The sequence below is a fragment of the Python bivittatus genome, unplaced genomic scaffold, assembly GCF_059951505.1.
Source record: "Python bivittatus isolate LINGU-HERP-01145 unplaced genomic scaffold, Pbiv_v1 ctg000670_np1212, whole genome shotgun sequence".
NCBI lineage: Eukaryota > Metazoa > Chordata > Lepidosauria > Squamata > Pythonidae > Python > Python bivittatus.
The window spans coordinates 11,066,633-11,191,883 of record NW_028277094.1 but is presented as its reverse complement, the minus strand read 5'-3'; the positions used below and the strand labels follow the sequence as shown (position 1 = coordinate 11,191,883).

Here is a 125,251-nt window from a genome sequence, read left to right as displayed (position 1 = left end):
TGGTGAGCAAGTTTTGACCTTACTGTCTTCCCCAGTTATCTGTATTGACTAAAGAAAAAAATAGAACATCGTCTCCAAAATTGCAAGCCTGTATGGCCAACAGAATTGGGAATTATCCTGACATCTCTGCCAGGCACAAAGTTAAAACAAGCTGATCTGCAGGGTGGGATATCATCTGACAATGGAGACAACAGATTTGTCTTGGCCTATAGGTTACTCTCTCCTCTGCTAATGGGCTCACTGACTACGCTAAGCCACAATCCTGGAATCATAGTTTGCTCAATAAGTCCCAGCTTAGATTGGCACATACCCTTCTGGCTTTTAGGAAGGGCCTGAAGACTTGGCTTTGCCATCTAGCTTGGAGATCTGGTTGTGGTGGTGTGTTTATTTTGGTGCCTTCAAGTCCATGTTGACTCCCGGTGACTGCCCGGACAAGCCCCTGTGGTTTTCTTGGCCAGGTCTTTCAGAACTGGTTGGCTCTGGCCGCCTTCCTAGGGCTGAGAGAGAGGGACTAGCCCACGGTCACCCCGCTGACCCCGTGCCTAAAGTGGGACCAGAACCCACCACCTCCTGGTTTCTAGCCTGGTGCCTTCAGCACTACAGCTCTGGTGGAGTGGTGCCTCCCAAATGGCTCTACGGTTAATAAGGTGGACTGCTCTCGTAGATGATGCTTTTTATGACTTTAACAGTTTTCAGTGGCTTTCAACGTGTTTTAATGGTTTTTGCTGTGTAATTTTGGCTCTTTTTTGGATTTGTGTGTGTGTGTGTGTGTGTTTTAGCCTGGTGAGCCACCCAGAGGCATGTATGTGAGATGGGCGGCTATATAAACTGAACAAACATATCGACAGATTACCTGGATTCACACCTCAGAACGAAAGCACGTTAAGTTGGAAACACATGCCTGGGTGCCTCCAGCTGAGGGACTTCACGGGTGATGAAGCACTTTTCTTCAGAAGTAGCACGGACCGAGATGCTTGGCTTCGCTGGTGTAAAAATAAGGCGGGTGGAAGGGGCGGCTGGCGTGAAACGCAGCATCTGAAGCCTTTTCCATCCATCTGGTTCGCTCACTGGCCACGTTTCTCCACCTTCTGCCCTAATTGGACAAGTTCACAAGTTCAGCGCTAAAAGGAGGCTAGGAACTAGGAACTTGTTTTAGGGGGGAAAAAAAACAGCGCCAAACTTCTTCCAAAATATAAAACCTGTGTCAGACTGTTGGTAGCTCCAGAGGAGACTAATATGGGGTAGAGTCTTAATCTGTGAAGATAAAAGTCACAGAATATACAACAATTGCAAGGGAACAACATTCCCAAGGGAACGTCTAAATGCTGGAATCTCTAAGGATGAGGCCCTTTTCCCCTCGTGCAAGATGAACTTTTTAATGCTCTGTCGAATATTTAGACCGGAGCCTCTCAGCAAGGATTTTTGCCTCCAGTCGCCTCTTTCTCCCAAAAATATCCAACCCAAACCAGTTCTCCTTCCCTGCCCTGAGAGGGGCCAAATGCTTTGGGGGCATGGCTTTTGCCAGCTAGAAGTGGCCATATATGGTTGCAGTCTCCAAATGTGGTGTGGTGTGTGTGTGTGAGCCACACTCGCTTCTAAGGTGATGTGTGCTTTGCTGCGTCTCTTTTACATAATCACTGGAGAATGTGGAAAGCAAAATATAATTGCTCACCAGTCAAAAATCTGTCTCTCCCACACGCTGGCTTCACAAACAGCCACAGGTCGTTTCCTCCTGCGGCACATTAGTGCAAAAATTAAAACGGCCGGAATCTGCTTTCCCTGGCCCTGGTCCCGCCACATGCCTTCCCAGGCCGAAGAACCCTATTCTGCGCAACCCAACGGACGAGGTTTGCCAGACACCCTACGCCAGAAGCTAACCTTAGTGGCTAGGTTCACAAAACAAGCTCAGCTGAAGAGTGTTTTAGCTGGGGGTTCACTGTGTCATGTGAATGTGGCCAGTAGCGTAGGGCAGGGCTGGCCGGGCATCTGGGCTACCCTTGGAAGAGTGAGTAGGAAGGCCTCATGGCCCTTCAGGAGTGGCTTCTCCTTCTGCTTCCCTCCCCTCCAGCCACCCACCCTGGTCAACTCTCCCTGGGTTCACACAACACCCGCTGAGCCACAGAGTTCACACACTGTGCAAACCAATGGCCAGCTTGGTGAACTGGTGACTTAGTGGGCCAGATGAACCCAGGAAACGGGGTTACTGTGAGCAAACTATCAGCAGCAAGCAACAGCAGGAGAAATGGATTCCGAGGTTGGCCTTGGTTTGCATCTGGATGGGAGACCACTGGGGAATCCCTGGGGGCTGGAGCAGCTGCACAAGTGGAAACGTGGATGTCTGCTCTGATGGCTGTTGCTGGAAAAAAATGGGTAGATGTTTCCATATTTAGCTCTTCAGAATTGGTTAATTAGGGTCACTTCCTTCTGAGCACATTTTGCAACAAAGACTGAAAACTTCTCACCTCCCTTCCTCCACTTTCAACATTTCCAAATAAAGCTTTTTTTCCCCCTCTCTGCTGCAGCTGCTTTATCAGTGACTAATAGAACAGCACCCTCTTCCAAGGCACAATTGCTCATACTTGGTTCTTGTTTGGACAGCAGGCCAAATCTTCATTTGTCTCCATGTTCATTATCCTTTTCAGACATGGATATGAGCACGGAAGTTCCCCATAGAACTTTCCCAGTGCATTTCAAGACATTTTTTTGCTTAGGATTTAACTGAGCCATTTGGTTTTAAACATCACTTTCAAATCTCTAGCTGGGGGTCTTCCTGTGTCTCCCATCCATCCATCCATCCATCCATCCATCCATCCATCCATCCATCCATCCATCCATCCCTTCACTTACCCATCATCTCTGTCTCTTTCTCTCTCTCAGATTATTTCCCAAACTTGAGACAGAGATTTTTTTTTTCTTCTAGGGTAAAATAAGAATCACCTTTTACCATTTATGCAGCCAAAGGATTATTTGTAAGGGAGGAGAGCCGTTAACCTCATTGTTTTAGAAACATGAGATTTCTGGTCAATAGAGCTTTGCAATTTTCCCTTAATTGTTGCTATAAAAGGTCAAACAACATTAGTGGGCAGTCTAACCAGTCAATTCTTTAGAAACAGGCCATGGATTCTTAACACTCATGTTTGGGGAATATAATATTAGACCACGTCATTGATCTGTAACTGTCCCATTTTGAAGAGGATCCATGGAGATGAGTGTGTAGTTTCCTAATATCCCCACCAACTTCAAAAGTTGGATTTCCACCAAAGTCTCCTTCTGAGACAAGAATGGAGAACCTGTGGCTGCCAGATGTTGCCGAAGTACAATTCAGTCTTCTTCACTACTGGTTGTGCCAACTGGACCTGCTGGTCACTGTATTTAGCAACATCTGGAGGATCACAGGTTTTCTACCACCAGTGTTAAGAAAACTTTCTCATGACTCTGGAGGAATTCTTGTCCTACGTAATTTGTGTTGCAGCTGAGACTTTTTCACACCAGCATTGCTCTTGGTCCTTTATTAATTTCAACTCAAAGAAGTCTTTCGTTTGATTTTTAATGGCTTTGAAGGAGCGAAGTCAGTGGGTTGATGGTGAAAAATGCAAATAGCATAAGGCTTTGCATGAACAACAAGGGTGCCACCACAGCATGGAAACAGGGTAAAGGTCTGTCTGATACACCTGGAAACAGGTGCCAGAGAACAGAAACGGTGCAGGAAAAGGAAAGTGAAGAAACAGTGACCAGAACGATCCAGGGTTGGATCAACTCCTTTATGAGGAGGTGTTAAAGCACTGAGGAAATGTTTTATATGGGAACAAAATGAGAAATATGGAAAGGTGAGGTCAAGTTAACAAAACTCCTGCATGGCATGGAAAAATTATGGAAAGGAGTTTTCTTTCTTGCTTCAAAAACCTACAGCGTGGGTCAACCAATGAAGCTGAATTTGGGGTAATTAAAGAGAAGAAGGGAGGGAGAAAGGAAGGAAGGAAGGGTGGAAGGGGGAGGAATCTGGGAAGAAAGGAAGGAGATGGATGGGAGAACGAAGGGAGGGAGGGAAGGGCGTTTTCATGCTGCATACATAGCTGAACTGGGCAACTCACTGATGCAGTGGGCTCAAACATAGGAATAAGTCAGGGTTTCTTTAATCCTGTTTTAATCATGATAGGCCAAGCCATATTCCATTTACAAACCACTAAAGTATTGGGCTAGCAGTTATGACACCTCAATTTTGTAATCTGCCTTACAATTATTGCAGTTTCCTTCCTCCCCTGCCACCATGCCAAGGGCCTTGGGGATGGGCATCTCCCGGGCTGCACTTCTGAGCGAGCTGGTGATGCTCCTTTTGTGCCCTGGCCTTCCAGTCCTCTGCAGCCTCCTTGGCTGCCCAGCCCTTGCCTCCTGATATCTTCCCATCAGATGAAGTGGGAGCCAGGGAGGCTGCAGCCCAGGAGCGAGGGTGCAATTCCGGCACGGCATTCACATGCAGCCCTCACCCCCCTGGTCATCCAATGGGAGTGCAAGAGCATTGCCCCTCATTCAGGAGCATGGTGCTGCTGTTTCGCACCTCCCTCCCTTGAGCACCAACTTACTTCTCTGAAACTTTTCTGTCTTTGGGAAGAAATCTCTCCAGTTCGGCTTTACCAAACCGAGTGGAAACTGGTTGATAAGCTGCACAATAACTTTTCTGCCGAGTGCTGAGTCCTAATGCGGGGGGCGGCGGGGGAATGAGAATTTTGTAATCCAGAGGCAATGAAATATTTGCCCCCCCATATTTTCCACTGGCACTCATTTTCTGGCCTTCTCACCCCACCCCAGCCCTCAGCATAAAAATTCCTTGTGGCTGAAGTCACTTCCCTTTTGTGCAATGTTATCTAAACTGTTTATAAGCTGTGGGTCAATTCTTCTGAATTGTGACAATGTTGTGGGGCAGGGAGGAATTGAAGGGAGTGTTGGCTGGTGCCTCCCCAGCCATATATGGCACTCGGATCAGCCTTTATGGGTGCCGAGGGCTGACTTTATGAGAACTCTCACCCCGCGCCTCGTCCGTTTAGCACTCAAATACCTTTCATTGTCACAGTGTGCAGTTTGTCTGCCCCATGGGAAAGAGGGACAGTTTTTTGGGGGTGGAGAGTAGGGAGGTGAGAACTGGATGGGAAAGACGGTGAGAACAGGATGCTTGTTAATTTTTACTTGCTTTTTAAAATCCTTTTTTTTTTTTTGGAAGCATTTATACTCCACCTTCCCAAAGTTTTGTCCAGACTTGCAGTGATTCAGGCTTTAAAACTGAGAAACCCACATCTTCCACCACAGTGAGGTCAACAACACTAAAAGCACGATGGTCTTTTGGCTCAGATCAGATTCTGAACCAAAGTTGGTCTGGTTCAGACTCCTGCAGATGCTGCTGAAGGCAACCAATTTTTTCTGCTTCGGTCTTCAGCGAATGGGACAGGACTTGTGTCGAGTTGCATTTCTGCAGCAGAAACTGTTGGTTGCAGTGGGTCTGGTGGGGGGCTCCCTTGTCTCTTATGGTGGCTCCCCCCTTCTCTTCACCCTCTGGGCTGTTGGGGGAGTCAGCCTCATCCAGGGTTGGAGCCCTCCGACCGTGTTTGAGGTGACCCCAAGGGTCCCGTCCGCTGCCCCGGAGGCAGGCTTCAGACATGGCAGCTTCAACCCCCCCCCCCAATGCATTTTTGGGCTGAAATCTTTGGCCCTTCTCTCTGGGGGGCTCCCGGGACCACAGGACAGGTGCTGATGGGCTGTTCACTTCCAGGGGCAAACTGCAATCCTCGGGGCACACCTGCGTGCGCCTCGATCCTGTTCCAGGGCTGAACTGAGCACCCTCGGAGGGGCTCGCTTGGCAGGGCATCTGAACCCTCCTTTTCTCAATTCAGCCCACTCTCCGACCCCCCCGTCTAGGCAGGTGGGGGCGCCTGCAGCGTGCCAGCCCCAGAGGTGTTTCGAGGGGGTGTGCGAGCCCAGCCCAGGTCTCTTCTGGGGGACCTCTGTCTGTCCTCCCCCAGCTCACCAAAGCGGAAAATCCTGCAAAGGTCTGGCGCGACTCCCTCCTCCGGCTTGGCTGTGCCCTGCCCCGTCCTGGGCTCCACCCTGTAGCAACTCTTCTGCTGGCCTTCGAGCTCCCTGCCTGCCTGCCTGCCTGCCTGCTGCTCCTCGCATCAGCTTCGGCGGAGCTCTGCTGGTACCCAGACGGCCGCTCGGAAGACGCCGGCGGGTGAGTCGCTCCCCCGTCTTCTGCAGCATCTCCCCCAGCAAGCCGAGGCTGGGGTCTCCTGGGCAGGTTAGGGGGTGGAGGAAGCAGTCCCCTTCTGGAGGCTCAGTTGCAACAGCGACAGCCTGAGTCAAAGTCCATCAGAGCCGGACTGGAAGGAAAGGGGAACTACGTTCCTGCCTGCGCTCGAAAGAGCGGCTCTTATTTCAGCTTAATTTCCCCTCGCGGCGTCCTAACGAAGTGGTCCAGGGAGATCCGTCTGATGGCCAGGCGGGCTGGCGAATGGAAACTTTCCTCTTCGTTCCCCACGGGCCTCGGATTCAAGGTTTGCCCACCTTCCGAGTGTGGGGACTACCACTCCCACAACTCTCAGCTAGCAGCCCGCTCTGGGCTGTGGCTTCTGGAGGGTGTAGTCCTAACCCATCTACCGCACTCTTTCAGAGCACAGAAATGGGGGGAATTGTGGCCGCTTTGCACGATTAAGATTGCCAAACCCGGACTGCCTATGAGATCTGCTCCCCTCTCTTTCATTTGGTGATCCTGCTCAAACTTTTGGTCAAGATTCCTGATAGTTGTAGTTTTGCAGATCCCTTTTGTTCAGGCGAGACAATAATATTTCCGTTCTTCCCTACCCCAGCAGTCATTTCTAGGACCATCTTTTAAGTTCTCTGAAAGAGCCATTGTAGGAGAGAGCAGTGTATGTTTATAGTAGGCAAAGATCAGGGGGAGTCTGCTAGCATCTTTTCTAACTACAGTACGGGAACCTATTTTATTAAAAGGCATAAGCTCTCGTGAACTATAGATTGCTTCATCAGAAGCATGTGGTTATATGCCTTTTAATAAAGTGAGTTAGAAAAGGTGCTAGAAGATTCCACCTGATTTCTGAAAGAGCCAGTAATTTTAAACATCTGCCTTTCCATGTATGCCCTTCAACCTGTTGCATCTTGCACTAACACTAAGAATCTAAACTTGGGTGTGAGCGCCTTTTTGGGAAATCTGAGCTTTATGAGTTTTGCGGATGGCAAGTGGTACTTTGAACACTCAGGGCACAGGGTGGCAAGAAGATTAAATCAGGGTCTGCAGATCCCAGGTTTGAACCTTGTTCCCTCTGGCATCAATTCACCAGCTTTCGATTCCTTGGCCCAGCAGTCAGGCAAGCCAGAGGGCCAAATTCACAACAGTACAGAAAAGCAAACATTAAAATCCTTCCATAATTTTTAAAGCATATATAAATGAAATGGGGGGAGGGGAGGGGAGGGGAGGAGGAGGGGATCTAGCTTAAGGTATTGTAAAAGATAGGGTTGACATCATGTCTGGTTTATTCGCACAACTTTTTCTTGTGTGTCTTCAGAGGAGAAATGAATGCAATGGTATTTCCCAACTCTATTTCCCAATTCACAGAATCAATCATGTTTCCAAGGCACTGAATAAACACTATTAAAAAATAGGATTGTTCTGGAATAATGCAGCGGGCCATTACTAATGGCAACCAGTGCCGCATTAAATGCAACACTGATTTGTCCAAAAAGTTTTAACTGTTTCCCTTATATTGTTTTCTTACTTAAAATCTTCACCGTCCACCCAGCTTGCTCTCACTGTTGTTCCAGCTTGGACTACTTGCTTGATCCATCTGCAATTGGCTTACTTTTGCCAGCAATAACCGTTCTGTGAAATGCACAGATATTCATTCTGGGGTGATTTGCAAGAAATTGACAAGGTCCTAGCTGGCTATAACTGATCTTGAAAAACTAAGATCTGGTTGGTACATGGATGGAAATCCCAGAGCTGTAGGCTACATCAGGAAGAGAATTTTTTTTCTGGAGGAAGGCAATGCAAATAAGTTTTGTCCTTCTGGCTTGGTCAAAGCAGTTATCTGTATTTACGAATTACAGGCAAACAAGGTTTTAAAAGAAAAGGAAGCCGCCCATGAGATGGTTAACTGGGAATGGCTTAGGTTGGGTGTGCCTACTTGTAACACTGGAGGACTAACAATTTTCATTTGACTGTTTCGTTCCTGCTCCTTTACTGGGGCCTAAGGAGGTTTTGCACTGGACCCCAAGGAGTGTTCTGGAGCAACTCAGTTACTACATCCAGCCTGGGTTCACCCAGCTTCCGAATCACCTACACCAGTATTTCTCAACCTTGACAGCTTTCAGAGGGGTGGACTTCAACTCCCAGAATTCCCCAGCCAGCATGGCTGGCTGGGGAATTCTGGGAGTTGAAGTCCACCCCTCTGAAAGCTGCCAAGGTTGAGAAACCCTGGCCTACGCAAAGAGGAGAGGACATCATTAGAGTTCAGAACCTTTTGAATGTTGCATGCTGGATTGCCCACTGGGGGGCAGCAGAGAGGTTCAGAAAACTACCCTGTGCTGCCATCTGTCTGGATTCTGGCTGCCCAGGTGTATCTCAGCTTTGCTTATTCGCGGAATGAAGCCGTTGACATTTACTAACCCAGACTTGGGCGCAACGTCTGGATGCAACCACAGTGTTTGCAAGGCCTGCCCTGCCCTGAGTGGAGGAAGATAGCCATCTGACCCACAGATGCCAAGGCGAGGTGAATTATTCTGTGTGCCAGGCAACCTGCCCTGCCCTTCCTAAACTCACACAGCACCGTCCAGTCACTAGTAAGATAAGATTCGGTGCCTGCTCCTCCCAGTTCTTGCACAGGGGGTGACTTGGGTCAGCCCAGGCTCATGGTTTAAAAGATGCCATACGTCACTCAGTCCTCCCTGTCTCTGTTGCACCTGCCGCTCAGAACTGGGCAACAAATGGTTTCCCAAGTCCAGTGTCTGTCTTGGTCTAGCACAGTGTTCCTCAACCTTGGCAACTTTAAGATGAGTGGACTTCAACTCCCAGGATTCCCCAGCCAGCATGGCTGGCTGGGGAATCCTGGGAATTGAAGTCCACTCATCTTAAAGTTGCCAAGGTTGAGAAACACTGGTCTAGTAGAAAGAGCCCAGACTTCAAAGGGTTGCCCAGTTTCCAAGAGAATACAGAATTTGGAACACAGCTTGGGACACTTAAGAGAGATCTTCAATTTTTTTGCCTGCAATTGTGCTGTTATTATTACTAGCAAATGTGATCCAGATCGCAGCTTCTGAGGATGTAAACATTTTACTGGCAGGTGAACATCCTGAGAGTGCAGTGGCAACAGCCAGATTTTTAACTATGGCTATCAAAACAAGGTCTTTAGTAACCAATCAACAAGCTGGGCGTTTAAGTGTAACATGTAATATTTATTAAAGATGTTATCTGTTCCATTGTTTTACCTGACGTCAAGTCTCGATTATATCTGTAACTTGTTTTCGGGCCTTCTGGCTGTATATAAATAAATAAAGTGCCCAGCCTTATAAAAGCATTGGTGGAACTGAGTGCCACAAGATGCAAGGAGGGCTTTGACATCGTTGGCTTTTTAGCAGAATAAGTGGATTTGGAAGGTCGGTACGGAGTGAAAAGTCTGTGCAAAAATAGCGGTACGTTTCTGAAGCCAAAGAACTTTGTCCCCGAATGAAGTTTGGTTGGCCCCATCCGGACATTTTAGTTATTGGTTGAAACCATTTATATAGCTGCCCACCTCACAGCAGACCGGAGGATTAAAACCCAAAATGCGAAACTGCCCTTTTGGGAAACGGGCGCCTTGAGGGGTTTCCAGTGGATAAAGTGGACTTTGGGGAAGAAAGAAGAAAAGAGGGCCAGGAATGAGGAACAAATAGCAAGCATATCTTGAAAGCAGCTGCGGTAAATCTCTGGATTTCACTGCCCATCTGGAGGGGTGAAGGGAGATTGTCCTGAAAAGCAGCGATTTTGAATCCTGGTGCTGGAGAAGCGACTCCCAAAGGAACCCATCCAAATCCTTGATTTTCCTTCCAGTTTATAGGCGGTCACTGTAAGCCTTCATTTCACGGTACCTATTCAATTTCTCTCTGGCTTGTCCCTAGTCAAAGGGGAAATCCAGTTTCCCAGGCAGACAGGCAACATGAACTCCCCTGTCTTTAGTGGAGAGGAATTAAGAGTAGGAGGCCTTCCAGATATTTTGGATGCCAGTATCCATAATCCCCAGCCAACAACTCTGGCCGTACCTGTACGCCATTTCCTTTTTTAAGGCACGAGATGTTTGCACACGTGAAAGAATATTGCCTTGCGCTTTCCCAGCAAGATTTTCAACCATGCAGGGGCTCAGTTTCAGCAGCAGTGTCCCCCCCCCCGCACCGCCAAGCCTCGGGAGGATGAGAAGGACGGGATCAGCCAACCCCCCCACCCCACCTGCTTTTTTTTCAAGGCAAGAGTCCCAATAAATGCCGGACCCGTCTCTGGAATGAGTGAGCCAGACTTCCTCTAATTAGAAATCTGATTTAAGAGTGGGAAAATAATTCACATTCTTCAGAGCCAGTATAATGTTATAAGGCGCCAGACCAGCTCCGAGGACCACAAGTCTTCCAGATTCCATCAGGCCAACGTTAGATATTTAGTAGCCCGGGTAACCAAACACGGAGAGGATTTTAGGCTTTATCTTGGTGGCAGGATGGATCCTTTGTGTGCTGGGCGTGCTCGAGACACGATTGTGCCTCTGCTTTGGGAAAGAAAAGGCTTCAGGTGCTGAATGGCTGCTGCAAACCTGGAGCCTCTTCCGAGAGGAGGGTTGCCGGTGTATCTCCGTGAGATTCCCTGCTAAAAGGGGGTTCCTGCTGTTTCTCAGTGTGAGTTGCTGTCCTCCCAAACTGTCACTGCTGGAAATGAGGAATTTAACCCAGAAGGCTTTTGTGGCACTGACTGTCCCCCAAGGTCAGCCGTGGGGTGATCTGCCCCTCTGTCTCTGGGGCAGCAAAAGGAGATGGAAGGGGGACGACTGCACTTCAGCTTCACCCATAGTCTGAATCAGGAACGCTTGGTGATGCCTCTAGGGTGGGCTTCTCCTTCAGCCCCTGGCCCTGGTCTTTTCTGCCTGGGTCCACACAACCCATTCCAAGCCACGAAGCAGCCAGCCCATTTCAGTCGGGTTGGCGGTGCGAACCCAGCCGATGCCGTGAGTCGAAGTTCGGGATGTCAAGCCAGCTTTGGCAATCGTGTTAAAGTAAACGACGGGTGAAGTTTTTGTCTTGTCTTCTTCTTTCCCCCTTTCACCAGACAGAGACGCTGTCAACTTCTCGGTCTTCTCCCTCTGCTTCTCCAGATGGCTTCCAGGGTGGAAGGGGAGGGTGTGGGAAGAGCACACGAAGGACTGGACTTTGGCACACGTTATTGTGCTTTTAAAGGAGGAGCACCGAGCTGCTTCTGAGGGCTTAGCTGTACAGCAGCTACTGTGATCGACTCAGGGAAATGATGAGTCTCTCCTTCGTCCATCTTTGACTGCCCTTGCAAATGTTTTCAAAGCAGGGGAACTGATGGGGGATCCCCAGTTGCATGTCTAGTCTCCTTCCCCCCAAATGTTGATGAGGTTTTCCCAAGATCTCTACTCAAACCTCAGACTTTGCAGGCACCAGCTGTGGGCCAGAGACCCGCATGGCATCCAAGGTTGGGCCATTAACAGCTTCCTCCCCAGGTGCCAGACTTGACTCGCTGTCCTCCTCTGAGAACATCTGGCCTTTCTAAGCTCCAAAGCCTTCAGAGGCCTCCAGTGTTTCAACCTTATTTCCCTGTCCTTAAAGTTGGGGGTCAAAGTTACCAGGGGGGCAAAGGGTAGCTGGTCTCAGAAAAGTGAGTCACCAGGAAGACCTCCTTTTCCAACAGCCTGGGCCAATTCAGTTCTCATCCACACTCAAGGGGCTGTTGGTCTTTGGCCTATAAAACTCTTCTGTCCTGGATGTCTGAAGAGAACCAGCCTGCCCCAGCAGCCCATCTTCCTTGAGCTGGGGGTGTCTTGATCTGGGGGTGTCTTGTAGTTCAGGGAATGCTGCCAGGCACGGCCTCCTTTGTAGCAGCCCCCAACTGTACCCCATCTTCTCCAAGAAGAGAGTCTGGAGCCAAATGTCAGGCTATTCCAGTGGGAATTCCTGAATTAATGGCCAGTGTGATGATCGCAAGGGCATTCAGATCCCTTTCCATGATGGGTTTTGCTTCCTTATTTATTCTTTTCCATTCTCAGCCCGGGGTATTTTTATGAATGGTGGAGACTACATAATTAATAAATGTAGCATATTAAAATTGTGCTGGCAGGGGATACCTTTCAAACAATAATTGCTGCATGCGTTGCGGAGCATAGGCAATCAAAGGAACCCATTTCATTTTGCGTGGAGCGTACGGGTAATAGGAGCGACGGCGTTCTCCCTCTTTTGCGCTCCACGCTGTGGTTAGCCACAGCCAGATAGCTGTAGCTTGCAAAAAATCACACCTCCCCGATAGCTGTGCACCCTTTGTCCCTTCCCTTCCTACCCCACCCCAGCCAAGAGATCTGTCTTGCAAAAACGCTGCATTCTTGATGTCAGAAGAGCCAGGGAATAAATCCATTCTAAACAAATGAGTCATGTTTTTTTTTAGAGTGGCTGGAGTTCTCGCCAAGTCCTAATTTAAACCATAAATCCGTACTGTGGCATTAACGAGGGCCCTGATAATGTGAAAGACTTAGTTTTCGTAGCCAGCGAAGCAACACGATCTGCGCATGAAGCTAAAAGTATGCAGGAGAAGAGGCTGGAGAGCTTTCTCTTGTGTATCTTACAGCTTTGGGGTAAAAAATTGCGTTCCTTTTTCTAATGCAATAGCTGGCAAAGGCGTTGTTCATTCCTTCCCCCTTCTCGCCTTGCAGTGTTTTGACATGTATATAGGCAAAGTTTTAGCTAACCCATAAAGTCTGGCCTGTGTTATTGTTTTGGTTACCTAAGCAAGCCTACTGCCAGAAGTCCAAATACCAATCTATCATATATATTGGAAAATGAAAAGGTTTCCAGGTGACTCAGTATGATTTTGTGGGGGGAGGAGGGAAAACATTTAAGTTTTCAGGGTTTTTTTTCTCCCCTGCTTGTTGTTTAGACATTCTTTTTACACAAAATGTTTCTGCAGAACGTGGAGCTGACATTTAAGCACTCAAATGATGCACGCTCTGAAGCGTTGTTCCCATAAACATCTCAGGGTCCCTTTCCAGCTCATGTTAACACAGGGTTCCTCAACCTCAGCAACTTTAAGATGGGTGGACTTCAACTCGCAGAATTCCCCAGCCAGCCTTGCTGGCTGGGGAATTCTGGGAGTTGAAGTCCACCCATCTTAAAGTTGCCAGGGTTGAGGAACCCTGTGTTAAGGTACTGCTTCAGGTGTGAAAGTAAAGGCTTCTTTGAGATGGGTGTCACTCCTGATGATGTCATGCGCAGGTTCACGCAGTTTTCTTGGCAAAAATATGGAAGCGGTTTACCATTCCTGCCTTCGACTTAAAAAACCCAAACTTCCTAGTCTAGTCTCCAGTGTTGAGGCGTCCACATGGGCTCCTATCAAGTCTGATCCTGCTTCGCTTTCCCCAGATTAGCCACAGTTGGCAAAATAAAGCTTCCATCAAGTTGAGCAATGAACCTCCCTGCCGTTTGTTTTCTTGGCATCCCCATAGAAAGCGTTTGCATTCTTCCAAGATGGGTTTTTTTTAGTGTGGAGTCCTGTATGCATTGGCCTTGTTTAAGGCCTTCTCAGAACAATAATAGGACTCCTGCAGTCCTGCGGTCCTTTGGCCAGGCTGCTGAGGATTATGAAAGTCGGTGTCCAACTTTTCTGAAGGGCGCCAAATTAGCAAAGGGGGTTACGAATCCATCAGACTGCAAGTTCTGCAAATTGTCTTTAGTCGTCCCTTCGTAGCGTTATCAGAAACCAGTTCAGCAATCATAACAATTCTGGGAAAACTCTTGCAAACGAAGCAAACGTATCCGCGTGTGTTGCCGTGGCTTCGTCCTTCTCATTAAACCAAGCAAAACTGCCACAGCCACGCAAAATGTGGATTCTGAATATGGCTATTTGCTTTTTTTTAATGTGACTTTTGGGGTGAGGGGATGCAAAAATGAATGCACCGGAAGAAAGCATTCCCAAATGCTTTTTGAGGGTATGCTCCAGCAGAAGGGCCCGATCATATCTGGAGTGGGAAGCTGTGGGAGGAGGGCCGTGTTAGTCTACGATGGCAAAAAAATCAGATGGAGTCATTTTATTAAAAGGCATAAGCTTATTACAAGCTGCAGCTGTGCCACCGGACTCCGCCTGACTTTTTGCTTCCAGTGGGAGGGAGTTCCTCAAGCAGAAAAAGATGGCCAAGATCCTGTCTTTTGTGCTTCACAACTGGGCTTCAAGGCAGCCCAAGAACATGTCCTCCAACCTTTGTCTCTCTAAGCAGAGAGGTGGGATGTGCAACCTGGGAGCATCACCTTCTGTGTGCAAAGCATGAGGATTACCTCTGAGGTCTAGTCCCTAACTTGCCAGTTTCTCTGAGCAAAGGGCCCCTCCCAAAACTGTGGGGAGATATTTGAGGAGACGGGAAACAGCCAGCTTTCGCCTTCCGCTGGGACTCACCTGCGACGCTTGGCATCAGCATCTCTGAGGCTTGTGCGATGCTTGGAATTCAAGGGAGGTTGCTAGGCAACACCCAGAGCTTCCCTGGTCCTTCGGCGCCTAGCAACCGCAAGGTCTTTTCTCCTCCGCCCTGAGAGCATCAGAAGGAGAGGCCTAGAACGGAAGGCCTCCGGCCGCCCACATGAATGGGAGCAGCGCTGGGGAAGAGGAAGGCAAAGCTTTCAGTGGGGATGATGAAGGCAAGATTTTGTGGACCGTCGGCAAATAAGAAATAGAGGAGGGGGCAAAATGGGGGCCTTGAGCCATCTGTGCCTACTGCCCTAAAGGGCACAGCTCTTAACTGGCTTGTTCTATCAAGTCGATATGTGTGTGTAATCTGCAATAAAGTAAGGGAAGGGATTGGGGAAGAACTGTGGATTTTCCAATTATTCCTAAAATGGGAAATAAAAAGGGTTCTGGAAGGTGTCTTCGGTCGCACAACAAATGGGCTGGTCCATTGCCAGACAAAGTGGCGTGCCTTAAGCATGGGGAGGCGGCCCATAGGGTTTTTTGCAAAAGCAGCTCCCCCCAGCACCCGGCTGAGCTCTTTAGCATGGTTTGCATAGCAAACCCAAGGAGTTGCATAAAAATAAAGTGTGGTTTCTTGCAGAAGCTTGCAAAAAATTCTCCGCAGCTCTTGCTCCTGCTAGTTGTTCTTGCTACAATTATATTGATTTCCAAATTAATTTTTGTACAAACCACCCTGTTCTTTTATGTACCATTGAAACAATTGCTATTATTATTATTTTACTAACTAATTTACCTTTACAGAGACTTGAGTTGCCCATCTCCCCTCCCTGATTCCTTAATATGCCTCCTCAGAAGCATTTCATTCCACATATATCTTGTCCTTAACCAGCTGTTGCAGTCTGAGATCTCTTGCTGGGTGAGTTCAGCCTTCCCAACGTGACGGCCTCTACAAAGGCAATCCCCATTACTTCAAAGGGGGAGCGGCCTGGGGAAAGTGGGTGCAGTCTCTTCTCGATAGCTGCTTGCTGGAACTACCCTTGCAACTTCTGTTTCCTGAAAGTGAAACAACCCAATGCTGAAATTTGATAAAAGGTCGGACCTTAAGGAAGTTCAAATATACTTTCATCCAATGGAGAACCTAAAGTCTGTTTTAAATTGTGCTCTTCTCATGTCCCCCAATCGGTTTTAATATAAATTAATTGCGTAGAGTAACATTTAATGGGTGTTATGCAGCAGCTCATTTTGCTTCCATCCCCACAGAGTTGCATGGAGACATATCTCAAGATGATACGAAGTGGTTTTCCCTTGAAACTTTCCCTCTGAATCTCAGTTTGCCATCAGGTTTAAGTTGTGAAGGCGGTAGGTTTCAAGCCTTCTATTTCCACCTCTGAACCTCGACTGTAAAAGTTCTCCTTGCAAGACCCTACAGATGAGCCGTCCAGCAGTTTGAGGGAATGAAGTATTAAGTTTGGGTCACTTGACCCCGTCTTTTCTCGTCACAAGCGGGTGGGGGCCCTCATGCTAATTAGAGAAACAGTCCCTGAACATCCGATCTCGTTGCCTCCTCTGTGTGTGCTGAGTTGCCCTCCAAACACCATGGAAATTAAACCCTTGGGCTGGCTGGGTGACTAAGAGATTAGGTACTCCTTCGAGTCGGAATGACTTTTTTGTGTGGAGGGGTACGGGATGGGTGATGGACCAAGGCCTGAAGACTAATTTTAGAACACTATTTGGCCTGTGTCCTGCGCCAGAGATACCAGACTTCATCCGGACTATTTGCAGGATAACCTTTGCAGATAATCCTTTCCAATAGATTCCACTGCATGGAGCCTTTGGAGAGCTTTGTTCTTCTTGTAGAGAAATGACAGATGCACGGTGACAATTGCTGTGACCGTCCCATCATCATCATCATCATCATCAACATCATCATCATCATCATCATCCCGATTCCTCCTCCTCCTCCTCCTCCTCCTCCTCCTCCTCCTCCAGATTTCTATCCCTCCTTTTCTCCAGCAGCTCCAGATGCCATCCACAGCACTTCTTCCTCCAGCTGTTTTTCCTAACCATTCTGTGAGGTAGGCTGGGCTGAGAGAGCCCAGCGATTCTCAGCAGTGGCTGGAAGTGGATTTGAACCTGGATCTCTTGTCCAGCCACTGCAGTAGAGTGGTTCTTCTTGATCTCTTGGGCTCGAAAAGACAAGCTGCTTCTTTTAACTTCCCTAACAGTTGGCTACAAGTTCCCCCAAGGCGAACAGCTGGCCAGCTCACCCCCCAGAGTGTTGCCGAATGCTGTAAATTGAGCTCCCCAGATGTAGAACTGGCCTTTGGCTGAAAATTCCTTCTTGTCTTACAAGCAGGGACAATTGGTTTCCGTCCTATTTTTAAGCCACTTTTTGTCCCCGAGGACAAAATTCGGTTGGAGGTCTATTTTCTGTATCAGGAGCGTATTTGTACCTGCAGGCTGAGGTGTTTCCCACCAATTTTTACATCTTCACTTTTACATCTTTTCAACGTGTTTAGACAAGGTCCTTTGCACACATTGGTCATTTTTTATGGATTTTTCTTTGTATGGCATTCAGTGCCAAGGACAATAGCAAAGGTACGCTTGGAGAAGATCATTTCACCTTTTATGGAGCAGCCCTGAAGATCTGTTGGAGCTGAGCTTGATCCGGAGGTCCCATTCATTTGATGACTGTCTCATGAACCCTATTTTTTAATTTTGGTTTTCTTCCATGGAAGGCAGTCTTCTCAACAACCTGTGGGCCAGCTCAGGCCAAGAGGGCAGGGGCTCTCCCACGAGGTGATTCAGAGAAGTTCATATCTGAGTGGAGATTTAGAAGGATTTAAAAAGAATGGAAAAGAGTGAGCTCTTTGTTCCCAGCCCCAGGGTGGCCTTTGGTAACTCTTCCTTTTATCCAACAGAGATATTCTGTTTTGTTTTGTTTTACACTCAGAGCTCTCTACTCTGCTCCATAAATGTTTGCTGTTCTCCTTGGCTTTTGCTAAAGTCCCACCTGTTGCTGCAACCGAACGTCACTGCTGGGTTGCTAAGAGGTCCCTGGCAAAGAGAAGGCAGGGGGCCATCAATCGGCTTCAGCTTGGCAGAGCTCTCCACAGCCCTGCACGCTTTCTCATCTTCTCTCTCTCCTAGTCTTTGCAGTGCTAACCTGAGTCAAACCCGGGACACTTTCCAACACAAGAAAGTGAGCAGTTGAGAAGGAAGGAGGCCGGATGGAGCAACTCATGAGTAAAGGGATTCTCCAGTGTTTCTTACTCTGGCTCTTTTTCTCTTTGTCTTCATTCTCATTGCTCCCTTGAACCCATCTTCTCTTCTGTATTTCATTCACGTTTCTCTAGGGGGGATTTTTGAGCTGAATTTATTGTTGGAAGTGGGGGCAGGGGTGCTTCTGCCCATGTTGTTTTCTGCTGCATTTCTTTTTCCTCCTGCACATTTTCCTATCCCTCTGCAGCCTCCCTGCCTGCTCACCCTCCCGATTCTGAAGAAGCCCCTGGGAGGGAGCCGTTCCCGCCTGAGATCCTCCTCGGAGGTTGAATGAAAGCTTGGGAGACCAGGGAGGCTGCAGGACGTGGGGAGAGAATTGTGCAAGAAGTGCCAGGGCGTTTGCACACCTCCTGGCACCAAAGAAAGGCAAGAAGGCCAGGATCCACTTAGGAGAATTCCACTGAAATCCTCTTCAAAAGAAACGCAGGAACAAAATGATATTTCGGCCAATTGAATGGGAACCCCCCCCCCCAAACACTCAGTTAAAATATCAACTCCTTAGGGCTTTTTGCTGAATAGGATAAATATCCTTGCGGTAGACCAGCTTTCCTCAATGGCACGTTGCAAATTTGTTCCCTGAATTCCCAGCTTCCTGGTTAAGCACCAGTTTGGAAACTCTAACCCATAGGTGCTCTGACCCTTCATCTACGCTCATAGTGCAATGAAAGGATTTCCTTGGGCTGGTTTCATTTATTATCAGCCTGCAGAGGACTGTGTAGAGTGGATACGTTTGTGCCCCAGCCATTAATAATCCAGCGTTCAGCGCTAGGGCAATGTTTTGGCCCACCATTTCTTTCTAAAATAATGGCACCCAGGCCTTACTGATCTTTGAACAGCCCTCCCTTTCAAGGAAGGAATTGGCCGAATGTGAAACGTTACTCCAAAGTTTAGATTTGATGCCCTTTCCATTCTTTATTTACCGCTGCGGGGTTCTCCATTTGCTGATAGTGACTAATGGTTCATCCATGCTAGGGCTGTTTTTATTCTCTAATGCCGAGTGATGGGGAAATGTGAGAAGACCCTGTCCTGCTCATCCTTTCCTTTTTAGAGCAAGATGGTTTAGGGGAGAAAGTGCTTAGGAAAAACCAATGTGGGTCACCATGCATACCTAACCAGCAGGCACACCAAGCCGTGACCTTGAGATAAAACAACATGTGGGTGACTTAAAAGAAGGGCTGCAAAGAAACCATTCAAACGTGGACAGCCTGAAGGTGTTCCGTCTTCTCCAGGACTCACCTTGGGGGAGTTTGCAAACACTTGGAGAGTTGCTCTCTGCAGGCCGTGGCTGAAGAAGTCAAGATGGGCCTTTGAAGCTCTTCCTTTTTTTGTGTGCCACTTTTTCGACCATACCCTGCAGACGCCCTTGCTCCCAGAGCATCAGTTAATGTTGGCATGCCTTCCAGTCTTCCTCGGGATGGGCAAAGAGAGAAAGCTGAAGTAGGAGACTGGCCTGGATGAGTTAAGAAACCATCTTCAAGCCGTTGCTCAGTGACCATATGGAAACCAAAGTTTGTCTGAGGAAATTTCAGATGTCACAGGAAAGTATGTTGAGGGCTATAATCTTAATGATGACTAACAGCAGATGAACGTTAAGGCTCAGGGTGAGCAGTTGGGGGCCAAATGTCTTCAGATGTTAACACCTTTAATGTTTATGTGATATGGATGTTCAGTTTTCATTCTACCTCATCAGCCAGTTAACCTTCTGGGCTATCTATCATAAATCTATCATCTATCTATCTATCTATCTATCTATCTATCTATCTATCTATCTATCTATCTATCTATCAGAATCAACAACCTTTTTTTACTGGTGTTCCAAGGACTGGACTCCAAAACTCTCGGGTGAATTCATGTCATTTACATTTAGAGTGAACTAAAATGAAATAGAGTTGATAGGATTAAAAGTAGGATTAGAAATGACCATGTGGACATGTGGGGAGGTCTCTGGGGCCCCAAGTCCAGGCTCTGAGGAGCCACCTTCACTCCTGGGTCCCAAACTGCACACTTCTGCACCACCGCAGGGCCAGAGTCCCGCTGATGGGCAGGCCGCCATAACTAGTCTTTGATTATGGGGAGTAGCAAACCTTCTTTAAGATGCTGAACCTGGAATGGTTGCAGCCGATTCATCTTGTACCCCAGTGAGAAGGCTCAGATTCCCCCAAGCATTTGGAGAGTTTTGGAGGCTGAAGTAGGCAGGTATTTATATGTTGCTGGGGCTTCATTCCATCTGCTCTATTCTTCTCCCTCGAGATCACCTAAAATGGTAAGATGTTTTGAGTGGGATGAAGTCCACAGGCCAGGGCAAGGGGTGTGGACATGTGTGGGAAGCCCTTGCCCCCGTATTAATAGCCTCCCTTAACTATATGCTGGTGGTCTGAGTGGGACGTCTCTTATCAGCGCCCTTCCCTTGACTACAACCGGCCAGGAGTGAATTCATCCTTGTGGCAGCATGGCTTATCACAGGCACTCAGGTAACGGGGGGCCAGAGTCGGTTTGCACGGCTGAGCTTTGATGAGCAGAGTGGAAGATGCGGCCGCAGCTGTTTAAGTTCCCTGCAGGGCGCATTTGCTTCGGTCGCCAGAAACGCGCTTTTCCTCCGCGGCTCTCCTTTATTTCATGCGCCCGTCCTGGATTAGGGAGGGTGTTTCAGAAAGTTGTGGACTGTTAGGGAAGCCGTGTGGGGTGTGCCTTCCAAGAAAGGACAGATGAGAAGGCCACGGAAAAGAAATACGCACCTATTTCTTTTCGAGTTTGAATGCAAGCGCTGCTTTCCTTAGCACGTAATATATTGCTTTTCTCACCTGCTACAAATACTTCTGCAGCCCTTAAAAAAACCCCAACAGAGGATGTCAGAAGAGCGAGCTTCAACCCTTTGCCGCTCTGCTTGAACGAATTTCAACCCCTGATGCTAGGACCTTCTTCTCTTCTGGGGCACTGGGCTAAACAGCTCCCGGTCAGACAGAGGGGCTGGAAAGCTGACTTGAACCTGGGAGCTTGTGCAGCTTAGGTAAACTGAGACTCAGAGTGAAAAGCCCTGATTGTGTCACTTGCGGTTAAACTCCAATTACTTAGCAGTGGTCTGAGGGTATGGAGAAGCCCTGAAGGTCTCAAGGGAACTAGCAGGCACTTTTTCAGGATTTGGATGAACTTATGTTGGTTATCTGCTCTCTGGCATGGAAGTTTACCCCTTTCTCTGTCAGATTTAACTGAACGACTTCCTTTCCTCCCACCTTGTAAAAGAAAATTTCTTTGGGTGATGGAATTAAAACCCCAAATCTGGGCCAACCCAATATGAGGGTGCAACATGGCACAGTCAGGGTGAGGTGCCTTCTGCACAACGTTGTAGCTGTGATGCTAGACTGGGGATGCAGGTAGGATGCTATATCTGAGTTGCAGAGATTTGAACAACCACCCAATTAATAGCCCGGAGACAGAGAAAACACCCGGGCATCTAATGCCTTCCCAGATTTTTGCAATCCAGAAATGGTGCGCCTCAATCCTACTACATTTCTGCAGAAAACATTTGCAGGCAGAGGGCAGGGGACCACATTTCTGTTGGGTGGCGGTCCTGCTTTTGACTTCCGACTGGAAGAAAAAGTAAGGTCCCGTCCGGTTGCTCTACAAGCCCCCAGCGCACGTGGGGCGATTTTGGACACTACCTCTGCCACAACAGTAGCAGGTGCCAGGTTTTTGTGGGGCAGGGCACAAAGTTGGCTGGGCGATGGCCTCATTCTATCCCATAGCCCTAGCATTTCACAGCATGGCAGTTTACGGCCCCGGGGTTGATCTTATCTGACACATACGTGTTATTGCTCTGTACCTTTTACGTTCCTGGGCCGCCTTTTATCAACCGTATTCCTTCCCCAGGTTAATGCTGGTCTATGGCTGCCATAAACATTGATTTGATTTAACTTGGTTTGAAGATTCTGTGCTAAGGAGACCCTGGATTCCGCCCCTGGCCCCAGAGATTGGCCTCTTTTCATTCATTTATTTCATTATCCATCCACCCTGCAGGGCCACACCGTCCCCATTGGGGTGACTTCCTTTAATCCCTTCCAAACCAAACTTCTCAATCCTGTGGGCTAGAAACTTGTCTTGGCCTGGGCTGCGTACCGAGCATCCCATCCTTTGCTTCATCTCCTCTTACGCACCCATGAATTAAGGCTGCACCCTTATATGCATGGGAAAAACATCTCTCGTCCTCTGAGGCTGAAATGCCTTTGTTTCTGTTTCTGTTTCTGCTTTTGTTTTGTTGGTTTTTTGGAACGGAGCCGGGACTGTCTTGGGAAGCGGTCAGTGGTTTCTCTTTTTCTCAGTGATGCATCAGGAGAGACCAAAGAAAGACAGTAAATCAAGTTTAGGTCTGGCCAGGCAACCTCGGTCCTCTTGAATGACCCTTGCTCCCAGGGGAATATGCCAGCCTAAATCAAATGAAAAAGCGGACCGATATGCTCTTCCAAAGACACAGGGGCATTGTTCGTATTATTCGCATCTTTTATCCTCTGGCTTAGAAACACCATTAAAATGTGGCAAAAGAGAAGCCCCATGAACTCGAAGGGCACAAGAGAAGATCAACCACTCCAGACAGGAGAAGCAGCCCCTTGGAAGCTCTGCGAGAAGCTCAGTTCCCACAGGCAGAGAAAGACAGGATGGTGGTTTATTTCCACTTGCCTTAGCTTGTCCACCAGGCTTAGCCCACCCAGCCAGTTGCAGCCAAGTCAATAAGCCACAGTTAACAGAACCATCGCTTAGCTTGTGTAATGTGTGAACCCAGCGCCCACTGCCTTCCGTGATGAAAAGCTCCGGTTCCGTCCCCCCGTTCACGCCGGAGGACCGTAAAGTTCATCTCTCTTGCTATGTTCCCGCCCCACCGCTGATGTCTGGAACTCTTTTGTGGAGGGTTTAATCACCTTTCTGCAAAATCTCCGGAGACACCAGCACACGTCCTGCTTTGCAGCGCACTCCTTATCAGCACCGCCCCTTCCATCTGTCGAGAGGAGAGTGTGCGGCACACCGTTGCTATGATACAACACCCTTTATATAGCAAGGCCAAATTCCGAGTAATCCAGTTAAAGGGCAAATGAGTCAAGAAAACAATGGGGTAATTGCCCTATTTTTAGACTTGCAGGAGGGAAAGAATGAGTTGGCAATTAACATGCTAGCTTTTCTTCACCTGCCCTGGTCTTGCACCGCTCTGTGGATTGCCGGCTCGCCCTGGTCTCGCTTGTGAGTTAGCCTCCCATGCTGGTTGCTCAAGGCAGGAATGGCGGTTGCGAGCCAGGAGCCCCATCTGGAGTTCAAGATCTAGTCTTGCTTTAAGACAAGGCAAAAATCAGTAGCAAAAATCAGGCAAAGGAGAAGGACTTGTGAGAAAAGAAGCCATGTTGTCCATGTATCTCCAGGGTTCCTTATTTGACTGAGGAGGTGGTGGTGCTGGCGGTGGCCACCTGGATAGACAGGAGGAGGCAGCTCAAAGTGAACCTGGTTGGAAGTTTTGGCAAGATGGAGGGAAGGTGGGACATTGTCCTCACTGGAACCCCACCACCAGCCAGGTGCTGCCATCAGAAATTATTTCTCGGGATCAGAAGTTGTGCACACATTGCTAAGCTTGACTCTGAGAAGCACATCTACAGGGGGTTTGCAACTACACTCCCAAGTCCAGAGATCCCCAGCTTTTCAGAACTGGGAATCCCCGCTGAGTTTGGGGAGCACATTATGGGCTTCCCCCACCTGGTGGTCTCCATGCGTGCTGGGGCTGCAACTTCCCATGTTCTCCAGCCAGCTATATTCTTCTTTGTCCACCTCCTCTTGGAAAGGTGGCTTAACTAATTCCAGCCAGATTATTTTAGTTGGCAGAATCTAAGCCTGAGCAGATAAACTATGGTTTTCTTTGGTTCACAAGCTGCAATATTTCAGCTCATGCACCGTTTGGAAGTAATCGATCGCAGCTATATTGTGGTGAACTTGTTGTGGTCTAGGAGTTTGAAAAGTCTAGAAACTGAAATAAATTTTCAGCTATCAGGAAAAGGCGGGCAAGCAAATGGAGAGGAAAAGGAAGAGAAAAAAAACCAGGGAACAAGAAGACAAACTTATAATTGGGCCTTTAGAAGTCTAGATAATTCCAGGCTGTATCTCTGTTAAGGAAACAGAACTTTAGTCTGATTGTCTGCAGCTCATCCTGGACGCATTATTAGCCAGAGAGGAACCTTGCAATTTAGCCTGCAGGGTTAGAGTTCAAAGTCTGTGTCAAGTATTTTTGTTGAAAAACGTGCATTTTGGGGGTAGGGGGACATTATTGTTCTCTCCCCCCGCAAAATGTTGGCTGTGGGGCTCTTGGGTGCATTTGTTAGGAAAAGTTCCCTACGTGTTGGGCACAGTCATCTCGCTGTGGTGCGGGGTCTTGGCGCAAAAGGATTTGGCGAGGCCTGAGGCTGGTGGAAGAAATGCCCACCTCTGTCTTTGCAAATAGCACATCATGGCCAAGGTGTTTTTTTTAATCAGTCAGGGTCTTATTCCGGCTATTTCCCCTTTTTAAAATCTATCTATGATAGCAGCAGCAGCAGCAGCTTTATCAAATTTCCGGTCCTTATGAACCTTCCTGAGCAGAGAGGAAGGATGTGGTTAACGGCAATTTGGTCCTGCCCCCTTTTTCCGGATGCGGGCGTGGTGAGCAGGGCCACGCTTGCCCCGTTGTACTAGTCAGAAATAGCTGGATGAAACCGTGTTTCGTTGGCTCGCTGTTGGCGTTGTGGCTTTGCCGATCATCACAGGAAGGCAGGGAGCTGGAAGCCTTTTAGCACTCCCTGGCGATGCAAGAGCGTATCCGCCTCGCTTTCTCCAGTTGGTGCTAAAATGCTCCCTCGTCCATCTGGCACAAACGCTGAACATCAGCCTGTTGCTTCTGTGCATGCTATTCAGTTTACACACACACGTATATGTGTATATATGTATATAAATGTATAGATATATATGTAACAAGACCATGTTGCAGTGAACTCATGTATAAACTCAGTGCACCATGGTGATAGCTACTTTGAGGTTTTAAGGCAGCTTGGAAACCGGCAGCTCCTCGGAGCCGAAGCAAAACACCTTTTCGCTCGACTCCTTTTATTAATTTCATTTCCCAACCAGTCTCCGTTCCTTGGCCTGGGTGCAGACCTGTTTCGAAATGCCATATAAAGCAAAGTAATCACGGAGCAATAAAACAGTGTTTATAGATAGATAGGAATAATAATATGGGATTAATATAAAATAGGATATTCATAATGTAATAATGGTGCGGTGATAATAATGGTACTGACAAAATCTCAGCGGAACCAGAACCAGAATAATTGTCAACGCCTGTTAAATGTTTGTCTAATTTGGAAATTAGGGAGAGTAATCAGGGAGAATAATTTGGGAGAATAAAAGCGTGCTGTCTTTCCACCGAAAAGGCTGCGAGATGGACGCTGGAGAATTTATTCGGGAATGTCATTTCTTGCACAGCCTGGTGTGTCATGAGGACCGGATCGTATCCCCTTCTGTAATACTTCCATCTTCCCAGCCAGCGACTTTATCTTCCCTCCTTACTTTCTGATTTATGTTTATTTTTTTCTGTTGGAGTGAAAAATTAAAAGAAAACAACCAACACTGTGATGGTGTAATTTCTGCCCATGTGGCTATGGGGTGGCCTGGGGGGCTGAGAACTGAAATGGCCAAAAAGATGGAGTGCCAGATTTTTGAAGGACCTTCCCTTCATGTCATCCCTGCTGTTGACATGGAAAGAGTAAGATTAGGCAACTAAGAGGCACAGGGGAGATGGCGTCACCCAGATTTCTCAACCTAACTCTCCCAACTTCATCGTCTGGTCCAGATGGCCCGGTTTTTCTATTGGCACGACCCCCTCAGGCGAACAGGGCCAACCAGTTGTCTTTGCCAGACAGGCTAATGCCCCCTTTGGGTGCCCAAGGCTTCCCACGCCTCTCGTCCTGCAGCCCTAAACTCTGCCCTGTTGTCTTTCTCACCTGAAGGTCCCAGCAGCTACACCGTGGGCACCATGTCCGAACGCTTTGATTGCCACTATTGTCGCGCCCCACTGCATGGAAAGAAGTACGTGCAAAAGGAAGGCCGCCACTGCTGCGTCAAGTGCTTTGAGAAGTTCTGTGCCAACACCTGTGCCGAATGCCGGAAGCCCATTGGGGCCGATTCCAAGGTAGGGGGTGAAGCTGGAATGCCTCCCGTTGCCATGATAAATCCCTGAGATTACTACAGGCTGGGTGGGGTTCTTCTGACAATTGTGTTGTTTTCCTTACACGAGATCAGCCTGAGCAAGAGATTTTGGCCACTGAGTTGGCTGACGGACTTGACTGATGGACTGATGGACTGTGTGTTACCTAATTGACTTCTATGATATTATAAGACAGCGCATTCAACTGACTTTTACAACTGCACACTTAGTATAATTCCTGCTTTGTGAGAGCCAGTGTGGCGCTGTGGTGAAGGGAGACGCAGGTTCTAGTCCTCCCTTAGCCACAGAAGCCAGCTGGGTGACCTTGGGCCAGTCCCTTTCTCCCAGCCCTGGACTAGGAAGTTGAAAAACATCTGTCTTTTAATTTGCATTGGACCAGTATGATAAATTATGGCCCATAACCCTCAGTGTAGAGGCCTTAATTCTGCAATGGGTGATCATCTGACTGTTGGTGGCCAAGGTGGCCCATTTCTGATGAGGCACAAAAGTTGGGTTCCCATTGTGCTAAATCAGGGGCGTTCAACTTCCTTCAGCTCAAAACTGAACTCCAGTTTCTAGAGAGTGTTCAGGGTTCTTAGGGGTAAGTACGAGGCATGAAGCCTCTGTAAGGCTCAAGGCACCCATGTTGCCCCTTAAAATCTGTCCTCTTAAGCAAAAGGGCCAACCTTGTGGCGAACCTACAAAAAGAGCGCTGAAGGTCCACCATTTTTGCATACACCTGGATGAGAAAGCATGGTGGAATCATGGAGGAACCTGGCAAGAGGGCTTTCTCACCTACTCACACTTACTGTCTCAGGGAGGCATGGGGAGAAATGGTGGAAAGAGGGAGAAACCCCCCCCCACCACAACCCATTTGATTAACACTTCGTTAAGAGGCTGTGATGGCTCGATCCTTCTTGAACAATGGTTGACTGTTCGGATGATGGTGCAAAAGCTCCTCTCTGGACTGATTGCCCCAGAAGGGGAAGCGGAGCAGACCCACTTTTGCTCCTCAGAGTTCCAGTTTCAAACGGCTTTCAAAGCGTTCTCTCTCGATCTTGCAGGAGCTGCATTTCAAGAACCGCTACTGGCACGACACCTGTTTCCGCTGCTTCAAATGTTACACGTCTCTGGTGAACGAGCCCTTCATGCTGAAGGAGAACAACAAGGTGTGGTGCAATAAATGCACCAGCCATGAAGCGCCTCATTGCAAAGGCTGCCTGAAGCCCATTGTGGCAGGTGAGGGTGCTGGGCAGGGCGAGTCTCCTTCTCGGGTGGCTGGTCCTCCTTGACCGTGGAACGATTTGTACGCTGGGGAGATGAGGGCTGGTTGACCCATAACATGAAGGCCTAACATGACTTCTTGGGTTGATAGCTTAGCATGTGGGGTGAGCCCAGCCAACTGTGGTTTGTTCAGCAAACTCTGGAGTCCTTGGGGCTCTCTGAGCTTGGTTGTTTTCTTGCAAACGTTTCATTACCCCGGCTAGGTCACATCTTCAGTGCTAGCATGTGGCTTAGAAAGGTAAGGTCTCTTTGAGTTGAGGTAGACTTCCTGGACACCTCCATACTGTGGAAACGTTTTGTCATTTGCAATGATTATTTTTCGTTCTCAAGATAATCTACAGGCCTGGGAGTTTCTGGAGGTCTCATCAAAGGGCTAAACAGTGTTAGCCTGCTTAGCCCTTTCTAAGATCAGCTAAGGTTGCAGGGATGCAAAAGTGCAGGGATGCAAACGTGTGTGTGTGTGTGTGTGTGTGTGTGTGACATGAACTTATCAGCATTAGGCCCTCTTGACACTGTTAGGCTTTAGGGGTGGTGGGGGCAAAATGGGCCTTAAGATAGAGGCACAAGGCACCCCTTTCACCCCTTAAAACACCTGAATTCCCCTTCCCCAAATGGGCCCTGGTCCCACCCAGTTTTGGAGAATGGCCATGACATTGTGAACCCCTTAAACTGATGAACGTTGCGTGCCCTGTCTTAGGGCAAGGTGGGAACCGAGTCTTTGTCAAATCCCTGAAAAGTTAAGAGCCAATTGAAGCATCCTGTAAAGTGACATGGTAGAGCCCCATGGGGACCCTGTAACTCAGGGTTCCTCAACCTCAGCGACTTTAAGATGGGTGGACTTCAACTCCCAGAATTCCCCAGCCAGCAAGGGCTGGCTGGGGAATTCTGGGAGTTGAAGTCCACCCATCTTAAAGTCGCTGAGGTTGAGGAACCCTGCTGTAACTGCTAATGGCAGGTGGGATGATGTCTTCTGGTGCTTATCCACATCTCCCTTCTTCTGGAAACTCAGCGTCTGGGTGTGTGGGGGAGTTTCTTCCCTACCCCCTTGACAGGCACATGGGCTTTCTAAGGTCAAAGAATTTTTGATGTGGGAGAGAGCGGGCAAGCATCTCGACCCCACTCCAAATTCTGGACGGGCAGAGTCCAAGGGGACAGCTGCCCACGATTTTTCTGAGAGTGTAGACCTTTTGCAGGGGGGTCAACACTGATCTGATTGACATCTGGTGGCCAGGGCAGGGCTTTTTTCTGCAGCTCTGCCTTATCTATGGCAGATCTTGCGTCTTGACCTCCCGGGACATTGCTTTCTCTCATTTCTCTTCACAGGGGATCAGAATGTGGAATACAAGAAGATGGTGTGGCACAAGGATTGCTTCACTTGCAGCCAGTGCAAACAAGTGATTGGCACGGCCAGTTTCTTTCCCAAAGGAGATGAGATCTACTGTGTTTCCTGCCATGAGCATAAGTTTGCAAAGACCTGTGTGAAGTGTAAGAACGTAAGTCTTGGGCACCATCTCTGTACTTCTGTTGTTTTCAATGGTTTCTTCCACTCAGTTTCTAGCTTGCATTATTCTATAGACATGAGGACATGAAGCTGAGCAGCCTCTTGGTTATTCAGAAGGAACAGACTGTATTAAAACATATTATTTTGGAATTATATGTCCTGCTTCCTTTCATTTTCTAGCCTTGCACAGTGATAGCACATCAGAGAATATGAGGCTAAAACTAAGGCACGGTGGTTGGTAATTATTCCTATTCCACAGACAGAAGAAGATGCATCTTGCTAAGTTCTGATAGCTCATTGGAAACCAGTCATTGATGGGACTTTCTGGCCCTTACTAACCGGATTATATACTGCCCCTAAACATCAGATCTGAAAAGGAGAAATAAATCTTCCACTGATATGCAAATAGTGAACGGATGGGTAGAAAATGGTCTAGGTATGAAAATGTTGCATTCTTTAAAAAGTGTTCTTGTTCAATTGGATGGACGAGAATGTGCTTTAGAAATTCATTCGGAGGGGAACAGAGTTTAGATTAAACTCTCATTTTGGAGTTTGGATGTTTTGCATTTGTTTAGTGTCAGGGTGGCCAAGAAAGGAACATGAATGTCCTGTCTTCCATGGTGCAGTCCTTCAGTGGTCTGGAGTTCAGTGTTTGGCTTTCCAGAAAGATTTGGCTTCCATGCAGCCCCAGAGGAACCTCTCCCATGGAACTGTTCAGTTGTCCCCACTCTGGGGAAGTCCTGACCTGTAGAAATTGTTGGGAGAGTTTCTCCTTTCCCTGGGACAATTTTGGAGAAATGATTCCATCCATTAGTCTGCAAATCTGATGGAGAATGTCCAAAGGCCACTCGGGGCTCAGTGCTAACATTTACTCCACGCCATGAACTCTACACTGATTGCTGGTTGGCTTGGTTTTAGGCCATCACTTCTGGAGGTGTCTCCTACCAAGATCAACCTTACCATGCCGAGTGCTTTGTGTGCACCACTTGCACGAAGAAGTTGGGTGGACAACGCTTCACTGCGGTAGAGGACCAGTTCTACTGTGTGGATTGCTACAAGTCTTTTGTGGCTAAGAAATGCAATGGTTGCAAGAACCCCATTACAGGTAGGCAAAGAAGTCCCTGCTTAAGGGGGCCTACTGCTAATTCACACATGGGAGTAAACCTCTGGATAGCTTTAGAGATGGGCAAACTCTGGGGGTGGACTTCAGAAGCCCCGTTTTTATTTGCTGTGCATTTATTCCCAATCAGATCCATTGGCAGTACATTGACCTTAACCCCAATGTGGCTTTTAAGGGAGGAAGAATGTACGCGCCACACCAGGCATGACACATTTCTATCATGCTCTCCATTAATCACCTTTCCCCTAGTACATCAAGAATTAGATCATCAAGGCTCTGTGTGCCGATGAGGGTTGTACAGGGGTGATCCTTTGGGCATCCACTGAGTATTTAAAGACTTGCTAGTTGGGTTTATGAGACTGGATCAAGTACCTTCCAAGAGATGCATTGGAAAGGGACATTTTTCTAGCTGTTTTTTTTTCTTGGCAGGGCTCACATTTTACACAAAGCCATCCCGTACTTTACTTTGTATGATTGGATGAGCCCAGCCAGTGTGCGTTTGGGAATTGGTTTATAGCACTGCACTCTGGGTGAGCTTATTCAACTAACCATGCCCTTGGGCCACACGGAAGCCGGGTCTCTCCTGCGGCCTCCTCTCTGACGGTGCCATGCTCTCTGTCTTTTCCTCATCAACAGGCTTTGGAAGAGGCACCAACGTGGTGAGCCACGAGGGCCACTCCTGGCATGAATACTGCTTCAACTGCAAGAAGTGCTCCATCCCCTTGGCTAACAAGCCCTTTGTCTTCCACCTGGAGCAAGTCTACTGCCCCAACTGTGCCAAGAAGCTGTAAGGGAGGGGAAGGGCAGGGCGGCAGACACAGCTCGGCTCTCTCCTGCAAAGTGGCTTGGATGCTGTCTGCTTGCACGCGGCCTGGTTGTAGGCATCTGCATTTTGCCCCCCCCATCCCAACTCCCCCTTTGCTTTTCTAAAGAACATTAAGGCACTTTCCCCTCCTTTCCCTCTGCAGGTCACATTCAATAAAGGGTTCACTAACCACTGCCGCAAACTCTGCTTTCTCGCCATCTTTAGATGCTCACTGAAGCTGGGGGCTACTTTGCGCGTCCCACATAGAGTTACTATTGGCTTTGCAAGGCCCGGCCCTATTTGCCGGTTAGGGGGCTAGCAACTCAGCAAGGGTGAATTCACATGGCTGCTTTTGAAGAACATCTCCCGATCTCCCCTTGTGGGGCAGATCCAGTTTACAAAGCCACAGAAATGAAGGCGGAGGCCGGATTTCAAGGCTCCGGTGGCTGGAGAAAACCAGATTTTCAGCGGATTTTGTTTTTAAAGAGGTGCCCATTTGTTCTCCTCGACGGGCCCGACACTTCGCCCGCCACAGCGCCCTGGTGGCAAGTACCCAACTGCTATTCTTTTCAGAAAGGCACCTCTCTCGAATGTCGATTGAAAACATTCCTGGTCCACAGCCTGGAGAATGCTGCACCTGTGGAACAGACCTGTCACCCGCTCACCTAGCTTTTGGTTCTTACAGCTGTGGCATTGTGGTCCACGGACCCTTTATTTGATGGTGCTCGTCCCAAATGATTTTTTAAACACATTTGCTACTTTTTTTAAAAAAAACAACCCTCAGCCATTGTTTATAGCTTCAGGTATTTCCATTTCCCTCGCCCAACTCTCCATCCTCATGCCAGAATAGGTAGGAAATGCTTAAATATTGGATTTGCCAGATGTGAGGCAGCTGGGGAATGCAAATGGTACTCCTCTTATGTGGGCAATTCTCAACGGAGCTTCTCGCAAGGGGCAAAAAAGGAAGAAAGAGATGAATGTGGCCATCTGACTCCACCCTAAAATCTGCTAGTTCAGGATACGGTTTGGCGCTTTTCTTCAGTTTGCATTCATATTAATCCATACAAGTAACGGTGATGTCACACGTTTCCTTAGCCTACCATGAATGAGAGCAAGCGCATAGTACGTAGCTTATTTTAATCAGCGTTTAACCTCCAGGAACGGCCACCGCTGACCTTAGAATAACCATATTTAGCAACCCACCTTAATACTTCAACTCTGCTGGAATGTGAAAGCAGGTTGCCGGATCACCAGGTTCCACGGCTCATGCCGAAACTGGCCACCTCCGGCTCGAGTATCGCTCTCAGCACAAGATGCCTGCGTGCTAAAGCAAGGGGAAAGATCTCTAGGGGCAGGCTGAAATATTTGGGTGACATAATTGCAATTCTTGTTATTGTACCAAGGCATTTCCTCCAATAAACAGGAAGTTGCTGCTTATTTGGATTCTGTGTGGTGTTTTCTTTATAGACTTGTAGCGCGCGAGACTCCCGTGGCATTCCAAGAATCACCCGAGGCTGGGTGGTGCACAAGGAGTGCAAGATATTTGCCATTCCTCCCCCAGTTCCAGGAGACTGACCACCAAAAGCCCATCATGATGCCCTCGAATTTTAAAACGATGCTTCATTTTCCCCTTTCATTCTGTCTATAAACCTGGACTAAAGAGCCAACGAGTATCGCCCCCAATACAATCCACCCATCCATGCCTCTTACTGAGTCATCCGCACTAGCCTGGCCGTCGGCTGTCTCCATGAAGGTCCTGATGGCTGGGAATTGCGGAGTCCTCGGGGTTCTCTGAGCTCGGTCGTTTTCTCGCACACGTTTCGTTACCCGGCTAGGACACATCTTCAGTGCTAGCAAGCTCAGAGAACCCCAAGGACTCCACAGTTCAACCCTGAGCGACACCCAGTCGCTTCTGTTGGCTGGGAATCCTCAGCTGAAGCCAGCGTCTCTACCCACTGCAAGCTGGGTGGCTGGCTGATTTTGTCTCTCTCAGAAAACAGCCATAATAGTTCCATTAAAAAAAAAAAAAAAAGGCAAGCAAGTACATTTTTGGGAATCCCTTAATAACCACTCACAACCAGAGACCTTTCAACTGCAAAGTTTATTAACAGTGCATATGTATTTACATACAACTAACAAAGCATTCAACGGGCCTCAGTTTGCACAGAAAAATAGGAGCGTCATTGCATGCGTGTTAGAACGATTGTCTCTGCCAGAATCAAAGAGCTATTGTATAAAAATAATATTTGTTAGTTAAACCTAAGGCACTGCTCTATAGGTAATCATTCTAAAACATTGGGGACGGTGCCTGCAGGGGCGAGAGGACAGAGACTGGCTTTGTAATTTAATGGGGGGGGTGTGTGTGTGTCCAGAAATGGTCTCACAGGGAACATCTGTACTGAAAAAGGATTGAGAAGCAGGCTTGCATCATAGGAAGAAGGGGGGGCTCACAGTTGTTTTGAGAGAACAGCTCTTTGAAGACGGACATCTAGCTATTTGGAACTGGGGGGGGAGCAGGATGAGAGCATAAGCGTTTTCTCCTTTCTATGCATTTGCAGAAGCTGCCAAACGCTTCATTCCTTCTCGCTGGACAAAATCAAGGGGCTGGGCTGAAAACGCAGCAGGCAGCTTCAACGGCTGGAGGCGAGTGGTGAGATAAAGCTAGTTGGAGAACCTGGGGTGCAGTTAACATGGACCAAAAAGAAACAAACAACTTCAAAGGGTTTAATACTGATTTTATGTACACACAAATAATACTTACACGTAGGGAGGTTAACTTAAACGCAACGTGATGTTTTAGCTGCTTTCAACACCAACCACCCAATGGGATATGGACCCGCCAAGGGCTCCTGCGGGGGCTGCTACTAATTTAATGGAGGGTTTACATGGGTCTTGTCCCCACCCCCCCACCCCCAAATAAATGAGCAGGAGGTACTCGGTGTGGCAAACCGGAGAGTGATGTGGCAGTGTGTGATAGCTTTAAAATGTCACAAAGCAGCTTGGCTGACGGCCACCTGCCAGGATACACGTTGATTAAGAAAAAGGATAAATAAGGTAAGATGCTCTGGCCCCCTGTAAAAGCATGCAGTCTGGGGATTTATGCAGCGGGAGGCCTCAGCTAGGCTTGCTCTCCTTCCTTACGCCCCGCACACACCCCGTGTCTCACGGCGGGTCTTCACACCCGCTTCCTGCTCGTGAGCCCAGGCGGACTTTGTGGGGACAGCGGCTTCCGCCAAGCTCGCCCCGCAACCTGGTCTCGGAAGCTCACTGCGGAGAGGGAGGCCCTGCCCCAGAGAGAACGGCATAAGGCAACAGAAGGGAGCGCCGTCCGACATTGGGGTTCCCTGTTCAGTTTTGAAAATTCCCCACCTGTCAGGAACAAACGCTTCTTTTCAAGTGTTGGTAGAGACAATCAAGTGGTTGGTTTTTTAAGATTAGAAATGATCTGACCAAAATTGTGACTCATCCTAGAGTGAGGTGCTATGTTTTCAGATATTCAAGTTCAACTCGGAGTAACCATCACCTCCTGTAACAACAAGCAGGAGGGGAGTGCTACAAAGCGCATGACAATGTTGGCTTGGTTTTTAATAGACATCAGATTAAGCCATTTCGCTTGGCTTCCTCTGTTCTGGGAGAAGGGTAGCTTGTTAAGCCTCTGGTACAAGCCACCGTGTTAGTGGCAAACAGGGAGTATTAAGGACCAACAGACAATTTCCCGAACATTTCATCCAAAGGAGAACAATCTGTATTTTTTTTAAAAAGGAAATCTTGTTAAAGAATGCTGATAAAGCAACAGCAAAAGAAACTCCCCCCACCCACCCCAACGTTTCAAGGTGCAAAGTTAGATCGGTAGGGGTGGGCTCTTGCGGGTTACACTGAGAGAAACATGGAGGTGAACGAAAGGTTTACAAGCAGCTTTTCCAAACGGAGGCCTTCCTGTCTTGATGAACCCTTCACATTCCCGCACGGTTGTCAGGAGCCCTCCAGGGTTCTAGTGTTCACAGTTCTGCTCAAAAGCGAGAGGTAACTTTTAGTACCCTTGTGCATGAAATGGGATTCCAGCCCCACCCCACCCCCAGGCCAGGAGGCATGGCCGGAAAAAGCAGTAATGACAGTAATGAATGCGTATTACCTGATGCTGCCTCCACTGATTTGGTCAAGGAGTTCGTGGGACGTTCTTCCTCAAATGCCAACTTGGGACTTGCATGGACTGACACTTCATCTCTACAGTTCTGGGAGGGTTTATCAGCAGCGATGCTCTCCGAACCAAGTCTAGCTGTCTTAGGACGCACCCCTAGATCAATGATTTCTTCAAAATTCCATGCAGAAGGTTTCCCATTAAAGTTTGAGATAAATCCAACAGAGTGATGAGCCTCATTAATGTCCAGGATTTCAGAGTTTTCAATCATCGTTCCTTTGGCTGGAATACTGGGAAGACAAGAGGAACAGCCTCGTCCACTTTCCATACAGAGATTCATCCAGAGTTCATCCTTACCTAATGGAGGATTTGTGCTTCTCTCTAAAACAAAAGCCTCTGGGGGCACAATGACGCCGACTGCAACTAACTTAATCGTTACTCCCATCAGCCAAGGCAAAGAAGTGATAATTTACTCACTAATTTGATAGGCTGTAGATTCCTTCAAAACAAAATGTTCAGTTATTGGCACGACTACGTCCATTGCACCTTCTTCTGCTTTTGTATAAGCAGAATGCTTCAGTGATTGTTTTTCTCCTTTACAAAACTTATACAACACAGACCAACATCCAAGATTTGCTCTGCACTGATAATCTCACAGCTCAGCGCACAAGAAACCTTTGAAGCATCTCTAACATAAACATGACGTTCTAGTCATTTTATGCTGGTCCAAGGGAAGAGCTGGGACTAACAGCCAAGCCGCTCTGCTTTTTTTGACCAATTCCTGACATTAACCCCCAACTGAATCTTTGAGGCTGGCTGATGCCGATCTGGTACTGCTTCACGGAAGCAGAGTGAAGAGTCCCCTTGGCACAGAAGTGTGCCAGCTTACGTGACAGAATTCCCTGCCACAGAATGTCAGTCAGTGGTGCCTCCAGATTCAGGGTTAGGGTGTCTCTTTCGACCAGCTGCTGAGAAGTGACTACTGGTCTGTGAGCTACGTGGAGAGACCTGGACAACCCTCCGCGGGAAACAGGTTGAACAGCAGAGCTTTAGCGCTCTTCTGATGTAAGCTGGGCACCTCAGGCCTACCTGGCTTCTACCGACTGAGTGAAATACACAGAATTCCCATCCTCATCCTCTTCCTCCTGTTTATTCCCGTTTACGAAGACGTCGTCTGTTTCAATTTTGGAGTCTTCTTGCACCAAAGTATAATTGTGCAATGCCTCTGAACCGTCTTCTAGAGATGAGTCATCGTATTTTGACTTTTCTGCAAGGAAGAGTTAGAGCTGAAGATCTGTGACGCCTAGTGGGGAACGCTTCCAGTGATTTCCAGACCATGACCCAACCCCTGAAAGGCTACGCCCGGTTCATTTTAAAAAGGTGGAGGAGAAACCGAGAGACAAACAGGCACCACCCGATCAGGCTACAGATGTGCCCCCTACCAGGCTGATCTTGCTTTTCAAGGCCCAGCTCTTCATCTTCGTCAACACCCTCATCTTCCTCATTCGATTTATCTTCATTCTGCATTACAGAAATTGAAAATAATCATTTGCAAAGCGGGAGGGAACATTAGATCAGCCTCACAGAGAGTAAAACCTTGAACCTCCAGATCTCCATTCAGCAACAGACAAAACTTCCCTTTGGACGTGACCTCCAAGAAGTCCAGAAACCTGATCTAATTTCCTACTCTCGCATCAACTGATAGCATTCACACAATGCAAATTACATAAATTGATGCAAATGATGTAAATTGGAAATGCAATTTTCAGCCCAAGATGGTACGAGGCCAATTGCAGATTATACTGTAACGTGTATTCCGGATTTCTTTCCTTGATAATTATTGACTGGACTGCACAAATAGATAGGACCGAAACTTGTATTTAACTACAGGTCGTCCTCGTCTAGCGACCACAATTGGGACTGGCAACTTGGTTGTTAAGCAACTCTGTCACTAAGTGAAACTGCGACTGTGCTTACGATCTGACTTTAACTTTCCTTTGCTTTACAGATTGGCAAAGGTTGTAAATGTGAGGATTTGATCCAAAGTTACTTTTTCATCACCATCATAACTGCAAATGGTTACTAAACAAGGCAGTCGCTAAATGAGGACTACCTGTAATTAAGTTCATTAATCAACTCAATACAATTAATACTAATTACTCTGCATACATTTCATAAGCTGCCAGAAACCTTTGCCACTCTGGGACCTGCCTTTCAAAATGCACCAGCTATGCACATGTTTCCAAACCAGATCAGTACAAAGCGTCGGACTCAGACAAAAAGGACCGGGGAGTAATTTGCAGACGTATCCCTGGCAATATCTGGTGGGTACAAAGCAGCCCAACTGCCAGGTGAGAGACTGAAAGATGCTTACTTTAGCCTCGTTCTGCTCTGCCTTCCGTGTCCTCTTCATTATTTCTTCAATTCTCTGTAGGACACAAACCCCGTTTAATTAACACGATGCAGCCCTTGCTCACAGACCCCAAAATGCTCAAGGGGGATTTTGATGACAGATGAACCAACTGGTTGAAATCCCTGGTCAACAGGAATGCCAAGGCAGAGCAGCCTGGGTTCTCTCTCCTCACCCATTTCACAGGGCAAACTGGAGAGGGGAAATGCAAACAGGGTGCACTAGCATCTTGAAGGGAATGTACCATAAATGCAGGAAAAAAACTGAAATAAAATCCCCTACTGAGTGCAGAGGGAAAAAAAGGCCTCCCTTTAGGTGGGAACTTAAACACCCACAGCCAGGCTACGGTCAGGTAACGAAGCTGCCTTCACCCTGTCCAAGAGAGAGCGGGAGGCAGAAGGGGGCTCCTACCTTCTTCCTCTCCAGCCTCTCCTGCAGGTTCTGCTGCATAATCCGCTCCCGTTCCTGCCGCTGCCTTTCCGCTTCCTTGGAGGCTCTCGCTTCAGCTTCTTCCCGCTAAAAGGGAAAGGGGAAAAACGCCGTTGTGAGGTCACCACGGCTCCAATCCATCCTCTACGAAAGGGGCCAGCCATCCCAACATAAGACGAGTTACGGAAGGAGCAGCTCCGGCCAGCAGAGGTTACAGCAGCAAGAGGCACCGCGATACGGCGGACGCTCTCAGTCCTTAACTTGGGGGTCCTTTATTCGCTTCACACCCAAGATGGCAACCCCGGACTTAACACAGCTCCCTGATGTTACGCTACAACTCCCAATTCCCTGATCATCAGCCAGGGTGGCTGGGGATGATGGAAGTTGTTGCCCAACATCGGGGCAGCAGAGGTTGAAAAGGCAGTGGTGGCTGCCGGGCCAAAATCCCACAGGGTGCTCTTGCGGAGGCCCCGACCTGCATCTGAAGCTCCACCAGCTTTTCCTGTTCTTCCTGCTCCCTCCGAATTCGGTCCTTCTCGGCCAGCCGCTGCTGCTCCTCTTCTTCTGCTCTCTTCAACTCTTCCAGCTCTCGGAGGGCCGCCTCCTCCTGCGCCTGCTTCTCCAGGGCTGTCTTGGCCATCTCCTCTTTCTGGATTCTAGGAGCCCAAAGCAAAGGGGCAACGGGCAGCAAGCTTGCTTGTGCAGGCCGGCCTCGCGCAACTTGGCTTGCAAGGGCCTGGCATCTCTGCTTGCAGCACCGAGACTTCCCATTCCCAGGCCTGGGGTTGGTGTGTCTTGGAGCCCCTGTCATGTTTTTATTGTTAGGGTTGTTTTGACTCTGGGCTGCCCCATTTTGTTTCATGTTTCTAACTGTTTCAATTGTATATTTGGATGCCCAGAGTCTTTGGGAGTGGGCCGTCATGATAAGTTAAGCAAGCAAAGAAACCAAACAAATGTTCTGTTTCTCAAATGGCTTCCAGGCACAAGGAAAATCTCCAGACTGAAACCTGGAAAGCCACAGAGCACTCCAAACCTTGCTAGCACTGCCTTGTAGCCGGGTTTCTGCAAAGACTTGCTTAAATTGCCCACCTACAAACTACCAGCTACTTAGGCCCCTCCAAATGCGATGTGCTGACTCTGCATATCCCAGATGCCACAGCTAACATGGCTGAAGGCATCTGGAAGATGCCAAGCTGAGGGGGGCTGATTTAGAACTCCAATGGTAGCCCCACCTGATCTAAGATGATCCCCCCAAATTAAGGATTCAAGCCCAAATCCCAGGGCCATAGGCTAGGCTGGAAAACCAAGAAATATTCTCAAAGAAGGCAATGGCAAACTATTTTCGTATCGCTCTCCAGATGATTTTACTTTAATGTAGTGAACAGGGCCTGTTTTTGATCGCAGACAAATCCAAAGCAGAACCGAAGAAGAGAATCCGTTAGGCCTCCTTTTTAAGGAAAGAAGGCAATTTCTGAGATTTAAGTAATAAGCCATTTAGAATTTTAAAAGGTTAAGGACCTGCAATGGAGAACAAAGGAGAACCTTTCTATTTTATTAAACTATCTCAACCTCGTCTTAGATTCTTATCATGGGTGACCAAATGTTAGCTTCAGAGGATGTTGTTTGCCACTCAATCTCCGTAGGAGAACCATGATTTAAAACCTCTGTGTGTGTGTGTGTGTGCGCGCGCGTGTGTGCGTGCATGGATATGCAATGATAGAAAACCTCTCTTCTTTACCTTTCTTCCTCTTCTCTTTGAAGTTTCTCCTGGTCTTCACGCTCTCTCTGTTCTCTTGCAAGACGGCGTTTCTCTGCCAAGATCTTCGCTGCTTCTTCAGCGGTTGTAGTCCCTGGAACAGTTTTGCAACTTGCATCTGGAAAAAAGGCGTTTTAAAAAAAGTCATTCAAAGGCAGCCAAAGCTTAATTCGCTTTCTAATTTTTGTTTTTGTTCCATCGCTTGCAGCTCTGCTCTGTTCAGCATTAAGTCTGATTTATACAGGATGTGGAGGACAATAGAAAACCTTCTTGGGCTCAAATGTCCCAGATCCCTCCAATTTTTCAGCCTACTGTCAGAACTCTAGTGGACAGGCAACGCAGTCCCCTCACTGGTCGGGGGGTTTAAATGCAAACAGATAAACACATCTTTATATGGTGAAAGACAAGGTAAAGGCACAGACTTTTCAACAACCTCATGGTTACTGCATGGTTCTCTCCATGGCTAGAGCTACTTCTAGTAACATCTCCAATAGCCAAAGTGGTTCCATGTCAGCAGCCTCACGGAGTGGTGTGAGAATAACCAATATGAGCAATCAAACGTTAAGGTTCTAAATTCTAGGTTCTTAAGTAGATTTTTTTTCCTTCCACACTTCTATTCCCTTCTGTTCATCCCTGAAGAAATGCAGTTCAAAATAAGAAAGTGTGAGGCTGGATTTCCCACTGCAGTGAGCTTCACTCCCCAAAGAGAAGACCACTTTGGCTATGGGAGATGTTGCTACAAGTAGCTCTAGCCATGGAGAGATTTATTGGGAGCAACACGTACTTCGGTACCATCTCAGAAGAAAGCTTTCAGTCATTCACTTCTAAAATGTATGCCATCTGATACTAGGCACGTTTGCTTGGAAAGACACTCTATCAACCTAAATCAAGCTTGTAGGAAAAGCAAACCAAGGCTTTTTTTCCCCCCTGAACATCAGGTCACATGGACTGAAGTGAAAAACAAGTACTCAGCCCCAGACGATTTAGTAGAGGACTGGCATATGAATAAGGCAGTGTTTCTCAACCTCAGAAACTTTAAGATATGTGGACTTCAACTCCCAGAACTCTCCAGCCAGCATGACTTGGAGGAATACATTTGTAGTCCAGCTGATAACTTGGCATTTCAGTAAGCCACCCACTATAAATCTAGACAGATTAGCAAAAGAAGGTTGCAAAGTAAGCAAAAATAAATATGCACAAAACCAGATATTGGGCTAGATCACTCTTCCCAATCTGGTGTCCTCCAGTCATGCTAGGCTTCAACTCCCACAACTTCTGTAACAGGGAACGAAGCCAACTGCATCTGGAGACAACAGGGGAGGAGAAAATGAGCCGTGCTCCTGAAAAGACAAGGATTCTTCTGAAAGAACCCACAGCCACCAACTGGAGGAGCGTGCGAAAGCGTGTTTGCTCTAAAGGGATGCACACACATCCTTACGGGGATGCCAGATGCTGCATCTGTAAACCAAGAAATGTGCTAAATTTACACTACACCTTGAATTCATTTGCTCATCAACATATCAGCAATGGACAAAAACTGCCATTCGTTTATTGTGCTGATATTACACACAGGGATGCACTAGTGTTATGTAACTTGTTTTAAGTCAATTTGTGAACATACTTTCTCCTCTTTTGAGTGTGTCTATGAAGGTTAATAAACAAAACATCTCCGTGGGTAGAGCAACAGACACAGGAGTGCGAATGCTTTAATGCCCCTACTTTCAAACCTATTATTTCTTTTTTAAAAATCCATGTTTTTAAAGTATTCAAGATCCTGGCAAACACTGTGGGTTTACTTTAAGCACCAAGTATATTCAACTATAACTGTCTGACGTATCATCTTCACTCTGCAGGAAGGATCAGGGGTGTGCCTGCTGATGCTGAAAGCTAATTCTGTAAATGTTCTGCTCTACAGTGACTAACGAACTGAGGCCTGGGGTGGCTGAAATCTTCTCTCCAACAGAAGCTCTTTTGTGCTTGTTAGGTGGGGAGTCTAGAACCCAAAATTAGGCAAAGGATCTTAACATATTGTTTGAAGGAGAATGAAAATAAAAAAATTCTGCTGCACAGTGAGTCTGACATCTCTTTTGATCAACCGATGGCTAGCTTAGGAGACCCTCTGAAAATACTTCCTTCTGCTGGGGCTTTGGACAACCACAATACCCTAAACTCTGTTCTATTTTGGCACAAGGAGGCCCATGTGATCATCAGTCATAAACTAGTCCAGAGGAAACTACATGTCTGTGCTGCTAATAAGGCCTTCCTGACTCTGCCAGCCTTCTCTCTTTGCCACTGATTCCCTCTTCTTCTTGAATTCTCTCTTTTTAACAGCTCTAGAGGTTAGAGCCAACATGAGACACCTTATTATCCTCCTCCTCCTCCAGAAGGAAGGCACAAGCGAAACTAATGGGTGGGGACAGGAAGCAGGTTCCTTTCCTGGCCCTTCTCTCTCATCTGAGGTGTTAACTCATTCTGGTGCCCAAGAAAGCAATGATTTATTGAGCTTTTAGTGAAACCCCAAGTGCAAGGTCACAATACTGGTGTGCACTCCCGGATGCCCATGAATGGGATTTGGAAGGCCAGTGTACCACCAGCAGCAGATTTTAGGAAGAGAAGCTCGCACGCTTGAGTTCCTTGGAAGAAGAGAAGCTGCCGGTCACATTCTCTTCTATCCTACGATAAGTATTATAATGGAAAGACAACGGTAACCCCCTTCTGTCACCTAGAGTAATATTAGTCTTCTGTCACCCACAGAGGACTAACTGCAACCAGCTTTTGGAACATCTGTCTATGAAGTACCAAGATCCTGTTATTTTGCCATTTAAATATCCCCCTCCCTAAACCAAGCTGTCTCTATGGCAATAAACAAACACAACTCCTTGCCATCAATTAAAGACATTCCCGTTCATTTTTTATATATTTGAAGCAATAAATACTGTTTTATTTGCAGCTCTTTTTTGTTCCTTGACTCTGAATAGGAATGATGTGTATCCCCCACCCCCACTCCGGACAAATTAAAAAGCTGTAGATTAATCATCTGGTAGAGAGCGCAAAGGCCCTCACGAGGACTGAAACAATTCTAAATTCTCCAGATTTTTCTTGAGATAAATGAACATCACCCCAAGGAATTTAATATTTATGGCCCCTTGCACGTTTATCCTATTTTTTTTTTTAAAAAAACGACTGCTCTTCTATATTGCAAGAGACCATTTATTGCAAAAAAGGAGAGACTCCAAATAAATAAATAAATAAATAGATAGATAGGGAGATACCCCTTCTACCTCTGTCTTTTCTGCATCCTGAGATATCTGGCAGGGACTATTTTCTGCCGATGAAGACAACAGCACATATGAATGTGATGCACCAAATGTTCCCTTGTATCCTGCAGCTCTATGGTGAAGCTGTGGACTAGCAGTGGCTGAGGACAGGGGAGTAGTTGGGGGAGAACCCCCTCGAAGATTCTGCCTTCAAAGCAGAATTGCCCTGGAAACAAATCTAGCCTAAACTGGCAAGACGGGTGTGTTGACTGGAGCTGCTAAACATTTACTCGGGATAATCTAGGTCTTTCTCCTCTGGCTGAGAAAAATAGCCAGGTGTGGGCAAGGCACCAAAGTGATGGGAGAGGCTGGCTAGGTGACTGTTCAGCACCCTGAGCTCCTGGCCGATGTAGTCCACGCTGCACTGCATGGCCTGGAAGGTGTGCAGCAACTTATTCAGGACAAAGGGATCAGTGGTCATTGACACGGGCCGCTGAGCTGGAGCCCTCCTGCTGAAAGGAGGAGACGTCAGCGAGCAGGGCAAGGCGGTCCTGCGAGAGCACGGAAAGCTAATTGATCGGAGCGGGCTGACGCCTACTCCGTCTCCGTGCCTCGCGGCCTCCAGCACAAAGTTAGGGGGGAGGCCGCCAGCGGCTCCCCTGGCAGACAGAGGACGCCCGAGGTTCGGCATGCTAGCAAAGCAAGGTGGAAACATGCTGGGGGAAGCATCGCGGCCCGTGAGATCAGCCTGGGAAGGGTTGGGAGCGCCACTCAAGGAATGAGAGGAAGCCCCCATGCGCGACATCGGATCGTATCCGAAAAGCATCCTTCTGGCGACAGAGGAAGCTGGCGGGAAATCCTGAGAGCAGAAAGATGAGGCGGCAGGAGACGAGGGGCTGAAGATGGAAGATGGCAATTCAGGAAGGAATGTGAAGGAGGCCGGTGACTCTGCAAAGGAAAACACGCGGGGCTGAAGCCACGGGCAGGACGGGCTGCCAACGGGGCTGGCGGACATTTTAACACTTAGCATGCTCTACTGTGCTAGACCTACAAGCACTAAGGGGAGGGCGAGAAGGCCAAAACGGCAAGGAACGAATCCCGCGGCCCACTTAAAGCAGCAGTGCAGGGGGAGCCTCCTCTCGTTGTGTGCACACACCCCTAGCAGAGCAACCGACTCACCTGGAGCTCTTTGCAGAGGATCCTGCCAAGGCTACCTGGATCAGACTGCTTTTCTCTAAAAGTTTCCCCAGAGACACAGGGGCTAAGGACAGCTCCTCCAAAAGGTCTCTTTTTTTATGACGTGGCAGAAGATCGGAGAGGCAGAGGCTGTACTTGTTTGGGCCGGGCACCAAGGGGGGAGGATGATTGAGGCATTTGTCCAGTTTTACTTTACTTTTCCCCATGGTCAGAAAAACCCCACTCGTTCCCTTAGCCGTTGTACAACCAAAGACTCAGTTTTTCAGCATTATGATACCCAAACAACCTTTCCCCGCTCCATATTGGCGAAACCTCTCTTTTTTTTGGAGAAAAGTTCTACATAAAACAGCATGGAAAAGCAAAATATAACCAACATTTTTGGCCATTTCATGGATCTGAATTTTACCATGTACGAGTTAAGAAATCAGTTTTACAATGGAGTAACTTGAAAACTTCAAATGACCTATTGTGACAGAAAATTAAGAATTGGAAACATCAGTATTATTTTTTAGAAGTCATTGCTTTAGAAATTTCTTTTCTTATTATTCTATTATGTTACCACTAAGATACTAATCTGTCCAAGGAAAGTTAGGACCTGAATTGTCTTATTGTCTGGCTAACAATCCATCTATGACAGCATCTTAGATCATGTATAATGTACATTCAGATTATTTTTGTACATTGGTATTTTCACCATATTAAGAAACATTTCTGGACAAACTACACTTTTGTAAGTTAATGTTCTTACTGCCAAAGCTTGACTGACACTGTTTTATAAAATAAATTCAGGTATTTCAGCTAGCCATTTGCACACCATCCAGTTTAAATGTTCAAAGCTGCAAACGTTGGAAGCATTAAGAGCCAGGTTTTTCCACCAATGCAAAATTTGAGAAAAATGTGATGCCAGCAAAGGTCAAAGAGAAGTCAGGGCTGCCCTGTGACATTTCTCTCCTTCCTGTATTCTCTCTGTGTATTGAGCTCAACGTGTGAAAGAGACCAGCACTGGCACAGATGCGACAACAGGCAGCGGGGTCACCTTTAAGACAGGTCCTCTTACCTTCTTTGGTTTTCGAAGGACCCGCAGACACTTCTCTCTCCAAGGCGTGCACAGCAGCTCCCTGCTCCTGTGCCACCGTGTCATTTGGTTTGCACTCCATGTCGGTTTTCTTTTTGGTAACAATGAGGACGTTTGGGGTGAGTGGCAGGCGCTGTATTGGTGCTGGTTTAGAGACCGTAATGGGAGAAGATTGCCGGTGCCGTAGGACATTCGGTGAAACCAGATGAGGTTTGCGTCTGCCGAGAAAGTGGGAGCTATTAGGATGTGCCGCGAGACCAAAGAAGGCAACCGCCCAGAGCTTGCTTGCCCCTGAACCATCTGCCTTTATAGCTCCCTACAGCATGAGTCAGAACGACAATGGGACAATACTGACCCACGTCACCTTCTTCTTTGTCCTGCCCAGGGGTGTCTGCAGGGTACGGTCCAGAAAGTCGAGATGGTGACCATGATGGTGTGACTGAAGGTTTGCACGCACATAAAAAACCAGACGGAGCTCCAACTGTAGCGTCGTGGCCACCATCTTGACTTTCTGGACCACACCCCATGGCCACCCCTTGCTCTACCCATCTTTGCAACAGAAGTACCCCTTTTAGCTTAACCTCACCATTCAGCATCACTAATGTCCTCACTCCTTTCAGCTCCACCTAAGGTGATCTCCTTGCAACACCTCCATCCCTTCTGGAATGAGGCTCCTGCTGAAATCTGTGGGGCTCCCACCTGACGGTGTTCCAGAAGGCCTTGAAGACCTGGCTGGTCCCTCAGGAGGTGGAGGGAGCCCTTGCAGGGTGTGTTTTGTGTGGTGTTGTTGCTGGACCACTATCTTGTTATTTTTTTAATCTGTGTGCTTATTTTTGTTCTTTATTTATTTCTAACCCTAGCCTTCCACTGCTTTCTGTTCCCACGTTTCCTCAACTTCCCCAGCTACACTTTCTTAGCCTTAAGTAACCTTCACTGGGAGATGCTGCAACTAGCAAGTTCATCCAGCATGAGAGGGAGAGAGTATCCTGTGAAACAAGCAGGAACAACATTTTCTCTCAAGTCCTCCAGACATGCCACTTTTCTAAACCAGCTTTCTCAAGCCTGGTGATCTCCTGCCATACTGGGAGTGCCCAGCAAGAGGGCAATGTGTTGGGGAAGACTGTTCTAAAGTCCTTCCTTCTTTAGGGAGAGGACAGGAATCAAGAGGAAAACAGAGGTGATTTTATTCTGAATGCAATCGGGGAAGAGCAGAGATTTTAGCTGGATAGAAACCTTATTGCGGCTGGAGATGGAGGGTGTTTCCCCACGTTACCGGGTGAGACGGAGCGTCTGGGACCAGGCAGTGAGGGCGAAAGAGCTCGCCTCCCTGCTGAAGTCGGGGGGTGCTTTGCTGGCTCAGGTTTCTTGGAAAAGAACAGAGAGACACTGTCACGTCATCAGTTTCCTCTAACAGACGCTGCAGAGCTTCAGCAAAAGAGAGAGGGTACTAAATAAATTAACAAAGCTGCTTTAGTAAGAGCAGGGCACAGCACTTATCAAGTTTGGTAGAAAGTCTCCTTCTCATCTAACCTAGTGAAAAACAGATGCATGTCTTTTAATTCAACGCTTATCCCACACAAAGGGTGGATACAAGTTCCAGACTATCTGAAAAATACACTGAACTGGCAGAAAGGTGAGACAGAAATTGAATTACCATCATCAGCTTTTTAGAGGAGCTCCCCAGCTAGAATATTGCTCCTTAAAGTCTTGCAATACAGGGAGTCCCCAGTTTAAGGATGAGTTCCGTTCCCAAGGTCTGTCCTTAAGTTGAATCTGTCTGTAAGCCAGAACAGTATTATTGTATAATACTGTATAAGTAGTATTGGGTAATGAACTTGAACCACTGTGTCTAAGTCAAATCATTGTGCATTTAACTCGAATCATTATGTATTTAACTTGACTTTTGCTACAATAGGCTCCGTTCTAAACTATGGGTCATCCTTAAACGGGCCGTTCTTAACCGAGGGACTCCCTGTATTCATATTTCAAGAGACCAAGTAAATGCTTAAAATGTCAAAAATGAGACCCAGGAACATGTACTTCAGTCATATCCTTTATCTTATCACTACGACTACTACGTCGTAAGAGCGGAAGGAATAACTGAGGCCGTCCTACCAAAACTGCCGGGGGGCTCCATTATCGATGGGGCTAATGGTTTTGGTATCCCCTAAGCAGAAATCAGCAGCCAGATGTCCCAAAGGTTGACTAACCTGTGTAGATTCCAAGGAAACGTTTTCGGATGAGGCGGCAGCCCCCTTCAATCGGTCTGTGCTGCGACTGCGTAATGGCACTTTGGGGACGTGGGCTGGGAGGTTGGTGGAAGCTGAACAAGGACAGAGGGAAGAGTCTATCAAGTCAAGAATTTGACAGGACAACCAAGACCACCAGGATGCACTGTGGAAGGAGGGGGAGGAAGGGAGTCAGGCAGGAAAAAGGCAAAAACAGAAGGGGACAGAAGACTAGATTTGTTAGGAGACAGACTGAAGATTACAAGTCACAGAGCCAGAGACCATAGTAATTAGAAGGTGAAAGGGGTGGATGGGGAAAGCCCAAAAGGAAACATTTCTGATAATCCATCCCCAAAATGAAATATTCCTACTAATCCACTTTACATTTAAGCTCAAAGGCTTTATTTTTCATTTTTTAAAATCCAGGATCCTTAGACAACATTTACCCAGAACCTGACAATCATAACTCACTACAAATGAAAGAACCCACCCTCTAGTGAATTACGCTTCTTTCCTATCCTTTACAAATGAAGTTTAAGAAATAAAATGGGCGTGAAGCTTAAGAAACAAGAGATCCAGCTCCTGGAAGGTTAAGGAGGGAGACTGCCTCTAATTTCCCGGAGGGGGTTCTCTTCTGACAGGGCTGGAGACAGGAAATGGCTTATCAACAGTTCAGTTCGACTCAAAGGGAAAATTTAAAACACTGGGAAGGCAGGAAAGACTATCAGGCTTTAGGAGCAAAATGAGGGGAGCCACGTTAAAAGGAAGAGGAAATTCTGTTATGAGCTTAAGACCAACCAAAGGGGGCAGAATTGGAATGCAACGTGAAGGGCAAAAAGTTCATCGGAGGATGTCCCCACTACGAGTTCACCTTGGCATCAAAATTCTCCCCTGCCAGGTAGATGCTTAAAGTCTTTGCAGGCACACACAAAGAAGTATTTCAAGATGGCTGCAGAAGGAATCTCCCACAACACAAATTCCAGGCAGAAAGCAGAACTCTCTTGTTCACGGCCCCATCGCCTTCCATCTGCCTGCAATCTTAAAAGCTCCTGACGGGGAGGTTGGCGCTCAACGCTCCCTAGCCCAAAGGCAATTCAGGCTATTTTGTATCTGAACAGTTATCGGCAGAACCGATTCCCTCCCTCCTCCCCCCCGTTTCAAAACACTCAACAGGGCTGGCTAGAAGAGATCCCATCAAAGAAAGAAAGGATCCGTCGATACCGTGCGGTTCCTCTAAACAACCCCCAGAAATGTTGCCATGCCGGAGGCCTCCGGGCCCTGTTACCTGCGGGATCCTTGCCATCTGCAGACAAGGTGGCTGCGCTCTTGCTCCTGGCTAGAGAGGCCTGGGTGGGGGCAAGCAGGCGGCTGATGGAGTTGCTCTCCAAAGGGCTGACCAAACGGCGACCTAAAGGGCGTGAAGCAACAAAAGAGGAGTCAACAAAACGTCCCAGAGGAATGCAAGGTGGCAGGTCTCACCACAAGGACCAAATTCGGGGGCTATACCAGCCTCCTGAAACCTAGATAAGGTTGCAAAAAATCAGGAGACTGATAGGGCCTTTAACAACTAACCAATTTTATTCAAAAGTTGAATAAACTGAATAAAATTGGTTAGTCGGAAAAGGCACTCCCAGACTCCTGATTTCTTGCCACCAGAAACTAACACAGCCCTCTTCCTACAAGGCCTCGATCAGGTTGCAAAATTCTGGGTGCTGTTTTTAATCGCCTGAAAATAATTCTGTAGCTGGTAAAAGGGGACAAATTGAGGGCACATCACTAAAATAGAGAACCGCTCCTTTGAAAGAAGCTTGACTGCTGGGAACTTCATGGACCAAGACACACTGTTTTCTTAGCAAAGATACGGAAAGCAGTTTCTCACTTTTTTCTGGGATCATTTTTGGACTTCCTAGTTTCACTGACAACTCTGGGATTCCCAGGGGGGTCTTTCATCCAGGTACTAACCAGGCTTAATCCTGCTTTGCTTCTGGGCCCAACCAGGCCAGTGAAGGCCTGCCCCCTGGCCGAGCCCCGGATCACACCACCGAAAGGAGAAAAAACAACACAGCCTCACTGAACTGCACGGTCGCCTTTGTTTTAGGGGCAGAAGCAAACCAGGAGCCCAGCCGAGAGGACAGCCGGAGCAGGGGCTGCAAATGTCACCTAAGAGCAACTGGCTGGAGGATCAAGGCAGAGGAGCCTCGTAGTTCTGAAGACAGGACGGTCAAGTTCTTTTTGCTGGGGTGGAGGCTGTCACACCGAATTGAACGGACACTCAGTTAATGCACAGAGGCTGTAAAGAACAGCTTCACTTGCCAAGAGCTGCCTGAGGGGCACAAAGTCTTATTAGAAAGGGAAAAAGTGAGAAACCAAAGGCAACGTCAGACATTTCCCAATAGGCAGGAGGGGTCAAGGTGTGGAGGGAGACACGCCTGTCCACAAGGGCCTGTCCCAGCAAGGCAGATAGTGGGAACGAATGTGCTTGATCTGTGCTTGCTATACAATTTGAGTTTTCACACGTTTGGGAAAATGCCTCTTTGTACTTATTTACTTAAAAAAATTTAAAAAAAAAAAAATCACTGGAAGAAGCATGCCATGTGAACTCTTCACCACCTGTTTTTTCTTCTTTCTGCACATTTTCTAATTCGGGAAGTTTATTGCTCATTCTACTCAGCGATGAACTCCTCTTCTTTTCTGGTTCTCCTAGAGCCCAAACACATGGATTATTTTCAAAATGCGCTTATGCTGACTCAAGCACTTAAATATACAATTTCAGGAGATAATCAGAAGCTTCTTTCTCTTGGAAGACTGAATGAGAGCAACAATCTTGGCTTACAAAACACTTGTTCCACTCCCCAAATAAAAACTTAAAAGAAATGCATACAGTATTTATTTGTCGGATAGGTTACCTTCAAGCATCAAGGGAAAAAAAGGCTAATTTAAATCAACAATGTCCAACGTCTTACATTATATTTCTTAAAACTAAGCAGGCATAGTTGCCTGGTTATAGATTAAAATTTAGTTTTATTTGAATCTAGTAAACACTTCACACTCTAGTCCAGGAACAAAGGTCTCCTCCTGTATCTACAGGTCTACTACCGAGGAAGTATAAAACTATAAAACTATTTCAGCAGATCTTTTCATATATACCAATCAAAATCAGGATTTTATAAAATAAGACACTGATAGGTCACATGGAGGACACATCTAGTCAAAGGTAGGTCTCTCTGTGTAGCGGGATGCTCTCAGGTAAATGGTGTCCAAACGGCAGCTTATTATCCTAATTAATAATGCTGGCTCTCAATTCATACACGGTTTATACAAACCACAGGCTTCAATTCAACCGAAACACAGGGCATAACTCAGTGATGAGACCTAGGTGTATTTTCTTCTTGATGATTTGTAAAGGAGCTTAATTTTTTAAAAAAATCTAGTAGAAATCACATTGAGACCTATGGAGAATTCAAATGGCTTTACAGTGTAATTTTTAATCTACCTTGCACAGGTTGGGCACAACTAAGATGCAGAAATTGAATTTGCAAAGACTCAGCCATCGGTTATAACCTCTCCTGTGGAAAACTCACTAATGTAAAATATTCCTGTACAGTTTCTATTTATTTTGATAAACCTCATGTAGGATATATAGATAAACAAAATAGTTCTCATTAGCTGATTTCTGAAAATTCTTGTTTGCTGCACCTTTCTGCTCCGTTTGTAAAGCGTTGGGTAGCCCTTGCTCAGAATTCAGAGAACTTTTGTTATTCAGCCTGTTTAATGAAGAGCTCCTTTTAGCTGATCCTGCAAGGAAAAAAAATCATGGAATCATTAGTGCGGCAAACATCGACATGCAATATCAGTGGATTCTTAAGATTGACAGAGGATAATCATTCTGCTTGATTGGAATTATAGTCCAAATGACCCCACTGGGGTTTGAAATGTGAAGACCTTTAATTTCTCTTTCAAACGGGTGACTACCCAGAGTAGTTGTGTGGTGAGATGGGCAGTGACCCATTTGAAATAGAAACGAAACAAAACAAACAATTAATCCAGACAGCAGTAATTCCTGGACTAGAAAGTTTTGATAACGCAACCCATTTAGCTCGGCTCATAAAAAGTGTAATTTGCAACAACTATTTGATGCCAGCACTACAGGCCGTGAGGTTCATAAAACCTCTCCTTTACTAACACACTGTCGAGGGGAAGAGCAGGTGCTCTGACGGCAAAAGGTACAAGGCCAATTTCTCAACTATTCCAGGTAGGACTGGAAAACATTCCTATCGAAATCACACGTACAGAGAAGTATAGGGTATGTACGTATGTCTTTATTTGAGTTTATATAGCCGCCCATCTCAGACCAGTGATTGATTGATTGATTCATTCACATGTCTCTGTGGCAAAGTACACCACATCACACAGCAGCAGTGAGCTGGGTCTGAAGTGGGTGAGATCGCCTTGCTCTCAGGAAGATTCCTTCTTCTCCCATGTTACAACCAGGTTAGGTAAGGGTTTCCTCTGAAGGTAGCAGAAGGGTTTCCTGAAGTTTAATTGGGACCCAGGAAGGTAACTGGGGAATGAGATGCTGCAGTAAAGGAGGAACGAGACTTCTGTGCTATTCTCACTCATCCCCATCCTGAGTTTCTTCCAATCCCTTTAAAAAGGCTGCTTGTTATGCTGGCATGGGGGAACCACTGCTGCATACCGTGGCTTAAAAAGAAGCTGCCTGCTTCTCCTGTAAATAGACTACAACACCTATTGTCTGATGACACAGAGGTGCCACGCACTGCAGCATAGCTCTCTTTAGAGAGAGGGGGATACTGCATGCTATCAAGATATGCCAGGACGAAACTGCTCTCAGGTTCCTCCACATCAACTTTGTGCATAGGGAGGTTGGCAGGCAAAGGAATCCATCCACCATTTTATAAGAAAGCTGTCTGGTTTGAGATCAGATGAAGCACAGCATGCAGATTTGGAAAGATGAATGGGAGAGGGTGTGTGTGAAATCATGGGTCGTGATTGGCTTTCTGAACTCCAAAATGGCGTGGAGAGTCTGGGAAAGGTTTACCATGGTTCTTCTGTTCTAAGAGACGTCACATCCAGCAACCGTTGGGTTGGAGGTGCGCCCGGTTCACTGGATTAACGAAATGGGTAGAATGTATTTAAGGCCAACTTCAGGAGGTCCAGGGGCTGCAAAGGAAGGATGGCGGGTCTTGCATCTGCTCTAAAGCCCCCTCCTTACCTCTGCTGGGAGAATTGAGAAGTGCTGCTGAGGACGAGAGGCGCTTGTGGAGAACTGTTTCGGGTTGCTTGAGGTTCACTGTGGAAGAAGAGCGCTTGTTGGCTGAAGAAGCAAATGATTATTTTAGGATTCTTTCTTCTGACAAGGCACTCCCCGCCAGGATAGACAGAGAGAGAGAGAGATATGGATAGGTAATGCTTCTGAATTTGTTAGCTTGTGATGAATGTCAAGGCGTCCTGAGGATTCCAACACACAGAAGTGCCTCCTATTTTACAAGTTTTGCTAAACATTCCTAGCGGGAATCATGGACTAGATCAGAGGTGAGAGATAACACTGGGAGTTTTCAGAGGTTTTAGACTATCACCTGCCCACAAACATTAGCCATGTTAATTAGGATCCATGAAAGAAGCACCGGGTTTCCCAGCCCTGGACTAGAGTTTATGGGGAAAGGATAGAAATAGAGAAATTTTTATAAGAACAGATCATTGGACTATCAAAAGAAACTGAAGAGCATGCCTATTTCTATACTATTATCCTTTAAAATTGTGTACAATCATCTTCTGATGACAAGTAAATAGCTAATAAGCAGCACAGCACAAAAACAGCAGGCATTCTAAACATGACACCAGCAATGGCACTGAGCAAAAATTTTGATGATAAAGCTGTTAATACATTAGTGAATCCACAAGCCATCTATACACAGAGGACAGATCCAACAGATCTTCCCTCCAGATTTACTACAGGGAACAGGATTCAATACAAAACAAAAAAATCAGTGCAAAAACATGACATCCAGAATGTTTATATGGCAAACTGAACTTCTAAGTCTTAAGCACTGCAGCAAAGCAACCCAGTTGGTTTTATTGTAATAAGAGAGCAGCAGCAGCAAATTTCTTTTAAAACTGTCTATTCCAGAGTTTCTCAACCGTGGCAACTTGAAGATGGGTGGACTTCCACTCCCACGCTGGCTGGGGAATTCTGGGAGTGGAAGTCCACCCACCTTCAAGTTGCCACGGTTGAGAAACTTCGGTCTAGAGCAAACACAGAATGTAGAAGGAATAAGGAAGACCTGAACAAAATCCTTCTAGGAAAAAAAGCTGTAAATAAATCTATACTAGTGTATTGGAGAAAAGAGAAACCTTTTGACAAATCCATCATCGAACCTAAGAAAAAGAAAAGGAAGCTAGAGGCTGGCTGGCTGGTGTTCTTAGCAGAGTGACAACTGCCACTGAGATAACCAGAATGGGACTGCCCCAAAAGTGCCTTGTTTCCCACCCCTTCTGAAGTAAAACAAGAAACTGTTCTGTAACACCTGCTTCTTGTTTCATTTCACACAACAAGAAATTACCATTTTTTCCCTCTTGGATACCTACTCAGTGCTAGGCTCAAGAATGTTACAATTATTCTCTCATCTGAGAGGAATTCTAGGGACTGGGGGCATCTGTGTGTGTGGGGGGGTGTGAGTGTGAGAAAATCTGATGGGGGGCATGGCATCATGACTGAAGCTCCAGCCACCATCTGGCAGACTCTGACGTGTTGCCTTGTGGATGACCCTGTTAGGGACCTAAGGGGAACACAGAAACAGTCTATCTCTGCCTGTTGCTCTGTCATGCATTGCCAGGCAAAGCTCTCACACATACATCTGTTTTTCCCTGAAACAATTTCTTGCTGGCAAAGAGAACTGCCAACCAATAGCGTGCAAGCAACTGCCCCTGTACAGAACACAGTGCTGTGCAGGTTAGAGAGGGCACTGAGGCAATGAAGCCAACACACAGGATGAGTTTGGGCAGAAGTGTGAATGCCTGGGCAGGCGAGTGAATTAAAATGAGAGCAGGCAGGCAGGCAGGCAGGCAGGCAGGCAGGCAGGCAGGCAGGCAGCAGGCAGGCAGATCATTCCAAAGGAACCCACCTTCAGCTACAGCTGGGGCTTCTGTGGAAGAAAAATGGACAGATTCATGTCACAAATCTATGACAGCATTCAAAAAAGATATGAGGAATTGGGTAAGATTTACGCTCAGTCTTCTTAAATGATTTGCAATTGGAGGGTAGTTTATTGTCCTTATTTTTAAAAGGCATTTGTTATACTAGAGCAGGGTTTCTCAACCTCAGCAACTTTAAGATGGGTGGACTTCAACTCCCAGAATTCCCCAGCCAGCATGCTGGCTGGGGAATTCTGGGAGTTGAAGTCCACCCATCTTAAAGTTAATAAGGTTGAGAAACCCTGTACTAGTGTTTTATGTTGTACTATTTAATTCAAACCCTCCCAGTGTGCCAAGACCAAACTCTCCGTCTCAGCCTTCCCCAAGTTGGCTCCCTTGAAATGTGCGAACGTCACTTCCTAGAACATTCCAGACAGACTGACCACGGTTGAGACCTTGGGACCCACCTGACTTCCCGTCGGGATCTGTCACAGAGCCACCCCACGACCATCGCTTCTGCCGCGTTTCCAGACGCTGGCTGCGTTCCAACGTTCGATGTACCACGGCTTCATAATGCTCCTATAGATCAAATCATCACTGGAATTAGGGCATGAGAATGATTACTGCCCGTGGAAAAGCAGAAAATTATTCCTCTGGGAGCTGATTATTAACCAAAGGTCTGCTTTTACTTTAGGTCACCAGTAAGAATTCAAAAGACAACCTGAAGACTGATTAGCCATAATCTTGCTGATAAACAGCATTTGCTCTAACGTGCACATATTCAGCTATCATCTGGCAGGAGGCCTGATGGATGAGCAAATCAATTCCTGCTGTTTGTACAATTTCTCGCACTAGTACCACACAATGGTTCCTTATGTTAGTTTATTCTCCTCAGCCTGGGAAGATTATTACTGGCAGGTGCACTGGGGGGGGGGATTTCACTTCAAAATGCAGGAATACCCAGAATTACTAATGATTCAGAATGGTTTCTATTTGAAGGAATGCTAAAATCCAAGATTCTCACAGAAAGTCTGAACTAGTTGGGAAAAGAACTGGCTAATTCAACCACAAATCAGATGGATTTCCTCTTTACAGTACCCTTCTGCACTGACTGGAATGTGACAACCAATTCACGGAGAAATTTTCAACCATCAGGTTTTAGGAAATTCCACTGATTGGCACAGGAAAGAAAATAAGGTGTGCAACCCCATTGCAAGCAGACTATAACAGGCAGGAAGTGTCTAAATGGCTGGCACGTGGCTGCCTCTTTCATCCGCTTATAGATCTTCCCTACACCAGACAAATGAGCTCACACCACTGTATTTTTATGACTCTGCTTATTATTCTCACCAAGAGGCTGTCATGTCAGTGGAAACTTTTAGTCACCTAATACGACCAGGAACTACAGGCTGCCTAATATTGCCTATCACCAAACACTTTTGTTCAAGGACTAAGCTATCAATTAGAATTCAGTGAACTTCTTCACAAACAAATGCCCTAGAAGTGGGGATGGTTCAATTAAAAATGTGGGGAGACTTCTGGATGTTTACTTGGAAGCTGCACAAACATTGCGATTAGTAGAATAAGGGAAACTTATATAAATGCAGAATGTACCGGGGAGACACTGAGAATAACTACAGTGAAGTGACAAACTTAAGGAAAGAAGAGCTGCAAAACTTCAATTAGGAAGCTGTCTCAAGCAGGATTAATAAGATGGGCACTGCAGAATATAAAGTCTGCATGCTGAAACAGCCACATTGAACTGAACAGTCCCAGCCAGAGCGAAAAGCTAGCTAATAAGAACGCCAATAAAGCAAAGCTTCGTACCCCATCTTCTCACAATCTTTCAAATAAAAATGCATCAACCACAGTCAAACTGTTTGTGGTCGGACATTTATAGAGCCATCTAACCAGCGTCACTGCCAGATATTCTTACTACTAGCATTCAACAGGCTGTAGTGTGAAGGGGTTGGGAGAAGGACTGGGAAGAACTAGGTCCAGATTCACCCTCAGCTATGGAAGGTCTCTGAGCGACTTTGGGCCGGTCCCTTTCAACCCAGCCGACCTCACAGGGCTGCTTTTGGGGAGAAAAATGCAGGAGGCAGTGCTTCAGAACTGGCCAAGTTCTGGAGGGCAGGGCAGGGGGTAGAGAGAAAGAGAGAGATTCGACTATGACGAAAAGAGGAATTGCAGATATAAAATGTTTGCATCCAATTTTATCTGAGGTGTCAGTTCTTACTGGCCTCAGCTAAAAGCTCAACCCCCGTGTTAACTCATCTCTTAGTCACAGCAACATTAAGTCGCACTGTACTTTTTCCTCTTCAATCTTCTGTTTTCTTTTCTGTTCCACAGCAGCTCTTCTCTGTTGCTCTTTCAGCTTCTGCTCCCTCAGCTTCTTCTGCTTCTCCTCCAGTTGCTTTTCATATTGCAGCTTTGCTTTTTTCTCCTTCTCCAGTAACTGCGTTTCTTTGGCAGCTGTAAGTTTCACCAGAAGTACAGAAACGTGAAACGCTACAGAGACCGGAAGAGGGAAATGTATTACGCTGGCAAACGCAAAAACAACCCCCCCCCGAGTTTTACAGAAATCCGAGAGAGGGAGAGAGAGACACTGATCAGATGTTGTATGCTCAATCAGCTCCAACAGGAGCAGAAGCCTTGCCAGAATCCACCTTATCTGCTTGAGGTCAAGGAAAAACAGAGAAAGAGGAAGAATCAAGTGTCTTGTTTTACACCAATGATGCACTTTTTACTACAATCCAAAACCAAAAGTCAGTGCTCAGGTCTCATTAGATGATCAAATCCCAAGGAGAAGATGAAGCCAACCCAATGCCCCAGAGGTTCTGCAGAGTTATTTTTCTCATGGCCCTCTTTGCAGGGGAATAGAAGGAAACTCGGCTTTTCTGCATGGAATGGAGTAATGCAGAACTGAAGAAGCAGGAACTCAAACCGTCTGGATCTATTCTCATAAGCCAGTTCTCCTTGAGGGAAGGTGACGAAGTCATGGTATGGAATATTCTGGCCTCCCACAGCCCAAGCTTTTGTTATCCTCCATTAACCCAGGGTTTCTCAACCTCAGCGACCTTAAGTTGTATGGACTTCAATTCCCACGATTCCCCAGCCAGCAAGAGGTTGAGAAACCCTGCATTAACCTATAAGTATCACAGAGGCCTGCTTGTCTTCTTGGCCTTTAGACAAAGAATTAACCATCATGGCCTGTGACATTAGTTGCTGCATGCTAGGGATCAAGATCTGCCTCTGACAAAACAGAAATGGGTGTTTATTTCTATCTCAGCTGAGTCAACCTGGAATCTTCCAGAAGGGGTGGGGCTGCCTTTTCCAAAATTCTCCGCTAACGTGGCCAGAGGCAGTTCTAGGAGTTGCAGTCCCAACATCCCTGATGGGAAACTACACTCGCTCACAAAGGGTTACCTGGTGCCATCTGAGTTGCCCCATCCCTCCTGCTTACCCTCCAGCTAGGATCAAGGAGGGGAGGAGAAAATATATTTCAACAGGGTTAAAAAGGGTTCTTTGGATCACTTGTAGGAACCTATTTTTTTTTTTTTTTTCCTTAGGCACACAAATTCTGTGTAAAATTCAGTCAAAAATCTCCCTCTGGAATCGGAAAAAAGAAATTCGTTGCTGAGATCTGGAACTTGGCAACCCTGGAAGTATGCTCTGCACATGACTGGAAACCCTACCATGTGATCAGTCAAAGCTCCACTTAGCCCCAGTCTGGAGTGTCAGCCTTTGAGGAGACAATTCCTCTGTGTTTTGATAGTTCTTCTTTGCAACAGGAGCAATCACCAATGTGCTGTTGAAAAGCAAAGCCTCAACCTTGCACTACTGTCTTCTTGATCTTGCAACGGGGGATTAAACTGTGATTCCCAGCCCAAGAGGACCTACAGTAATTTGCAACCCCCCAGCCCCCAACCAATGTCTAGATCAGAATAAAACTATTTTTTGGGTTTGGTATTTCGTGCTGCTCTGATTCTTAACTCAAGGCATTAAAATGTTTGAAAATATAAATTATAGGATATAATACATTTAGCAATGTATAATTTGGATTAAATGCACGTCAGAAACACACATTTTGGCAAATACACTGAACATTTAAAACTGTATCTGCATATCCCCATGTATGCAAATATTTAACAAACCCTACCTATGCAGGTGGAAACCGGAAGACAAAGGCATGTGAATTGAAATAGGTCATAAAAAGCTTACCCCTCCCACCAGCTGCTGCAGTCATATACATCCATGCAACGGAACATAAAAAAACTTTGTATGCACAAGCTTTATTAACTGGGACCATACCATGCTGCCTCTCTCGCTCTTCTCTACGTTCCTTGGCAAGCCTCTGCCTTTCTTCTGACTTCAAGAGAGAACCATCTATCACTGTAAAAGACAGAAAATTCAAATGCTTTGCCCACTGGACAGTTTTAGAGAAACAAGGGACCAATTCCAGCAAAGCATGCACGTTTACATCCATGCACACGTATACCACATTCATGTGCAAGGGTACATATTGGTGCTTAACATGAATGGCTCTGCCAATGTATTTTCTAACCCACTGCAGGAAATCTTAATTCACTTTTTTTCTTACATTATACATCACTATTAAGAGGACACACACTGGGATAGCTGTTTCCCAGGTTACAGGAGGATACTAGCCACTTTCATTCATCTAATTTTGAAAGATTCTTTGAAAGTAAGAATGGGAATTAAAACTTCTGAGTAAATATGAACTGAACCCAAAGAACTGCTATCCAGATCAAAATATAGAATAGTTGTACTAAAAGCATGGATTTTACCTGGTTTTGATTTTGTGCTTATTGGAGACTGGAGTGAAACAGTGCTAACACTGCCTTGGTTCCTTCTTTCTTCTGCTAATGCTTGTGCTGCAGCAACTGTTAAGAAAAATACCAGACCTTGTTGAAACAAATCCATAATTCACGCAACAGTTGGGTGCTTCAGAGACTTGCTTGGATTACACTATTCAAATCTGCTTTTTGTACAGGAAAATCTCCCCAAATCCAGAGTTTATATCTCTAAAAGTCCTTCTCTGGAAGATCATGCTCCTTACCCTTTGATGGTCTGAAGGTCATTTTATATAGTTGGGTCCATGGTAATCTGGGTTAGAGCAGGGATTAGCACAGAGTTTTGAATTTTATTCTGATATAAGGAAAATGATGGGTATTAAATGATGGGTCCGTGTAGCCCCACATCTACCAATCAGCTAGTTTTCATAGCTGGCATGAGCCAAAACACAGAAAGTCACCATCCACCATTCCATCTGAAGGCGCTGTACCTGCTCAGGAATCGAGGTGTCAAAACAAGGCAAAGTCTGAAAACCTGTAAGTTTGGTGACTCAAAATACCTTGCTTTTTTGTCTTTTTCATCAACTGACATGGTTCAACCCTCATTCCCAGCCATTAAACCACAATCATCCATATCTTTTCTAATTGACCCAACAATGAAGGTGAGAAGAGAGAGCAGTGAGGAGACAGTCCTTATACTCTGTTCCACCTCTTCTGTTTTGACCCTGGAGGATATGTCAACTCACGCCCCCATCTTCGCGTTCTGAACACAGGCTGTAACTTATACCCATTCAAAATTTCTTCCATACGCATTTTTAAAAAAGAAGAGATTATGCTTTTCCACCCTTTAATGTATCCTGAATTTTCAGATAAATCTATTGATGTAGGGCAGTCCAGTTAACGGACACCATGCCAAAATAACTACACTGAACTGTTCAGGAAATGGAAAACTAGGAATCTAAAATTTACACTAGTCAACCACAATTAAATTAGATGGCCTCTCATTTCAGAGGAAAAAGTTCTCTTTCCCATCTGATCAAAAGATATAAAGTTTTATAATCAACATGGGGGATTCTGCAAAAGCAACTAGGTTCCTTACCCCTGATTATAGCTTTCTCTCTGAGCATGGAAAAATGAAAGGATGGAAAGAAAGAAAACTGTTTCACCTCTCCATGACAACCTGATCTGCATGGCAATTATCCTCCTAAGACTGCATCTGAGAACAATAATCTCAAAATGCTCAGTCCCAAATGAAATACAGGTAGTCCTCACTTAACAATAGGGATTGGAAAATTTGTTAAGTGGGGCAATTAAGTGAGTTGTGCCTGATTTTACGACCTTTTTTGCAGTGGTTGTTAAGCAAATCATGCGGTTCCCCACTGATTTTGCTAGCTGGAAGCCGGCTGGGAAAGTCACAAATGGCGATCACATGACCTCGGGACGCTGCAACCGTCATAAGTGCGAGCTGGTTGCCAAATGCCCGGATCGCGATCATGTGACCAAGGGGGTGCTGCGATGGTTGCAAGTGCGAGGACCGGTTGTAAGTCCCTTTGTTCAGCACCACTGTAATTTCAAACAGTCACTAAATGAATGACTGTTAAGTGAAGACTGCCTGTAATTGACAATGGCCACTAAGTCCAGTGTCTCTGAACAGTGGACACTAATTTAATTTGAAAGAATAGTGTTGCTATTCTTTCAAATTAAATCTCTGCTGCAGCTCTTGACTAAAAGTTTAGGACAATCATATAAAAATACAGCATCATGGCTTCTTTTAAACAGTAGTTCTGGAATTACTGAATATACCGCAACATATACTGACTACATATGCACACCCACCCATGCTCTTTTTTCGTTACTGTGTCACCAGGAAGAAAGGCATATAGTTCTTTTTGGGAATCTGCCATGAATTCCACATTTGTGTTGTATTATTCACACAAACCATTCAGGACTAAAAGCCTTGTGTGGGCAACTGTGCTGTGGACTACACAGATAAGTAAAAAACTATGAAGTTATGAAGAGCAATGAACTCGGTTCAAGGTCCATCTGTTTCAGGTTCATATTAGAGAGGCAAGCGTTCCATCCTCACTCCCAGTGTATAGTCCCAAATGAGAAACAGCTGCACAACACTGGAAAATTAAACTACAAGTTTCAAACAATTAAACGAGGTTATAGTAATGGGCAAGGGAGATATGCAAGCAGAGTGGAAAAACCCTCTCTGGAATTTTAAGGATCCAGCAACCATTTTATTTGCTACATTACATGAAGTAGATTATCACAGACTGATTGCTCTTTCTCCCAGCTTCTCAAATTTGCCAAGCATCTTGAGAGTTTAAGCGAACTCCCTTCACAGATTTGCCTTTGTCCAGAGGGGGAAATTTGTTAACTTCTGTTAAAACAAAGAGAGGGGAAGTAGAACAGCTAGCACTTTCATACCAAGTTCCTTTGTGGAGGAACAACGGAGCAAAAAATATTCAAAGGTAATCCCAGAGAACCACTATGAGAATATTGCCTGTTTGAAGAGACCATCAAAATGAAAATAAATCTTGTTTGTAAAACTTCCCTACAAGTCTAGAAAGCTATTGCATTATTTTAATTAACTGTATTAGACACAGAGATCTATTAATTAATATAAACTAAACAAAAGATTGTGTGCAGTTCACAATAAAAGACTCTGATAAGAGTCTTGCGAAGTGCACTAACCACTAATGTTCATTCAGCTTTCAGGTATTTTATGCAAAATTTTACAATGCATCAGTATTAAAATGTCAAGTCTCAACTATTTGAACCCTAACAGAGATACACTCAACATGACCTTTGTTTTAATTCACAGCATTAACTCCAATGTTGCCTGAACCTCATCCTTAACTATGCATGTAACCACTACTCTTGTGCAGGCGACTATTGTATGTTGCTGCAACGAATCACCAGCCAGGTTCTGTCTCACAATGGCCATACAATGACATAGCACTGAAGGCATTACCGATTCTTGCCAGGTAAGACACGATCAATTATCTCTTGAGACCTGTGGCACAATGCTGAAGGTGCTAGACTGGGACCAGGGAGATTCATGCTCGACTTCATCTTCAACCATGAAAACTCACTGGGTGATTTGGGGTCAGTCACTCTCAGTCCAACCTACGGTCACAATATTGTTGTAGGAGAAGGGAATGCTATATATACCACTTGGAGCTCCTGAATGAAAGGTAGTACATAAATCTAATAAACAAATGTTCCCATGCTAAATGTACATTTAAGGATAGATGCTTGAGTTATATCAAGAACAAAGAGGTAAGGACATTTTCTAAAAACAAGGATTCTTATTTCTTGTATATATTCCTGAAATACTGTATTTTGTGCCAAGTCTTTCCTGTTTTCATGCTCCTGCCTTCCTTTTCATAATTCTTTTACTTGTTTTACTTCCCTGATCTCAGGATAAGGAAGTGGGTTCCCTTCCTCTCCCCCCACTCATACGAAAACCCACTGAAACCTTTTTCTCTTAAGTGATGTTTGTTCTCGAGTTTCTAGGCACACCATTGTTGAATGCGCCTGGTTCCACTACTCCAACCCAAAAGCTCTGTGACAATAGAGCCCAGCACTGCATATCACAACGGGCCACAGTCAACTCTGAAACCACAATTCCATCTCTTTCTTGAGACTCAATAATGCTTCTATTGTGTAGGATGCATTTTAACCCCTGATCCTCTTATTTCTTGATAAGGCAATTTCCCCTTGTATCTCTGACCAGGCACTACAGTTCATAAGATTTTATGATTGCAGCTTAATCTTTGTACTGTTTCTCCAAGAATTATGATAATATATGGATATCTATACTGAGACATACTTACAGGCCTAGTCTCCTATCTGACCAAGCAGGGGATCCAACACAAAATCTATTAACAATTTAACAGGGGTTGTGTTAATGTATTTATTGAGAAAGATAAAATAATTGTTCTTAGTTAGCTGCATTATGCAACATGCAATTTTCCCCCTTATGCTTGTAAATCATTTTATAGAATCTTCTGCAGTTTGCTTGTTGCTCACAGAATTAAGAAATCTCAGCAATGGAATAAACAATGCATTTGCTCCAATTTCAGGCAGAAACTAGTATTAGAAGAATCAAAAGACTCTACCATACACCAACTCAAGAATATACCATGTATATTACTTTACATTTTCTTAAGCTGATCTGCTCTGCAGCTGCTTGTGGACTGGCTGAGTAGCTGCATGAAAACAAATGAAGAGGTGTTAAATCAATACAGTTCACAAGAGGTGGGTTCATTCTTTCAAGAGATAAGGAAAAGTTAGCATCTGCACTGAGCCCTAAAAAAAAATCAGAGGATTTAAAAGTTTGCCCTCTAAGAGAAAGAACAGACAATAGGCCTCAGTACGGAGTAACATTCTGTCATGGTTGCTTGGGAGTTAATGTTTTTATTATGTTCCTGCACTTGAAATATCACATCTTTGCTCCAGTCCATACAATCTGAGCAAAGTGGAACTCCGTATCTCCTGGTTTGCTAGCACATTCACTAAATTGAACTTATATGTGAATACAAGAGTTAAGAGAAATTCACAATGAAAAGGACTGCAAAACAAAACCTAGATATAAGGTATGACATCTGTGATTGGGTATCATTTTTTTCCATTAAAAGCCACTGGGAGGCCTCACCATTTGGAAGACAGCAATGACCCTGGAGAAATGTTATGCCTCCACCACAGCCCTCTTCTCCTTTTCACCTCACTTTGCTACTATTAATGAAATAAAAAGACACCAGGATAACCAAGCACAAAACTTTTGCATCAGATGCAGTTTTGCTGAAGACTTCATGGAAATAACATCACCCCTCATTTCCCAAAGGAGAAGCAAAGAAATTCACAGGGCATTTTTCCAATTTGTTGTCCGTCGCCAAGTGTTTAAATTCTTGAAAGTGAAGGGCTGGACTTGATTTAAATCTGAAGACAGGAATAAAACCACAATCTAGACAGAGCCATCTGCTCTTAAGACCGAGTCCCCTGTTTGTAAGATGGGAATAAACACAACACCTTAATTCAATTAGGGGTAAAAGCAACTCGAAAGCAGTAGCAGCCTTTCTGTCGCACAATTAACAAGTACTACAATAACATTAATCAACTGATCAGAATGCATCACAGTGGCCTTAATGAATAAGACCAAAGGCCCACCCAGGTTAGCATCTTTCCAAGAGGCCAACGAGGTGCTACAGGATGAGGCTCTCTCCTGCAGCTGTTGCCCAGTAAGCACTTAGGTGGTAATGTATAGGGCTGTGTGCCACTGGATTTGAAGGTGAAAAGATGCTTCAGGACATGAACACCTGTCTGCAGCTCCTTACAGGGGCCACACCTTTCCTGGAAGTGCACAGCTGCCTTCCACAGTGCCCCGTGATTCCTAGAAGACACATTTTGCTTAAAGAACTGCAGACAGGCATTTATACCTCCACGTGTTCTGAAGTACCTTGCCCCCCTCAAATGCCAAGTGCTGCACAATCCTAGTCATTATACTCTTGATGATCAGCAACTATTGACAGATTTATTCTTTCGGCAGCCTCCTGTTAAAGGCACCGAATTTGGTGATTCACACACCTTGGCCATAGCAGAAGCAAAACTTCAAAGTACGGCTCAAAGTTTTCTGATCAAAATATGGCACTCAAGTGATTACGTCTCATGGCTGAAGGGAGATGATACCTCACAGGTTAAAAATACTTGCAAACTAATGTTGAGCCTGATCTGCAGGGAAATCAGTGCAGTAGCAAGAAAAGAAACCCCCACCAATGGATACAGCAAATAGGACTTTTGTTTTAAACAGACGGGAACTAAACTGCAGCACAACGCTGCAGATTTCTAAACAAACCCTGGAAAGCAGATACAACGCAGAGAAGGTGGGGGAGAGGAGGCCATGCGCTTAGCTTATATACTGGCTTTTCTGGCCGCATATATTGGCTTTTCTGGCCACGGCAGAGAAAAATAGCAGGACTTCAGATGCAAACAGATTTCCAGACTATTTTTTAAGCCCTGGATAGATAGAGGTGGGGGTGGTGGGGGCAGCAGCGGAATGATTAGATGCTAGGATTCTAGATCTCCTCTGGATCTAAGAAAATGCAAAAGTTTCTTTTGTCCACAAAACAGAGGCGAAGAGAATGCAGGTAGGGAGGGAGGCCAGGCGGAAGAGGAGGCACTTCGAGGCAACAAAAGGGGAACCTCCAGCATTTTGCTATGGGGGGGATAAGAGAGCGCCGGCAGCTGGATGTTGGGAAATAGGAAGGAGGGTGGTGATGGATGACTAAGGGGGGGGGGGTTGAAAGCGGACTAAAAGATGAGGAGAAAGGGGAAGAGGGCTCTGACGAGGTTAAGGGACAGGAGGTTGTGTGAGCAGAGCCTGTGATGATAAAGTGGGGGAAAGATTAGTATAATGAGCATGGGGGGTGTGTGTGCAGGGGTAGAAAAGGCAGAAAGGAGGTGAAAATGGGTGGGATGAAAAGGGAGATGTCAAATTAAGGTATCTCACTCTGGGACCCCCAGAGCCCCTCTCCTAAGCCAGCCCCACCCACCCAACCCGGGCCTCCCAGACGTGAACTACAAGCCCCATCGGGCACTCCAGAGAGAACCAGCCCCCCCATCCTATCCCAGCTAGCCCCCCCAAGCCTTGCGGAGGCATCGGCCGACAGCCCCCAGCCTCACCCCCCCCCGAGCTGGGCTGAGCTATAACCCCCGCCCCCACGGCGGTAACAGGATGATGGAACCTGTAGTCCAGCCGCTTGGCAAGGCCGGAGCAGAGGAATCCAGATCGGTCCAGCGGGAGGCGAAGCGGTAATAGGGTCGGGTGGTGAGGGGGAGGAGGGGAAGACCCCCCCTTAAGAAGGGGGCCACGGAGGAAGGGCAAGGAGAGTTTTAGGGTATAAAACGGGGGCGACACGGAGGATTGGAGGGGAAGGGGCGGCAGGGCCCCCCCGACTGGCTCACCCATCTGCTCCCGCAGCCCCCTCAGCGTCGGGGGGGGCGGCGGCGGCGCGGGGACCCCGGGAGGCGCCCCGCCGCCGCTCCCCTCCGCCATCTTCGCCCCCCGAGCTGGCCGGCGGGCGGACGAGAGGCACCCCGGCGCTCGCTCACTCGCTTCACCGGCAGACACACTGCCGCCGCCGCCGCCTCAGGCCGGTGGCGCGGAACCGCCGATGGGACGCGGGGACGGCGGCGGGCGCGACGGCGCAGGCGCGGCCGAGGCCACGCCCTGGAGCCCTTTCGCTGGGGGTGACGGCGGAGGGCGCATGCGCCCGCCCGCTGCTCGGGCGTTCGGAAAGCTTCGCCTCCGGCCAGGCGGGAAACGAACCCCCAGGCTGGTAGAGGGGGCAATGCGCATGCGCGAGGATGGAGCCTCGGCTGCGCAGAGCGGGGCAAGGAAGTGGAAGCGCGCTCCTTTCCCTCCCTCGCGCCTGCGCATAGCGACTCGCTCAAGTTGTGCTTCGAGGGTCGGCGGTTCGGTTCCCGCTTTCCCTATGGAAAACCCTTTCTCCCTCTGCGGGATAAAGCTCCTCCCTTTTGGGGGCCGCATCCTTCCCTGTCCTTAGTCGTCTTTAAGGACGTTTCCTAGGGGAGGTTCCATCCCCAGCAGTCATAGGTTTACATAGGCTGCCAAGACCTGTTTTCATCTTGGCTTGTTGACCAATGGCTGGATTCACACAAACCAGCCTGCAATGTTGATTGCAGCTCCCCGAGTCTGTGCACTGCCTAAGGAGTGGTGCATTGTGAAACACAATAGCCTGGGGAATTCTGGGAGTTGAAGTCCAAACATCTTAAAATTGACAGGTTTGAAAAACACCCCTTTAAAGCATAAGATCTTGGACAATGTGAAAATATTTAAATATATATTTATATAACTTAAAAACAAAACAAAATGCGGACTTGGTTGAAGGACCGACTCACTCTGCACACCAACTAAATGTCCAGCAGGGCCTGCAAATTCCCACTTAAAGAAGATTATCTGGCACCAGACTCCACCTTCATTTCCCAGGTCTCTCTTTCGGCAGTTAATTATGAAAATTATGGAGTTAATTATGAAAGAAGGAGGCGTAATTGCTGTTCTGCGTATGAATATGATCACACTCTGAATTTATGAAGGCTCTTGACTTTGTTGCAGACCTGAGTTAAGGGTGCTTTTACCCACCATGCAATCAGAGCTAAGTTAGGCCTCCTTCCAGTGTGCTGGATGAGGGCTTGGGAAAAATAAACTACGGAACAACCAACTTCGACTATAGATCCCGACATCCTGAGGACTGCCTCTAGTTCTTGCACCACTGTTTTAAGAGGAATTCAGACAGTCCCAATCTTGTGCGGAGAAGAGCAAGGAGGGTGATCGGAAATTAAGCCCTGGGAGGAGAGGTGCAGGGAAACGGGTATATTTAGGCTCAAGGACCAGAGCTGCACTCTTTAAATACCTGCTGGAATGTCCCAGAAAGGCTCTAGCCGGTTGCCCTGAAGTGCCAAATGTGGAAGAAGGTGTGAAATTATGACTACAGGTTCATTCAGTTGGTCTCGCCAGCGGCCGTCACATCCACTGACATTAAAAACAAAAATGATTTAAAAAGTACGATTCAAGCTGGAGATTTGGATTCAACACACCTCCTGTTTCTGCATGATTTAGACCGGTGTTTCTCAACTTTGGCAGCGTCGAGATGTTTGGACTTCAACTCCCAGAATTCCCCAGCAGCGGGCTGGGGAATTCTGGGAGTTGAAGTCTACTCATCTTACAGTTGCTGAGGTTGAGAAACACTGATTTAGGCAAATCTTTTGTGCACAGAGGGTGCTTTTAAGTTAGAAGAAGGTGGAATCTGGTGAAACGCTAGGAAGACGTTCCCGGCATCGGAACTGCTTGCAAATGGGGCCAGTTGCAGAGGGAGGTGGTGAGGGGTCACTAGAGGTCGCGATCCTGGTCACCTTTATATTTCCTGCACTGCCCAATTCTCTTCCAGCCCCAGAGCTGTGGGATGTGAGCAAAGCTGATGCCTTTCCATCGTGGCCATGGAGAAGGCTGCTTTTATATATACCTGTATACCTATACATATATATATATAAAAATATAAATATGTGTGTGTGTGTATATTATATGTTCTAAAAGCAATAATAAGAACTACAGCAAACTAAATTAGAACAGAGAAAACGAAAAAGAAAGAAAGAAATGCTGTAACAGAAAAAAGCTAAAAGCGCAATAAGAAAATAGAAAAAAAGAGAAAAAAGAGAAAGATATAAAGAAAGTTATAAAGACGTAGCTTCTGATATTCTTCACAGCAGTTATAAGTACAATTATATTTTAACCTCTCTCTCTAAAGTTACATCATGACTCTCTTCTTTCTATAATCGATCCTGTCTAATCACGAAAACCATAAATGGCAAGTTCATTTTTTTCGTTTTTACGCAAAAAGTCCCTAGGGAGTTTTCAGTCAGCCACAAAGGTAGATATTGTCCTTTCTCTAATCAAAGAAGTCAGTTTGTCCGTCTCAGCCCGTTCTGCCAATTTCACCAACCATTCCTCCAGGGCGGGTAAATGCCGAACCTTTCCATCTTTGGACATGTCGTAATCGCGCTGCGGTAATCGCATCCTGAAAAAATCTTCCATAGCTTTTTCTGACTAGGAGGCTGCTATTTCTGATTTTACTCAGAAGCCAGCCCCCTTGAGCGTCAGTGGGGCTTCCTCCGGAGCAAATGGGCGCTTAGACTCCCCTCTGCAAAGCTTTCCCCTTTGGGTTCCCTGGCATTTGGGCAACTCCTTCTTTGGGCCAGACGTGGCTGCTGGAACGACAGCCTCCCCGTGGTGTGGACCTTCTCATAAAAGGCACATTCTTCGTCCCCGGCCCACTGAAGCCAAGAGAGGCTTTGTGGAGGTGCTCAGACTCCAACGCTGGTTTTGTTGACTGCCATAAAAGATGTGTCTTTGACAACCAACTCTGCAGAATTATCCTGGACGAACAGATTCCCAGTGGCTCCTTCCAAGGCGTTGTTGGAGAGACGGTTTCAGATTTATCATCGAGGCATTCTAGGTTTTGTGGACCTCGGATTCCACCTCCTCCAGGGCCTCTGCTCCGTTTGACCAAAGGACTCCGTTTGGCCCTTCTTTTGCAGCAGAGGAAGTCAATGTTTGGTTCACACTCACGGTAGACAATTTGTCCATAGCTGGCAGAAAGAAATTCACCCTCAATCACTGCTGGCTGTCAGGTCTTTAAAACGAGAAGGATGGTCCCAGAATCTTCCCTCTCCCCAAACTTATCCACTTTTTTTAAAAAAATACACTGGGGTCTCAAAGATGAAGGGCAGCCGAAGTCCGGCGCTTGGCTGGAGAGTGGTGCAAATCGCGCACTTGGACTGCGCTGCTACAAAGCCGCTGGACTTGCAATCTTCCATGACTGATTCTGAGGTAGCCCAGAAGAAAGGCAATGGACAACGACTCTTTCAATCTGACCAACGAGGGGGGAAAAAAGGTCAGGCTCCAGCCACTGCCCTGCCTGCCCCTCCCTCCATTCTTTGTCTTTTGCAATTCAAGCAAGATCCAGCTGAGGAGAAGTTGAACCCCTGCCCTACCCATTTTAAAACAAGCTGGGAAACTGAGGACGCCAGGTGCCTCCCTCTGAACTGGGAGGCGGGAGAGGGAAGAGTTGGGAAGGGGCACCCGGTGGGAATAGCGGCACAAGTGAGGAGCGTGGAATGGAAAAGTATTGTGCCTGTGATTCTTGCAGGACAGCAAGGATGTATTCAGCCATAGCTGACTCTTCTAGGTCAGCCTACATCTAACCTTGGTAACCTATTAACTGTATTCACCTGCAGTTGACATCTCTTGAGAAAACGAAAGATATGGGGATGGGTCCACTGCACAGAAGAGATCAAAGGGAAATCCCAGTTAAGGTGATGAAGAACTTCTTGAACCATCAGTAATCTCTAAATGCTATATCTCCTTGAAGCAAAATGTATAAAAACCCTGATCTCTTTGTGTTTGGGGAGCCTCTTTAGATAGAGGTATCCCCTTTACTGCTGCGCACCAATAAGGGAATTTTGCTCTAAAGAGTTTCTCGTGTCCGGTGAAGTTATTGGCCGTCGTCTCCGGGCTAAGAACCCCGTTCTGGGTCCAACACAAGTTTCAGGGCTGCAGGAGCACCGCTGTCTCCGCCACAGTTCCCTGTGGGCCAAGGCAGAGGGTTCGTTGCTTGGCTGCGCCGCCCAAGAAGGACCACGGCGTGGGGTGGGGTCGGGTGGGTGCAGAGCTGCTGGGAGAGCGGTGCAAATGCCGCGAAGGGTGGTCCTGCCTTGCACGGGGCAGGGTCCAGAGATACACGCAAGGAGATTCTTGGTAGAGGTGTCGCAGCTCAGGACCCAAATCCCTGGTCCCGCCAGTTGAATAAATCATTCGGCAGGTGACGGGAAGATCTTGCTGCTGTCAGTTAAGGGGGCTGTTGTGGTCTGACTGAGAGCTGGGCTGGATGGTGCACCAAGCCGTAAGGTGGTGCCGACCCTTTGAGGTAGGCCAGGTTGGAAAAAGCCCACCGCAAGACGTCCTGGAAGCCATCTACCAGCAGTGCCCCTTTGGGTTCTACGTCGGACAAACCTTGTGCCAAAGAATGAAGGGACAGACGTTTGGCATCAGGACTCCAAACAAGGACAAGGGAACATCAGGGCAAAGCAGTCTCCTGGACCCTCCATGGCAGACTCAAAGTGCCTGCTTTTAGAAAAACGAGACTTCAGCAGCACTACGCAGTGAGGGGTTGCTGAACTCACCTATGTCAAAAGGTTTCTGGGAACACACTGCAATTTTTAGTGTAACTTGCATCTGCATTACCCCTTTCCTTCCTTCCTTCCTTCCTTCCTTCCTTCCTTCCTTCCTTCCTTCCTTCCTTCCTTCCTTCCTTCCTTCCTTCCTTCCTTCCTTCCTTCCTTCCTTCCTTCCTTCCTTCCCCCATTTGGCCCTAATTTAAATCCTCTAGCCACCCCACGCCTCTGATGAAGTGGGCTGCAGCTCACAAAAGCTAATCTCTTTTAATAAAATGGGTCAGTCAAGAAAGTGCAACCAGACTCCTTCTGATTTAGAGCTGCGTTGGGTTGATGTGGTCAATGATACGACCCTTCCCACTATTTTTAATTGCCCCTCTCTTTTTCGCTGCAAAGTGGGGAGCGGAGTGCCTGTGTGTGTCCGGAGAATCAAAAGAAGAAACAATTTCGCTTGACCACAGAGAACGGAAATGAATCATGTATTTGGCATTTAAAGGAAGCTGCCTTTTACAGAGCGCTAGAAGTATTATTGGGGGGACAGGGTAGGGAGAAAGTGCTTGGGAGACAGAAAAAATTGTCACCAGGACCTGCAACCAAGTAGTTTTCCTCCAGTGGCAAACCTTTTGTTTGCAAAAAAAAAGCTGATTGGCACAAACTGCTTCATGCAAGAAACATAGTTTAATTGTGGTTCCTTTCAGCATCTTCCTTTGGTCTAGAGCCACCACCATCAAAATACACATCTTGGAAATACGTTGTATTTTTTTATGGCTTTTTCTCTTTATGTTTGCAAGCTGCTGCAGTGTTTATTCTGTCCACTCTGCCTGTTGATTCACCAGTTGAAATTCATTAATACAACCGCATAACGCAGGGGTGCGAGTGAAGGAAGCGTGGCTTTTTAATCTGTGTCAGACTCAGCAGACTGAAATTAAATCAGGTTAAAACAAGGAACATCTGTCCAACAATAGGGTCCTAACTGCTCAAATGTAAGAATAGCATCCCTAGCCGCATTGTTCCTACTGCACACCAGTATTCCCTATTCTAGTGTTGAGCTGAACCCCAAAATTCCCACCCAGCAGAGCTGAAAATAAGCTGAACACATATGGAGGGTTGGAAAAGGCTGGCCTTATAAACTAACGTATCACGATGGGCCAAATTTAATTGTAAAACAATTCCCGGGTGAATTTTAGCAGAAGTGCTAGGCTCCCTGGTACTTCCGCTGAATCTTGCAAATTTTATTTTGATCTCAGGAACGCTTTAAAAGATTCTCAACTTTCTCCTTTTCTTGTTTGATTTGGCTTGGGCAAAATAGAAAAAAAAAAAAAAGACAGAGAGATCGATCTTTCCTGGCCCAAAGCCCCAGCTGTGCAGCTAATAAAAATCATACGTCTTCGCAAAAGCTTCAGTTCTCTGGCACGACAGTGACTCCCAGAGGTCTGTGTGTAAAAACATTTATTCCATGATACTCCGGTTGGATTTCTGCAGCAGACCGAAAGGCACTGCTTGTGTTGAATCCCGGTATTGCTTTCTCGGAGATGGAAATTTCCGTCGGCTCGCTATAAATGATTGCATTCTCTTTGCGCTGCTGTGAATCCCACAGTCCTTCCGAAAAGGGTGTCTGTGCACTGTTAATAATGCCCATAGAAAGATAATGTTCTGTTTCCAAAGTTCAGGGCTAAGGTTTGTGGGGCCAAAACGGCACCCGCCCCCCATGGATCATCTGAGAGATCCAGAGAGGGCTTTAGTCACAAGAACAGTGAAAATGAAGCCGCACGAATTCCAACAGAGTTAACAAAAAGAGTGAGTTTGTAATGGGTTTTTTTTTTAAATTAAGGAAAGCAACTTTGAGCCCTCTTTGTTCTTGCCCCCCCATCAAGAGTACCTGCAGGCCTGTTGCCACTCAGTATTTGCAGAAGGACCCCAAATCTTGTCCCCCCAGTGCCATTTCCCCCACCTCTCTTTGGAGTTTCTCTCCGTCAGTAGCTGTGAAAAACTCACAAATCCAATCAGGAGAAAGATGAACCCCGAAGACACAAAAGATGTTTGAACAACTTTCTTTACATAGCCGTGTTCCCATTCCCATGTATTATTTTATTGCGCTAATCTAATCTTTGTTCTACCTTATAGCAAGATTAGATTTTATGATCCAATAAGTTACTTATCATTGGGATTTCCATGGCATTGAATGCTTTAAAGGTCAGCGATCAGAGGTCAGCAATGGTAATCAATTCTAGCCAGTGAAGTCAGTTCTGTGACGTGACAACCCCAAGGATGCATGTGCTTTTCTTAAAAAGTGTTCAGTTTGCTTTAATCCAAAGAAAGATTCAGGTTTCTAGGCCTCATGGTGACAGAAACATCCTACGTGAGATGCTCATCACGTGAACAGGTGGTTATGGTGGTGCTGAAGAATTGTTCAATTCTTGAATGGTTTCACGAACATTTAAATGATCACGGGATAGGAAGATCTGCTAGATACAGAAGGGGAGAAGGGTGTCCACGGGTTATGGTCAAAAAAGTCAAAATGGCAGCCACAACAGCATGATTGAAGCTCCACCTGTTTGTTTTTGGTGGCCATGCATAGAAAAACAGGTGGAGCTTCATTGGCACCGTGGTGGCCACCTTTTTGACCATACATTTTTTACCTCCTTCGAAGAGGACCTGTTTTTGTTCTGTTATAGCCCTCTTTTTATCCAGGAGTCAAGCAGGATCACACGCAGATCTCCCTTCCTTTTATCACCACAACAACCCTGTGAGGTAGGTTGGCCAGGAGGGCGCAACTAGTTCCAAGCCCCCCCGTGGACATGTATTTATTTCCAATGCTTCTGCGCTGTGCATTCCTGGGGGCTCGTAGGTGGCCGTTTAACCCCAAATATATACAACCCCCCAATCCCTAGAGATACGCCATGCACACTGCTAACCCCACCGGCATTTTGTAAAACATCCACCTTACACATTTCCTGAAGCCCCGGACGGACGCGGATGGAAGCGCCACTGGGAGGGAGTTCCCGAGACTGGGGCAGGGATGGAAAAAGCCTGCCTCCGAAGCCCCATCCGATGACAGTCCTGTAGGGAGATCAGCGACCTTATGAGATCAGGACGGGTAGAAAGGCTCTCAGACAACCAGGACTGAAGCCCTGTGGGGCCTTCGAGGTGACAACCAGCACCCTGAATTGCACCCAAAAGCCCGCTGGCAGCCAATGGAGCTCTCAATGCAGAGGGATCACTTCAGCATTTCAGGGCACAGCCACCCCTGCCTGGGCAGCCGCGTCCTCGGCCACCTGAAGCTTCCAGAGGTCCTTCAGAGGCAGGTCCATGTAGAGCACGTGGCAGTAGTCCAAGCGGGAGGTGACTAGGACGTGCATGACCGTGAGCTGATCTTGACCTGATCCAAGAACAGTCACCATTGGCGCATCAGACGCAACTCTCCAAATATGTACCAGATGGTAAGATACAGAAACCCAAGCAGTTTTCCATTTTAAGGTACCAACTACCAACTTGGCAGATGAAGGGGCAGCGGTCCAAGTCATAAAACAGTGGAATGTATTTCCATGGTAGACATTTAGGGTGATAACACCCAAGACTCTGGGGTCATCTTGAAATAGTCTGGGTTGCTTTGCTCTGCAGTTACACACACATGCACACACACGCACACACAGATGCACATACAATAATAAGAATTACAACATACTAAATCAGAACGGAAAAATTAAAAAGGAAGAAAGGAAGAACAGAAAAAGGTAAACGTGCAACAGAAAAAGAAAATAGAAAAAACAGAAAGATATAAAGGTATAAAGAGGTGGCTTCTGATATTATTTGCAGCAGTTATAAGTACATTATATTTTAACCTCTCTCTGTAAAGTTACATCATGTCTCTCTTCTTCCTATAATCTACCCTGTCTAATCACGAAAACCATAAATCACAAGTTCATTTTTTCATTTTTATTCAAAACGTCCATAAGGGATTGCCAGTCACCAATATATGTAGAAATTATCTTTTCTCTTATCTATCTCAGCAAGATCTGTCAATTTCACCAACCATTCCTCCATAGTGGGAAGTGCTGAATTTTTCCATCTTTGCGCATTTAGTAATCTTGCTGCAGTAATCATATCGTGAAATAATCTTCCATGACTCTTTTCTAACTGTGTATCCATCAATCCTAAAAGGAAGTGTTCTGGCTTCAGCTGAATATTAATCTTTAAAATCCCCTGTATTAATGTATGTATTTGAATCACTTTGCTCTGTAGTTTTCACGATATACACTACACATAGTCCTCATTTAGCAATTGCCTCGTTTAGTGACCGTTCGCAGTTATGACTGTGATGAAACAGTAACTTTGCGACCAATCCTTGCATTGACAACCTTCACCAGTCTGTAAAGCAAAGAACCTCTGAAGTCAGACTGTAAGCCCAGTTGTGGTTTCACTGAGGGACTGCTTCGCTTAACAATCAAGTTGCCGGGCCCAATCGTGGTCGCTAAACGAAGACTCCCTATGCTATAAAGGCTTTCTTGCTGTTATACTCAAAGAAATACATTTGTGGGATTCTTGAGGGATGCAAGGAAAATAGGAGAAAGTTGAATGTTTGGTGCAAAGTTGGTGACACCAGTTGAGGACCAGACTCAGAAGTGTCCACAGGGCATGGTCAAAAAAGTCACAATGGTGGCCCCAATAGTGTGATTGAAGCTCCACCTGCTTTTTATGCATCTCACACATCTGATGCACATAAAAAATGGTTGAAACTTTGATCATACCGCCATGGCCACCATCTTGACTTTTTTGACCACACCCTGCAGATACCTGGGATTAGACTGGACACCGTAGCTCAGTGTGGGCTATCCCAGCAGTGTTCTCCTGATCAGCCACAAAGATTAGATTTAAAGGCACCAGGAGGAAACCAACTACGGATAACCCAAGGCTCCCCTCCCCAAAAATCAGAAACCAGCTCCAGTTTGTACCTGTCGGTTTTCTAGTCCCCCCCCCGGCACTCTCTGCTTGCCTTGCAGCATTTAGGTCAGGCTTGTCTGCAAGTGATGCTGTCTTTTCAAATAAAAGAAAAATAAATCTGGAGAAGTTGATTACTCCACGCAGGGCTTGCGCCCAGAGGAAAACGAGATGTCCCTTCAAACAGCGAAGGTGGCAAATCAGGAAGGTCATAAAGGAGAAAGAGGCTGGGCTGACTTGGCTCATCTCGCCAGTTTGCCTGCAACTTTTCAGAAGTCCTCCAATCCGGCGAGAGCCTCTTTATGGCCCCTGAAGATTGAAGCTCTCCAGCATCGATTTTTTAACTTTCCTCCGTGAGAAAGGATACCAGAGGGGAATGGGAAGGGGGCTTGATTCTGCAACCAGGGAGTAGAGCTTTTCTCGGCGCCTCCTTTGCCAGGTAGGTTCTGTGGCGGTTCCGCAGAGTCTTGTCTCGACGGAATGGGAGAAAATCTAACGCCAGCAAAAGAGGGTGGATGTCACCCGGGTAGGAACCGTTGCAGGGCGAGCCTGCTTTTCAAGCCAGGGGGTAAAGTGGGCCAATCTCCCCTGGTCTGGGGCTCTGCGGAGGGCCATCCTACACATCTGGAGGGTGCCAGCTGCGGGGAGAGGGAGGTGTTGAATATTGTCCGGGATGGCAGAGAGATTCTGGGGGGTTAGACTGAAGCCCTTTCCACCCCAGCTTGGAGATGCTGGAAGCAGAAACTGGGATCTTTGTCCTGCCAGGCCAAGGGCCAACCCATAGGTGACATCGGGCACCACTAGGGAAGTGGTCCTTTTTAAAAAACGAATCTGCTTTTGGCCCAGGCTGTAGCCTGCCAGCCCTGCGGTCTTCCTCACTATTCCATTCATTGCCCGCTCTCTGGTTTTCCATTCGGCTCCAAGCATCGGTCTCTGTTCACTGTTGCTAAACTCGCTCCTTGTTAGATCACCTGGTACTTCTGCACACGTCTGGAGGTCTCCCAGATCTGTCGTTACTTTCCTCTGGATTATAAATGAGGCCACTTGGGCTACAGGAGAATCCGCCTTGGAGAAAGAGCTCGGCTGTATTAAACAGGCTGTCTCAAAGCAATATGTCTTCGCTTATCGGTTTGATGTTGATCTTTGACTATCTTTAACAAAGAAATAAATTGAAATTCCAGTCATGGGAGAACAGTAGTGTCTTCCTTCTGGGAATCATCTCAGCAAAACATGTTATTTCAGGGCTGTTGAGATGCCCACACATCTTTTCGGAAAGAAATCAGTGGGTTTATTTAGTTTCAAACATCGATTTGTCTGATTCGCTACGAGGACTTCTTTCATGTATTAATTGAGTTCTGGAAGACTCGCTGGTTTTGATCGATGCTCAGGTACTTTCTGCACATCGTTTTTTGTTTAAGATCTGGTCATACGAGGCAGAGAGATGCACTTTTGAGGGCGTTTTCGACCTATATATTGATCAACAGGAAGCACGCAGACCATGAAGGCATGGCACACTCAAGTGAACAGAGCCAAGGCAGTAAAAATCTTGATGGGTTCATTAAACACATGAGTGCAAACCCTTGGACAAAAGGCTGTCGGTGGCAGGGGAAAAACCCACCATCAGCCATATCCTGGAGAGTCATGTGCATTGTTGCCTAAGCATGGAAGTGGCAGCATGGAAGTGGGGCTTTGGGGATGCTTCCCCTGTGTTAAAGAGACGCGTTTGTTAACTTCTGAAAAATTAAAAGTGATTTTCATAAAACAGGTGCAGGTAGGAGGATGGAAAGAAAGTCAGCGCACCTATACAACTCCTAAGGTCCAAAGTTTTTTATAGTTATGTATGTGCTCTCACGCATTAAAGTCCCTGTTTTTAACCACCGAATTGGTTACACTGTGGATGACTGGCTGGTGGGCCGATAGAAAAAAAATGATTGATTGTGGGGAGGCTCAGTGGTTAATCTCATAAGCATCCACTGAGGGTGACCGTTAGATCTCTCTAAAGCAGTGTTTCTCAACCTTGGCCACTAGAAGATGGGTGGACTTCAACTCCCAGAATTCCCCAGTCCACACATCTTCAAGTGGCCAAGTTTGAAAACCCTGGACTAGACAGTTAAGGGGAGTAAGGTGGTGGACAACTTTGGATCAGGAATGTTCTCAGGGGAGGTGAAAAACATCAAGATGGTTGCCTTGACTGTGTGGTTGTGATGGTCATCTTGATTTGTTTTATTCATCCTGTGGATGCCCCTGAATTGGCTCCCCCAGGACAGAGGGGCCCTTGACTCCCATCTGTTTTTGTCTTCTATCTCCAGAACATAGTTCACAAGCTTTCCTTCTGCCTTTCAGACCACATCTAGAGGATGAGCGGGCTAAAGTGTGATGTTGCTGGATATGCTCCGTCCAAGATCCTCAGTAGCTTATTCTTTGCTGTTGCCACCTTGTTCCTTTTCTCAGGTATAAGTTTTCCCAACAAATCAGAGTGTGCTGTCTCTTCACAGGACAGGAACATATTGCTTATTTTCTGGTGAATTAAGATGTATGCTCATTTCAAAGTATTCTCTGCGTAACTGAGTTCTTCATGGGCTGGGGGTTCCCCTACAAAAGCCATGTTATTGTCAAAAAATGGGGTTGCTCTCATATGCTAATTCTGCAGAAATGCGAATAGGCACAAAAACAAACATTGGTGTCATTCAGAGGGATCTTCTGCCTTCCATGAAAAGTGGGAACCCCCCATTTCCCACCAATTTCCCCTTCCAGCAGGTGTCCTACCCTGTTTCTGAGGATCCACCCTTTAATCCTTGGAATCAATTTCCACGAACAGATTTCCCTTCATGACTATTTACTCAGCTTGTAGCTTAATTTCCATGGACTTGATTTTTACATCTGAATGCTCCCCATGTTTTAAAAAAATCCCCCATGTATGAGACACAGCTGTTCCAGTCTAGCTTCCTTTTGATGCACCAGCACATATAAGGTGATTTCAACTCACAGATCACAAGTGCACAGTTTCCCTATATGCAGTTTGAACTGATGTAATCCACAAGGACTGTATCCTTGTATGTGGTCAGAAAACTCAAGATGGTTCATCCCATCTCCAGTCTTGAGAGTTGTGATCACGGTGGGGCAGAAGGAACATTCAGGAAGTTGCATCCATCTGACACCCACTACCTACATTCACAACAGTTGCGTAACCTGGTGACCCAATTTACTCTTGTTTGCGATTTGCGGAATCCATTAAACTGAAAGCCAACTGTATGGTCTGCATTCATACAATAGGGCTGAACCTCTCTCCCCAAACCCATTCAAGATTAATGTTAGCTTTGCTTGGTATGTGACACCACACAGTCATTCGGTCTCCCTCAAATGCCACCAGTCTCTTTCATGTTTGGGGGTGATTATATCAGATCTCCCCTGATTTTCAAGCAGAACCTATAGGGGAGTCTTTTTGTAATGGAGTATTATCCATTACACTCTTGTCTACTCAACTGTTCAAGCTTTATTAATGTTGTGTGTGTGTGTATGTTGGGTGTGTACAGTATAGGTGATTTTTCTTCCTATGTTTTACAATTGTTGAAAATGCACTCTTTAGTGGATCATAACCTCAGCTACATGGCCAAATGGACTGATGTGTCTTTCTTGGATCTTCCTGTTCTTCTGTCATAAACAGAATCTGTGTCTCTGAAAGGGAAGCAGCTGGTTTTACTGGGACAGACAAACAAATATGTTTCCTTGGCCAATAAGCATGTCCCTGAACTTTGTGCATTTACTGTGTGCATTGATCTCAACAAGACTGAAGACAGTGTGGAGAATGGGACAGCCTTTTCCTATGATATCAGCAGCCCCTCCACTGTCTACGAGGTGGAGTTGGCTCTGTTTGCCCGTAATTCCCGCCTGCAAATGTTCCTTCTGGGCAGGCACATCGACCTGAGAGAGCATATTACGGCATATAAGATGCACCAGATCTGCTGTGTCTGGGACGGTCGGAAGCGTCTCCTGGAGCTCTTCTGGGATGGAAGGAAGCTGGTGAACAAAACCCTTTCAGATATCCCTCACAGCTGTCTACGGCCAAATGGGATGTTGGTGATGGGGCATTTGCACAAGAACTACGATGGAAAACCAATCCTAGAGTCATCCTTCGTTGGCATCTTGCACTACTTCCAGATGTGGAATTATGTGAGAGGGGAGCAAGAGATCAAGCGTTGTGATGATGGGAATGAAGTAAGCTGGCGGGGCAATTATTGGTCTCTGAATGGTGTAAGAATAGAGGATGCCCATCACCAACGTTGTGGTGAGTATCCATAAACTCTTCAAATAAGTCTCCTCCATCTTTGTCTTATGTCATTCCGAATATACAGTATATGATTTTTGAAAAAGATGGGCCTACATCTAAACCCAAAAACAGATACATCAGGTTATGATTTTATATATAAAATACCAAAAATATACATTCATAACCTGGTGTATCTATTTTTGGGTTTAGATGTAGACCCATTTTTTTCAAAAATCATTATTTTATGGGCAATAAACCATAGTGTAAAACTATAATTTTTACAGATCCTACCTTGTTTGGATCAGAGTTTGTCCTACTTGACCCCTGGATTATTCATGGTTCACTTTTCTCTTATTTTGGTAGAAGAAACAAACAAAACAAAGCAGATTACTGTTTTGACACTGTTTACCTGCAAGTCCAAGACTGTGTTCACTCACTGCATAAAGCCATGGTTTGTTTAACCATGGCTTCCTGAATAAATTACAGTCGGCTCAGTTCAGGAATCTTATGGCTTAGCATGATGTGGAGACCAAGTCTGGACTCTCGCATAAACCATGGTTAAAACAAATCCTGTCTTAGCATTTAGGTGTGAATGCAGACATAGAATACCGAAGGCTGTTGGTTTTTCAGGGCATTCCCGCACCCAGTCTTGCTTCACTCCCTTGTTGTTGTTGTTGTTCAGTCGTTAAGTCGTGTCCGACTCTTCGTGACCCCATGAACCATATCGCGCCAGGCCTTCCTGTCCTTCACTGCCTCCCTGAGTTTGCTCAGTTTCATGCTCATTGCTTCAGTGATGCTATCTAACCATCTCATCCTCTGCCGTCCTCTTCTCCTTTTGCCTTCAATCTTTCCCAGCATCAGGGTCTTTTCCAAAGACTCCTCTCTTTGCATTAGGTGACCAAAGTATCTGAGCTTGAGCTTCATTATCAGTCCTTCCAATGAGCAATCAGGGTTGATTTCCTTTAAGATTGACTGGTTTGACCTCCTAGCAGTCCAGGGGACTCTTAAGAGTCTTCTCCAGCACCACAGTTCAAAGGCATCAATTCTTCGGCGCTCAGCCTTCTTTATGGTCCAGCTCTCACAGCCATACATTACTACTGGAAAAACCATAGCTTTGACTATGCGGATCTTTGTCGGCAAGGTGACATCTCTGCTTTTTAATATGCTATCTAGGTTTGCCATAGCTTTCCTCCCAAGGAGCAAGCGTCTTTTAATTTCATGGCTGCAGTCTCCGTCTGCGGTGATCTTGGAGCCCAAATAAATGAAGTCTGTTACTGCTTCCATTTCTACCCCTTCTATTTTCCAGGAATTAATGGGTCCAGATGCCATGATCTTAGTTTTTTTAATGTTGAGTTTCAAGCCAGCTTTTGCACTCTCCTCCTTCACCCTCATCAAGAGGCTCTTTAGTTCTTCTTCACTTTCTGCCATTAGGGTGGTATCGTCCGTATATCTGAGGTTGTTGATGATTCTCCCTGCAATCTTAATTCCGGCTTGTGATTCTTCCAGCCTGGCATTTCTCATGATGTACTCTGCATATAGGTTAAATAAGCAGGGTGACAGTATACAGCCTTGTCGTACTCCTTTCCCTATTTTGAACCAATCGGTTGTTCCGTGACCGGTTCTAACTGTTGCTTCTTGGCCCGCATACAGATTTCTCAGGAGACAGGTAAGATGGTCTGGTACCCCCATCTCTTTAAGAACTTGCCACAGTTTGTTGTGATCCACACAATCGAAGGCTTTTGCACAGTCAATGAAGCAGAAGTAGATATTTTTCTGGAACTCTCGTGCTTTCTCCATGATCCAGCGAATGTTGGCGATTTGATCTCTAGTTCCTCTGCCTTTTCGAAACCCAGCTTGTACATCCGGTAGTTCTCGGTTCATGTATTGCTGAAGCCTAGCTTGTAGGATTTTGAGCATAACCTTGCTAGCATGTGAAATGAGTGCAATTGTGCGATAGTTTGAGCATTCTTTGGCATTGCCCTTCTTTGGAATTGGAACGTAAACTGACCTTTTCCAATCCCGTGGCCACTGTTGCGTTTTCCAAACTTCACTCCCTACTTTTCTGCTTTATAATTTTCAACTTTTGGGATCCCTGATGGGAATCCAGGCTGTAAAGTTTTATTTATGAGCCTTTCCTGTCAGGTCTTGGCTGGAGTGTATGAGAACCTCCACACATGGCATAAACGTGTTTCCTTCTCGGTTTATGGCTCTTTTGAACAAACACCAATTTATGGATAAGGTATGGCATTTGGAACAGATAAGACAGCAACACTCTGTGCCACCGAGAGTCATGCATGCGAGAAATATAAATTGAACAGATAAATAAATACATATGGATGTTGCCTGAGAAATACAAAGGTGAGGGAGATTCACTGGCGCCTGGGACAGATCGAATTCCAGTTTTACCTGGTACAGTGAAGCGTCATACATTTGGCCCCTTTGGGATTTTCTGAATTTCTGCATCGAACGATGGTGTTACGTGTTCATACAGACTCCCTTTACCCTTCCCTAGAGCCCTGAGAAAGCTCTGATCACATTCAGTGGCAAAGATGGGCAAAACTTCAAAGAAGTCCCAAGGGACTGAATACTTTTTCGCTGAATGACATGGCCAAGTCAACCCCTTCTGATGGGTCGTGCCATGCAGGTAAGCCCACCCCATGAAGCTAGTCTATGGAGGTTGTAATCTAACCTATTGTGCCCTTTTTTAAAAGAGAGTTTTTTGTAATGTGTGAAGAAGGAACAGCTACAACCGACAGAATCGAACAAGTTTTTCACCCTTTTTTTTCTGGGCAAGGGGGACCTCCATCCATGCCTGTGTGTGGTGGATGCCAAGTCAAATGCCAGCTCTGAGCAAGGGAATTGAAGGGAATCCTTTCTAAACAGCCATCTGGCAACAAACATATTTTATCCTGCTTTCCTAATCACAGGGAGCAAGATTAACACAGGAAGAGCATCAAAAATGTTGTAAAGCAAGAGGGGTGTCCACAGGATATGGCCAAAAAACCCCAGGGTGGCGTCTGTGAGATTGCGATTGAAGCAATGCGGATACCCCTGCAAAGCAACATGAAAGCAGGAAAGCCAGGGGGAAAATTCAGGGGGAAAAAAAGAAAAGAAAGTAACCCTATTCTCTGGGTGTGAAAAAACTAATAGATGGAAGATTCAGTTACTCAACGTTTCTCCCAGGATGACTGTTCCACATCATGATTCTTGTGAAGGTTCAGATGGTCTCCAAGTCTGAGGTTTTTTCCAACCTCAACGTTCCTAGAGGTGTGTGTTTTGTCCTTGTTCATAATTGTACTTTCCCCCTTTTTTTCTATAGGCACAGAAGAGTCTACATCTGTCTTTCCACCAATCACCCCCCCTGATCCAACTGCTACAGGTACAGAACTCCAGGATGCTTAAGACCTTTTTTGGAAGCATTGACATGATGGCTCGGTAGGGGATAGTGCCTTGGGAGAACGTCAGAATGGTCCATCAGATGGCCCGGTCTGCCCCCCTCCATACGTGTGGAAGGTTTTGCAGGGTCGTGTCATGTTGACAAGAAATTCTGAGAGGTGCGGTCCCAGAATTTCTGAAAAATGAGATGTTGCACAAGGCAAACGCACATTATCAAATGCTGGCCATACTGGCTTCCCAGTTCTGTCCAAGACCAACACATAAGGTCCTTCTTGACTTCCAGTGAGTTGTGGCCCAATCATGGCCTGGTAACATCTTTCCTCTTCCACATCGCAGTGATCTTCCTTTCATCTCATCCCTTACAACTGAGACAGCCTTTAATCGTTGTTAACTCTGCTGGCCTTATGGTTCCGGCAATCCCCAGGTTACGCAAGGTTGTCTTTGGGGTATATCAAACCATGCCCCAAGGACAAATGGACAAGGGTGGCCACTTTCTGTGTCTTGTGTACATGCCCAAACAGCAGCTGCCATTTTTGCACCTTTTGCGTAACGTTGGAATGACGTAAGTCCGAGTTTACACAACCTGGAAACTGCCTGTAATCTTTTCCCTCGTGTTCTGGTATCATCCAAGGACAGCCTCGAGATGGGTGGAATCTGCTGGGTTTTGTCACTTGCAACCTTCCAGGGCAGTCAGAGGGTTGCAAGGACAGGGAAATGAGGCCACCAAGGCTGGAAGGGTGGCCAATTTCGTGTCAGTCCCTTGTCTGGTCAATTCAAGGACAGCTGGACAGCACTTCAGCTCCGCAGTGGGGAAAGACCCAAAGGCTGGGAAAAGCTGACATACTGTACACACTTATCAAGCTCCATTGCACACAGCACAATTCCTTCAGAGCAGGGATGTCTACAGGGTGTGGTAAAAAAAGTCAATATGGAGGCTGCAATGATTGCAATCAAAGCTTTGCTTTCTATATGCATCAGAGCTTTGACTGCACCTTGTAGCCACCATCTTGACTTTCTTGACCATACCTTGCAAACGCCCTGGCTTCAGAAGAAGCACGCATAGAATTATACGGTTTCTTTCTTTCCATCAAACCATCCGGGCTGGTTTTTCAGGTCTGGCCCCTGGATCTGATCAGAAGACAAGCAGGTGAAAAAGCCTGCATCTGTAGAACCATTGCATTAAACCCAAAATCATTTAACTGCATCCTCCCTCCCTCCCTCCCTCCCTCCCTCTCTCTCTCTCTCTCTCTCTTTCTTTCTTTCTTTCTTTCTTTCTTTCTTTCTTTCTTTCTTTCTTTCTTTCTTTGCAAATGCTGACAAACATCTGTAGGCAGTGCCGAGCCTGGATGGGATTATCAGTGCATCAAACCGATATAACCTTTTCAATAGTTTCAGAGGATTAAAGATAATAATAATATCAGAGTCTCCCAGCAACTTTTCTATTCCCTGCTACTAAAATTTAGTCCTTATTCTTTGGATGGTATTAATAGCTGTTATAAAATAGCCATTATAAAATTGTTTTACTGCCTGAAGTTTGCGCAGCGCTCGTTTCATTTCTGAGCTCCCTCCTATGGCAAGTCCAGGTAATTTCCTAATCCACCAGAAAGCAAACCCTGGATGGGGATTTTCTTACGATGCCATGCCATGAATTTATTTATGTATTTGATTTATATGGCAGCCCCTCTCAAATTCACAACTCTGGGCAGCTAACAGTAATTAGAAACAATATGAAACAATAAAAATGACGACATCCAGATAAAAAAGTGCAGCCGGGGTAAAAACCACAACGCAAGTCAGCACAACCGTTGCACGGGAGCTTGCACACACACACACTTGGCAGCATGTCCGATAAGTGAAACTGAGTTAAGAAAAAACACCTCGTAGTCCGCATTTTTAACAATGAAAAAGCGTATTTTTAATACCTTAAAAATGCACTTTTTAAAAAGGAGTTCTGTTCTGCACGCACTTCCAGAATGTGTACGGGAATAAAAACTACCCTGTTCAAAACCCTTATAGATTTGTAAAGGAACATAATCAGTAGACCACACATTAAACCTACGAAAAGCTTCATGAGTCAAAATCAAAGGCAAACACAATTAAAGGTAAGGTGAAGATACGCTCACTTCCCTATTTTCCTCCTTTCAGTTTTCTCAGTCACCTTCTACAGCTTCCAAATGAACTTTTCCATGGCTTGTGAGCCCCCAAGGACGTGCGATCGCTACGATGCCAAAAAGCTGGCGACAAACTGGGTAAGTCTGAGCGGTGTCCCGTTTAAAGTCGGCCCTACCCGCGTGCAGGGCGAAGGGCGGCCAAACCGGAGAAGCTAATCCTGCTCGTGCTTGGAAAGGATGGAGAATGCTCACACGTTCCCAGAAATAAGCGCACGCGCAATTATTTTGCTGGAAACGTTGAGAATTATTCCACTTGATGGGACTCGGTGACTTGCGCTCGTCCAGTCGGTTCGCTATTAGCGGACAATGTTGCTTGGAAAGTTTTCTTCAAGTGAAACGATGGCACAACATGCACATTTTTCCTCCTTTTTTAGGCTGAGTGAGGGCCACCTTTCTGTCGCATTAAAGACTGCAATTCAGGGAGATCTTTAGGAAGGACTTGGGGACCGAAGAAACACAAGTTCTACCTGCTGGAAAATTCTTGGGGCAATTGCAGTTTAGTTTGCCCCCAGCACGCTCCCAGTCAGTCCCTAGATCCAGATCAGAGCCCACGGCGGCCCACTCAGCTCGCAAAAATATAGCTTGATGCTTATTTATTAAACATCTGCAAACATCAAATGCCGTTAATCTGGGAAAATGGGACAAAAGCAGGGAGAAAGTGCCCTTTTATCTCTCCATTAATAATAATAATCTACACTATCTATTTCTACCTATCATCCATCCATCCATCCATCCATCCATCCATCCATCCATCCATCCATCTGTCTATCTATCTATCTACTCTATCATCATCATCACACAGGACTTTCCAGAGCTGCTGGAAATAATATACTGTAGGTGCTTAGCATGGACCATCCCACAGGGAATGGCCACCAGTTATTCCAGCTTTAACCTTTTTATGGGCATAACAGCAACTGAATAGAGATGGAAAGTAGGACACCAGGTGATCCCTCCTCTCTTCTGCACCATGAAAGACACAATTTGCTGGACAGGGATGATGCAGTATTGTCCTAAAGCAGTGTTTCTGAACCTCAAGTAACTTTGAGATGCGTGGACTTCAACTCCCAGAATTCAGAATGCTGACTGGGGAATTCTGGGAGTTGAAGTCCACGCATCTCAAAGTTGCTGAGGTTGAGAATCCCTGCCCTAAAGGGCTGAAGCACTGATTCCAGCATCAACATTTGGCAATTACATTCATTTCATCAGATAACTGTTGCTGTTAGACAAATGCCGCAGGATGTTCAGGGAATCCAGTTGTGATTGACCGTTTGTCTCTCTTACAGTTCAAGAAGCAATTAGACAATTCAGAATTTGTGGTGACCAACCATTACATCAAGGCAACTCGGTAAGCATCTTTTTCTGCTGCCCAGAAAGGTGGGCAGAGGCTCATGGATGCCAACGCAATGAACTCACTCTCTAAAAAGAATAACTTTGCTTGCAAAGCTTAATAGAGACCGGAAGCATTTGCAGGCGGGGTGTCCGCAGGGGGTGATCAAAGAAGTCAAGATGCAAAGCTCCACCTGCTTTTTAATGTGGGTCGCTAAGTTGCTGAGATGTCCCCATTTCAAGCCACTCAGGGCCTGCCTTGGATGAAGCTGCGAACGGACGATTTTCAGCAATGAATGCCCATGTGGAAAAGCAAAGGTCCCACCCTTTATTGGCTTGGGAGATGGATTAATATCCAGGTTAGACCACCACCCATTTCAGGGCTGTTCGATTTTGGAAGTCACGACACAAGAAAGTGCTAGAAAGTCTTCGTGAGGGTTGAGTCTTCCTGCAAAACAGAATGCCTTCTGCAGTAAAACGAGCAATTACCTAAAAACACCGCTCAAGCACATCTATAGTCTGAAAATTGGCTCCTTTGGCAAGTCTGTGTTTAACATCTGCATACGCTACTTAAAATGAAAACTGTTGAATGTCCAAGAAGATAAAGGAGAACATTGTGCAGCTGTGTGTGTGTGTGTGTGTGTGTGAGAGAGAGAGAGAGAGAGAGAGAGAAAGAAAGGAGAAGGGAAACATTTTTAAAGCAATCATTCAAGTTTTACATAGGCTTTTCCTATTATTTTTCCTGGGAAGTCAGTGCACCCCAGAGATTAATCAATAGACCAGTGTTTCTTGTGGTCCTAGGACCCCCAGGGCCCCCCAAGACCCTCTCAGGGGTCTGCAAAATCAAACTGATTTGCCAGCCTAGGCTGAAAAAGAATACAAAATTAACATCCCCTCCAACCATCGTGAGAAGCAGCAGTGGGAGGAATGCGTCAATCTTAAATTTGAATACGGTAAATACCGATCAATATAACCCCTGCCAACAAAAGCTCTTTTGGGGTCCCCCATCATTTTAAAAGGGGGAAGGGGTCCTGAGAGAAAACAAAGTTTGAGAAACCCTGCAATAGACTAAGGTTTGAGTTCTTCTCAGGCCTAAAAGTATATTCCCAATAAATGATGCACAAGAATGTTTGCGGACCCTGTTCCATCCAAATTCAGGGCTTTGAAACCAACCTAGGGAGGGCCATCTCTTCTCCCCCAGCATCTTACGTTTCCTAGCCTTAACCGATTTTCCCCCAAACCCGCCTAGAATGATCATGAAATATCTTTCTTTCAACACAGCATCGCGTTGTCCCAGAGAATGGGGCGGATTAACAGCGGGGTATGTATTTGGAATACCGAAATCCCGTCTTTCTCCCCCGAGATGACCATGATTCCGTCTTCTTTCAGACGCCAATGCCTCGCGCACTTTCACAATGAGCTTCTTTCATCCTTCCTCCTCCTTCCGGCTCGGATCTTCTCTAGCGAGAAAGAATTGCCATGGCAGCAGCAAACGTTGTGCCTTAGTAACTGGTTCAACGTGCCTAACAGCAGACTCGGCTTGTTTTTGCACAGGAAGCCAGGATAAATAACCCTGGCACTGAATGGCTTAGTTGCACCCTTTTGATCCCGAGAAGGCCTGAAATGAAATCTTGCAGGGCAGGGGATTTCTGCTGGCCCCGTCCCATCGATGGCTAGCTAAGATTCCTCGGCTACTGAGCGGGCATCTTTCCCCGGGCTAATTTTACTTTCTCCCCTCCTTACGGTTCACAGTTTTGAAAAGCGTTGATGCTTCGGCCAAGGTGGGAGAGTCCTGCAAATTGCTCAAGGGTGCCCTGCGTGGATATGCCCGTTTTGCTCCGTGAAATTCTCACTGGGGGAATAATCTATTATCATCCACCAGAATATATCACTGGGAATATAATCTACAGTGATTATATTCACGACTGACCACTAGGAGGTGGGATAGGACTAGTTTCTTGCTTATTGGAATTCATCAGACAGAACTTCCACCGGAAGGAGGAGCTCCAGCAAGAATGAAATGGGTTGTGTAGTATTTTCTAGTGGTCAGAAGTGGGGTCTTTGTGGTCCAGGCAAATTAACTCCTATAGCAGTGTTTCTCAACCTTGGCAACTTTAAGATCTGTGGACTTCAACTCCCAGAATTCCCCAGCCAGCATGGCTGGCTGGGGAATTCTGGGAGTTGAAGTCCACAGATCTTAAAGTTGCCAAGGTTGAGAAACACTGCCCTATAGTTTTCTATTCTGAGCATGCAGATGAATAAGAAAGGAAGAGGCACCATGCAGAGCATCAATGCATCTCTATCTATCTATCTATCTATCTATCTATCTATCTATCTATCTATCTATCTATCTATCTATCTATCTATCTATCTATCTATCACATTAATATAGCCGCCCATCTCACCCAAAGCAAGTCTGGGCGGCCTATTTCCTATTTGTCTAATTTCCTCTTCGTAATGAGGCCGACCGGTGGACAGGGAAGGGCAGTCGTTCCTTGAGATGCCTCCGGCCGGCGACCGAATCTTGCTGGCTGCCGACGAATCTCACGAGCATCGTTTTGCGTCGCCAGATCTTGGGAACGCAAGCCGCTGCTCTTTGTTTGCCGCAGAATAGCGCCCCTTTTGCCTTCTCTGCCGATCGATTTTTTAGAAAATGGCCTGTTTCTTCTCCCCCTCCGCCCCCCGCTTATCACTTAGTATCCGAGCAATCTGCAATTCCACTGAATTGCTTGGGAATGTCTCCAGAGAGGGGCTTAGAAGCGGTAATCAAAGCGTCAACGCAGAGGGTAATCCAACGCCGGTGCCTTGCCTTTTGCAAAACGAGGCACCTTTGTGGCACGCTTAGCCCATTTGGAGCATCACGAGTCTGCTAATGAGCCACTTTTCCTTCTTCCAAGCGTCTCTTTCTTGGTCCGTATAATTGCTCGCCTAATTCTGCAAAACATCCTTCTGCATTTGTCAAGAACAGCACACTTGTTCACTCTGTCGCTTCTTTTCTTTTTTGGTTAGGGATCTTGGGAACAGAAGAATGGAAAGCAATCTTCCCAAAGGTAAGGGGTGCAATTCTCCATTTGCCAATCTTTTCGCCATCATTTGCCAGGGAGCGCCTGCTTTTTAGCCCCCCAGAACTTGCCTGTCTGTTGCAGAGGATTATGGGACATTCTACCCTGGCCTTCAACTCCCAGAATTCCCTGCCAGCATGGCCAAGAGGGATGGACAATCTGTCTGCCAAAGAAGTTTGTCAACCCTGTTTAGTTTAGTTTTTTTTTTTTTAATTTGTAGTCTCCCAAATTCAGCTCAAGGCCCCTGGGTTCTGAAGCATTAGGAGGCTGGTGTCAACCAGGATGACTGGCAGCCCTCAAGGGGTTGAAATTTTGGAACTGCAAACCATGATCTTCACACCTGAAGGGAGCTGAGGGGGAGAAAGCAGCAAGTTGCTTTTATCTGGCTTCTCGGCTAGGTGGGATTAACTGTGATTTCTCCCTGACTTGAGTGGATCTCAGACTTACAGGGGCATAATGTGCAAGAGAAGAACACACTTATCCTCCTGGTCTTAAGGATTAAAAATAGCACCTTAAATTACGTGCTGGAAATAACCGGCAACTAGTGCTGTTTTTTGACATGGGCATAATCGGTTTCCAGAATCAGGTGCCAGTTAGCACCTTGACTACCACGTTTTGCATCAACCACTTGGAGGCAAGGGTGCTATCACTAAATTGACTTTCTAGAAGGAGAGGTAGGAGGAAGTTCTTCCGCACAACACCTTCTCCCTAAGTCCTGAATGGGTGCAGATCCTTCTCGGTTCTGTGGAGAAGAGGGCGTGCACATCACTTGCTTGGGAGCTGGCCCAGCTGATTGACATGGTTTAAGTGTTGGCTCCTGGTATCAAAGACCCACAGACTGAATCTTCTGTGGTTGTGTCTCTGCTTGTGTTTTCAGATATTCCTCAAAGGCCATCGTCAAGGCCACGTCCGATCAAGGCACGCTGGAGATCATGCTGAAGCTACAAAACACCCTGTGTGGTGATTACACTGAAGATCAATTGTCTATGAGTGTGAAGCAAAAAGATACAAATGTCAATTCCTTTGGTAATATAGTCCTCGGATTCTTTTTATCCTAAGGTTCTTCCAGCTGAATGATATGCGGGTCCCCCTTCTTTCCATACAATAACCCTGAGAGAGTAAAATGAGAGCATCTCAGGTCAAGGTGACCCAATACACTTTGGGCCCGGAAGCAGACTTCAGACTAAAGTCTCTGGTCTTACCCCAAGGGATTCATGGGTCCCAGAATTCACACCACGAGAGGACACAGCACTGGAGGATAAAGCTTGTCTCCAGCTGTAAGGCCGGGGCATCCTATATATCACAGCAGCTAAGCTGCATTCCTAGGAATGTGTCCACAATGTTTCCGCCCCATAAAGGATATCTGGGTCTCCCTTTGTGGCCACCTTGTTTCCTTATGAGTTGCAAAGCAGCTCTTTCTGTATTTGGGATCTGCTGGTAGTGGGTCCATGGGCTCAAACTGTCTTTGACCAACATACTCTGTGAGATCTATTGGATGAGGGAAGCCATGTTAGTCCATGGTGGCCAAAAATCAGGAGTCTGGTAGCGCCTTTGTTTGTGAACCTCCAGGGAAGGGGAAGAAGTCCCTCCATTGGGTAACCCATTCCACTCATGCAGCTCTTAGTGAAATAGTTTGAGAGCGAAAGATGAGGGGATCTTCTTCCATTCTTACCCCTCTTGCCCCAAAGATCCAGAGTCATGTCCCAAACAGACCGTCCAGTCCAACTACAAAGGGATCTACACGTGGCCAAAGACGGTTCCCCCCGATGTGATGACCTTGCCCTGTGAGACCAACCAAGAGTTGAGAGCTACCCGGGCATGGTAAGTAAGGGTCCCATGGTAAGCACCAGCTCCCATTCCTTACCCCCACCCCACCCCACCCCACCCCACCCCAGCATCGTACCTCATATGGTTTTCAGCAGGCCCAGTTTTCCAAAGTTGGCCAAGCTCCAACCAGGAAAAGATCTCCATAGGGCCGGCCATCATATCTCATCCAGAAGATGACTGTCCAGCTCCTGGGATATATGACCCTCCCTAATTCTTGCTCCATGGGTCTTTCTCTCCTGTGATGATAGTTCTTTCAGGCAATTCTTGTTTCCAGATGCTGCTGAATGCTTGGGTTTCAAAGTTGTCATGCTGATAATTTTCCTTGCGTGTGGCTAGCAGGGGCAAGCGGACACTGCTTATCTCCACAAGGGAAATGAAGGCCGTGGTGGTTCTTCTGTGGCTCTGAAGTTGACTACAGTGGGCTGTTTGCTAAGACGGGATGGTGAAATTTATTAGAGCCCAGCCAAGCATGATGAAGGGGGTGAGACTAAAGGTTGCAGCCACATTCGATGTGAAAGAAGGCAGGGAAGTTGATTCAAACCTGTGCATATTTGCTGGCAAAAAAATGGGGGAAGATTGAGATAGGAGCCACTGAAAGAAAAAAAAGCCACATGGAAGCTTCTGGTCATGATGGACAGACTCTTGACATTACTCCATCCTGAATGGGAGGCAGGTGCCATCTTTTTGATGTGGGGCAGCCCTATATTCAAGGAAAGTTTAGCCAGCCAAAATGAAAAGCAAAGGGCAAGTCAAGAAAATGAATGAAAGAATGACTGCTACGCTTCCAATGCCACTTAACTTCTCTCTTTTATTTTAAAGCTTGATTAGCATTAAGACTGAAAAAGCCTACTGGAGGAGGCAGAATGTGACTGCGTGCCCTCTGTTGCAAGGGCTGCCAAATAATATAATGGATCTTAAAAATGTCACCATCACAGAGGGTAAGCTCCTGGGGTGGATTTGTTTTCATGCCGAAGGATGCTAAAGCCACTCTTGATTTGTCCAGATGGAGACCCACTACTTTTCTTCTATAGCTACACCTAATGAAATTCTTGAGAGCCAGTTTGGTGTAGTGGTGAAGGCACCAGACTAGAAACTGGGAGGTGGTGAGTTCTGGTCCTGCCTTAGGGACAAAGCCAGCTGGGTGACCTTGGGCCAGTCCCTCTGTCTCAGCCCTAAGAAGGAGGCAATGGCAAACCACTTCTGAAAAACCTTGCCAAGAAAACTGAAGGGACTTGTCCAGCAGTCTCCAAGAATCGGACACGATTGAACAGATTAAAAACAAAATGAAGTTCTAGTTCTGTCCTCTTTCTCACAGGTCCTTCCTTGTAAGCTGTTGTGGTGGTGGGGAGGGAATAAAAGAATGGTAGTGTGGTCTAGACTCAGTCTGCAAGGGGGAAATTGCGTGTTTGAATGTCCTGCACATGGAAACACAGTCTCCCTGAAAGTAAGAAAAAAAACCCTACCACCTTTCTCCATGAGGTGCTAGCCTTCTGCTTGCAAAGAGGCCCACAATGCAAAACGCAGAACACTTGTGAGCAGTGCAGCAGCTTCTGGCAATGACTGAGTTCTCTGTCAACACAAACTTCCCCGTTTGCTCTGTTGCAGAAAATGCTGAAGAAGTGGCAGATCACATTTTATCTCTCTTAAGTGTTTCCGATCCGAGTAAAGACGAAATCGAGGTCCTGATGAGCAAGCTCACGGATATCGCCAACTGTGAAGAAATCAGCCTGACCCTTGCTAGGAAGGTGCTGCAAATTATAAATATCTTTATGGAAGATAAAATCAAGCTGCAGGACGTGCAAGTGGTGCTCAACAAGTAAGGAAATGAACATGGTCACCTACTTAGCGGAAGATCAATTCACTTCCACTTCTGAGAATCAGAGTTTGGAGGGGGGCCTTGGAGAACATCTAGTCTGTCCAGTCTACATGATGAAAGAAAGCTGCCCCGATAGAGAACTCCTCAGTCTTTTATTTAGAACAGTGTTTCTCAACCTTGAGAACTTTAAGCTGTGTGGACTTCAACTCCCAGAATTCCCCAGCCAGCATGCTGGCTGGGGAATTCTGGGAGTTGAAGTCCACACAGCTTAAAGTTCTCAAGGTTGAGAAACACTGATTTAGAAGCCCTACCGAGGCAAAACCTAACCCACAGAACAACATCTCCAACCTGTGAACTACCAGTCCCATCACCACGTGCCAATGAACCCACTGGGTGTGTTGACTGTGGACCATAGAGCTTGGAATGCCATACATCTGGGGGTACAACTAGAGGTAGGCAGCCGTAGCAGATAAATGTTTACTATGTCCTTATGTTGAACAAGCCAATACAATCAACCCAAAGAAGCCAGCATTTCAGGAGGACGGCTAGTTTTTTACGTGGACACTGAAGTCCTGCAACCTAGTGACAGGTGTACTGCGTAGGAATGAGTTTGGACCACGGTCGCCAAGCGTCCATTCTGTTTCGGTCGCCGAGCGGTCCTTTCAGACTCACTTTTATGTGAAATGAATAGCTATATAAATACGATAAATAAAATTAAAAAAAAAATCTCAGTAATCCTGTACCCCAGTTGGTGCTGTCTTCTTCTTCCTCCAGATGTTTGGTCCATGGGAGACCAAGAGCTCACCATCATGGCTTGACATTGAAAGACCCCTTACATCAACACTGACACTCTCTGGGGGAAAAAAAACCATATATGATGCCAGGAAGTTGCACATCCCAGCCTGTCAAAATTTCAAAGCCAATCTGTTCTTTCCTAGACACGAGACCATAGAAGGAAGGGAATCTTTAGCACATCTTGATCAAATATTGGCATTTGAGGACCAAAGAAGTATTTTGGCTTTGATCTGTGGTTCTTAAAACTAGGGGTAATGACCCCCAAGGGATATTCTGGGGGCATTGGAGCAATTTGTATTGCCTTATTTGTGAATTGAGGATCCAGTTTCAAAATGCTTGTGTAAAACAGTCTGGAACTGGAGCATTCATCTGGGATTAGCGTCCATAACTTTTCCACAGACTTTGGAGGACAAGGCAAAAGTTTGGCCTCCTTTCTATATTTTTAAAAACATGAGAACCCAAAGAGGGATGAACAGCCTGCTTAGAATAGACTGTAAGCTTGCCAGAGAAAAAAAGTTAGACTGTGTCGTGATTCTAGAAATTTTGTGCCTCCTACTAGATTTCCAACTTGCCCAGAATCCTGTCTGCAGCCTTTTGGTAGCGAACTGACACCTTTTCCAAGAAAAGGGAATTCTAGGGTTTGAAAGAAAAAGGATCCAATTTTTGCTTCTCCTCACTCAGATCTTTAGCAATTTTCTTTTTTTTGGCCAGGTATGCCTTTGCACACCCAGAAGTGTGGAGAATATGCTTTCTGCCCGAGCAGCAAATAAGAAATGCTTTTTACTACAAGTCAAAACGAAACATCTGAAGATGATGGATAGGCCCAGTTTCAGACAAACGTTTTTGTTTGCCACTGTGACACTTTTTAGTGTGATTTTGGGTAGCAGATGTGGTGTGAAAAATGGGGCGTCTGGAGGCAGAATATATGCAACAATAATGTTAGCATGAGCACAGCTTGCTGGGCCTTGAATGCCGGTGCATCCTTATGCAATTCCTCCTGTGGTGACTTTCTCACCACCTTCCCAGTTCCAAGTGAGAACGCAGCCATGTGGCCCTACGGAATTTGCTGCCCGTTATGATGGGCCTAGTTTAGATGGTTTAAGAAGAGAACTTGACCACTTCAGGAAAGATGGGGTTGCTGGTGGCTACCGACCTTGGTGGCTGTCTGCTGCCATCTGAATCCCGGAAAAGCCCTCTCTTGAGGAGCAACGGTGGAAGAGGTTGATCACCTGTCTCTGAGCTTCTCAAATTCTCCTGTTTAGCCATTACAGAACACCAGCTGAGGACCTTTGGCGACATCCACAGCATGACGTTTCTGTGCCCTTGTTTGCTTTCTCTAGAATCTTAAGGCTCACGGAACAAATTGGTTTCAAGATGGACTTCAGTGGGAGAAACGAATCCATTGTCTTACCCAGGCTGGCTTTGGCTGTACTACGCCCAGATCCCATGAACTTCCAAGGAGTTGCTTTTGGGATTGTATCCTACACCCTGGAGACAAACCCACAGGTGAGTCACTTTTTACATGCTGTGTTTCTCCCCACATCTGATCACCTGTTTCTGCCACACCCAGGTACTTCCTGAATTAGTATCATTTGCTGAGATAAAAGGGTGCTGGTTTCACCCTCTGGATTTTAGTGCTCCAGCCGAGTGTTTTGGGGGAGATGGGGGGCATCCTGGAGGAAAAAAGTGGGTAGGAGGGCAGACCGTATCAGTTTGCCTTCTAGTGGATTTTTTTGTGTGTGTGTGATCTGTCCTACCCACACATAGCCATGTGTCTGGTGCACCTTTCTCCCATACAGCTGTTTTTCAGGAATGCCCACATGTTTTCACAATTCCAAATATTTCTGGCTGAGGACTGTGCTTTTAAACGAAATCAACTCTAGATCTTTTTCCATACAGCTCAGTATCCATGCAACACCTTTCACAGATGTCCAGGCCTCGATATATTTGCCAAGAATATTGAAAAACTACTTAGGGCCCCAATCTTTTGAGGGAGAAGTTTTCATGGGGATTCAATTTACCTTCTTTGGTGCACCGTCATTGTTTGAGGTAAGTAGGCCGAGAAGAATTCTCAGTATAGTTGCAAGAGAAGGAAGAATATTCTCAAGAGAAGAAGGAACCTTAGGAACTGATGTGAAGGATGAGAGGAGCACCTGAACCCCAAGGTTTAATTTATGACTCCCTCATTCTGGTGGCAAGTGGTGATAGATGGTCCTGAGGGATGGGTGGGAGAGAGAGAGGGGAAAAAAGATCTGTGTTTTTCTTTCAGGACAACAGTTTGAAGAACAAACTTCTGAACACCTATGTTGTGGGTGCCAGCATTGAAAACAAGTCCGTTCAAGGCCTCAAGGAACCACTCAGCATAGTTCTGCACCACAGAAGCCCGCATGTGGTATGGTATCACGTTGCCAAATGCATCTGGGTTATTTTCACAGCACTGAAAGGCACTGCATAGCTGGCCCTTTCCTCTATGGCTGATTCAAGAAGGCTGTGGAGTAAGAGGTGCCTAGAGATGTCCGGAGAGCCTTCATTTAATCAAAGAAAGAGGCTGTGTTGGAGATCCTAGATCTTGGTGGAGTTAGAAGAATGGAAAGAGGAAAGGATGCAGCTCGCTTGGCATGGTTATGGATTTATTAAGCTAAATTTTCACTCTGCCTATCATCCTGTCAATGAGAACCCACTCGTAGCACTAAACGAAAGAGGAACAACATTTCCTCACAGGGCTTCAGCAAAATAAGATGATGTAGGTAACATAATTGTTTGATTACAATTTTAAGACTCAATTAGCAGATCAAGTAACAGTGTTTGCCTAGAAAGGGAAAACAACTGTCCAGCCATTACTTAAGTCAAAGTCTTAATGCAATGAGTCAGGTGGCCTATATTTTTAATAACCTAACCTAATGCATGCAGATATCACCATTTTTTTTTACCCAGGCTCTGAATATCAATAGTGGGGGGAATCCAACAATATTGAGAGGGCACTGAGTTGCCCAACCGGTATGCCGCAGCTGAGAAAATCCTGCTCATTTCTGCTAGTGATAGCCTAAGGAGCAACTCTTGCCTTGAGTGAACAGATGGTCCATCAAAGGTTGCGACTGGTATGGCCATACGTGGGAGTCATTTCCCATCTAGAACTTCCATTGCTTAAGCCATTTTCTTTCTCTTTTTTATTACTAGGACAATGCTACTGTGCACTGTGTGTTTTGGGACTTCAGTAGGAATGGTGAGTACTGAAGAATCCAAAGATGAAATTTTGAGAGATGTAGGGCAACGCCTTCATGCTGGAAGAAGCCATTTCACTCTTTCCCAACCATACTACCTGAAATATTTTTTTCTGGAGATATCAGCTAGTGAATCTGCTAGTTTGCAGGGAACTTTTGCACAGACAGGAGAAATTCATCTAACGCAGTGTTTCTCAACCTTGGCCCCTGGAAGATGGGTGGACTTCAACTCACAGAATTCCATGCTGGCTGGGGAATTCTGGGAGTTGAAGTCCACCCATCTTCCAGGGGCCAAGGTTGAGAAACACTCCTGTAACATATCAGGTCCCACTCCCAGCAGAAATGATGGCTCAAAACCCAGACAGCAGAGGGAGCTTTGAAGCTCATTTGCTTCTATCACCAACAGGAAATTGGTAATTTGGCCAGTGTTAGAACACAGTTTTTTCTGAAATCAAGTGCAAATGCACCCTCCTCTGCCAGGGCCAATATTTTAAATTGTGGGGTGGGGGAGGTGGGCATCTGGATCCTTGGTTGCAATTAGGCCCACCTCCTGTTCTTAAACTATGCTGCAACAGAGTGTTTGAACTCTGAAAAAAAAAGTGAAAGGTTGGCAAGTTCCAGTGTGTGTGTTCGAGTGTTTGTGTGTGTGCTGAGAGAGAGAGATGAAAGGAACCATAAGAGAGGTCATAATCTAAATTAAGCCACCCCAATAAAGAGCTGTCCACAAAGGGGAGCCCACACCTTTTGGGGTCATTCCTTCCATCCGCACGTCGCTCCAAACCTCTGAGTGAATACCGTCCTTTGCAAATGGACAGTGGCCCCCCATCTTCTTCTTTGGTACTTACGTCCTCTCTTACCTTGGGGGGGAATTCAGGGTGGACAGTTGCCCAAAACTGGCTCTCTGTTTTCCTACCATCTTGACATGAAAACGGCCATCTCAATCCTCACTCCTAAAATCTATTTTAAAGGGGGAAATCACATAGAACTTCACTCCCAAAACCCCGGATGAAAAATCCTGGTTGGTCCTACCTATTTTTCATCCTTAGCCTGCCCGCTCCAGCTTTCAGATCCCCAAAAAGCTTAATGTGTCTTCCTCGCTCTCAGTTCTTTTGCTCTGTTCCATCCCTTTTGATCCCAAGTTTGTCAAAAGAGCTGGGGTAATTCAAAAAAATGAATGCCAGGAGGGAGAAACAGACTGAATTCAAAGCAACCTTTTGGATGGCCTCAGATATGCAAATTTTATCTTAAAATTCCTGGGCAATTCCCCTGGTTGGCAGAAAGCTGATCGTAGAGAATTATATGTTGTGGTTAAACTAAATCATTTTAATATCCTTTCGTCCCATAAGTTTAGTGACACTGATCCACATGGGCAATCTGGAGAAATGCCCAACGGGAGCATAAAATATTTAATTTCCTCCCTTGGACCCCTCTCAGGTGTGCGGCTACACGTCAGGGTGTATCTCTATTCACGCTCCCTCCACCCCTCAAGACGCATGTGAAGTCAGGGAACAGCTATAAATGGCAGTCAGGAACCATTAACCACGGGTGAAATATTTCATTTCTATGCTGTGCAGATGGCCTGGGTGGCTGGAATACCTCAGGGTGTGAAATAAAACATACAGATAGGATTTACACGATCTGCAGCTGTAATCATCTGACCCATTTTGGAGTTTTGCTGGTAAGTTATTTTCAGTCTTTGCCAGGGCTTCTTGCCCTAGTTACAGCGGGGAAAACAGAGTGCGTATATACAGTCAATTTCCTCTAAACTGCAGAGACATCCTATTTTTCTAAAATTCCTCCAGTGCCAAAGCAGGAGATAAAACCAGTAGAAGCAGCGCTGGGAGAGGGTAACACTGACAGAGCTTCCTCCTTTGGGGTGAAGGTGACGCTAATTAGGAATAATGGGAATTGTCATCCAGAACATCTGGATGGCACCAGATGGGGAAGATTGCATGGACTCTTTTTCTTATGTATTTTTAGGACTTATCTCGAACACCACTCAGTGATGCTGATGAGTGGGTTTTAACATTGGTGACTTATGTGGGATGTGGCATCTCCTCTATTTTCCTGGGCTTGGCACTGTTGGTGTATCTCTCCATTGAGTGAGTAGAGTTGTCTGTCCTCTGTTATTTTCTGGACTCACCAAAATTTATTTAGATTTTGTTTCAATCCCTAGTTCTACCACTTTGTACCAAAGTTCCTGCAAATCTTATAGGGCCAAACTACATATTACATTAATCATTTATAGATAGATAGATAGATAGATAGATAGATAGATAGATAGATAGACAGACAGACAGACAGACAGACAGACAGACAGACAGACATCAGAATGCTCCCCTTCTTTTGAAAATAAAACAGTGATCAGCAGGGTTAGCTTGACTATTAAGCAAAGTAAAGCAGTGCTGGAGGACATCAGTGGGCACCAGAGGATAGAGTAAGAGGTGTTTCACCACCTGCTTTGCATCCATAAGCTAAGATGCTGTCACATAATTATTTCTGAGGTAAGTTCAACCAACATTTGCATTGGTTGAGTTGGGAGGTCCTATCACTCCAATATGCAATAAAGTTCTGCTCAACTTCTGGATGTGCAATGAGTGGTGGGTGATGGAAGCACTATTTTTCCTGTCATCTCAGGGAGCAGAAGCTCTTAGGCTGGCCATGGCACTGAGAGGTGGCCCAAGCATACCCCCCAGCCTTTTGGATCCTAACAAAAGCTCGTTTTCATCTTCTTCTGGCTGCTCTTTGCTGTGGAATGCACTTCCTGGAGAATGTTGGGACACGGTCACTTTTTGGAAACAAAAAGGGCCAGCCATACCATTGAGCAATCAACAAATGCTCGGAGGCAGCGTCCAAGGATGAACGGCAGGCTGTTGGTGGACTGGTCCATGCATGTAGTGTGGGGGCTCAGCTATAACTGTTTTGTAGGCCAGATTTCACCTGCAGGCCACCATCATCCTGATCCCAAGTCCCTGGAGCTGCCTGCAGCCCAGTCATAGAAACGTTATTCACCCCCACAGAGTGTGAATCAAGGAAATCAAATAATGGTGTATATGCAAGAAATGAGATCTGTGGGGCAGGGGCAGGAAGTGAATGTCTTTTTTCCTTTTCGTTCCAGCAAAGTTCGCGAGGATCACCCTTCCAAAATCCTCATCAACGTTTCTTTTGCTTTGCTTGTGCTCAACCTTGTGTTCTTGCTGAACTCCTGGCTAGCCGCGTTTCAGAAGCACGGCCTGTGCATCACAGCTGCTGCGGCCTTGCATTACTTCTTGCTGTCTGCCTTCACCTGGATGGGTCTGGAGGCCATCAACATGTATTATGCCCTTGTAAGAGTGCTCAACACCTACATTCCACATTACATGCTCAGGTTTGCCATCGCTGGCTGGGGTGAGTGTTGGTGGTTTGATTTTTATATGAGCAGACCCAGTTCGTACACCTGTGCCGGGGTACCTGATCGCGCACGCTTCAAAACTGCAGCGTGGTTTACATTTTTAAGAGACGTGTGCCATATGTGCCTTTCGGCATGGGCATGTGAGAGGCATTGATGCCTCCAAATAAATGATCTATGGTACCATCAGATGGAGATGCAACCTATCTCTGGATACCAATTGCCATCAAGCAACGGGAGGGAATGAATGGTGCCTTGTCATTTTGCTTGCAATCTCCCCATTGGGGCGTTTGGTTGGCTTCCTGAATTATGGGGTGGGGAGCAGAGAGGCATAACTCCTCTGGGCTCAATGTCTGGGCCAGGCACTGTGTGGCATGTGGAGGGCATGCTCCAGCGTGGGTAGGGCCACAATCCCTTGTGGAAGGAGTTGAGAGTTTTAAAGGGTAAAATTGGTGCTGTAAGCCCTGAACCAAGAGCCCTGAAGCAAATAGGACCAATATTTTCATTTTCATTTTTTTTTTTGCAGTTGTGGAGAGTTGGGGGGCTGTTGAAGGGTAAAATGGTGCCCTTCAGCCCCCTTACTCCACAACGGCATCTATGGAGACGTCAAAAGAAGAAGAAAAGAGCTTGTCTTCTAGAAGACTTCTAGATATGTTGTGTTCAGTTTAAATCTGGGGTAAAGGTGGCCCCAAACATAGGGTGATGCCCTACAGACATTATTGTTAAAATGTCATTTCTAATGTGACAGAGGAAGAAACGATTTCATACTTGATGGGAGAATGATCATATGGATGCTTTAATTTCAGTATGAAATCACTGAAATTAATTCTTAAGCTTCACAATTGCTCTTAATGGATTTTCTTACATGGATGTTAGTAAAGCAAATTCCTCCTTTGCTCACCTATTATTTCCCTTCCCTGTTAACTGGGGCTTCCCTACTTCATTTCTTTTCCCCAGTTAGGACTGAATTAACTTCTGCATGTGTTTCTCCTTTTAGGTTAATGCAGTCTTTGTTTTCTTGGGGTCCTTAGGAATTCCAGCAGTTATTGTTATTGTTGTCCTCACTATCAACAAAGATTTCTATGGGACTGAATTTGCTTTGAGAAGTGTTGATGGCCCATCAATGCTGTTGTAAGTCTCTTCTTTTGAATATTTTTACTTGAAATAACAGCAGAAGAGAAATTAAACTGAAGAAACCTATTGCATCTTTGGCTCCTAAATTGCTTGCATGCCTAGTTTAGTGTGCTGTTGTGGTAAAGGTATTGGGCTAGGAGCAGGAAAACCCAGATTCTAGTCTATCTTCAATCACAGAAGCTCACTGGGTGACTTTGGGTCAGTTGTTCCCTCTCAGCCCAACTTCCTCTGTAGGACTTTTGTTGTGGGGAAAAATAGGAGGAGGAAGCATTATGTAACATGCACAAGCTTGTGAATGAAAGGTGGATATGAATCAAATCAAATCAAATCCATCCATCCATTCATCCATGCAAGATACTGCTTTTACCGTTTTACTGTTCCTATTTGTCGAAGCTACCTTGAGCACTTATATAAACAGAAAGGCAGGGTATACATTTAATAATAAATAAACTAAATAGTTTGGCAGCATTTGGAGGGCCATCACTTCTCCAGTTGCATTGTTCCATTTGGTCACTTTTGGTTTCTAATGCCATTTTCTAGTTTTATTGTTAGGAAAGCTCTAGTACCCAGTTAAAAATTCTCAATTTACTTCCTACTAAACTACCTATTCTTGTCAGTGACACATACATGCATTTTCCCCCATTCCCTTCTTAGCTGTTGGGAGACCCCCTTCTCTAACTTTGAATGGGTATCTCCTTGAAAGCCCTGAAAAGAGAGAAATCACCAGTCTCCAGCTACTGGTTCACATTACCCAAATGTCAACCAAGCCACTTAGGCTATTGGAAGAAGAGGAAACGAGTCTAGCCAACTGGTGTTGCAGTACTGTGTTCCCCACACACCTTCCCTTGTCTTTCTCCAGTTGCTGGATTCAGGACAACTGGGTATTTTACATCTCTGTGGTTGGCTATTTCATCCTGGTGTTCCTGATCAACGTCAGCATGTTTGTTACTGTCCTTTGGCAAATCCGTGTTATGAAAGCCAACAGCCCCAGGCCAGGGAAGAACTGGAGCCAAGAGTTCCTCCTTGACTTGAAGAGGGTGACCAGCTTGACATTCTTGCTGGGCTTGACGTGGGGTTTTGCTTTCTTTGCATGGGGCCCCATGAAGACTGTTTGCATGTACATCTTTGCCATCTGCAACTCCTTGCAAGGTAAGTATCTCATGACAGGGTAGACTGGCTATGGGAGAGGGACCATAGCACAAGGAGACCACATGGTTTAGTTGTGATCCTTGGTATTTCCAACTAAAAGACCTGGTGCTCCTTCAGTTCAGTTGAAATAAAGGTCCGTCTCCCTAAGACACAATGGGGATGATGGGAGAGTGATTCCAAAACATCTTCAAGGTGACAGATTGAGGAAGGTCCAGGGAGACAATACTCAGGCCATGAGATAGTAGAGCAGCTGCTTTGGATGTAGGAGATTCGATTTCCAGGTGCTCCCATTAAATCTTTCCAATTGTAACCAAGCTAGGATTTGTGTCTGCTCTCCTTTTCCTCCCCTTTCTTCTCTGTCCCACCACTTCATCAGATTTCTCACTGACTCCTTTTAAAATTATACATTTCTTGGGATCAGATCCTTGCCTGGCCTCTTCAGTTCCCTGTGGTGTGGTCGAACATTTTGTGATGTCAGTTGAGGAACAAGAATACTTCCGGTTTTGTCCATGCTTTGTTAGTTTCCGTGGGAGGCTTTGATGCTTTCCACAACTCATCTACCACCTACACTCTTCCTCTAATTTATGAAAATCTTGGTGAGGAGGGAGTGTAGAATCCAAAGAACACAAATGCTACTTTCTTTTCTTTAGGGTTCTTCATCTTCGTTTTCTACTGCCTCATGAAGGAAAATGTGAGGAAGCAATGCCAAGTTCACTTCTGTTGTGGGAAGTTTCGGCTCAGCAATTTTTGTAAGGCACCCGTTGTTTCTTTCTGTTCTCATGTTGCGCTCCCTTCCTTGACCTGATGGATTCACACGAACTTGCATGGGTTGGTCTTACCCGCCAAGGCACCTGCAAGTATGTGATTGTTGCCCTCCTTAGAGTGAGGCATGGTTCAGGAGCAATGACTCAGCATGCTGTAAATGATTCTGTTGCAGAAAGCAGACTTTCTGCTTCTGTGCCAGATTATACATCGGTTTCCCTCAATTCCTCCATCTGATTTCAGACTGGACCAGCTCAACCACAATGCTGGGCTGTCACCCTCAAACCTTTGAGCGGGAACAGTCATGTCATTCTTTGAAATCATTCAAGTCATGCACAACGGGCTCTACGTCCAACGGCTCTGAAAGCTTACCAGAAGCAAGTCCAGATGTTGGGGTTGAAACTGGTGAGAAGGAACAAGGGATATTTTGGGGAATAAAGGCTTTGGGTACTCATGCAAAAGTATCCTAAAAGCATTTTTGTCTGTTTCTCTTCTGTGAAGAATGATCTCCCTTAGCTAGTAGAAAACCAGCACAATGGAGCTGATTTCTCAGCCAGCAGAGAGTTTTTACCGGAGGATTAAGCATTGAAAGCATCTCCTTTGCAGCCAGAAGTGGTATGTGCCACTCTTTTGCTCCATTTGTGGTCCAAGTCTAAGACACTTTAAAATGGAGCAACAGCCCTTCTTCAAGAGCTGAGTCAACCATGACTATGATCGTGCAACAAGCTCAACCAGACCATAGCAAGATTTCACAGATGCCTTCATACAACATACTAAGCTGAGACAATGTAGTCTTAGAAGATGGTGGTTGGCCTCTTGTGCAAACTGAGTGAATACAGGTTATTTTTGTAATCAGATTCAGCATGTTGGGTGAATGCAGCCATTCAGTAAGGTCACATAGACAGGAGAGCCATTTTGAGGCGGTACCATTCAGATTATAGGGGATTGTCAATGTATATTCCCCAAAGATTATAAAAGGAACCCTTTTTACAGAGTCGATAGTATATTCTAGAGAGGATTATCTCTTGGACTTTTCTTTCTTGAAGTGCTAAGTTTCCAAATTGATACTCTGCTATTTTTTAGGGGCAAGTATATCCAGTGGCTAAAAAGTATTCCCATCTATTTATATTTTAGATCACATTGTTTGCTGCAGCGTCAGCCATATGTCCTCAACTTTTCAGGCAGTCAAACTTCCTCGTGTGAGAAGAATATCACCAGGAGATGTTGAACTACACCACACACAGAAAAATAAAGTTTTGTCTTAAAGGGGAATCTTAGCTTTGGTTGACTTTCTGGAAGCTTACTCTCACAGCTTCAAAAAAGAAATTTTCACTCAAAATTCAGCCATCAGTCTTTTCCAAATAATTAAATGGAAGTGATGCAGTTAGATAAAAAGATCCACAGTGGGGATAAAAGCCTAACATTTGGGTATGCAAGTACTTGGCCCCCACTTCTGCATGACCTGTAAGCCACCTGTGATTCAGTAACCTTCCCTTCACTTTTCCTGGCTTGTCAGAAATGAGAAAAAGTTGGAATTGAGGTTGAAACTCTGCTGGAGAAGTTGATGTTTTTGGCTCTTCTTATGCTGTCACAGACTGCTGTAGTTTATTGTAGCCCACAACACCAACCTTCTACCCCTTTTCATACTGTAAGAATAAGGCATGGCTCCTTTAAGCCTCACTAGATTTCTTCTGAAGAAACCAAGCTTAAGATGCATTATTTGGCACAGGGCTCCCAAGGTTGTGTCAGGTGTGACCCTCCCAAATGTATGTTTTTCTTTAATCTAGTGTTTGGACTACTGTTGGAATTACCTCTTCAAGTCTCTGTTTCTCTACATAGCTTGTATTTCCAAGCAGCTCCTATTCTGAATTGTGCATGACCCCGGCCACCTGCAGGGTCTTGCTGAACTTAGTTAAAAAGCTCCTGAAAGCTGCAGCCTGGATTAGAATTTATATAACCAACAGGAATTTATTTGAGTCCTGGAGGAAAGGATCAATATCCTGGATTCTGCTTTGCCTTCAAGGTTGCAAAATATGGGGAGCAAAATGTACATAGGCAAATGTAATGGAAAATCATGGCTGGAAAACTGGGCCCTCCTCTGGGCCATCTCAAATTCAGTGTCTCCAAAGTTGACCACAATGTGCTTGGGTTGTAAAAGAAGGCCGCTTCTGTAGCCCCCTTGCCTGATGAAGCAGAATACAAAAGCTTGCATATCTTCCATCAAGAGACTCCTACGCAGCAGTGAGAGACGTGTGGGGAGGGGGAGGAGGAAGGGGCTGGGGAGGAATATTCAGCAGGCACCTTTCCTTAAAATGCTACTGGAACTTCATGTTTTAAGACGGTTAGGTTGATCAGAGGACTGGAAAAAGAGACAGAAGGACCTGGGTAGGCTGAGCCTTGAGAGAAGATGGCAGAAGAATATGATGCCAGTCTTCTTCAGATACCAGAAGGGATGTCACTCAGGAGGCCCGTGTCTTGTTCTCCATTGATTTTGTTGACCTAGGGCATAGGACGTGGAATAATGGACTTAGAATTGATTGACTGATTGCTGAACAGTCAAAATCCAGCAACATAACATAAATATTTGGACAGTAATTTAACAGTGGCACCAATGGTCTAGAGCAGTGTTTCTCAACCTTGGCAACTTTAAGATCTGTGGACTTCAATTCCCAGAATTCCCCCAGCCAGCTGGGGGAATCCAGGGAATTGAAGTCCACAGATCTTAAAATTGTCAAGGTTGAGAAACGCTGATCTAGAGAGACGGTGGGCTCTCTGCTGAATGGGTTCGAGCAAAGGCTGAAGAGGATTGGGGATGCTTTCATTTGCATTCCTGCACTGAGCAAGGGGTGGTCAAGATGGCCTCAGTGTCCATCCCCAATTCCAGAATTCCATGAGATTCAATCTCTCAAGCACCCACTTGCCTCCGATGATCCTTCAACCTGGGTGGCAGAGTGGTACCAGGTCTCTTTTAGCAAGGGAAGTTATGCTGGCCCTCAACATAGGCCAAAGAAGTTCAAGTGGAGGAAGAGTGTGGTGAGGCTATCCAGGGGCTGAAGAGTTTAAAGGAAGAGCAACTGCAACAGGCTGGGGGTTAAGGAATGTCATTGTGAACCCTGTGCTGAGAAGGGGGGGGGGCTATCTTTTTCCATCGCTTGGTGCCAGAGACCCTGGGTAAATGCTTGTCACACAAGTGACCAGTTCAGCATAAGATTAGGGTTTTTTTTTTTTTTAGGGAGGGGATTCTAGTGTTAGGGCACCATAGCTGACAAGGCCCTTTCCCCCCTCCCATAGGTGGGTCCTGGGCCATTGAAGAAGGAAATCAATTTACATTGGAGAATATGCAGGACAGAAGACCAGTTGCCAGATTTCTGGCTGCAAACGTTGTGGGGGGATGTTTGTGTAAGACCAGCTTCAGCATAATGGGTGGAGGGACATATTATTTTTCAATTGGGCTTTCATAACATACAATAAGCCACAAGGTGATTTGCTTGTTTGTGGCTTAGTGTGTTCTGAGCATCCAGCCAACTGTAGTTTATTTATGGCTAAACAAACAATGGCTTAGCACGTAGTGTGAAGTCAACCTTAGAGGGCGAGATCACTTGAGTGCGCTTGGAAATGAAAACTGGAAGCTATGGACTAATTTAGTCAAAGGGCAACTATGAAAGAAATGGATTGGAATAAAATGGAAAAACAAGAAAAGAAGTGGACAAAACCAAGAGTGAGTCTGTGCCTGAAGAAAAACCAGATGTTGCCCAGAGATTTTGAACTACAGTTCCCATCAAGTCTATTCAGCATGGCCAGTGAGAAGAATTTGTGGAGTTCTAGCTCAAAACAGCTAGAAGCAGCAGATATTTTCCTGTGGTTTACACCAAAAAAGTTCACCTTCGCCTTATCAGGGCACAAAACTGGTACTTCTTCTTCAACAGATGTTGACCTTGTTTTTTTCAGCTATTTAACACAGAAGCACCAGCCTGGAAGAGGTGCAGGTGGAATGATGTTTTTAAAACCAGTTAGAAGCAAGAAAACAGAGCAGAAACAAGACAAGCCTGTTTGTTTATGCCCAATGCAGAATGCTAATTATTTGAGAGAAGAGCGTTGCACCGGTCCTATTTCCCACCTCCTGCCAGATAGCACCTTTGTTCTTTCACTGCACAACTTCAAGGTTGTATCCTGTATCTTTCAAATGCTGCATTGTTCAAATTGTCATTTGGACTGAAGGCCTGTAATTTTATTAGAAGGCGTAAATCATGCAAAGCACCTCCCTGCAGAAGGTGCAGGGAGAAGAGAAGGAGAATGTGGAACGATCACTTTGAACCTCCCTGTGCAGCAGCTTCAAAGACCGACAGACATCTAGAAGCCGGAAAGGAGCGTATATTTAACTTTGGGGGGGCTCTGGAGATTGTTTTTGTTTTTATGACAAGGATGCATGAATCTGGAGGCGCACTGAACTCTTTAAATGCCCTGCTTACCACTTAGAATAAAGTGAGAGGCAAAAGATTCTGTGTCATAATCACTGGGAGAAATGAGGCTCTGTTGAGAAGGTTGTTTTGTACCAAAGATGAAAGGAGCATAATGGTTGTATTGATAATGCCTCTGGCTTATTCTGGGATGTTGGAATGGGGATCTATACATCCACCCCCCCCCCGACATACACCATTCTTTTTTCTTTCTGCTCTGAACGCTTCCCTAGCAGCTCTAAAAGGGGGGAATAATGAGGCAGCCCCGTATTTAATTCACCTTTTCAAAATGCAAATGTCATTTGCACTGTCTTTTTTAATCAGAGTGACTCAAGCCTTGTGAATATTAATATCTGCTGGAGAAGGATTGCCCGCCCCCTGGAAGCAGATCTGAATGACTAACAGCCTTTTACAAGCGACCCCACAACCTGCAGTCGCGCACTTTTAAAAGGCTCCTGAAATCCGAACAGACCAGAAACACAACGTGGCATATTCTGATGATTATGGGAGGGGGGGGCCTAAATCGCTGGGTAAAGGGTTTGTAATCAGTTCGCATCATTCTTCATTTGTAAAAGCTGGGGATGATTTTCCTGTAGCTCAAAAAAGAAAAAAGAAAAAGCTTTTTTAAAAAGTACTCTTTTTCTGGGGGGCATGAAGAGAAGATAGCTTGAGATTTATGGGCTTCCTTTGGCATGTAAGCCTTCTGCCTTGTGTAGCAGGATGATTGCTTTATCTTTGCAGAACAGTGGTGGGAACTGGCTGCGCCACGGTGAGGATCAGCAAGGCAGCCTTTTCCCCCAAAGGTGGGTGAACAACAACTACGATCTTCTTCTATGGCAACGATCCAGGGATTGAACATCTATAGCATGCCGTGGGCGCCCTCACAAAATGGCTGCCCTGGTGAGGAGGGACAGGAGGTTTTGTCCTTTGCTGTCCCTTTTAATCCTCCGAGATGGCTCCTTTCCTCTGGACACAACTGAGCCGACTCCTCTATAATGGGGTCACCTTCCGAGAAGGACACCGGGGTACCTGAAGACCCAGAAGCCTTTTGGCCAACAAAGATGCTCTCAGACAAAAGCTGCTCTTTTGCAGGGCAGAAACCCTCAGACTGTGCCAAACCACGGGTGGTCCAACCTTGGCTTGAAAACCTCCCGTGATGGAGCCCCCATGACTTCAGAGGGCAAGCGCTTCCACCCGCTCTCATGGTCAGGAAGTTCTTCCTTATTCTGAATTTGGATCTCCCTCTGTAAAGCTTCCACTCATTCATTCCTGTCCTGGGCTCTGCATTACCCACAGTGGTAAGCCACGGATTATATATCCGTTGGCTAAATTCAATCCTGGGCAGCCTAAATCAAACAAATCATGGGTTGATGCAGTGTTTCTCAACCTCAGCAACTTTAAGAGGTGAGGACTTCAACAAGTTGCAGTAATCAGTTCAGATCTCATCTGAGGCAAACGCTCTTTAGGTAACACCAGGGAAATTATTCTGAGCCCCCAGACCTCAGTAGAATATTGACCAACCGTACAGGTAAATTGGAAGCAACCCTGGGCCGTGCACAGGCAAAGTTTGTGAAAACTGTCTTAAAAATCAGAGATAAACAACGCCCCTCTTTTCTACTTCTCAAAGAACCCTGTCATCTCTAGTTTGTGACAGACTATTCATCTTTTTCCTCTTTTAAATTCCAGTTATTCGATAGGCAGAATTCCTACTCTTGTCAATTCGGTTTGCAAATAAATAAATAAACAAACAAACAGTCAAGAAGAAACCTGGATATAATCAAAAACGTAAAGGGCTGTTGACAGAATAGCATGCCAGGATAAAAAGAAACACTAATCTGATGTCTCTTTTCACATTTTGCAAATCTGAATTTACTTTCTATCTCTTCTTTTCCACTTTCACCCACAGTAGCTCTGAAGCGTATTCAAAAAAAGGGGGGGGGGGAAGGAAAAAGAGAGAAAAAGGAGAGAAAAAAACCCCAACCAGCTTCTTCACCTCCCACACAGTTCAGCAGTGAAATCTATGCATATTTGTCTCTATCATGCTTGGTGACTACACAGCAAGATGAAAGGAGTTGAATGTCCTGTAGAATTGATTTTCCCGTGAATTGCTTGGACCCCCCTCTCTCTTTCTCACTTTTGCACGGACATGACATGATATGGGGTGAGTTTTAAACGTTTCCAATCAATTTAATTCCACTCTGAGTCTTCAAAATGTCTGGGGCATCACTGCTGGTGAGAAATGCTGATTTATACGAATGTGTCAATGCAACAGAACAGCTGGCATCCTCAACAGGGAACCAAACAGGTCAGGAAAGCTGGTCCGAAGATGCCTCACTTAGTTTGGGGACGCTCTGCACCATTTACGCGGCCTACGCCACAATAATTTCAATGGGTCTTCTAGGGAACGTCATCCTCGTCAAAGTCTTCTTCAAGATCAAATCAATGCAGACGGTCCCCAATATTTTCATTACCAGCCTGGCTTTTGGGGATCTGCTCCTTCTGCTGACCTGTGTGCCAGTTGATGCTGCCTGTTACATCGTGGATACGTGGTTGTTCGGAAGAACCGGCTGCAAACTCCTGTCTTTTATTCAGCGAACCTCGGTCGGAGTATCCGTGTTCACCCTAACAGTCCTCAGCGCAGACAGGTGAGTTTAGAGCATTGAACTGATCAGGAATGGAGGTGTTGTAAGGAATTAAACTTCCCAGGCAAGATCGGACTGTGCTAGCCCGCAGGCTCGGCCGTCAAATGGCCACATCCAGATATTTTCACAGCATCAGCACTGCACTCTTTGTTTCTGTCTGATCACTCTTGGTCCCCAAACAGCTGACAGCTGGGACATCCTTTGAACTGGAATAGGTGCAGATTCTGATGTGTGGCAGAGTGCGTTTGTGTGAGTGTATCTATGATTTGGAAGATTTGCTTTTCTTGTTGATCGGAATCGCTGCCGTCAAAGATTCACCTATCCTTCATGCTGTTTCAATATTTAAAATGTTCCCTTTGATTTCCAAATAACGGAAAGCAAGTGTGGCAGATTTTTTTTCCCTAATGGAAGAGAATTAGGAAGCCTTGAAATGAATCCCAGTTCTTTAAAATTCACTGCTAGCGTCTAAAAATAATATCATTCACTGTGCAACAAACAGATGAACAAACAAGAGAAATAATAATGATATATTTTAAAAACAAACTGCCTAAAAGGCAAAAAAGAATCTATGCTGTATTTTGGTGCTACCTAGTGGTGTGCAAAAGCAATTTACAAACATGCAAAATGAAATGCCAGAACTAGAAAACCTCTGCTGCCCGTTGCCTAAGATTCATACAAGTTTTCATTTTCTAGACCAAATCAACTGGCGTTTATTAAGCTGAAAACAAGTCACATTTTATTTATTTCTAATTGTAAGCCAAATGTTTATTACTGACTTGGACAGTTCAGAGGACAAGTATATTTGCACAAAAATAGTTAAGAACATGTCAGAGAGGCAGCTGTTGAACGTCTAGACCCAGGGAAGATAACCCATATCCCAGGGCTGGGGGGGCGGAGGTGTCATTAGAATCCCTTTTTGCAGACTTCAGAGGCCCTCTGACCAAAGCCACCAAAAACCTATGGTGTACTTTTCTCTCCCTACACGTTTTGGGGTAAGAAACACACAGATATTGTTGCTTAACCCTGAGATGGACTCACCATAGTCTGAAAAACAAAGAAACCCCCCAAATTCCTTCCCCAAACAGAAGGTTGCCCAGTTGTGTTCAAGACCATCCTGTTGCATTGTTGTCTGCTTTGTGCTCATTGCATTTAGCCCTCCAAGAGCTGACACAAATTGTGATGGTAGGTACAAGGCGATTGTGAAACCCTTGGAGCTCCATGGGGCTGATGCTGTCCTGAAGACCTGCTGCAAAGTTGCTTGCATATGGATCATCTCTATGTTATTCGCTGCCCCAGAAGCCGTATCGTCTGACCTCTATGCTTTCCACGTGCCCGAGAAGAACACCTCCCTCGAAACCTGCGCACCTTATCCTGTCTCTGAACGAGTCCTGCAGGAGGTCCACTCCCTGGTCTGCTTCTTGATCTTCTACATCTTACCACTGGTGATCATATCCATCTATTACTTTCTTATTGCCAAGACGCTCTTCAAAAGTACCTCCAACATGCCCGCAGAAGAGCAGGGCCATGCCCGTAAACAGGTAGGCAAAGATTTCAAATCTGTGTTCTCGGAAATTTGTAACACAGGTCTTTTGGGGAACATGGAGGTCAGCTCAGTGAGATCACTCAATCACAGGATGTGTGTACGCATGTGTGCTAGTGTGTGTCATAAAAAGAACTAACACAGACATGGGCTATGAAAGGCTGTGCCAATGTACCCATTTTGCCCCCCTCAAATTGCACCACTGCTTTGGCAACGGGATCCAGAGGTGCTGTTTAAAGCACATCTGGCCCACAAGACTGGTTCAGCGATGAGAAAGCATTATGGTTTTATTGTACGCCGCCGAGTCACTTTTGTGAGATGGGCGGCCGTATGATGTTTATAAAATAAAAATAAATAAATAATTCCTTTTTTTTTTTTTTAAAGCCTGTTTGGTAGTAAATGAGCAATGTTCATGAACCTGGCTACTGAGGTGGGCTTCAGCTTGGAACCCCTAACCCTCAGTAATCTGGAACTTCAACCCAGAAAAGCCAAATTCAGCCTTTCCCTCCCAACCACAGAACCCTTTTTCCTTCTTCCTCTTGCGTTGCACAAGACTGTATTTTCTTAGCCGCTTTTATCAAGGAACGGGCTACACCCAGCTCTGGTCCTCTGCTGATAAGCGTCAGAAAGGAAAGGAAGAGGTGTTTTCCAACCTGTATCTCAGAGGAAATCTGGCAAGCAGCAGCAGCAGCAGTTGAGCCTAGCTTTTATGAAGATAAGAAGCTGGGTCTTTCTCCACCTTGGCCACTTGAAGACGTGTGGACTTCAACTCCTGGAATTCTGGGAGTTGAAGTCCACACGTCTTCAAGTGGCCAAGGTGGAGAAACACTGTGCTAGCTTAAATCCAAAGTCACTCCCTACTGGGTGTGCCAAATATATCTTTATCTCTTGCAGGACTCTAGTTGGGAACGTAAAGATTGGTTGTTGCAATGAACCAAACTAGACTGCCAGTCTGCAGATGGAAAATGCTGGGAACAATTGAACTTGGGAATCCAATAAATCAGATTTAGACTGCAGCCTAAAGATGCTACTAATGTGCATTCCGCTGGTCTGACTATTCAAATATAAATTCCCTGTTATGGGACTGTGCGCAAACAGTCCATAAATCTACGAACGCCGTTCTGTCAGCGGCCAGAGACAATTGGAGTTAAGATGTTTGCAGTTGCGTCCCTTTGTTTCTGGAGCACGTGTCTGTGAGGTTTGTCATGCAGTGTTATGCTAACCCAAGTATTCCTGGACAAATGGCAAAGAACAGGCCTGTTCAGGGATTCAGTTATATTTATAAAAACCAAACTTTGTTTTGTCTCTGAGTCCCATCTGACTCCTGGAAGCTACATGGACACGTTCCTGCAGCATTCCTGGCAGTTTTTTCAGAAATGGTTTGCTGAGAGACGGTGTCTGCCCGAAGGTCTCCCAGTTGGCTTTCATCCCTAAGGCACAACTAGAACTCAAATTTCCCTGCTCCTAGTCCAGCGCCTTAATCGCCACACCGAATGGGTTCTCTCAACTAATCCTCTACTTGCCGTTACTTAAACGTTGGGTCCTCCCCCTCCCCAGATTTTTCACGTCTAATTAGTAACTTTAAACACCCCCTTCTGTAAATTCCGCCGGTGAGCAGAACATGCCGGATGCACTGTTGAAAAAGTTTATCTGAATCGTAGAACAGGAGAACATAAGAAGAGTCTTGATGGACCATGGCTTTATGGTCCCACATTCAGCGTGGCACTCAAGAATCAGACACCTTGGACTGTTATATATTGTCATTATGTTATTTGCTTTATAGTTAAAAAAAAAACACAGAAAGTTCCTTTCTTTAGGGTCATCGATTAGCCAAAGAAACTCTAGCAGCGTTTACCTTTAGTTGCCATGTTGATGTTGGCTTATTTTAAGAAGCCTAGGTAGAAACCAGGAATGATAACTTGCACATACGTCTTCCCCCCTCAGATTGAATCCCGCAAGCGAGTTGCCAAAACCGTGCTGGTCTTAGTAGGCTTGTTTGCCTTCTGCTGGCTGCCGAACCACATCCTCTACCTGTACCGTTCGTTCACCTACCACACTTCCATAGATACATCCGCTTTCCACCTTGCGGCAACGATCTTCTCCCGGGCCTTGGCCTTCAGCAATTCTTGTGTCAACCCCTTTGCCCTCTACTGGCTGAGTAAAAGCTTCCGCCAACATTTCAAGAAGGAACTCTTGTGTTGCAAAGCCAAGAAGCCCGCAAGGCGGCCCAGCATCACCCAGAACAACACCCCGAGCAGAGCGATGTCAGTCACGGGCTCGGAAATCAGTGTCACTTTGCTCACGGACTACAGCATCACCAAAGAAGAGGAGAGTGTTTAATCGTACTGGGGCTGAGGAGCATCCTCCTCCTACGATTGCCGGCAAGAGTCAGAAAACTGCTGAATGTAGAGAAGAGCCTCTTGCATTCGGTACAGGCCTTTCATCAGATTTCACACCTCAGCCTAACGGGCCTTCACTGCAAATTGCAGCCGTCTGTTTCACACCTACCCACCTGCACACGGTTTTCCTCTCAAGCGGCTCTCCCAGGCCTGTGACACTTAATCAAAAACAGCATTTGTCCCTTTGTCGTTGCAAGAGGCATAAAGGAGGAAAAGCAAGTACTTGTGAAGCTGCACAGGAAGGGAAGGCCTGCTGGGGATCCGCTTGGCTAAAATGCAATTAAAACTGTAATCCCGTGTGTTCTTATAAAGGAATAAACCCAGTCAAGCACAAGGACCCCGAGGGCTGCATTTGAAGTGCTGTCCACCTGTCCTTGAGCCAGGAGAAAAGTACGCCAGCATAAATTTGCTGCTCTCATTGTGGACCCCTGTTCTGCTACCGTAGGGGGGCCAAGGAACGGTGCTGCCTTCACCTATTCACTGAGGGCCATGTTAAGGAAAGCAATCAACGGGATTCGCCCTGCTTGATTTCTCCTGTCACTGAGTGTTACCTGCCAGCAGGAAAAAACAACTACAAATTGTTCTCCTTCGCGTGAGGCAGGACAGGGTTGGGTGAGTGCAGGCGCATACTTGGAGTGATGTGCTTAGCCACTGTCAAGTTACCTAAACGGGTGCAGAGGCGGAGGGGCCTGGGGTGAGGCGGGAGGGAGCGATCAGCAGTGGCCAAGCTCTGTCCTTGGGGAGGCTCGTTTTGCCATGTGGAAGTAGCTCCTAGGTGGCCAGGGAGCCGGAGCGGAGGATGCAAAATCCCAACGTTTGCAAAGTACGGCCATACCCTTGCTGGCAAAAGCAGCGGAAAACCTGTGACGCACCAGAGGATGGCTGAACCAGTGATACACAGTGAGCAAAACCCTGCTCTTTCCTGGTTTAAATCAACTTTCTGCGTACTACAGAACCCTCAAGAGAGCACAAGGTCTGTTCCTGACACACGGGTTGAGTGTTCTTTCAAAAGAGTACCTTGTGGACCTTGTGTAAGTCCTGACAAGGGCTTTGGAAAGCCTTGGTTGGGCATTACACGGGCATACGCAGCTGCGGGAGACAGATGTCTAGTCTGTCCTATGGTCCAAGCCGAAATGGCCACGGAGGGCAACTCCCAGCAACTGGAGCCACAACAGCCTAAACTAGCCAATAAGAACTAGCCAGATCCGATCACATTGTTGACTGTCAGCAACCACGTTGTCAGTGAGGCACACTAGATTGTACCAGCAGCCAAAATTGTGTCGGGACAACTTTGAGCTGCCTCAGCTGTGGGTTGGAGATGAACGCAATGTCCTAAGACTTGGATAAAACAATGATGAACAGGGCATGTTTGTGCCGCAGTTAGGAGGAGGGGAGGGTGAGTCTGCAGTGGGCTTACTCCTGAGTAAAGCGAGAGAGGACTGCACCCCGTGGATCTTTTCAAGTATCAAATGGGCAAAAGAGGAGCAGAGAGGGCTCATCTGGAGGACGAGCTCTTATCTCGCTGCCGCAGGATGAGGAAAGCGCGGGCTAGGAGTTCCAATAGCATTAGAAGGAGATAAGGACATTTCACGAAAAGAAATATGATTAGCGTCAATCAGCTCCAAAGGTTACAGGGAACATGCAGGTCAGAATCTTCCCACCAAACACATTCTGCTTGGAAGCAACTGCAGGATTAGCCATGCTCTTTGTATTCTGCTTCCAGAGACTTTCAGCTCTGCGTTCAAGGCAGTTAGAGATATAGGACGACTTTGAAATAAGAAGGGTGGCAATACTCTAGGCCAGTGTTTCTAACCTTGGCTACATTAAGATGTGCGGACTTCAGCTCCCAGCATTCCCCAGCCAGCCATGCTGGCTGGGGAATGCTGGGAGCTGAAGTCCGCACATCTTAAAGTTTCCAAGGTTGGGAAACACTGCTCTAGGTATATGACTCTACCTGATGTCATTTTCAACGATACACTGCTGTTCAGATTATGTTTCTGCGTTCATCTCCCTAAAAACAGGTCTTTACGCTCAACATATTACATTTACTTGCAATTCTGTATACCACTTCTTTTGTGGTTCCTGGCTGGCTCTGTACATGATGTGACAAGTTAATCCAAAGTCAGAATTTGTTGCTAATATTTAAGTTACAGGCTTTAATTACAGCTATACCTTTCCGTCCTTGTTGTATACAATCAACTTCGTTCACACGGCAGCATTTACAGGCCAGCATTTTAAAAACCTGATTTTTTAAAAAAAAAGTTGTAGCCACTTTGAGTGTTTCCTCGTATTTGTGATTTGTTTTAATAAGAACCCAAATGGGTTTCCTTCACACACAACTGGAGTGGAGTAACTTTTGGCATTCATATAGTTCAAACTCGTATAAACAGCAGGATGGGTCACCCCAAACATTAATTATGAAATGTGAAGGGGTTTTGCAACACTGAGATAAAAATGAAGGTGAATATCAAGCACTTGATGTTCCTGTACAACCTTCCACAATTTGATGGCCTCCCAGTTGTCTTGGTTTGGCAACCCATCCATCAAATAAAAATGCATAAAAACAGAGTCCTAAATTGTCAAAGTAGACCATAGGAAGCTGCCTTTGGTTGTATCTGGCTTATTGTTGTCCACTGATCAGAACTGATCCTCTAGTTTTTCAGACTGGACTGTTCCTTAGATCTAACTGGAAATGCTGGGTGCTTAATCTGAAGCCTTTTCCATCAGGAAAAGGTGTCCAGAGCAGTTAGGTTTTTCCTCCTGCAGTGCATCTCTTCCCCTCTTCCGCTTCTCAGCTTTATTTGTTGCTCCTCCTGTACCCCTAACCAACTTTTTTTTCTCTTTTAATGTAATGTCCTTACGCCTAATAAGGTGACAGCTTTGCATTTATCATCTAAGCAGATTTGCTCTCCTGTACTGCAACCTTGTTGTGAAATTTAAATTATTAAGCACGAATAAAGCTTGCTTTCAATACAGAAAATGGTAACGTATTCCATAGAACTAAAGGTATTAGGCAGTTATGAGTGGCTCATTGCACTCAACAGAGTCCAAAGCCATCCATTTCTAGTTTTATGACATTCAACCCATGTCCAGTTGTAAGACTGTCTGCATCAGAGAGTTGGGTTTAGGGCTATCATCAGTGTTGGTCACTTGGCATCGCGCAATCGTTTGGGGGTTCTCTTTCAGCTTGGAACATACTGTGAGTTGGAGAACTCTCTGCCTGCAGCCTTTTCGTTTAGCTACTCTACTCTTTTAAAGAATCTCATTAGAGGCACCCCTCTCTTGCCAGCAATTTGCACCATCATTCAAATGAATTGGGGGTCTGGGAATATTACATTCCCCAGGACCTTGGTTGCAGCATCGTTCCTGTGGGTGTGCTGTGGGAAAAATACCCACTTAAATGAGGAACCAACTGCCGGGTTGCTTCTACTGATGCTGGAATACGCATGGGAAAGGAGAGAAATTCTAGATTTTACTGGGCTCCCCACGGTGCAATTTCTGACCTGGGGCCAGTGCAAACAGCTATTTTTTGGAGACAGCACATTTCCCTACAGATTTGGTTCACATCCCCCACTACCCATTATTTGCTATATTATGCTTTGTTGACCAAGACACAATTGGTTCAACACACTTCATTAACCATTGTTTACGTGTCATGGTGGCTGGATTACACAATATGCTAAACCTACCCCCCCCCCAACTGTAGTATAAAGCAGTGTTTCTCAACCTCAGCAACTCTAAGATCCATGGACTTCAACTCCCAGAATTCCCTAGCCAGCATGCTGACTGCAGAATTCTGGGAGTTGAAGTCCACACATTTTGAAGTCGCTGAGGTTGAGAAACACTGGTATAAAGCAACATGTATCCCCAACCATTGCAATCGTTAGCTGCCATCATATGCACGCTAATTTGAAATTATATTGCGTTTAACTCTATTGAACTTTCAGTAAACAGGCTGTGGCCGGAACGCTGCTGGTTTCAATGCAATTTAAACCACCAGCTGTTTTCTCAGAGGTTCCATTGAATTCAGTGGCCCAATCCTAAATGAGTGGATTTAGGATTTTACACAAGTAAAAATAACCATCTGGACTGAGCAGGTATCTCCAGCTTGTGTTGCCCAACAGAGCCCAGGTATGCTACTGCCTTATCATCACAGCATTAGATGCCTTCTAAGTCCCCGTGGCTAATGAATGATCTAAACTGCTTTTCTTATCCTAACCTTTTGCTACCGTTCCGATTTGCTAACCTCCAAGATTTTCGTGCCGCTTAGTTTTTTTTAAAATACGCAACTGACACATTCAGTTTAAGATCTTAAATCTGGAAATAATGCTAACTCAGCTGGGATCCAGGGCATTAGGCGCGAAACAATCTCTGGGCCAAAATCGTGGCACCACGTTCAAAACTTCTGTTCTGGCAGTGCGAAGATCTCTCTAACTAGGCGGCGCGTAATAAAGTACACAGAGCGAAAAGATTATTGACGAATCTAAACTTGCACCTCCGGCGATTCCACCTGACAGCTCCTTGGCTGGCGATTTAACAGCCCCCCCGGCCAGGGCCTTCCCCTTACGCTGGGATTACCATTCCGCCGGGTATGACAGCAAGATATTTTTGCTCCGGGGTATTGATTTCAAAACAGGCCCGATGCTTTCCAGCCACAGAGGGAAAGGGCTTAATTTCCTGGCAGAATCCCTCCAAGGCTTCATTAACCAGAAGCGAAATAAATGGAACCTCTGGGCTTTGAAGGCTCAGGTTTTCCCTTTGCAGCAGTGTTTTTCAAACGTGGCAACTTTAAGATCCTGTGTACTACAACTCCCATCTCACCCCAGCAGTGGGCTGCGGATGATGGGAGCTGTAGTCAACCCCCCCGCCAATATATGGGCACCACGATGCCTATCCTGCTGTTGACACATTGCCTCCTGGAGTGGAAATTGATGAAATCTGAGAACTGGGAAGAAAATCTCCTTTGTTTAAGGAGAAATTCAGATTTCTTCCAAGAGGGATTATGGCAGGGCCCCTTCTGAGCATGCGCAGTTCCCCTCTCCTGTCCTCCGCCCTCCCTCCCTCCGTTCAGGAGCGCAGGCGCCCTGCGAACGCTCTGACTGGCCGGCCAAGTCTGAAGCTTACTGGTTGCCTTAGTTGTTAGTCATTATTGTTTCTAGGCTTAGGCCCGCCTTCTTTTCGAAAGCGACTTCCGCTCTTGCGTAGTGAGGGGAAGGGCTTCTTCCCTTCAGCTGTAGGCTTCATCCTTACGCTATTGGGGGGGCAGGGAGACGAGAGCTAGAAAGGCGAGCGCTTCTGCGCCTGCGCACTAGCTTGCGGCCGACGCGACAGGGCACGGACTTTCCCGCGGCGGGATGGAAATGCTCGCGCGGCAGCGCCGCTTCCGAGTGCCGGCGCCGCTCTCCGCTTAACCCGGCCGGGAGGAAGAGGCCGACGGCTCTCCCCAGCCTGAGCCCCGCGTCTCCGAGAACCGCCGCACGCGAGGGACAGCGCCGCGCCTGCGCCGCGGGGACCGCCGCGCGAGCGGGCCGCGCATGCGCCCGGGCGCGGGGGCGGCTGTGAGGCGTTTCCAGGCCGGGCCAGGCCCGGGCGGCGCCTGGTCGTGAGGAAAGGCGGAGGCGAGTCGGGCGGCATCATGAGCGTCGGCGGCTCGGACCGCAACGATGACTTCTACCAGCAGCTGCGGCTGCAGGAGCTCTACGGGCGGAAGGAGGGCGAGGGCGGCGAAGACCCCTTCACCTACACGGATCCCGGCGACGGCACGCAGTACGAGTGGGACCACGAGAAGAAGGCCTGGTTCCCCAAGGTGAGGCCGCGGCCCTCCCCCGCCTCAGGCGGGGCGCCGTTGCGCGGACTACAAGGCCCATCGTCCACGGCGGAGGTGGGCGGGGGGTGGGACCCAAGGGCCCTGCGCCGGAGGGGGGGAGGGAGGCGGGATTCCTGCCTTTGCGCTCGAGGGTCTGCCTCCCCGTCGGCGGAGAGGGATGGGCATTGTAGTCCAGGGCGGGGCGGGGGTCGCGAAGGTCTTCTGGGGTCAACGGAAGCGTTGCTTTGGTTAGGGGGGAGCCTTTCTGGTGGGTCCCAGTCCTTTAGCAAGGCTTTTTATGCAATAATTTATTATAATGCATAAATCATTTTTATATATTATATTATTATATATAATAAAGAGATAATCCTGCACCATCTGCTTGGGCAAAAGAGCCACTTTGAGAGGAGCGGGGCATAGCCGGCTTTGGGCCTGCGTGGTGCTCAAGCATCGTTTTCTTGCCTTTCCCGGCGTTGGGCGCTGTCCTTTTCGCCCTCCTCATCGCCCCTCAGACAGGATCCCTTTATTACTAGCTTTTTATCCCGCCTTTTTAAAAATGCATAAGTCAAGGCGGCAACTGTGCCTGATATTTTGGCTTTTAAACCTCCTCTCCCGCAAAGGGGAGTAGAACCATTCAGTAGGTGAAGTTTTCTCAAGCCTTTGGAGACAGCCTTGCAGGATGGTCCCGAATGACGTCACTGAAGCCGCTGGGGTTTCAGCCTCCCTCGGCTGCGGTAGAGTGGATTGGACCCTGCCCTGATCTGGGATTTGTATGGAAATTCCCTGTAAGGGCTTACGGTTAGAGTTTATGAGAAAAAGCAAAGCCTGCTCTTCACCTGAAACCAGAGACTTTTGAGAGACATCTTTTAATGCATTCCTTTTAGCCCTATGCTAATGTTACATTGTTGGATCTTACCTGTTTTGCAAAGTTCGCTTAAACGGCCCAGAGAGAAAGGGGGTGTACTTCTGTTGCAGGATGGCTACCTGATGACAGTTCTCACTATTCAGGAATTATTTACTTTGTTTTTGAAATTGGCATCTAGGTCCAGTGCTGACGTGCTATATGCAAGTTGTGCAAGTTCTGCTACTGAATCAAATGATTAGCAGTTGTTCCTGAAAACTCTCTGACTTTTTTCACTAAATTCTGAAGAATATTTGCAAGAATGTTGACAGTTGTCAGCTTAAGAATGTCCAGAGAGATCACATTGCAGGCAATTTGTTAATGGAGAGTAAACACTCTGCAAATCATTGATGACTTGATCTCAAAGATATGTACAGCTGCTGGTTCTCTGACTGGCTTTCTGTAATATACCTACAGGAGCATCCTTTTACCCTCTCATGTGGGCGTGCCTGACCCTCTAAGCTGCCTATCAGTTGTAGTGCCATTATGAAAGGTTAAAAATAGAACATGATCTGCATTATTTGTTTCAGAAGCTCATCTTAGGCCGTTCATTCTTGCAATAACTCAGACTTAAATCTTAATTTGGTCTCTAATTGGTTTCCTGAATGCTATCTTTTTAGGTCACTGAAGATTTCTTGGCAACATACCATGCTAACTATGGCTTTCCCACTGAAAGTTCAGATACCTCGGCATCTGTTGCAAAGACTGAATCTAAACCTGCACCAGATTCAAAGGCCAACAAAGCTCAGCAGCCGGTAGAACCCAAAACGTCGCAGCCGACAGATCCTAAACAAAAAGGAGAAAAAAGAAAAGCTGAAGCAGGCAAGGGGCTCCGTTGTGCATGGCTTAGAAGTAGTCTGCTGTTCAAGAAGAAATGTGTCTTCCTGCGGAGTTGAGCTTGTGTAGGCGGTCATGCAGAACGTCCTTATAGCCACTCAGACGCTGCTGCTTTTTCTGTTCGGAAAGCCTAATGTTAAAGGATCAAATTACAGCCAACTTGTAGGAATTTGTGAATGTTGTTAAAGCTTGATAGGTGTGAAGATAGGAAGGTGCCATGTATACAAGGTCAGGCTGTTTAGCCCAGGAGTGTCTGCTGTGTTTGGCTTTCCACAATCTCGTGTGAACTTTAGTCTGAAGAACTGTTCTCTTTTCTTTAGAGGTGCAATCCTAACTTATAATCATCTCCCCTCTAGGATGGTTTCATGTTGAAGAACAGAAAAATACAAATGTATATGTGACAGGTGAGGAGCAGTCTTGAGTATTTGCTGATTGTTAATGCTGTGTTATGAAATGGCTGTGAAAGTCAAGCTCTCCTGTGGAATGGATTCAAGCCCCTGAATATAATTTTAAATGTTTCACGTCACATAAAACCTTTGCATCTGGAATTAAAATAAGATATTTTGTTGATGGCTTTGAATAAAGTTTAACTGGGTAGGAAGAATAATAAGTAACACATTTATTTAAAAATTCAGTTTTATATGTATATATATTTGAATTATTTGTAAAGTACTTCAAAATGCTAAAGTTGCTACATTATTGCATACGAGTTGTAGTCAGTTTGTCCACCTTTGTTTCCCACTCTTTAACTTTTGGTGAACTGAAATTTAGGGTCACCTTGTCTCATTTTAATGAGGGTGGGTGTATTGCTGTGATTTAAATGTGAGGCTAGCACCTGCAAACAATTCCCTATCATGTTTATTACTTCTCAGGAGATTACCTTGTGGCAACTCAGCATTGGCTACATGGCTTCATATTGTCTATGCAGTTGAGCTTGGGCTGCCTTCTTGCTGTATCTGGAAGTACCCATTATGGCATATGGGACCTTTGGCATGTCTGATACGGACTCCCATTTCCTAGTTATGTAATGCTTGTAAAACGCACAATATTTCTGTGGCCTCTGCCTTACAATGTTGTCCTGAGTGGCCTGAGATTTCCTGGCAGAGACGAGGAGATGTTTCTGCAGGATTTTTCTGTCTTTGGTGCACAAGACACACCAAAATAAGAGTTCTGACTGCTGCCCTGCCGGTTCCTGATTGTGGACCGTGGTTTTGAGGCTGTTTCCGTGATCTCAGTCTGCTCTATATTAAAGGTGCCAGAACTGAGGCCTACTGGCTATGCTGTACCTCTTCATCCTTCCTGAATCACACAAGGAACAGATGTCTGCTGTCATTGATAAAATACCTTGCAGTACCCACCTCTTGTCAAAGGATCAAATATGTGCATGGGTCCCAAAGCTCAGGTTTTGAGCTGGGAGTGCAGAATTTGAAGAACTCTGTTAAGGATTTTATAGTCAACTTGGGAGCTAGAAAATTGAAGTTAACTAAGCTTGTCCCTCAGTGGTATTGTGTTTCTTCCCATAATTTGGGATCTAGCACTGCCAGAATGCAAAAGCTGTCAGTCTGTGCTGAATGGGGCACGTATACAAAGACACCAGAGAAAATGTAGACTGTGGCAAAGGAACTAGTGCTGTGATGTTAGAAGTTCAGTTCAATTTGGTTTTGAAAGCTGCTGTTCTTGCATTTGTGTCTATTCAATTTTACCTTTCCAGGTTTACCACCAGACATTACAAAAGATGAGTTTGTAGAAGTTATGTCAAAGTGTGGTATCATTATGCGTGATCCTCAAACAGAGGAGCCAAAAATCAAACTTTACAAAGACAAAGAAGGAAATCTTAAAGGCGATGGGCTCTGTTGTTATTTAAAGGTTAGTTGTATACTTCTGTTATACCTTTATGGTGATCCTGCAATTGTGGTTACCCAAAAAATAGATCTCCCCTTTGATTCTCTTTTTATTTAAAGTTACTTTATTTAAACTTCTGTGCACTCCTACAGACATCAACAAGATTACGATAAGTGTGTTTTGATGTGTGTTGCAGATGTTGCTTCTTTGTTAGTCAGAGTTAGTTTAGGTGGAAAGTAGAGGTCTTAAACCAGGATTTTGTCTCTGTTTTTTCCCAGAGAGAATCTGTTGAACTTGCACTGAAATTATTGGATGAAAATGAAATCCGAGGCTACAAACTGCACGTGGAAGTTGCACAGTTCCAGCTTAAGGGGGAGTATGATGCTAGCAAGAAGAAAAAGAAGTGCAAAGATTACAAGAAGAAGCTCTCCCAGCAACAAAAGTGTGTAGCTATTTCTTAAGA

General features: G+C 46.1%; 7 protein-coding genes across 9 annotated transcripts in view; 5 read left to right on the top strand and 2 right to left on the bottom strand.

Annotated features, from left to right (window-relative positions):
* Nucleotides 1-6,068: 6,068 nt before the first annotated feature.
* FHL1 (four and a half LIM domains 1) lies at nucleotides 6,069-32,333 on the top strand. 2 transcript variants are annotated; one of them, XM_007428854.4, is made up of 6 exons: nucleotides 6,069-6,220; nucleotides 25,990-26,171; nucleotides 27,251-27,425; nucleotides 28,794-28,963; nucleotides 29,890-30,076; nucleotides 30,728-32,333. In XM_007428854.4, exons 2-6 carry the CDS (start codon nucleotides 26,016-26,018, stop codon nucleotides 30,880-30,882), a joined length of 843 nt encoding a protein of 280 aa, XP_007428916.1. In that variant the 5' UTR covers nucleotides 6,069-6,220; nucleotides 25,990-26,015; the 3' UTR covers nucleotides 30,883-32,333. The 2 variants fall into 2 exon arrangements, with proteins under 2 accessions (XP_007428916.1, XP_007428915.1); XM_007428853.3 differs by lacking the exon at nucleotides 6,069-6,220 and adding an exon at nucleotides 20,296-20,451.
* Nucleotides 32,334-32,982: 649 nt separating this feature from the next.
* Nucleotides 32,983-66,583, bottom strand: MAP7D3 (MAP7 domain containing 3). Of its 2 annotated transcripts, none has more exons than XM_088151779.1 (21): nucleotides 66,328-66,583; nucleotides 59,350-59,445; nucleotides 58,853-58,933; nucleotides 56,850-57,013; nucleotides 55,006-55,117; nucleotides 54,529-54,549; nucleotides 52,620-52,721; nucleotides 51,083-51,181; nucleotides 49,997-50,086; nucleotides 48,672-48,794; nucleotides 47,369-47,481; nucleotides 46,392-46,522; nucleotides 45,141-45,376; nucleotides 39,612-39,747; nucleotides 38,349-38,529; nucleotides 37,856-37,960; nucleotides 37,409-37,462; nucleotides 36,477-36,555; nucleotides 36,124-36,301; nucleotides 35,029-35,324; nucleotides 32,983-34,902 (listed from the first exon to the last, which is right to left on the bottom strand). In XM_088151779.1, exons 1-21 carry the CDS (start codon nucleotides 66,416-66,418, stop codon nucleotides 34,895-34,897), a joined length of 2,496 nt encoding a protein of 831 aa, XP_088007905.1. In that variant the 5' UTR covers nucleotides 66,419-66,583; the 3' UTR covers nucleotides 32,983-34,894. The 2 variants fall into 2 exon arrangements, with proteins under 2 accessions (XP_088007905.1, XP_088007906.1); XM_088151780.1 differs by having other exon boundaries at nucleotides 52,620-52,697.
* On the bottom strand, nucleotides 39,754-45,123 carry LOC148214438 (uncharacterized). The gene has a single exon (XM_088151781.1). The coding sequence runs from the start codon at nucleotides 43,914-43,916 to the stop codon at nucleotides 43,173-43,175; it is 744 nt and encodes a 247-aa protein (XP_088007907.1). The 5' UTR covers nucleotides 43,917-45,123; the 3' UTR covers nucleotides 39,754-43,172.
* An 11,824-nt stretch (nucleotides 66,584-78,407) lies between the features above and the next one.
* Nucleotides 78,408-87,233, top strand: LOC148214437 (adhesion G protein-coupled receptor G4-like). Its single transcript, XM_088151560.1, has 5 exons — nucleotides 78,408-78,501; nucleotides 79,715-80,335; nucleotides 83,637-83,696; nucleotides 85,859-85,962; nucleotides 87,168-87,233. Exons 1-5 carry the CDS (start codon nucleotides 78,408-78,410, stop codon nucleotides 87,231-87,233), a joined length of 945 nt encoding a protein of 314 aa, XP_088007686.1.
* Nucleotides 87,234-89,710: 2,477 nt separating this feature from the next.
* On the top strand, nucleotides 89,711-104,870 carry ADGRG4 (adhesion G protein-coupled receptor G4). The gene is made up of 18 exons (XM_088151511.1): nucleotides 89,711-89,791; nucleotides 90,220-90,260; nucleotides 91,150-91,298; nucleotides 91,961-92,093; nucleotides 92,919-93,037; nucleotides 93,705-93,915; nucleotides 96,051-96,216; nucleotides 96,610-96,759; nucleotides 96,980-97,102; nucleotides 97,888-97,933; nucleotides 99,506-99,609; nucleotides 99,912-100,033; nucleotides 101,050-101,318; nucleotides 102,351-102,450; nucleotides 103,313-103,602; nucleotides 104,253-104,351; nucleotides 104,608-104,769; nucleotides 104,866-104,870. Exons 1-18 carry the CDS (start codon nucleotides 89,711-89,713, stop codon nucleotides 104,868-104,870), a joined length of 2,370 nt encoding a protein of 789 aa, XP_088007637.1.
* A 6,154-nt stretch (nucleotides 104,871-111,024) lies between these two features.
* On the top strand, nucleotides 111,025-115,343 carry BRS3 (bombesin receptor subtype 3). Its single transcript, XM_007428859.3, has 3 exons — nucleotides 111,025-111,466; nucleotides 112,650-113,001; nucleotides 114,948-115,343. The coding sequence occupies exons 1-3, from the start codon at nucleotides 111,033-111,035 to the stop codon at nucleotides 115,341-115,343; spliced, it is 1,182 nt and encodes a 393-aa protein (XP_007428921.1). The 5' UTR covers nucleotides 111,025-111,032.
* Nucleotides 115,344-120,650: 5,307 nt separating this feature from the next.
* Nucleotides 120,651-125,251, top strand: part of HTATSF1 (HIV-1 Tat specific factor 1) — a 9,382-nt gene continuing 4,781 nt past the window's right edge. Inside the window, exons 1-5 of the mRNA XM_088151631.1 lie at nucleotides 120,651-121,208; nucleotides 122,730-122,931; nucleotides 123,303-123,350; nucleotides 124,658-124,812; nucleotides 125,067-125,230. Coding sequence (XP_088007757.1) covers nucleotides 121,038-121,208; nucleotides 122,730-122,931; nucleotides 123,303-123,350; nucleotides 124,658-124,812; nucleotides 125,067-125,230 — 740 coding nt within the window. The 5' untranslated portion in view covers nucleotides 120,651-121,037. The remainder of the gene's footprint in view (nucleotides 121,209-122,729; nucleotides 122,932-123,302; nucleotides 123,351-124,657; nucleotides 124,813-125,066; nucleotides 125,231-125,251) is intronic.

Excerpts from the sequence above, each read along its gene's own strand:
- BRS3 (XM_007428859.3), top strand. The coding sequence starts at position 111,033 with ATGTCTGGGGCATCACTGCTGGTGAGAAATGCTGATTTATACGAATGT. Across the intron at positions 111,467-112,649 it reads ACAGTCCTCAGCGCAGACAG|GTACAAGGCGATTGTGAAAC; the intron begins GTGAGTTTAGAG and ends TTGTGATGGTAG. Across the intron at positions 113,002-114,947 it reads AGGGCCATGCCCGTAAACAG|ATTGAATCCCGCAAGCGAGT; the intron begins GTAGGCAAAGAT and ends TTCCCCCCTCAG.
- ADGRG4 (XM_088151511.1), top strand. The coding sequence starts at position 89,711 with ATGCCTCCGGCCGGCGACCGAATCTTGCTGGCTGCCGACGAATCTCAC. Across the intron at positions 99,610-99,911 it reads CCCATTTTGGAGTTTTGCTG|GACTTATCTCGAACACCACT; the intron begins GTAAGTTATTTT and ends ATGTATTTTTAG. Across the intron at positions 104,352-104,607 it reads GTTTCGGCTCAGCAATTTTT|ACTGGACCAGCTCAACCACA; the intron begins GTAAGGCACCCG and ends ATCTGATTTCAG.
- LOC148214437 (XM_088151560.1), top strand. The coding sequence starts at position 78,408 with ATGAGCGGGCTAAAGTGTGATGTTGCTGGATATGCTCCGTCCAAGATC. Across the intron at positions 78,502-79,714 it reads CACCTTGTTCCTTTTCTCAG|AATCTGTGTCTCTGAAAGGG; the intron begins GTATAAGTTTTC and ends TGTCATAAACAG. Across the intron at positions 83,697-85,858 it reads CCCTGATCCAACTGCTACAG|TTTTCTCAGTCACCTTCTAC; the intron begins GTACAGAACTCC and ends TCCTCCTTTCAG.
- LOC148214438 (XM_088151781.1), bottom strand. The coding sequence starts at position 43,916 with ATGCTAAGTGTTAAAATGTCCGCCAGCCCCGTTGGCAGCCCGTCCTGC.
- MAP7D3 (XM_088151779.1), bottom strand. The coding sequence starts at position 66,418 with ATGGCGGAGGGGAGCGGCGGCGGGGCGCCTCCCGGGGTCCCCGCGCCG. Across the intron at positions 39,748-45,140 it reads TCCTTCGAAAACCAAAGAAG|ATGCAAGTTGCAAAACTGTT; the intron begins GTAAGAGGACCT and ends CCTTTTTTCCAG. Across the intron at positions 36,556-37,408 it reads CAGAGCAGAACGAGGCTAAA|AATGAAGATAAATCGAATGA; the intron begins GTAAGCATCTTT and ends TCTGTAATGCAG.
- FHL1 (XM_007428853.3), top strand. The coding sequence starts at position 20,430 with ATGGCTTATCACAGGCACTCAG. Across the intron at positions 26,172-27,250 it reads CCATTGGGGCCGATTCCAAG|GAGCTGCATTTCAAGAACCG; the intron begins GTAGGGGGTGAA and ends TCGATCTTGCAG. Across the intron at positions 28,964-29,889 it reads CCTGTGTGAAGTGTAAGAAC|GCCATCACTTCTGGAGGTGT; the intron begins GTAAGTCTTGGG and ends GCTTGGTTTTAG.